Source organism: Pseudochaenichthys georgianus, chromosome 23 (genome assembly GCF_902827115.2).
Source record: "Pseudochaenichthys georgianus chromosome 23, fPseGeo1.2, whole genome shotgun sequence".
Lineage (NCBI taxonomy): Eukaryota > Metazoa > Chordata > Actinopteri > Perciformes > Channichthyidae > Pseudochaenichthys > Pseudochaenichthys georgianus.
This window is the reverse complement of record NC_047525.1, coordinates 49,431-193,609: the sequence shown is the minus strand read 5'-3', so window position 1 is coordinate 193,609 and position 144,179 is coordinate 49,431. Positions and strand designations below refer to the sequence as shown.

Below are 144,179 nucleotides of genomic sequence, written 5' to 3'. Positions count from 1 at the left end.
CTCGTCTGCAGTTGAGTTGAATCACGAACGCCTCTGCAGTAACGCAGCCACAGCCTTCTGGAGACAATATTCATGTCTTTGTGTCCATTTCTAAAAAGACTGCAGCTCACATCCTTTTGTCATAACGGTGGGTTAGAAACTACAACCTGCATAATACATGGCCTTGGTGCTTTTGTGAACATGTGTGTTGATTTAGAATAAGTGTGCACTGCATGAAGCCAGCACACAGGCTGTTCTGCAGCAGCTGGTCTCAGGCTACAGGTTTGCTTTGCCACTGTACATGAGAGGCTGAGGGTCTGCTCTGTGTCAGGTCCTGATGAGCAGTGCAGTGCAGCCTCTGCTGCAGTCAGTGAGCGACTCCATCGAGGCCATCATCATCACGCTGCACCAAGAAGACTTCTCAGGGTGAGTACCTCTGCAGGACCCTGAAGAAACGCCACAGAGCAGATCTCTGCTCCACTGGACTCCTTTGTTTACTTCAGTAACAACGTGACATCATGGAACACTTGCGCTCCTATTGGCTAGCGCTCCAACACTTTGTACGTGATAGGCTAAGGGGCGGGACATCTCTAAGCTGTTGACCAATCACAACAGAACCGGCCAGCTAACCAATCAGAGCAGACTGGGCTCTGGTTTCAGACAGAGGGTGAAAAGAGGTGCAGCAGCACGAGAAAAATAAAGAGCTTTTTGAACCTTAAAGCATGGAGACGTGTCACAGTAGAGACACTACATACTGATATACACCTGAACATCAGCAGGAGAGGACTCTTTAAAGTAGAGACACTACATACTGATATACACCTGAACATCAGCAGGAGAGGACTCTTTAAAGTAGAGACACTACATACTGATATACACCTGAACATCAGCAGGAGAGGACTCTTTAAAGTAGAGACACTACATACTGATATACACCTGAACATCAGCAGGAGAGGACTCTTTAAAGTAGAGACAGTACATACTGATATACACCTGAACATCAGCAGGAGAGGACTCTTTAAAGTAGAGACACTACATACTGATATACACCTGAACATCAGCAGGAGAGGACTCTTTAAAGTAGAGACACTACATACTGATATACACCTGAACATCAGCAGGAGAGGACTCTTTAAAGTAGAGACACTACATACTGATATACACCTGAACATCAGCAGGAGAGGACTCTTTAAAGTAGAGACACTACATACTGATATACACCTGAACATCAGCAGGAGAGGACTCTTTAAAGTAGAGACACTACATACTGATATACACCTGAACATCAGCAGGAGAGGACTCTTTAAAGTAGAGACACTACATACTGATATACACCTGAACATCAGCAGGAGAGGACTCTTTAAAGTAGAGACACTACATACTGATATACACCTGAACATCAGCAGGAGAGGACTCTTTAAAGTAGAGACACTACATACTGATATACACCCGAACATCAGCAGGAGAGGACTCTTTAAAGTAGAGACACTACATACTGATATACACCCGAACATCAGCAGGAGAGGACTCTTTAAAGTAGAGACACTACATACTGATATACACCTGAACATCAGCAGGAGAGGACTCTTTAAAGTAGAGACACTACATACTGATATACACCTGAACATCAGCAGGAGAGGACTCTTTAAAGTAGAGACACTACATACCGATATACACCTGAACATCAGCAGGAGAGGACTCTTTAAAGTAGAGACACTACATACTGATATACACCTGAACATCAGCAGGAGAGGACTCTTTAAAGTAGAGACACTACATACCGATATACACCTGAACATCAGCAGGAGAGGACTCTTTAAAGTAGAGACACTACATACCGATATACACCTGAACATCAGCAGGAGAGGACTCTTTAAAGTAGAGACACTACATACTGATATACACCTGAACATCAGCAGGAGAGGACTCTTTAAAGTAGAGACACTACATACTGATATACACCTGAACATCAGCAGGAGAGGACTCTTTAAAGTAGAGACACTACATACTGATATACACCTGAACATCAGCAGGAGAGGACTCTTTAAAGTAGAGACACTACATACTGATATACACCTGAACATCAGCAGGAGAGGACTCTTTAAAGTAGAGACACTACATACTGATATACACCTGAACATCAGCAGGAGAGGACTCTTTAAAGTAGAGACACTACATACTGATATACACCTGAACATCAGCAGGAGAGGACTCTTTAAAGTAGAGACACTACATACTGATATACACCTGAACATCAGCAGGAGAGGACTCTTTAAAGTAGAGACACTACATACTGATATACACCTGAACATCAGCAGGAGAGGACTCTTTAAAGTAGAGACACTACATACCGATATACACCTGAACATCAGCAGGAGAGGACTCTTTAAAGTAGAGACACTACATACCGATATACACCTGAACATCAGCAGGAGAGGACTCTTTAAAGTAGAGACACTACATACTGATATACACCTGAACATCAGCAGGAGAGGACTCTTTAAAGTAGAGACACTACATACTGATATACACCTGAACATCAGCAGGAGAGGACTCTTTAAAGTAGAGACACTACATACTGATATACACCTGAACATCAGCAGGAGAGGACTCTTTAAAGTAGAGACACTACATACTGATATACACCTGAACATCAGCAGGAGAGGACTCTTTAAAGTAGAGACACTACACACTGATATACACCTGGACATCAGCAGGAGAGGACTCTTTAAAGGAGAGACACTACACACTGATATACACCTGGACATCAGCAGGAGAGGACTCTTTAAAGGAGAGACACTACACACTGATATACACCTGAACATCAGCAAGAGAGGACTCTTTAAAGTAGAGACACTACATACTGATATACACCTGAACATCAGCAGGAGAGGACTCTTTAAAGGATGGTTGTTAGAGGGCTTACTAATCAAACTTATATCCCTGTGAAGACCTATGTCACTGGTCCATGATCTTGTGAGTGTACGTGTGGCACCTCTAATGTGTGTGTCCTTGTTCTGTTCTCTCTGGAGACATAACTGTGTTTAAATGTGTGTGTTGCAGGCCTCTGAGCAACCCTGATAAGCCCGATGTCCCGTGCTCCCTCTACATGAAAGAGCTGCAGGGCTTCATTTCCAGAGTCATGGCCGACTACTTCAGACACTTCCAGTGTGTGGATTTCATCTACGAGAGCACCGAGTCCATCGCTCAGAGGGCCATCGAGCTGTTCATCCGCCACAGCAGCCTGCTGCGGCCCCTGGGGGAGGGGGGCAAGATGAGGCTGGCTGCTGACTGCGCTCAGGTGAGGGACCTCTTCCTGCTTTCTAAGGGTCCTCCCCTGGTCCTTCAGCAGGCTGTCAGGCCACGTTTACACGGAGATGAAAACGAACCTTAGTCGATATAAAAAAAGTATTCCATCCACGCGGAATCGGATCAAGAAATGTGTCCGTCCCATAGGGTCCGTCCACATGAGACCGCTCGACCCGCTGGAGGCGCTGTAGTACATATGCCGGGCCTGTTAGTGGCGCTGTATTTCCGCCACAAAATACACCGAAAGCAGCAAAGAAGACCCCCGAGCATGGTTGCCTGGTTGCCTTCTGTTTATTCTCCGCGGTGGACTTAGCAACATGTAGTTCATGTAGTTCTCCATGTCCACTTGTTGCTGATGGCTGTGGTCGAGGAGCTGTAGATTCTGCACTAACATCTGTATCATGGTCAGTAGCGTCTGGAGCACGAAAGCAATACTGTGATCCGCCATTATTGTTGTTGTTGTTGGCGAAACACATCAGCAATGACGCGGGGGTGAGCAGCAGAGGTGGGGAGAGGCGGGGCTATGGCTTCATCGTTATCAGGAAATGGTCGTATAGGACATTAACACGCGGAGCCGTTAGGGCCCCCAGAGCGTTTCGTCCGCAGATCTACCCACCCTGGGAGCCGTTATCATTTGAGGGCTCAGTTTCCACGGTTCCGTTACGGCCTCGTGTCGACGAACCGTCCATACGAGAGAGAACTGTATATACAGCCCGTTTCGTCAACGTGGCCTCAGTCCAGTGTGTGTGTGTGTGTGTGTGTGTGTGTGTGTGTGTGTGTGTGTGTGTGTGTGTGTGTGTGTGTGTGTGTGTGTGTGTGTGTGTGTGTGTGTGTGTGTGTGTGTCAGATGGAGTTGGCGGTGGCTCCTCTGTGCAGGAGAGTGTCTGACTTGGGGAAGCCGTACCGGATGCTGCGCTCCTTCAGGTTGGTGTGCTTCTCTCTATGCTCCTGTCCAGTAGAGAGTGTATATGCATATAGTGATATATCTAACATCACCTTTACAACTGTGTTGCAAGGCAACAATGTGTCACGCCCTGGCTCAAGGACGCACAAAGGAAGGAGACCACATGTGATTCATATCCAATTAAAGTGCATTTATTTAAAGAAACTAAGTTAATTATGAAGTCAGTTAATCAGTCATGTGTGCAGTGGGTGGGTGTGTGAACATGCACCAGTGTATAAAGCAAGCCCAGAGGAGAGAGAGACTGACTGCGCAGGCACCCATACTTGTAGCTGAGCAGTCAGTCTAAATCAGGAGCCATCAGTCTCTCCTGATTGGGGGAGTGGCTAACCGGGGGAGTGGCTAACCAGGGACCTGGGTCTCAGGCCGAGGGGCCGTCACAAATGTTAGTGGAAGGAATTTGGTAATGTTCAAGAGAGGCTCTGCAACACGTTGCTCTGCATGGAGGAAGGGTTTCAAAATGATCTGTGGCTGCAGCTCAATATAACCAAATGAATTGTATCAGAAGTATTGAAGCAATAAAGATAAAGGCAATGACTTACTCAGGTTGCTCTCTCGTTGGAGTTGATTTGTATAATAATCTGAAACTGAATAAAATAGGGCTGTTTGGAAGGAGGGAAACCAATCAAATGCTGTATGCTTATTTTTTTATACAAAAACTGGTATACTTAACAATAGGCAAATCTAAAAATATGGGAATGTGTGTTTCAGGCCGCTGCTGTTCCAGAGCAGCGAGCTGATCTCCAGCAGCCTGGCTGTGGGGGAGCTGTTCCCCTGCAGCACCCTGCTGCACTTCTTCTTCACCAGAGCCCCCCCCGAGCTCAAGTCTCCACACCAGGTCTACACACACACACACACACACACTTTTGTTTTACTTGTGAGAACTCTTATTCCTGCTTTTGGTGTACATCTATACTTAAAGTCCCCCCCCCCCCCCCCCCACAGAGAGCCGAGTGGTCTGTGGCGCGGTATTCCCAGTGGCTGGACGATCACCCCTCTGAGCGGGACCGGCTCTCCCTCATCAGGTCTGTTCTCATTCTCTTACCCTTTAAAGTGAGCATGCTGCATGGTTTAACAATCATATAACATCCATCATCTGAATAAGTTGCAGGATCAAGTGCAAACTGGGACTGACGCAACAACACTGTGTCAGAAACCATTGTGTGGAATCTGATAATAGCATAACTCTCCTGAGATAAGTGCTGCGACAGAGCGGCGACATCACACGGCCTGTCTATAACCATAACGTTAAACAAGTGATGACTCATTGCAGAGTCCTTTTGCTAAATGAAACGTAATGCAATACACCTCTGCATACTCACATTAAAGACAGCCACCTGGTGCATGTTGTGTTGAAGCGCTTCAGATCTGGTGCATTACGTGCTTCAGACATTTGAAATGGTATCTTATATTCACTCACGGTCAACTCGATAAGTGAACGTCACCAGCTGTAACTGTGCTCTCCTGCAGGGGCGCGCTGGAGGCCTACGTGCAGGCGGTGAGGGCCCGGCAGGGGAAGGAGTTTGCTCCCATCTACCCCATCATGCTCCAGCTGCTCCAGAGAGGCAGCAGTGTCTAGTCGCTGCTCCTGAGCCCCCTCTGCAGCACGTGTGTGGGTTGGGTTTCGTGCTTCCTTTGCTCTCGAGAAGTGGAGCAGCTGAAAGGGATCTTTCTAACTGGACTATGATCACTGTCGTGGCGGGGCACTCCATCCTGAACCCAACACTTAGGGGACACCCTGAGTGACCCACGTCTTACCTCCTACCATGACACTTAGTGTAACATCTGTGTGTGGCCAGCTGAGCCATGTGGTCTCTAGTACACAGAGCCATGTGGTCTCTAGTACACAGAGCCATGTGGTCAGAGGTCGTTGCTGTTCTTGAATGACTTGAGAATAAATGGGGACATGTTTGAAGGGTTTTTATTTGTACAGTACTTCATTAGAAGCAGGGATGATCTCACACACACACACACACACACAGTATGACAGCACACACAGGGGCTCACACAGGCCACTTCCACTGGTTGGTGGGGGGTTCCTCTATCAGCGGCTCCCAGGGTTTCCACTCAGACATCTTCCTGGCCAGAGACAGCTCACACTCAGCCTGCACACAGGACGCACAGCGCTTCAGATAGAACGCTTTCAGGAAATACATTTACACAAATTCCATTCGTTGCTAAGGGAGGTGAAAAGACTCTGGGAGGTTTGAGCTTATCAGGCAAGAGGCCATCTGTAGGATCCAACTGTGAACCACCCGGCAGCAGAAATACGTTTCATCCCATGAAGCGATCAGAGACCAGAGAACAGGGGGGTGCATCGGGCCAGACCAAGTCCCTCGTGGTGTCTCCCTGCTGCAGCACCAAGTGCATCATGTGTGAAGGCACTTATCAGGGACCTACCTGGAAGATAACCTCCTCGATCTGCCCACAGTTGATCTTATTCTCCAGCTTCTCCACATCAGGCTCCTGAGGACAGACACAGTCATGAAGCACACTCCAACCCAATCCTCAAAGACATTTCAAAATCACTACAATCATTTTGCCAATAAGAAAATAACACCAGCATGCTCATTGGCTCTCAGTAAATGATAGATGGAGAATGCATCTTCTCTCTGCTCTGTTCATATTTTTCATAACAAGGATTTGTTTCCATGACACAAAACAGAATTCATAATACGAACATAGAAAATACTTTGGGAACCGGACAAATGATATTCTAAACATCGATATCGACTGAGAAATGTGCACCAGCAGCCAAAGGATCTCCTCACTCACTGATTGGACGTGGTTGAACCTCTCGCCCACCAGCTGCTCGGTGTACTTCCTGTAGGCGGCGTCCTGCGGCATGGTCTGCAGGGACGCCAGGATCTTGGAGTAGAGACTCCTCAGACGCTGAGACAGAGCAGGGGGTCAGCGGAGGTAGTACACAGTAGGGCTGCTCAATTAATCGTATTTTAATCGCGATTACAATTATGGCTTGCAACGATTACGAAAACAACGTAATCGAAATAAAACGGTTTTCAGTTGAGTTATACTTAAAGTTCTGGGTAATCAACTGTTAAAAACAAACTGTTCACATTTTTTTTCTCCAATAAATGGATGTTTTCAAAGTCAATGAATAATCACATTTAATAATCGCAATTACAGTTATTGACCCAAATAATGGAGATTATGCTTTTTGCCAGAATCGAGCCGCCCTCATGCACAGGGACTAAAAGTGATGGCTGCAGGACGTCATGTGATCACAGATGGACGTGAGGACACGGGGCTCACCTCATGAGGATTGTGGGACACAGCCAGGCCCACCAGGCCGGTCGTCTGGAAGAGAGGAGGACACCAGCGCACATCTTTTTAATGTGAATAATGCTTTTTTGTTTTGTTTTATAAATGGTCTTTCGCGCCCTAACACTCAGTCGGCTTAACTACAGACGCTGTGAATCAATCACTGATATATCATTTACAATACTCACCAGAATATCAGCAGTATAGTGATTTCACTAATCAATGTTTCAACAGAACAATGTTTTCAAAGTGAAATGAAAAGGGAAAAGAGTTGATGACTGGCTGCATTCAGATGTGCAGTACCAGGCCTTACAGATGTGCAGTACCAGGCCTTACAGATGTGCAGTACCAGGCCTTACAGATGTGCAGTACCAGGCCTTACAGATGTGCAGTACCAGGCCTTACAGATGTGCAGTACCAGGCCTTACAGATGTGCAGTACCAGGCCTTACAGATGTGCAGTACCAGGCCTTACAGATGTGCAGTACTAGGCCTTACAGATGTGCAGTACTAGGCCTTACAGATGTGCAGTACCAGGCCTTACAGATGTGCAGTACCAGGCCTTACAGATGTGCAGTACCAGGCCTTACAGATGTGCAGTACCAGGCCTTACAGATGTGCAGTACCAGGCCTTACAGATGTGCAGTACCAGGCCTTACAGATGTGCAGTACCAGGCCTTACAGATGTATAGTACCAGGCCTTACAGATGTATAGTACTAGGCCTTACAGATGTGCAGTACCAGGCCTTACAGATGTATAGTACTAGGCCTTACAGATGTATAGTACTAGGCCTTACAGATGTATAGTACTAGGCCTTACAGATGTACAGTACTAGGCCTTACAGATGTATAGTACTAGGCCTTACAGATGTACAGTACTAGGCCTTACAGATGTATAGTACTAGGCCTTACTAGCAACAACATATTATACTTATATCATCTCATAATATGAGGTCTACCTGCAGTTCCTGCTATGACTAATCCAGCATTAAGTGCATCGACATGTTTCACATGCTGTGAGGAACCAGCAGGACCTCATCATATTGACAAACTACAATGTAACTTTATTTCATTCTGTTGCTACTACTAATGATGCACCTTTACAACTTAAACCATTGAAATGGATAGTCCATTTATAATAATTGTATGCTTATCTTAAAGATGCACGAGTGACTGGACCCGACACTCTTCCATAAGTGGGTCAAAAAGGACCCGTATTAGAATAATGTGTTTTTATGCCATTTTTGGCTAAGAAAAAGCACTTGTATATTTTGGTTCACACTAGAATTATTTTTTATATTTCATTTTTCACTATTTATAATTTGACATTGTTTTTACATTTTGAAAAGAAAAACGAAACACCATAGAAAATGCATGCGGGTCATTTTTGACCCACTTATGGAAGCTTGGGGTGGAAATACAAAAACTACAATTTCTTAAAATTGTAATGGCATGATATCCAAAACATGTTTTTAGAGGAATAGCTGGAATATGAAATGAAAAAATATATAATTACAAAGATACTCTAAGAAAACCACCTCACAGGGTCAAAAAAGACCCACTTATGCATCTAAGGGTTAAGCTATGCTGTAGTTACCGCCGGCTCTCCCCGGCAGGGTCTCTGTCCGGTCGTTCTGAACCTGTGTGTAATAGTAACCCCTGTGAATAATATAAACCCGTGTTTATGTGTCATTAACCTGTCCGGCAGCTAACTGCCAACACAATGCTAACTCAGCTAGCATCCCACCTCCTGTTTAAACTGCACTATTGGCCGATGATAGTAAACCGTAAACTGTAATAATATGGTGAGAACAAATATTAACTCAGTTTGAACTGCATTCTTTTTGCCGTTAAACAAAACATGACCTCTCGTCCTACCTTTTTCAGCAGCCCAGCCATTTTCCTCAGCGGACACAACTACTTCCGGCTAGTAAATATGACGTCAGCGATGGCGCCTTTTAAGACACCCAAGCACGCCCCTTAGTGTTGTAAAAAAATGATTCTATACAAACACAACGTTTAGCCACAGCATCATTAAAAGGGTATAGGCCTACAAATATTGTTAAAATGACAGAATACGGCAACTTCCTGTTTGTATGCACAGTATGATGTTAACCATCAGCACAGCGTGTGGAAACAATTGATTTTGTCCAAAAATATCTTATTCACAAATGTTGCTTTTTCAAATGTACCCAGTTGTCATTGTCTTTCTAAATTAAATACTAAATCAATTACAAAAGATTTATTAAATTATGCAAAAGTAAACAAGTACTTTAATTCCTGAATGACCACTTGTGGTTTCTTTTCCTTTCTGTTCAAAAAGCCCTCAGTTTTGTGAATTGATGTTTATGTACCTTTTTATTGTGTATTTGATATCATTTTTAAATAATGAAAAATACGAAATTGAAAAAAGTCTTAAAATGAACAGTGCCGGGGCGTGGCGCCCCCTGCTGCCGGTCAGCATCATGTCATTCATAGAACCATTCTGTAGTCGTTACACACACTTTACAAAGACTGATGAATATCTTAAAGCACTTCAAAGTGATAGCCTTATCCGAGACACTGTTTAATGTGGACAGTGACCGGTTGACTGTATGACAACAGTAGTTGAAGATTTCGATGGAATGTTTAACTGGACATTCAAATGGAAAAGAGTAGAAATATTGTTGTATTGTTGTGAATAATAGACTCAATAATAAAATGACCAATATTATAATTCTTTTTTGGCTTGTCTCATAATAACACAATGTTAATTGATAATATTAGGCACACTTGGAAAATCCTTAAGGATATTACCGAGTCATTTTATTCATGGTAATAATCCAGTTTTCCAGGCTGACTTGTACGGAGAAAGCAACGTGTTGAACTCCTTATTCCTTGGAGAAGTGAGTGACATTAAATCCATTGTTGTAAAATCAAAAATAAGACATGGAATGACCGTGATGAGACATATATTATACATACTTACATTATTATTGTAAAAGAAAACGATGGACTGTGTAAGCAAACCGTGACGCTACATGGGGCGCTGTGGTGCCTAAAGCATCATTATTTAAACTCCCACTCAAAGAGCAACAGCTGTGCTCAAATCTCTGCAGTTAAACTGCGGAAGTCTTTACCTGATGATTTTAAGGGCTGCAGACGGTATGAAGAAGTCCGGTAACCTGTTTCTCTGATGGTAGATTGTTGTTTCATGTTACTAGAAGTATTTGTAAGCAACTGGGATTGACAGGCCATCTATTCCTGAGTACAATAAGACTCCCTGCTCCTGTCCATCAAAACAGCTTCAAGTGTACATGTTTTATCATATTTGCCATGAGTGGAATAAAACTATAATAATCCAAAGTCAAATTGTATCGGCAGACTTCAGTGTAAGAAAGTCACAATTCTGAGTTTAAAGGCAGCATTTTATTTTCCGTCCTTAAACCCCAACACGTTTTCCAGGTGACCATAATCCTTTCTTATTATATATATGTCCTGGAAGATCCTCATTATGTACTGGGTTGTTTATCCGCTAGACACACGTTAAAGAATAGGCTTTTTTATGACCACAAGGTATTCCTGATGAGACAACTATGCTAGCTAGTGGAACAGAAACATGCAGCTTGTTGCCGTGGTGATGAACAGTAAAGACTTCAGAGCGAGTTCAGGTTGGAAAAGTTTAATGACATCAAACCAGAGCAATGCCAACTATATGCACATGACCAATATCATCAGTTTTAAACATCTATTTAAAAATGTTCGGCAGAAAACAAAACATCTATCTACAGTAACAAATTCAAAATATAAAAATATATTACAAATCTCAAGTATTTACAAGGACAGCTTCTCTACACGCCTGTCTACAGTTAGTTTTCAGTCTAGTCGTGTTACCTAAACACCTCCCTGTACATGCCTCTGTAAACTCCGCTCTAAGGCAGAAACACTGCCGGCCCCTGACAGCCATGGCAAATAAGTCACTAAACTCCCAGCATCCTCTGGGAGAAGAGGAACATGGAGATGAAGAGGAAACTCCTCCTCCTCCTCCTCCTCGAGGTGGGACAAGCAGGAAGTGACCGTGGAGTTCACCTGGAAGGGGTTAGAAGAACATCCTGTAGGGGAAAAGAGAGAGGGTCAAATATTGCTTTCTAGCCACGTCCAAAAGTACCTTTGCACGGTCACCAGCACACACCTGTAGATGTTGGGGTCCAGCAGCACCGTGGTGTCTGTGGGGAGCTTGGACAGGTGGACCACCTTGGTCTTCTGCTGCAGTCTGTCTCCCTCGTTCACCCACACATCTGGCAGCCTGGGGGGGGGGGCACAGTTACAGTTCAGCTCTGTATGCATGGCTCATGGCCTCAGAGTGTGTATAGTATTTATAATATATACACTCATTAGAGTAGCTGCCCCTGCTCCTAACGCAGTGGTTCAACCTGTTCTTCTCTGGTTAGTACCCGTCCCCTTGTGTGTTATGCAGCTTGTTATGCATGTACACCAAGTACCTGCCGGCACTTAGTACCCCCAAGGAACTAAATACAGATTAGCCGCGTTCACACCGGAATAAGTTCCCTGAGGGAGGATTAGGCAAATGAAGCCACTGACGTCACTTCTTCTTCTTCTGCTTTGGGTTTACTGGCAGGCCGCACCCACTTCACGGCGGATACTGCACACTCAATCTTTTCTCAGCTGCAGCTCCCGGATTTCTCAGCCTGAGACGGCGGTCGCGGCGAAGCTGTGAGTTTGTGTGTGTGAGCACACACACAAACTCACAGCCAGGCTGCGGGTGTGTGTGTGTGCTCGGGCTGGGTTTCGCAGACGGCTACTGGGCTCACATGGGGGGAGAAGAGAAGGACTCACATGTCTTCAGGCGTCCAGTGCAACAAGACCTTCACTTTCCCAGAGTCCTCTTTCCTCCTGGCTATTACCTAAACACACAGACACAGGCATGACAATCTAAATAAAACAACTAATTCATTCCTGCAGAGTGTGTGTGTGTGTGTGTGTGTGTGTGTGTGTGTGTGTGTGTGTGTGTGTGTGTGTGTGTGTGTGTGTGTGTGTGTGTGTGTGTGTGTGTGTGTGTGTGTGACAGGTACAAGTGTGTATATGTATTATATATTCAATTGCAGCACTTTCTTTACTCTCCCATCATGCTGAAACTTGATTAGATTATGAATTGCCACCTGTGTTCATGATATTGTGTGTGTGTGTGTGTGTGTGTGTGTGTGTGTGTGTGTGTGTGTGTGTGTGTGTATGTGTGTGTGTGTGTGTGTGTGTGTGTGTGCCCACCGTGCTGTGGAACACCACACTGTGTCCGTTGCCCAGGCTCTCGATGTGTGTGGCCAGATTGAGGCAGATGGCTCGATGGCGGATGGCGTCCATGGTCTGAGCGTCAAAAAAGTCATGAGGTCGGGCTGGAAATAAAAACACGTTTCAAATAGTACTCGCAGGCACCTGATGAGTACTTTGTATTTGAAGTTGTGTGTGTGTGTGTGTGTGTGTGTGTACATACGCAGGGAGCGCTTGTGTTTGTTCTTCAGTTTCCTCCTCTTGTTGAGGCCAGCCTTGGACGGGGACTCCTCCTTCAGTTTGCCCAGGTTGGACACTTTGGATGAGCTCTGGGAGCTGAAGTGAGTGGGGACGTGCCGGGCCAGCCCCCCCTGAGAGGCAAAGGTGGCATTGCAGCCCCCTACCACACACTGCGGGAACACTTAAAGAGTAAGGGGTGTGCTGTGGTCCAAAGGCGGAGCAGCATGTATTCTGCCTCTGGGTGTGTGTCTCACCTTGAAGGGCTTGTCCCCGCTGTGGGTCAGCATGTGTCTCTGCAGCCAGCTCTGACTGGTGGAGGGTGTGTTGTACACCTTGCAGCCCTTCCACATACACACAAACACCTGTGGCACACGCACATAAGCACACACTATAACCAGTCAACACAGCATTCCCCTGCACACAGCACCGAGCCCCGCTTGGTGTGGTTTCTTTACAGTTCTTTATTCTCTCCTGGGTGGAAATGTGTCCTATGGTTTTCCAGATGTGGTGGAAAAACAAAGCAGGCCGCTCAGAAGGCTCTGAGTCGAGTAACCCGTGACATTCCTGAGACTTACTACAGTCTGAAGAACGTTAAGGCTGAATGCCCCGTCAGGCCAGAGGGTGGTGTACGGGTTAGATCACTACACTTTGGTTCAACACGCTCAGAGTTAACTAAGAGGAAGCACAGCAGAGATTAGCAGGTCCCTGACTGTAGGGTGGTTATGGTGGGGGGCGATCGGCCCCTGGACTCCTGACGGTTTCAGAACTTAAACTGGTTTATTATTCACCTGCCTTAATAAGCTCAATACTGACCCCTCCTCGCTGCCCGTCCACATGGGTGGCTCGGATGTGTTCTGCCAGGTCGGGGCTGCTGGGGAACAGCAGCTGGCAGTGGTCCCAGCAGCAGGTGTAGCTCAGAGACTTGCCCCCCCCCACTGCTGTGGATCCGCTGCCCGCCCCCCCACAGTGACCGTTGAGTGTGGCAGGGGTGGAGCGCCCGCTGGACGCAGTGCTGTCCATGTCCATCAGGGTGCTGCTGATGCTGGACAACAGGGAGGAGACGTTAGGACACTCACAGCTGAACACAGGACCTGCCAGTAACATTTCTGTACATTTTCTTAGCGCTAAAACATAACAGGACTTGCCTCATCACTTTTCATTCAAAACAGTTTGAGACTAAACTCTTTCATTTAAAAGAGACCCAACAACACCCCCCCTGCTTGTGGGTATATGTTGTCAAGCTGTATATGTTAGTGCTGCACGATTAATCGAAAAAAGATCGTGATCTCGATTCAGACACCTATGCGATCTCATTTCTAAATTACGGCGATCCTATGACGTCAAGCTGATTTTTTTTTTTTGGGATTGTTTTACATTTTTTTATTATTTTGCTTCTGAATAATACCAACTTGCAATGCCAATCATACTTAAACCATGTAAAGCAAATATACTCTATACATGTAACATTAAAGTACCATGATCGCATGCAAATGGCAGTGTTCTGTCTGTCTCTCCTGCTCTCATGCCGTGTTCACGCTGCAGCCACTCGTGTTGCCAGTTAGGAAGGAATAAGCAACCAGCTCTATGAAAACAAGCGCAAAAGAACATGGGCACTTTAAACCTATACATGTCGGGTCTACAAGCTCACAACCGCAACAACCATTATTACTTACTACCAAGCAACTTTACAGAAAGATAAGCCCAATGTGGCTTATAATAAGTATACCTGGCAACTAGTGTTGCACGGTGTACCGATACTTGAAAGGTACCGCGATACCCTGCCGTTAAAAACGGTACGATTCCTCCGTTTCATTAGTATCGGTACTTTAAGAATGACGGGGAAAAGTACTCCGGTGAGAAAGCGCCGTTTTAATAAGAGCCGTGTGTGTTCAGCGCTCTGCTTCCACTCCCTGCACTGCAGCCATGCCTGCTGTCCCGCTCCTCTCAAGCACGTTCTAAGTCCCTCCCCTCTCTCTCGTGCACGCGGCCACGCGCTAGCTGCCAGAGCATGTGAGAAAACGAGAAGCATGGCTGCAAGTGGGAGTGCAACTGCCGCTGCGCCTCGGCTTGTTGACAAAAAAGACGCCAGAAGTCTGTGAACGGGCCGTTCAGGGGTTCAGAGCAGAGCTCCCTGTCGGAGCGGCAGAGCGTGATGTGCACTGAAAAGTGTTTCTGTCGCAATATTATCGTTGAGCAAACTTAACTAGCAAACTAGCATCACTATCTGCTAACCTTAGCTTTAGCCTTCGTTTTCTATTCGTTTTTTTCATAGGCTATAAACGGAGGTGGTATAAGTATATATCTTGTACTTGAGTAAAAGTAGAAGTACCCGGGTCTTGTACTTGAGTTAAAGTAGAAGTACCAGAATGTAGGAACAATCCTGCAATCAAAATGTTCCTCAAATAAAAGTACAAAAGTATTATCAAAATATAGTTAAAGTAGCGACGGTAACAGTAGAAGTACTCAGGTCTTGTACTAGAAGCACCAGAGTGTAGAATACTCTGTTACAGTAAAAGTACTGCATTCAAAATGTTCCTCAAGTAAAAGTATTAAAGTAGCGACAGTAAAAGTAGTCATTGTGCAGATTGGTCCATTTCAGAATAATATATATGATGTGTTTTATAATGATTGATCATGAAAGTGTTCTCAAAGCTGGTGAAGGAGCAGCTAGTTTGAATCTTGTGGATTTACTCCAGGTGGAACTAAAGTCTGATTTAACACTTGATTATATTTCACATCATTCATCCACATCTGTGAAGTAACTAAAGGGATTAATACATGTAGTGGAGTAAAAGTACACCATGTACCTCTGAACTGTAGTGGATTAGAAGTACAAAGTAGCAAAAGAAACATTGAAATACTTAAATAAAGTATCTCAAATTTGTACCCAAGTAGTACTTGAGTTTATGAACTTAGTTACTTTACACCAGTGGCTATAAAGATAGAAAGACTAAGCCTTGCACAGAGGCATGAAAATACATTTTCAAAATGCTCAACAGTGCTGCCAAAATGTTAAACTCACTGCTACACAATTAAAATAAATGCTTTTATATATATTTATATTAGATGTGACTCTTTGGTGTTTCTGTTCTTAGTAACACTGCTGCTTTAGTTGTTCTGACTGCTAAAATCATCTGTTATTCCCAGTGGCGTTTCTATATGTACAAAAGTGATGGGGCACAAAAAACTCAGATGTCTATATATAAGCTTCTGCAGAGAGGTTCATGGCTGGTGAGGCTCTGGCACTGACTCTTCAGGTTTACAAATATATGAAATCAAAATATAATATTATTTTCAAAAGCTTTTTTTGTCTGATGCTTCAATTACTTTTAAACAGACAGTTCAACAGAAGGATACCCAAAAAAATGTAATTTTTATCCTATAAATATTGAATTGTTCTCTCTTAGTAAGATCCCATTTTCAATAAAATTGCAGTCTTACCTTGACTTGAAGATTAAGTCCATTTGCCTATCCTTCTGGACAAAAATCTCTATTACTTTTTTGTAAAAGTCCTCCTTATCTTCTTGTAGTTTCAAAAGTCTATCATAAATCTAATCTAATCAATAGATTTATGATTCGAAAATGATCAAAGTAGGGTAGACATGTGGATATTATCCGGGCTGAACAAAACGTACATTTATCTAACAGCTACGTTTCCCACAGATCTTATTTTGAGCTATTTTCTAAAATCCTATGGAGAAATCTCGTTGCTTTTTTGTCAAGGGAAGCCATGCGCAGCTTACTTCCTGGTTTTAGGACGCCTCACTGCAGCTCTCTCTCCTCCTCTTCACACACCACACTTTTCGCGGCACACGTACTTACAGCCAATCAGCTCTGAATGATGTGAGATGACGTATGGTGGGGATGGCAGCACTTTGCCCCTATGGTCATTATTTTTTGCCACACACATTAAATAGGAAAATACTCTTGAGCATGCGCAGTGTAGTTTTTACAGTCACCGTTCACTTAGACAGTCAGAGGGAGGGGCAGGATCAGGTTTTGTCCCACATGGCTCTAAACAGCTCAATAGGCACAAACTCTAGACACTCATTAGAAGAGCACAGACTAAAACAGCAATGTACAGACGAATCAGATGATTAAACATGATCTTAAAATATATTTTATATATTTTTTAATTTATTTTTTGCATTTTGTTGTAATCATTATTTTAATACTTTCTGCTGACACTAGGTGGGGCTGTGCCCCACCTGCCCCTAATGACCAGTCGCCACTGGTTATTCCTAATTTTAAAGCCGATATTCCGTGTTTCCCTTTTTTAAAGAAAAGTATCGAAAAAGAATCGGAATCGCAATTCTTGACTTGGTATCGAAACCAAAATGTTGGTATCGTGACAACACTACTGGCAACACTCACTGACTGCAGCACGTGAGGGCAGGAGCCGGCAGTATGTTTACAGAAGCGTTAGCATTAGCACTGATTAGCAAAGAGTGACGAGAGCGACTAGTAGTACAGGAAAACAGAAATGAGTGACACAGAAATGAGTGACGAGGAGGTCGAGGACAATGACAACAACACCGATCAAAATCCCGGTGGCGACTCTGGCGAGAGTGAGAGGGAAGTTGTGCTTGTGCCGAAAAAAGTAGATGGACTGTGCTAGTAGCTAGGCAGCTAGGCTTTATTTACATTTATTCTGAAGCTGTAACTTTATGTTCTGTTCCGTTTTTATATTCAGTATTGACTGCAGTATTTAAGTTAATCCTTTTGATTCAGTGACATTACTACTCAGTGGAGTCGAGCACTTTGTTTAAGTTTATGTTTTTTCAGTACAAGAACCTTTAAGTGCAGTAGTTGAACTGGGTGCTAGCCGGCTAGGCTTTTTTTAATATTATTATTCTAAAGCTGTGACTGTTTTGTTTTTATAGTCAGCACTGTGGTGAGGTGTTCTGAGTAGCTGAAGTGCATTCCTCCCTGTAGCAAACAGGTTGGTGTTGTTGTACAGGGTGTCCTGTCACTGTGGACAGGTGCTACTGCAACGTTTACATTTTGTTATTATAAAGCTGCAAAAATTCAATTGTTTATGTGCAGCACTCAGGCAGCAGCAATATCTTTATTTTAGTTACTGTATGTTTTGTTACCAGAGAGACTTGAGTTTAAGTCCAGCACTTTGTTTAAAGCCACAATAGTTGGCTGTCAAATGCATTTGAGTTACTCCAAGAAACTGAGACTTGGATTTAAGTCCAGCCTTTGATGTTGATGGTGTCTGTTAAAGCCACAACAGTTGGCTCCAGGTGCCACATTTTGAATGTAGTAATGTTTGTTCAGTATTCAGCAACTACAGACTAAAGACAAAGTTATGTTTTTGTTACAAGAGAGACAAATGTTGTCGGTTTAAAGTCATTGTACTCACGTGACGTCTAAGAGTAAGAGTGCAATAAATATTTTCATTGAAACGATGAGAATCGTGATCTCAATTCTTATGGAGGAAAATCGTGATTCACATTTGAGCAAGAATCGTGCAGCCCTAGTATATGTACAGTTGTGTTTGAGGGGAAGGGGTTGGGATCAGGGTTTCCGTTAGCCGGTAATTACCGGTTTTTAGCTGGTAACATTTATAAAAAACCGGTCAATTCAAAACCTGACGGTCAAAATGTCTGGTAATAATTAGGGAGGCTCCGATCGATCGGCCGCCGGTCATTATCGGCCGATATTCACTCTTAACAGTTTGATCGGTGCTCTCTATAAAGGCCGATCAGGAGAGCTGGATCTGATCGACATAAACGCGAGTGAAGTGTAACCGGACGAGAGAGAGAGATCAGATCAGCTGCTGAGTCTGACCGAGACACGCAGCTCTGCATGATCACCTGAAGCCCCGCCCTCTGTTTAGCGAGCTGCAGGAGCTGCATGAGAAACTGACAGGCTGTCAGGAGAGAGAGAGAGGGAGAGAGAGAGAGGGGGAGAGGGGAAAAGAGAGGATCCGTTTCTCCCGTGTTATTATTCAAAGTTGATGTAAACTTCTGAATAATGTACGTTATCTACTACAAGTAGTTTGTTTGAATGTAATAATTATGTTGTTTGTGGAATCATTTATTGAAAAATGAATCTGAATGTTTCGATCTGTTACGATTATAAACTGAAGCAATATAAAAATGAGCCTGTGAACTGAGTTTTAAACTGAAGCATATCTGCTCATAGTCCGGTAATTACCTGCTAACGGAAACTCTGCTACACAACTCTTATTATTATTGAAATATGACCGGTAAGTTTCAAATTAGTCCCGTAAAATGAATTCTGCCCGGATATTTGACCGGCGAGAAAAAATCCTAGCGGAAACCCTGGTTGGGATGTGCTGCCACAGCAGCAGAATGACCAAATGCTCGCTGCTCCAAAACAGAGATACACAACGGGACTGTGATGTCTAGGCCAGGGCTCTCGACACATTCTTTTCCCCATCCTCCCGGAACAGACTTCTGTCCTTTTATACTTGCTTTTTTAATACTAGACGAGCAGCAAATGGGATGCTTTTAAATGTTCCTTTGATGCAGTCAGAGCTTGGTAAAGCTGCATTCTCCCACTATGCTCCCTTTTTATGGAATACGCTGCAAGTGAAACTTTGTCTAGAGGCACTTCCTACTGTAAATGCTTTTAAAGGTATGCTACGATTAGCCCTTCATGAAACATGTAACTGTTTTACCTGATGCTATTGCTGATGTGATTATGCTTCTTGCCACTGCACAAATGGCCTTCTGGATTTATATTTGAATTGTATGTTTTTTTTGTTTAATGCCTTTGTTTTATGTAGAAACTTGTTGTGTGCCGTGTTGGTCAGGACTCCCTGGAAGAAGAGATCTTGTATCTCAATGGGACATTCCTGGATAAATAAAGGATAAATAAAATAAAATAAAAAAAACGTCCCGAAATACAATCCAAGCCGTCCCGAAATTAATGTGGACCGTCCCGAATTTAAAATGTTAGTTTTTCTACATGATCATTAGTTAAAATCATTCAAAGTGACCTTTGACATAAATAAAACATCATACAAATCATTAGATGATAATTCATCAACCTTTTTATTTGAGTAAATCATTCAATCACATAAACAAAGGCCAAATATATTTAAACAAACATACAAACGAGAAAATTACTCTAATATTGAATCCAATCAAGTCCCATCCAATTAACAAAAAAAATCCAACACTGTCCTGAAGACAGAACCCAGAGTAACCACTAACCAGGGAGAGTCTGTAACACAGTCAGGAGACCTTTACAAACGGCCCGCCCCCTCGCACACAGACGGGAGAGAGAGATCTCGTCTGGATTGGAAAGCTCGAAAATACACCATAGACGCATGTTGTAGTCTTATTGCATATTAGAAACGGAGCTGGTGAAACTAAAACTGCGATATAATGTGTATGTAGCAATAATACATAACATATATTTTTTAAATGTCTCCTGTACCGATAAAAAGTCTGATAACGTCGGAGCTTAACGTTACCACTGTCTTTAATAATTCCGGCCCGTTTAATACCGGGGCTCGGTACCCATCCCTACATGGGGAGAGGCGCAGCATATTGCTAAGGACTAAATACGATGGAGGGTTCTCTTCTCAGCCTTATTACCCATAGGGGATGAAGAGGAGTAAGTAAATAAAGAGGCCGGCGCTCCAGGGATCTGGTTCTGCTGTGCGTTTTTGTGATGTAACGGTAAAACATTTCAGAATTCCTCCACGGGATGCCATTGTCATTGTACATCACTCAACCCGCGAAATACACACTCCGTACATAGCTAGACCCGCGCCAGGAATTTGCGGGCACAGCCATCGGTGAACCGGCATAAACGTTCACAATGCGAGTGCACCGGTTGAAAGAGTGCACGTCGGCTACAGTTTGGGTTGAACTCGCGAGTCGCGATGCATCGATTGTAGCGTCTTTGCATGGGTAAAAAAACGATGCAAAGACCAGTTGCATTGCAGTTGCGTGGGCATTGCTCTATGGTAGTTGTTATTTGCACATTGTTAATCCTGGGCAATGCATCCTTAAATTGTTTAACTGTGCTGTACTCTGGAGACAGAGGACACCACTCCACATGTGGAAAGGCCCGTTTGTGAGAGGGCCAACTGTTTGTTTTCTTAAGGTAAAAAAGAAACTGCATGATGGGATGCGTAGTAGCAGCAGAGAGACCCAAATATGTCAGGGTCTCCCACAAAGACTTTACTTGGGCCGCCCAAGTATATTATTGGCCGCCCAAGTATATTTCACGACCCATTTAGGTTGTTTTTTCGGGGGGTTTTCGTCCGCGACCACGACGCCATCTGCGATCGATTAACTTGTGGACAATGATCCCTCGCTCTACGCCTCCTGTACCCAGTCCCGGACTGGCCATCGGGAGGACCAGGGGGTTTCCCGATGGCCTGGCCCGTTAAGTGGCCTGCCTCACACAGGTGACTGGCTGTCCACATGATGTGGCCTGCCGACATGGACACTGTCATACAGATCATAAATCAAAGCCCTTGATTGGTCTCCGTGTCATTCAAGCTCGGGATAAGCTCAGCTCAGGTGAGGTAAAGGACTCTCTGAGTGTTTAGATAGTTAACTTAGTCTAAGTTCTCAGTGGGTCTCAAACGGTGTGGTCACCATTTATGTAAACACATATTTCCATTTGAGGAAATATTGGATATGTTATTAGTTATGGCCAGAGATGGGGTCGTTACTAAAAAAAAAGTAATATATTACATATTACTTTAAAAAAAAAAAGAGTTATATATTACACTACTTCGTTACTCTCTACATAAAGTAACTCGTTACTTTACTCGCAGGGCCGCCCGCCCCTCCCTGCTCCCTGCACAGGGTTCTTACACCTTTACAAGTCAAATTCAAGCATTTTCAAGGTGCATGTTCCAGGTTTCAAGCAGCGTACAGCTGTTGTAAATTACATATTTATATACACATACTCAAATGATTATTTCCCTACCTCACATTAAATCAGATGTTCTTTATGCTATAAACAACCAAATGTGTGTTTCATAATAGCCTTCTACACGAGGATGAAACATTAAAGAAAAGAAAACGAAGTTTAACATTTCAAAATGAGTGACCTGTACGTAGACTGGGCCTCCCATATAACCTGTCTGAGCCAATATACAACATTCAGCCAAATAACTTTTCAATACATTATTGATTACTATTGTTGAGGTACTTTTAGGTTGGAAGTGAACATAAGTCAGAGGTAAATGGTGTACTTCTACTCCACTACATGTATCTAATACCTTTAGTTACTTCACAGATGAATGATGGTAAATATAACCAAGTGTTGAATCAGACTTTAGTTCCACCTGGAGTAAATCCACCAGCTACCCTGCAGTCTACAAAGTACTTCAGACTAGCTGCACCTTCACCAGCTTTGAGAACACTTTCATGATCAATCATTATAAAACATATCATATAATATTCTGAAATGGACCAATCTGCACAACGACTACTTTTACTGTCTTTCACTATATTTAGATGAGAATACTTTTGTACTTTTACTTGAGGAACATTTTTAATGCAGGACTTTTACTGTGACAGAGTATTCCTACACTCTGGTACTTCTACTTTTACTCAAGTACAAGATCTGAGTACTTATTCCACCTCTGGTAGTGTATTAGTCTGAATTGTAGCCACAAAATCACGCAGAGCTGCATACAAATAGACTCACAATGGTAACAAGTGGAAAATAATATTTACTAATGTGTTCAATGATTGTAGGTAATGCTACTCAAGACTCCTGACTTATACATCTTCAAAGGACTGTGTTCATTCCACAATTTCATGGGATTAAAGCAAAATGTAGTTTTACTTGTATAATACTTCAATTTTATATAAAAGACAGTTTGTTTTCATCCGTTTTCAAATAAACAAAGTCTTGGCTTTCAGAATATTAAACTTGTTTCGGCAAATTCAGATGATAAATACCACACACACACACACACACACACACACACACACACACACACACACACACACACACACACACACACACACACACACACACACACACACACACACACACACACACACACACACACACACACACACACACACACACACACACACACACACACACACACACACACACACACACACACACACACACACACACACACACACACACACACACACACACACACACACACACACACACACACACATACACACACACACACACACACACACACACACACACACACACACACACACACACACACACACACACACACACACACACACACGTCTTCGGGTCAACGTGACTGATTTCGATAGAGCAAGTTACATTTGGTTTAGGCACAAAACATACAGTAGAAATACATTGCTTTCAAAATCGTTCTGTGTCGAATCAATAGATTATATTTCGTGACTATAACACGAAATGCCGTGCGTGCTTCATCCTCTGAACACTAGTGATGGGAATTCCGGCTCTTCTTGGTGAGCCGGATCATTTGGCTCACCGAAGAGCCGGCTCTTTCGGCTCCCAAAGGGCTCTTCAGTTTACCACATATTATACCTTTTAATTAAATCAAATGTAGCGCTGTTTTGACTAAATGATTTATATGTGTACACATTATATCACTTAAATTATTCAATACATCCTTTGTACTGAAGTATTCAAAAGTAAAAATTAGGGATGTCCCGATCACCTTTTTTTGCTCCCGATCCGATTCCGATCATTTGATTTTGACAATATGCCGATACCGATTTTTCCCGATCCGATCTTTATGCAATGCATTAATAGAAAAAAAAGGTAACAGATAACGGCTGGTCATCCAACGCGATGAATTCAGCTATCTTGGCTGTTATTGTGTTGGCCTTTTCACTGTTCTGGGGCAGTTTCTCTTTCCTTTTAAAAGTCTCTGAAAGTGTCGGTTGTTTCAGTGCCGTTACCCGAGTGGCCGCTGTGTACTCGCCGTGTTGTTGTTGGTGTTTGTTTCTCAGGTGGCGTATTAGATTGGTCGTGTTGAACGTAGCTCTGTTCTTTCCACCACGCGGAACCTCTGCCTTGCAAACATTGCATCTGGCTGTTACACTGCCTTCGCTTTCAATTTTATAATACTTCCAAACTCCTGACATTTTCTCTGTCCCGAGTCACCAGCTGAACGTAGCCTCTCGATAGCTTACTGCTACTATTAGACACTGCACCCACTCTGTTGCCAGATTTCAGAGAAATAAGCAACCAGGTCTATGAAAACAAGCCCAAAGGAAGCAACACATACAATATAGAAGACCAAAAAGATCCTGCATTTTAGCCATGCCTCATTTCGCTCCATTTGCTCTTTCCAGCGCTGTTTTTGCAGGGGGCTGATTCTGTGAGCTGCAGCTGACCACGCCCCCCTGCAGGAGAGGGGAGCGTGCTCTGAGATCAGCTGCTGGGCTGTCAGAAGAGGGGTAGCGAAAGAGATCTCCGTCCTCCGTGTTTTATTCTTATAGAAGTAAGAAGAGAAGTAACGGGGCAGAAACCCTCCTTTTTACGCAGCGGTCCAGACATAGAGATCAAACGGCGACACATATTCAGTGTGCAGTTCCTTTGGCATTAGGGCAGGGATATCTAGATACTCTCCAAGGTCTGACATCATGAATTGTGAGCAAGCAACGATGTTTTCAAATCTGTAATCAAAAAGCCCCTCAAAAACACTATCGAAGCAGTTCCTGCCGTTGTTACGTTAGTTCAAACAGTAACAACGGACTACTTTTCTTAGCGGATGCATGTCAATTTAAATCAATACATAAAACTATTTTTTAAATCAATAAAATCATTTTCTAAATCCATAAAAGCATTTCAATTAATATTGAGTCATGTCGTTACTTTGTTGAGAATGTGGCCATGTGTAATAAGCGGGATAATGTGCACATTGCAGATTGCACAATGTGCTTTCAAGCCGATCTAGATCCCTCCGCAAAAAAACTAAAAACCGGCTCGTTTGTCCCGTGCAATTATTATCATCCCTCAATCGAGTTAGCTATTCAGCTAGCAAACATTAGCTTAAACAAACGTAACATGCAACGTTAGCCTAATCTAAAATGCTCTACTACGGCGTACCTTTCATGTGGCTCGTCAGCGCAGACTCTCGCATCGTTATGTTTGCAAACTTTGCAGGAGGCTACTCGTGGGCTTGACCCTCGTCTTAGTCTTCTGCTAGCCAACGCTCGTTGAAACGGCAACCTCCAGCTGCATCACAGATGACGATGAGGAGGAGTACAGGGCCCTGGTTAAGAACTTCGTAGGCTGGTGTGACAACAATCACCTCCAGCTCAACATCAGCAAGACTAAGGAGCTGGTGGTGGACTTCAGGCGGAGCAGCAAGAGGCCTCTGACCCCCATCACCATCAGGGGGGAGGATGTGGAGGTGGTGAGCAGCTACAAGTTCCTGGGAGTGCACTTAAACCATAAACTGGACTGGACAGATAACACCGATGCTCTCTTCAGGAAGGGACAGAGCCAGCTGTTCTTCCTGAGGAGGCTCAGGTCCTTCAGCGTGTGCACGAGGCTGCTGCAGATGTTCTCCCAGTCTGTGGTGGCCAGTGGGCTCTTCTTTCCCGTGGTGTGCTGGAGTGGAAACACAAACACTAGGGACACTGGCAGGCTGAACAAGCTCGTGAGGAAGGCTAGCTCTGTAGTTGGAGTACAACTGGACAATCTGGAGGAGGTGGCAGAGGGGAGGACGAGGAGGAAGCTCAACAGCATCCTAGAGAACCCCTCCCACCCACTCCATGCATAGCTAGTGAAGATGAGGAGCACGTTCAGCCACAGACTCATCCCTGCACCACAACGCACCAAGCGCCTCGGACAGTCCTTTAACTTAATTTAGATGATGACCAAATATGTATATATGCTGACAGTTATTTTTATTCATCTCCTATTTTCATAGTCTTTTATTATTATTATCATTATTTCCTTGATTTTATGTTATTTATTATTTATTTTAGATGTTATTGATCCGTGTGAATCTTTGCTGTACTGTTTTTTTTCACGCTTACCCCGTTGCTGCTTTGTACAACTGAATTTCCCCTCGGGGATTAATAAAGGTTCATCTTATCTTATCTTAACTGTACAGAAAACGGCGAGATGCATTTCCTTAGGAATCGACAAGCAGAACCGAAACTAACACTTCTAAACGAATAATGGCGGACACGTACAATTTGCGAATGAGTTCTGCCTTTTGTAAACTGAATGAATCAATCATTTGTCAATGAATCAGGCCGAAAAACGTCACTTGTCCGCCGGACAAGTCAATTGAAAGATCTACTTGTCCGATATTGTAAATAACACGTCCCGGACGGTGGGACGTGTACTTTTTCGCACACTGCAGGTACATTTAATATATATATATATATATTAAGGCTGTCAGTCGATCGCATGATTGTCCATAGTTAAATCGCGATTAATCGCACATTTTTGATCTGTTCTAAATTAGGGCTGCAACAAACGACTAATTTGATAGTCGATTAATCTATTGATTAATGAAACGATTAATCGACTATTCGGACTATTATGCCTTGCACAATTTCTCAAACGCTCTTGTTTAGCCATCAACTTTTAGATTTAGCTTGAGGTTGTTTTAGGCATGTGGAAACTAACAATGAAGACAATAAAGATGAATACTTGATTAAAAAATACATATTATTAAATTAACTAAACAAATTGTTTACAAAATGAACATTGCTTTTCATTTAAATTAAATAAATAATATTTCACATGAAAAGAAACAACAGTATTTTAGCAAATAATAAATAATGTGATAACAGAACTGGAAACAGAATAGCTGAAACTTTAACAAACTAACTAATTCAGTTTCCTCAAATCATTACCCCATGTTTATATAATTGAGTTAACTCGTGTGTTGCTGCTAGCATACATAATGTGGACGGGACTACAGAGCTGCTAGAAAGACAGTCGAACCCGGTGCATTCCTCCGTCTGGATGTGGAGCACTTTTGCTCAATGTTTAGACACATTGCTCGTGTTACCGCCCTTACATGCTAAACTCTTCTTGCACTATTGGCAACGAGCATCGAGACGGGTAAAGTTGAACCACACCTCGGAGCGGCGTTCTCTCCGCCACCTCCGCAGTGTGTTGCTACATGTAGCAGCCACGTGTGTGTGAACGGCCCCGCCCCCTCCCACACAGACCAGGGAGAGAGATCTCGTCTGATCGAAAATACATCATAGACGCATTTGTTTGTCTTTTTACATATTATAAACGAGCTGGCCACACTAAGACTGCGATATAATGTTTTTGTATCAATAATACATGACATATATTTTTTAAATGTCTCCAGTACCGATAACGTTGTAGTTTGCGGCACGTAAAACGCACGTGATGACGTCACCAACGAAACGACGACTGAATTAGTTGGCAACTAATTTGGTAATCGATTAAGTCGATTAGTTGTTGCACCACTATTCTAAATGTACCTTAGAGGAATATTTTTCAAGTTTTTAATACTCTTATCAACATATGAGTGGACACATATGCTTTATGCTCATGTTTATTATCATTTGAACAATGACACAACAACCTCTGAACATTACAAATATTCGCCTCAATTCAACCTGGAACCTCTCTCATACAATGTGTGTGTGTGTGTGTGTGTGTGTGTGTGTGTGTGTGTGTGTGTGTGTGTGTGTGTGTGTGTGTGTGTGTGTGTGTGTGTGTGTGTGTGTGTGTGTGTGTGTGTGTGTGTGTGTGTGTGTGTGTGTGTGTGTGATGGATCGTTGGAGCTATGTGCAACTCAAGGCATATGCTCGAACGGGAGCTGCCTGGACGCTGCAATCATGTTGCACTATCCGAGCTGAGTGTGCTGACTTCTCCTACAATGTCCCGCTGTCTGCTTCCTGCATCAAGTCAAGTGCTCGGCGCAGTTGTGGCGAAATGTCGCTCCTCTGTTTTCATTTAAACAGCTCCTTATATCTGTAGCACCAGATGCTAACAACAACAATGCACGTGAGGTCTCTCGCTCGCTCGGGCCACACACACACACACACCCTCCCGGTCCTCTCGATGGCCAGTCGGTGCCTGCCGGTGAGCGTGGAAGTGTGGTCTGCCACAAGCGGGCGGCAGGAGCGGGCTGTCAGCATCAGCTTGTAGATGGTATTTTAAACTCGATGTGTTCTGAAACTACGGGGCGGCCGAGGGAAAAAAATACACATGCGTTAATCGCGTTAAAATAATTAGTGACGTTCATTTTTTTTATGACAGCCCATATATATATATATATATATATATATATATATATATATATAGGGATGCAGGATATTGGTTTTTTGAAACCGATACCGATAACTTCCTGCTTCTCAAGACCGATACCCGATAATAATATAATATATATTAAATGTACCTGTAGTTTTTGCACACCTGGTGGTAAAAAAAAAAACTAGTAGTGAGCAAATGACATGAGCATTACTACTATGAACAAAACAAAGCCAAGAACAGCTTTGACTTCAAAGTGACCATATTTATTTTCCCAAATTAATATAATTGAGTCAATCAGTCAATGACAATGTGTTTCCCTGAACAATGAGTGAACAATGAGTGGTCCATATTAAGAAATGGAAACAACTATTACCTGGCATTACTCTGGCAAACTTCTCCTTTTTCAAAAGCCTCGTCGATAGGTAAAAGCCCCGGTGCCTTTGCAGCTGGCTTTGGATTCGCCGCTAGTTTAGCAGCGCAGGCGTCTTCGTACGCTGTTAACACACCATCGTAGCCATGGCGATGTTTCAGGTGACTAATCAGGTTGGAAGTATTATAGCTCGTTGCCCTTTTCCCTCCTCGTGGAACTTCTGCATTGCATCTGTTAATACAAATAGCAAGCGAACTATCTAACTCTGAAACTTTGAAATAGTCACATACCACCGACGACATGTTTGTTTGCTGTCCTGGCTTCACGGCCGCACACCGTTTACGTCACAGCCAGGCACGAGTTAGGGAGCGCTGGATTTGTGAAAAACTCCCATCTTCCTAAACCACTAACACCACAGTACTGGCAAAACGGGAGGAGCCGAGTGAAAAACAAGCGCCCCTCATCCCAATCCACCCACACCGCAGGATTTTTTTCTTTTTACCCAAAAAATATAGTGTATATTATCGGGGCTATTAATACTGGTATCGGGTTTATCGGGATGACGTCATAATTCCTCGGGCCGATATTTATCGTGCACCACTACGAATATATATATTATATTATTATCGGTCTTGAGAAGCAGTAAGTTATCGGTATCGGTTTCAAAAAAACAATATCGTGCATCCCTAATATTTATATAGTTACAACCGGCCCTTTGAGTGCGACCGTAATGCTAATGTTGCCCGCGATGAAATTGAGTTTGACACGCCTGCTCTACAGTGTAAAACGACTATTCAATCGTCCTAGTTTAAGCTCCATTACAGTTATGAACTCATACTAATTTCAGTGTGTCAGAGAAACAAGTCAAAATATAACAAAGTAGTAACAGATGTTTTGATCGATGATGATCCTTGGTTGCAGGGCAAACTGTCTCTCTGGATTTATCACTTCTAATGGAGCTTAGTTTTCAGGCACAAAGACTCGACCGCTGATGTCCAACCGGTCTTAAAAGGAAGATCCCGAGCTCATGCAATAGATCAACTGTTTCTGCAGCTCTCCCTTGAAAAAGAGATCTATGATCTCAAGGGACAATCTGGTTAGATAAAGGTTTGAAATGAAATGAAAAGCTGGAACGGACAAACGTGACTGGGACATTCCCTCCAGCATTTTATAATGTCTGCAACTTTCAGACTAATATTTTCTCATTGTTTGCTGAAGGACAAATTGAGGGCGATTGCAAAATATTCGAGATGGCGCATACAGTATGTACGTTAGTTAAATGTCCTGTAGTTATGGTATTGGGACTATGAGCAGCAGCTATAGCAAGACTGTTATCAGTTGGATGAAATAAGTTGTTCCACTCCGTTCAGTAGCTACAGAGAGAGAATGTTCTGATCTGATTACACTACATGATAAACTGTTCCACTAGTCAATCCAAGTCTTCTGATAAATAGTACCAATCAGAGACAAGTACTCGTAAAAGCAATGTCTAACATACCCTCACTACGTCTGCCTGTTCACTGTGTACAGATGTTCTAACACCAAACATGCATTAAAGTCTGCTGCAAGTTGGATTTATTTCGTTTGAAAAGTGGTATGAAAATGCCTTATATTGCAGGTTTCGAACATTTAAAACCTGTTGACATGACATGTCTCTGCATCCTCTTTTCTCTTACATACAGTGCCAAACCAACCATCTAGTCTTTTTTTAATTAAAATCTTGTGGGTCTGCAAATGATCACCAATAGCAGCCCAGTTTAATTAGTTTGTTAAAATGAATCATTAACATCCACGCTCTTCCCTGCCATGTGCTGCTGTGGCTCTGCGGGCTGTGGGACCATCCCTGCTAGGGCTGCGGGACCATCCCATCCTTTTGAACATCATTCACATTATCATTGAAAATAGATAAAAATGACCGTGGTGTGATTTCTTTTAGGGGACCTGTACATGACAAGATGTGTGTAAAATAGACTTCTCTGCAGCTCCACAATACTTCATTCAGATATTTCCACATATGTTTGCCTTTACCAGTAGAGTCCATTTTGCGACTTTGATCAAACTTTCCTTAATAGTGCAGCCCACACCCACACACACTGTGAGTTTCCCAGGTTGGATCCTGTGGGAATCACAAAAACAGCTTGAGGTCCAGATTCACTGTGACCACGAGGCTGAGGGGTTCTGCTACCTCTGCACGCCGGGGTGTAATACATCCTCTTCTATGTATATTTGGGGGGGCGGGGTACGGACGGCTGTTAGTACTGCGGTGAATGGGATAACTGTGAGTTGATGAACATGCTGTGCAAACAGTACCATTACTGTTGATATGGATCAAATCCAAACCCTCTGAGAACTTCCCCACAACAGTGCTCGTTGACTATTCAAAATAATAATATACAAATGCTAAGTTAAAACAACTTTCTCAAAGAACCCTTCATCGAACGGGTGTCTGACTACTTGACCGAGGCCGGGGCTGGAACTCGTAAACTAATGGACCGCAGCTACCACCCGGTGGACTCCGCATCGTGTTGTGGTCCCACACCACCCATGCTGTTCTGAAAGGAGCGTAAGGCCTTCATAAAGCAGACTACTTCACATACCTGTCCTCTGAATCCATCCGGCTGAGAGGCTCTCCGATCGACGAGGTCCCCTCCATGCTGGCCGCTCTCTTGGTGCCGTGCTCGGCTTTCTCCGTGCTCTTTGTGCGGTGGGCCGGCGAGGAGGAGGACACGCTCTCCCCCTCTCTTTGTTCTTGTCTCAGCACCCGGGAACCTTCTTGTGCGGAATCAGTGCTACTCGCCAAACTCCCTTGTGCGGGACTTTTCCCCGGTTCAGAGAGTTTACCGTCGGGTTCCCCTCCGTCGTTGTCGGGGTTTTTGTTCGGTAATGCCGTTTGTTTGTCAGCGTCTGACACAGAAGACAGGCTGTCCCCGTCCTCCGCCGCCACACCACGACCGCTCGCGTCCATTCCTGCTCTGTTCTCGTTGTTGTCGCCCGGTTCCTGTTTGGGGTCCGGCACGGCCTGTCCCTCATTGCCGGTTTCTGCTGTTACCCCGGTTCCGTTTTGATTCGACGTCGGCTGAGAATCTTGTTCGGCACCCTCGCTCGTTATTTGAGCCATTTCGTAGAGCACCAAAGCTATTATTGTGATGTTCCAATGGAAAAGTTGCCCTCAGGCTGCCCTTCTTCCTCCACTCACACTCTCCGCTTCAAGCGTAACACAGCAGGGGGTTTGATGACGTCGCGGCTCCGCATGGCCAAAGCTTGTGTATTTAGAAGATCTCTCACTCAATACCTAAACATACGTCCAACAATAACTTTGTTCATAACGCTGCATAGAGTGCATCTCTAAACGGCATTATTATACCTGTTACATATGGTTTAAATCTTGAACTGTAACGTTGCGGTGTAGTTTACCTTTTCATATGTGTAAACAAAATACACATTTTCATATTAATAACCATGAATTTCGCTACAAAACAACTTATACACAGAAGTGTTTTTTGCCAGGCTAGTCCAGGGCAATGTAAAATGAATTAGGCTTTTCTAAAGTAGCTAATCTGAAACGGTTTATTTTCCTTTCATATTCAGTATCGTGCTAAGTGGAATGTCTAATCTGATTAATAGTAAAAACATGTAGGGTACAATTATTTATTTGAAGAATAAAAAGGAAATGGACGCGTTGGGGAGCAGACTGAATGTGTGTCACCTTCGTATCAATAGACGATCTTCGGCATTGTGGCCTCTCAGCTCCACGTGTTCCGACAAACAGAAAATGACCCAACTCAAAAAGTGCTGAAAAGGCACGTTCTTATCTCAGCAAGGTGCATATTCCTGCAGGCACCACCACTCTCCTTAGCCTGCTTTAGCTTTCTTGACTTTACCACAGCCGTTCTTGTCTTGAACTACCACTCATTTTCTCGTTAATCTGAACCATGCTGATTTTAGTGGCCAACTTGTTGCATTGAAATTGAGGCCTGCTTCTGTACTGCCTGTGCAAAATGGAGAAAAAGTGCTCACTTTAAATATCAAATTTCAGGTATATAATGCTACATTTTAGTCCATATACCTTAACTTTAACCTGGATATTGATTGAGTCGTGACAGAAGTCTTAAGTAGAATTTATTTATACATCTTTTACATCTTATTTATACCTCAAGATCGTCTCCTTTTTACTCCTTTTTTTTACTACCATATAATTTGTTTAATACAAGAACTGTGTCTTAACATTTAACATGATGCCAACTATGTTGGAGTGTGGATGGCGGGAGACACTTTTTTTATTTTTCACGGAGGCACACAAGCGTCCTGGCCCATTTCCCTCTCCTATGGTATTTAGTTGCTCGATGCAGGTGATGTTTATGAGCTCATCAAAAAGCGTGAAGAAAGGGCAACACTGTCGAGGGCCATGCGCTAGAGGAAAAGGTGCTTAAATACCAGTGATGGTCTGGTTCCTGGCAGTGGGGTTGAGATACAGTATTTCATCCTAAGTATATTTGGCCAAAGTGCATTTACACAGAACAGTGAACAGAAAGTGCCCCTCCAGCTGATCAAAAGCCTTTCGGCAATACCAGGGGCCTCATTTATAAAGGGATATACGCTCAAAATATGGCGTACGCCAGTTTCTACGCAATGTTTGCGATTTATAAAATACTAACTTGACGGGAAAACGTGCGGTCCTCCACGCAAACTCTAACCCATGCGTACGCACTAAGCACAACAACGGGAGAGACGAGAAACTGCGACACCGTCGGCAGAAGGAAGAATGGAGAGAAATATGTGGAAATAATACCATAAACAAAATGTTACCTCATTTATCAGATATGAAGAATTCATTTTCAAACATTGATTAAAGCCAATCTTAAAATGATTTAACAAACGCCTGTTTGAGACTCCTCAGTGCACACAAAAACATCACCTGGAGAAATAAATAAATACGGATATGTTATTGAAAACCACCTCGAATATGTTGTGTTAATGTTATGAAATGTTTTCTCAAATGATGCGGTGAGCAGGAGGACAGAATTACGTCTAAACTGACGCCGTGTTGCATTTCTATAGGTTGTAGATACGAGCATGGTTTTATATACTATCATGTTTAATCGTGTTTTATGCCGTTTGCCAAGAGATAAGTCGCTCGTAAAACACAGGAGGTATGGAAGCTAAGAACACCATATGTGGTCAATTGTACAGCGAATATTACACAACACATTAGTTGGGGGGGGGGGGGGGGGGTTGAGACGCACAGGACGCTGCGCTCAGCTGGGACACAAACCACCAAATACAAAAACATAATTCAGATCCAGTCGTCATGACTCCACACCGGAGGGTTTCCCCGATCATTTCTTACAGTCTCTCATCAAGGGGGGTCTCCTGTCCCCGGTGCACACACACTGCCTGAGGAAGGCTATGTGTATTTATTTTGTCATTAGACTTTTTCGGGCCACTTATTTATTTATGTTGGTGACGATCCGACCTCCATGCTGCTACTCTGTTCAAACGGCATCCACCAAACAATATGATTTATCTCCACCTCCCAAAATAACCAGAACCTGACACGGTGTGAGATCTTTTTTAGCTGTTCTGTCATTTCCTGCTCTCCTTCATGCAGTCAGTCAGGATGAATGAATGAATGAATGAATGAATGAATGTATGTATGTATGTATGAATGAATGAATGAATGAATGAATGGGCGTTTCTTTGACTATTTATAGGCACATATGGGCGTTACGTGAAGCCCGCAAAAGCTGCACCGCATTTCGAGTCGGTTGTGATTTATAAAGGGAAACCGGCGTAGGAAGTGCCGTACGCACTTTCCTCGCCGGTGCGCAATGTTTGGTGAATCGGAAAATGTCTGTTCCTATTTTTTGGATTTCTACTAACGTAAGCAACCTTCCCACGTGAACCCTACGCATTATACTAGGGGCCTCATTTATAACGCGGTGCGTAGGGTTCACGTGGGAAGGTTGCTTACGTAGTAGAAATCCAAAAAATAGGTACAGAAATGTTCCGACATTTTCCGATTCACCAAACATTGCGTACCGACGAGGAAAGTGCGGACAGCACTTCCTACGCCGGTTTCCCTTTATAAATCACAACCGACTCGAAATGCGGTGCAGCTTTTGCGGGCTTCACGTAACGCCCATATGTGCCTATAAATAGTCAAAGAAACGCCCATTCATTCATTCATTCATCCATTCATTCATTCATCCATTCATTCATCCATTCATTCATTCATTCATTCATTCATCCTGACTGACTGCATGAAGGAGAGCAGGAAATGACAGAACAGCTAAAAAAGATCTCACACCGTGTCAGGTTCTGGTTATTTTGGGAGGTGGAGATAAATCATATTGTTTGGTGGATGCCGTTTGAACAGAGTAGCAGCATGGAGGTCGGATCGGCACCAACATAAATAAATAAGTGGTCAGAAAAAGGTTCATGACAAAAACAAACACACAGCCTTCCTCAGGCAGTGTGTGTGTGCCGGGGACAGGAGACCCCCCTTGATGAGAGACTGAGAAGTGATCGGGGAATCCCCCCGGAGTGGAGTCATGACGACTGGATCTGAATTAGGCCTATGTTTTCGTATTTGGTGGTTTGTGTCCCAGCTGTCGATCAGCTGTGCGCAGCGTCTCCACTGCAGCCTGTGCGTCTCAACCCCCCCCCCTCCCCGCAGCAACTCGATATCCACCAGTTAAATGAAATACAACAATGTGTTATATTAGCTGTACAATTGACCACATATGGTGTTCTTAGCTTCCATACCTCCTGTGTTTTATGAGCGACTTATCAAGTCTTAGCAAACGGCATAAAACATGGTAGTATATAAAACCATGCTCGTACAACCTATAGAAATGCAAAACCGCATCATTTATGAGATAACATTTCATAACATTAACACAACATATTCGAGGTGGTTTTCAATAACATATCCGTATTTATTTATTTCTCCAAGTTATGTGTGTGTGTGCACTGAGGAGTCTCAAGCAGGCGTTTGTTTAATCATTTTAAGATTGGCTTTAATCAATGTTTGAAAATGAATTCTTCATATCTGATAAATGAGTAACATTTTATTTATGGTATTATTTGCACATATTTCTCTCCATCCTTCCTTCTGCCAACGGTGTCGCAGTTTCTCGTCTCTCAACGGGGTGTCAAACTCAATTTCATCTCGGGCCACATCAGCATTATTGTTGCACTCAAAGGGCCAGTTTTTTATATAAGACTATATAAAAATACATTTGTAATATATATAAAATAATGTATTATATGACATGATTGCCTCTGCATTGGATTATTATCAGATAGGGTAATAACTTCATAAATAACTACGTCTGAAAGTAGAGGTCTGGGGCAAATAATTGCAAGTCTCTTCAGTGCGCATGTCACAAAATTATTTAAAAAGAAAAGCCACATTATGGAGAAAAAAACATTATGGAGAAAAAAAGAAAAAAAAATGAGATTTTGAAAAAAGTGACATTTTGAAAAAAAAGTCAGATTCTAAGGGAAAAAGGCATATTCTGAGATGCATTGTGGGACATTTAGTTTATGGGCAACGTGCTTCTGTAAATCGCAATGTAACCGTAAACATATTATAATCTTTGTAAGCTCTTGTGGGGCCGCATGAAATGAAGTCACGGGCCGGATTTGGCCCCCGGGCCTTGAGTTTGACACCTGTGGGTTAGAGTTTGCGTGGAGGACCGCACGTTTTCCCGTCAAGTTAGTATTTTATAAATCGCAAACATTGCGTAGAAACTGGCGTACGCCATTTTTTGAACGTATATCCCTTTATAAATGAGGCCCCAGGTCTTTCACGGATTTGGCGCAGTGCACAATGTTTAGGAATCTTCTAATATAATCTATTGAGAAACTATTCAATCAATCAATCAATGTTTATTTATATAGCCCAATATCACAAATGTTACATTTGTCTCAGTGGTCTTCACAGTGTATACAGAATATCAGTATGACAATACGACACCCTCTGTCCTTAGACCCTCACATCGTACAAGGAAAAACTTCCAAAGAAAACCCAGTTTAAAGGGAAAAATGGGAGAAACCTCAGGGAGAGCAACAGAGGAGGGATCCCTCTCCCAGGACGGACAGACGTGCAATAGATGCCGTGTGTAAATTGAAAAGATAATACATTTGCAGCATAGGTAGTCCAAATGTTTGGAAATGCATGTGTGTATAATAGGAAGATGAATCCACGAGGATATCCATCCAGGACCTATGATCCAGGACCACAGCCACGACTCAAGATCCAGCGCTCGCGATCCAGGACACAGGACCGCAGGATCATCCATGACTCCGGATCCCAGCGTATATATTATTCTATTCAGTCTGGTCCTTTTTGAAGAGTGAAGAAAGAGTGAAGAAATGATTCTCTCTGGCCAAGCGGTTATTTTATTACATATTTTGTATTCTGATCATGACAAAGTGTAGGGTCCTGTGGCATGGCCCCATTGTCCTTTGAATACATTTTTTTTGAAAATGAATAATTATTTTAGATAATAATTTGAATTCACTTGGTGGAGAAGTTTTGATAGAATTCAATTGTGAATCAGTGTAAGACCTGAACCTACTTTGCCAATATTGCATTTGAGATGTCTGTGTTGAAGGGCCCATCTTAGCTGGGCTTTTTCAATAAGGTTGATGACAGGAGCATTTGGGTTTATCAAGAAGTGTTTGCATGTCCAATGCATTAAAGGTTGCCTTGCCCAGTTGAACTCAAATGGGAGTTGATTGTAGGCTCACCATTTTATATTTTTAAGGTGTGTATTCTGTTGGTGAGAGGACTTAAGTTGTAGTTGATGTGCCACCTGCATTGACTTGGTCACTGACAACATTCTCTGCATTATTGAGCGTATTGTATTTATTTATTTTTCCTGACATGTATATAGTTTACTTCATCTGCATTGGTCTAGCAACATATCTGCACTATTCTATTCTACTCGGTTTCATTTTGCACTATTTTTGAATTGTTATCTTTGTAATTGTCTTATTGTCTTATGTATGTATGTTGCATTGCTGGACGAGCTCGGGACTTCAGATTTGCATTGCCATATACACTGTAGCTAAGTGCATGACAATAAAGCTTTTGAATCTTGAATCAGAGTGGACCAGCTTTATCCCAATGCTCATAGATGTGTGATTACAGAAACAGGTGATAATATGATAATATTTCATATTTGGCTAACTTACTTTTAAGAAAAGAGAAACACCACCAGTCGGATGATATCAAAGACAAATCAACAAGACCAAGCACAGAATGTGGGAAGCAGAGGACGGCCGGTGGAGGCCAGACTGCAGACAGTGTTGAAACACATGCTAAGGATGGAGTTTCAATATTCTTGGTTACTTATAATCGGACACACCCCTCGACAGGTCTTACAGCAACATGGATGAAATGAGAGATTTTAGAATCTGAAAGCAAAGGGTCATTTGATAAGCAGACAGCAAAAAAACAACGACAACAATAATATTTAAAGAACATCAACATTTATTTCACATGATATAAAACACATGGGTATGAACTTTTTGCATATTTACCCTAATAATATGAATAATAATCTCTAGTTATAATTTTCGCTCTTATTCTTTTCAGTGTGTACATAAATTATGCTATCTTGTTTATTATATTTTTTTACAGTTTATACATCTCTTTTAAATTCATGTTATGTCCTGGAGCTCCAAAGTCCTACTTATTGCTTCGTACATGTGCTATTCTCCAACTCTTCAACACCTTGAACAGATTGAAAGTCAAAAGATCTAATCAGTGTCATGTCCTCAGCATCTGTGTATCTTCTAAGTTCTGTAAACCAAAAAGAGATGAACTCAAATAGACATGAGAAGCAGACGAGAAATGTAAAACATTCACATAATGTGTGAACAGCCTGCTCAACATAAATAATCACAACTTCTGCAAAATACTTAGTTCTGTTCAAAAGAGTCAGCAGCATGAAGTGGCACCTTGTTGAAGTAGAAATCTGCTTTATTTTCATATATATACTTTTTATATATTTATATATGTATATCCAATGAAGGACAATCTCTTATGTTGCAGGTGCAAAATAAAAATCGAGTGATAAGGGAGCCTTGGGTTTGAAGAGAACACAGAATGAATGTGGGAGTACCTGGTAAAGTAAAGCTCTGGGGCCTCATTTATAAAGGATATACGCTCAAAAGATGGCGTACTGTACGCCAGTTTCTACGCAATGTTTGCGATTTATAAAATACTAACTTGACGGGAAAACGTGCGGTCCTCCACGCAAACTCTAACCCATGCGTACGCACTAAGCACAACAACGGGAGAGACGAGAAACTGCGACACCGTCGGCAGAAGGAAGGATGGAGAGAAATATGTGGAAATAATACCATAAATAAAATGTTACCTCATTTATCAGATATGAAGAATTCATTTTCAAACATTGATTAAAGCCAATCTTAAAATGATTAAACAAACGCCTGTTTGAGACTCCTCAGTGCACACAAAAACATCACCTGGAGAAATAAATAAATACGGATATGTTATTGAAAACCACCTCGAATATGTTGTGTTAATGTTATGAAATGTTTTCTCAAATGATGCGGTGAGCAGGAGGACAGAATTACGTCTAAACTGACGCCGTGTTGCATTTCTATAGGTTGTAGATACGAGCATGGTTTTATATACTATCATGTTTAATCGTGTTTTATGCCGTTTGCCAAGAGATAAGTCGCTCGTAAAACACAGGAGGTATGGAAGCTAAGAACACCATATGTGGTCAATTGTACAGCTAATATAACACATTGTTGTATTTCATTTAACTGGTGGATATCGAGTTGCTGCGGGGGGGGGGGGGGGGGGGGGGGTTGAGACGCACAGGCTGCAGTGGAGACGCTGCGCACAGCTGATCGACAGCTGGGACACAAACCACCAAATACGAAAACATAATTCAGATCCAGTCGTCATGACTCCACTCCGGGGGGATTCACTTCTTAGTCTCTCATCAAGGGGGGTCTCCTGTCCCCGGCACACACACACTGCCTGAGGAAGGCTGTGTGTTTGTTTTTGTCATGAACCTTTTTCTGACCACTTATTTATTTATGTTGGTGCCGATCCGACCTCCATGCTGCTACTCTGTTCAAACGGCATCCACCAAACAATATGATTTATCTCCACCTCCCAAAATAACCAGAACCTGACACGGTGTGAGATCTTTTTTAGCTGTTCTGTCATTTCCTGCTCTCCTTCATGCAGTCAGTCAGGATGAATGAATGAATGAATGAATGAATGAATGAATGAATGAATGGGCGTTTCTTTGACTATTTATAGGCACATATGGGCGTTACGTGAAGCCCGCAAAAGCTGCACCGCATTTCGAGTCGATTGTGATTTATAAAGGGAAACCGGCACCGGCGCCGGTGCTGTCCGCACTTTCCTCGCCGGTACGCAATGTTTGGTGAATCGGGAAATGTCGGAACATTTCTGTACCTATTTTTTGGATTTCTACTACGTAAGCAACCTTCCCACGTGAACCCTACGCACCGCGTTATAAATGAGGCCCCTGGTGCTGAGCCCATCTGAGGGGACACTTCCCCAGTACACCCCCTCCAGCTACTCACAGCCAATCAGCCGTCAGTAGAATGTTCTAAGACTTATTATATAAAGATAACTTTAATACTTAGTTAGGTATCTAAATGTACGTGTATTGATATGTGTGTGTTTACATTTGGCAGGTGATATCTATGGAGCTGTATCACCCCCAAAACAAGTGCTACATACAGACAAGATTGTGAAATGGTTTAATGTTTAAAGCAATAAAAACATGGCCCATTAAAAGCGCTTCGTCCTCTCTGGGTTGATATCAGCTGAGCGGAGCATGGGAGAGTAATTGAGCCCCTTGGTGTTGCTTTTATTCACACTGACTGCAAACGTGGCCTGAATACAACATTTGAACAACATGCTAACTGAGTTTATATTGTTGTTGTTGATTTGTCAGTGGTAAATGTTCTTCTCTAAAACAGGATTAGCAGCTTCTGAAACTCCACTTTTAAGAGTATTTTCTTCTTCGCACAACCATGACTTCACGACTACACCATTTCACAATCTGAATGTAGACATATTTTGAAATGTAACCCCATAGATTCCCTGTTTTGCTCAGGAACATATCAGGATGGACAAATCTAACACATCTTTCTCTGTCTGGAAGTGAAGGGGCCGTCTGTGAGGTCCACCAGGCAGGGGGGGGGTCCTCCTCTCAGGCTCCGCCCCTGTTGGCATGTGACAGTAGTATCAAAACAGTCCTGTTGTAAACATGAAGCCTTGGAGCATGCTCTGTGCAGGCAGGCTACATCTGGGCTCTGGGGCGGCTCACGTGTCGCTGCTCACCAAGGTGAACGTCTGCGCTGTAGGGAGGAGGAGGAGGAGAGAGGGGGGGGGGGGTACACAGTCAGTCAGAGAGTCCAAAGGTACTAGCAGTACGATGCTTTCCTCCGGATGTCTCCACCAATCAGAAGGAGTGTTTTGCGTGGCACGTGCGTTGGGTTGTGTTCACTGGTTTCCTTTGTGTTACATTGATGACTGCGACTTAAAGCATTTAGTTGTTCTTCAAAGCTTGTTATCTTTCTGATGAAATGTGCATGTGAAGGTGAAGGTGCCTTTGGGTGGTCTCATCCATCTATCCAGTTTAGTAAGATTGTATTTTTTTAGAAGTTGTCAAGGCAACCAGAATGAACTGTTCATTTCTCAGTTGAACAGAGTGTAGTGCTGCGACATACAGTTAACACTAGTTTACGTGTACTGTAGATCAGAATGTGTGATCAGGAGCATCGGGCTCAGGGGTGTCGTTGTGTGTGGATCCCAGATAATATACTCGAGGATGGGGGGTGTCATTGTGTGTGGATCCCAGATAATGTACTCGAGGATGGGGGGTGTCGTTGTGTGTGGATCCCAGAAAATATACTCGAGGATGGGGGGTGTCATTGTGTGTGGATCCCAGATAATGTACTCGAGGATGGGGGGTGTCATTGTGTGTGGATCGCAGATAATATACTTGAGGATGGGGGGTGTCATTGTGTGTGGATCCCAGATAATGTACTCGAGGATGGGGGGTGTCGTTGTGTGTGGATCCCAGATAATGTACTCGAGGATGGGGGGTGTCATTGTGTGTGGATCCCAGATAATGTACTTGAGGATGGGGGGTGTCATTGTGTGTGGATCCCAGATAATGTACTCGAGGATGGGGGGTGTCGTTGTGTGTGGATCCCAGATAATGTACTCGAGGATGGGGGGTGTCATTGTGTGTGGATCCCAGATAATGTACTCGAGGATGGGGGGTGTCGTTGTGTGTGGATCCCAGATAATGTACTTGAGGATGGGGGGTGTCGTTGTGTGTGGATCCCAGATAATGTACTTGAGGATGGGGGGTGTCGTTGTGTGTGGATCCCAGATAATGTACTTGAGGATGGGGGGTGTCGTTGTGTGTGGATCCCAGATAATGTACTCGAGGATGGGGGGTGTCGTTGTGTGTGGATCCCAGATAATGTACTTGAGGATGGGGGGTGTCGTTGTGTGTGGATCCCAGATAATGTACTTGAGGATGGGGGGTGTCGTTGTGTGTGGATCCCAGATAATGTACTTGAGGATGGGGGGTGTCATTGTGTGTGGATCCCAGATAATGTACTTGAGGATGGGGGGTGTCGTTGTGTGTGGATCCCAGATAATGTACTTGAGGATGGGGGGTGTCGTTGTGTGTGGATCCCAGATAATGTACTTGAGGATGGGGGGTGTCGTTGTGTGTGGATCCCAGATAATGTACTTGAGGATGGGGGGTGTCGTTGTGTGTGGATCCCAGATAATGTACTTGAGGATGGGGGTGTGCAGGTATTTGGTTAGATTTCCACCCACCTGTTACTGCTATAAAAGGGCTTTTTGGAACATATGTTTCTTTATTTGCCGGTAAAGAATGGGAGTTCTGATATCGATAATCTTAGGTATTGATATATGTTTATGTCCATCCAGAGGCCTGTACTACGAATCCAGTTCAACAGACCCTGGATATCTCGGAGTTATCTGGCTTAACTAACCCAAAACAAAGGCGCTCTCGCTAAGCGGTCCCACGACGCTGGTTATCAACTCGGTAACTCAAGCCAGGGTTTCTCTGTCCGGCTGAGTGCGCGGGGTTAGCAACAATTGACCAATCACAAGCATGGACAAGCGTACTGACAGCGCAGCGTCATACTTCCTGAATGAAAAGTGAACTTTAATATTAGACATATGAAGAAGTTCAACTTTAAACATCCATGACTTAAACACTTGATCAGGATCAAAGCCACATAGCTGCACCTGCAAGGTGAATACAGCTGGAGCAGAACAAGTGTTTGAATGCGTCCATCAACAGGTTTATGATATCACTGCCCGTCTAAAACACGATCTGACTTCAATTACATTTGTCTCGAGTGTTTCGTCAACTTAATGTGTTGCTTAAAATAATACTTCTGCATCCAGTCTGTGACGTTGTGAGTGTTGCACGGCCAGATACGGCTCAGCTGACTCAGATCAGGAGATATATGATATATTATGATGTGATATGAATGATAATGGGACACATCGACGTCTGCACTCACGGTGCCGCGGACTGTACGTAATGTTACTCTGATCCGGTTACTTATGTTGTGGCAGATATTTAAGTAAGCTTTCTTAACGCTAATGTTAATTATTGGTATCAGCATTATTGAAGACTAAACAAAAGCCAGCCATCTTGTGTTTGTGCTAATCTATAGCAGCAGCCAAACTCATGTTCAAAGCATTACATTTATCCCCTGACCCAATTCTATTATCTGTAATACATGTCCATCCATTAGGTATCCAACTCCATAAATGATCTTTAAAAGTCTTATTCTGCATTGTCTGATATATTATTGTTTGTGAAAAGCAATTAAAAAAATCTTTTTAACATATTAATTATTTTAAGATTAGTAAGCATCAGCCTAAAGTAAGGCCCACGTGAGTGCTTGGAGATATCCACATGTCCTTAGCTCTAAATATGACCCTGCACTGTGTCAGCAGATAGCATGCTCATGTCAGTCCTTCAAAGCGAGGTAACCAAAAGGGCAATTTAGTTTCCATATCTGACTATGTTGTATTAAGATGTAAATATGGTGTCAGGTGTACAGACACAGATGCGTGTGCGATGGAGAGTCTTCACTCACAAGCCAACATGTTGTTGTTGTTGTTGTTGTGTTTCTTGTGGTCTGCGGTCAGCCTCTCCTTCAGCTCTTCCTCTCTCTGCTGCCTCTCCTCGGCCTCCTCCTCCCTCGGCTCCGGGCTCGGGGTCTCAGGCTCCGGAGTCTGAAAGCTTCCATAAGCAGGAGCACAAGGATTCAAAGTCCACACCCATTTCAAAATGTTGAATCACTTTTTTCAAATAAGTTCCTTGATCTCACCAGAGGCCTGTACTACGAATCCAGTTCAACATATCCTGGATATGTTTGAGTTAGCCGGTTGGCCTAATCCAAAGCATACGCGCTCTCGCTAAACGGTCCTACGACGCGGGTTATCAAGTGGATCGCTCAAGCCAGCCGTGTCCTATCTAGTTAGGTGCGCGTTCACATGAGAGGGGTGGTATCTGGAGCATTCGACCAATCACAAACATGGAGAAGCGTACTGACAGCGCAGCGTCATACTTCCTGAATGAAAAGTCAACTTTAATACTAGACATATGAAGAAGTTAAACTTTAAACATCCATGACTTAAACACTTAAGGATCAAAGCCACAGAGCTGCACCTGCAAGGTGAACACAGCTGGGAACAGAACACGTGTTTGAATGCATACATTAACAGGTTTATGATATCACTGCCCGTCTAAAACACGATCTGACTTTCATTACATTTGACTCGAGAGTTTCGTCAACTTAATGTGTTGCTTAAAATAATACTTCTGCATCCAGTCTGTGACGCTGTGAGTGTTGCACGGCCAGATACGGCTCAGCTGACTCAGATAAGGAGATATATGATTCATTATGAAGTGATATGCCGCGGACTGTACTTAATGTACTCTGATCCGGGTACTTATGTTGTGGCAGATATTTAAGTAAGCTTTCTTAACGCTAATGTTATAATAGTCAGATTGCTCTGAAGATGGAGGTGATGTTCTATTCATGTTCACGTTCACACAGTCTGTGATTTTTGCCGGCCGTCTTTCCTGCAACGGCAGCTTTTCTGTATTTCCTTTCTCCTGTAATATGACTTGATCGCTTTAAACTCCGCACACTGAGCTCTGATTGGTCAGCAGGCGGTGCTTTCACTGAGTTGAGCTCTTATCCTGCAACCTAACCTGCTCCGGACCATGGCTATCTGTTCAGCATAAGTTACCATGGAGATCTAGCCCGCTAAGAAGAGAACCAGCGTCGTAGGACCGGAAACTCAGTTTTCCCTGAAGTTAGCCGGCTAAGCGAAAATCCGGCTTCGTAGTACAGGCCTCTGGACTACTTTGTGAATTTGACAATTAGTGTTCCATTAAGGGCACATTAAGGCAACACATGATGGACATGAATGGGTGACATCAGCAATGGAAGAATGCAGTCATAAGCCAGAGGCAGCTGAAGAGGTGTGAGAACACACACACACACACACACACACACACACACACACACACACACACACACACACACACACACACACACACACACACACACACACACACACACACACACACACACACACACACACACACACACACACACACACACACACACACACACACACACACACACACACACACACACACACACACGTACCTGTTTTCAGTAGTGGTGTTTGTTGGCGAGCTGGTCAGATCTTGCTCTCTGCTTTCATCATCCTCAAAAGGATTTACAATCTCAACACGCTGAGGCTCCGCACACAGGTCCACTATCACCACCCTCTGACTCACACACAGCTGAAACACACACACACACACACACACACACACACACACACACACACGCATCATTGTTACCTACTGACATGTCTTCATCTTGGCGAACACTTAAATATGTAGTTATATTTAATGTTTGAGAACAAAAAGGATAAATAAATACATGAGGAATGTATTCCTATTTGAAAAAGAATCAGCAGATCGATGATAAAATAAAAAATATACCAATTAAATATTTGTTTTTTAAATGAACTACTGAGTGAATAAGTTATTCAGTAATACATGATGACGTCTCTGCTGTGGAGTGAAGTCTAATCCAGAGAGGCTTAATCCAGGAGATACAGCTCTCGCAGCTACCACACCCCCACACATTTACACCACCACAAGAACTGAGTATCAGCTGTGGGATTACACACAGTGAGCAGAGAGAGTGGCCGTTTCTCAATGTCGAGTAAAGCTGCTCCAGAGCCACTATTTCAAGCATACTACGTCATCGAGTGGCGCCGAATCACTGTTTAAATGCCCAGCATATATGTGCTACCAAGCAAGCCTTGAGAAATTGTGAGTGTGTGTGTCTGTGTGTGAGAAGGATTCCCCTCCACCTGCTGGCAGACAGCAGCACAGCAGCTTACTGTTAGCTGGAACGATGGGATGGATCTGTCTGCAGGCGTCCAGAGTGAACACTCCACTTGAATGACTATTGCCAAGAGTTTTGCTAACTGGTACTCTGTGTTTTACTTCCTGGTACTATGTGTTTTACTTCCTGGTACTATGTGTTTTACTTCCTGGTACTCTGTGTTTTACTTCCTGGTACTACGTGTTTTACTTCCTGGTACTACGTGTTTTACTTCCTGGTACTATGTGTTTGACTTCCTGGTACTATGTGTTTTACTTCCTGGTACTATGTGTTTTACTTCCTGGTACTCTGTGTTTTACTTCCTGGTACTACGTGTTTTACTTCCTGGTACTATGTGTTTTACTTCCTGGTACTATGTGTTTTACTTCCTGGTACTCTGTGTTTTACTTCCGGGTACTACGTGTTTTACTTCCTGGTACTATGTGTTTTACTTCCTGGTACTATGTGTTTTACTTCCTGGTACTATGTGTTTTACTTCCTGGTACTATGTGTTTTACTTCCTGGTACTCTGTGTTTTACTTCCGGGTACTACGTGTTTTACTTCCTGGTACTATGTGTTTTACTACCTGGTACTATGTGTTTTACTTCCTGGTACTCTGTGTTTTACTTCCTGGTACTATGTGTTTTACTTCCTGGTACTATGTGTTTTACTTCCTGGTACTATGTGTTTTACTTCCTGGTACTATGTGTTTTACTTCCTGGTACTACGTGTTTTACTTCCTGGTACTCTGTGTTTTACTTCCTGGTACTACGTGTTTTACTTCCTGGTACTCTGTGTTTTACTTCCTGGTACTATGTGTTTTACTTCCTGGTACTCTGTGTTTTACTTCCTGGTACTACGTGTTTTACTTCCTGGTACTCTGTGTTTTACTTCCTGGTACTCTGTGTTTTATTGAGCCATACTTGTTTATGGATTTGTTGAAAATGGGAAAGATAAAGGCTTATCCATTAACACTGTACCAATGAACATCATTGAAATGTTATAGGCTGCAGTACCTCATCCTGCAGCTCCGCCTCCCCCTGCAGGGGCCCCTCCCCGTCCTGCGGCACCTCCTCACACTCCTCACCTCCCTGCACCTCCTGGAGAAGGAAGCAGAACGTGATCACGAGAGACCGGCATGGAGCTTTGCGTCATAGCATTGCAATCCACCAATGAAGTGTTGTGCTGGAAACTACTGGAATCAAAATCTCCCATGAACCTCTGGTGCAGGGTGCGTCCTGCTCTGCTCCATGGTCTCCACCTTCAGCTGCTGCAGCGCCGCCTCCAGCTGCACAGGGTCCGCACAGGCCCCCTCCATCTGCCCCCGACCCTGCACACACACCGGCACACACACACTTGGATTGTTGGATCGACTGGAAATGTTTGGCAGGGAAAAGGTTAGCACTGGTTTCTAAGATCAGTGTGGTTCAGGTCATGGGGACACAGTGTGGTTCAGGTCATGGGGACACAGTGTGGTTCAGGTCATGGGGACACAGTGTGGTTCAGGTCATGGGGACACAGTGTGGTTCAGGTCATGGGGACACAGTGTGGTTCAGGTCATGGGGACACAGTGTGTGACGTCACCTGCTGGATCAGAGCAGGGTTGTCTTTGCTGAAGGAGGGCGAGCGGGACGGCGTCTCTCTCTTCTTCTCACGGAGCGACGAGGCCTCCTGGTTCCTCCTCATTCTCTCCAGCTGCTCCTCCACACTCATCCGTGTTCGGCCCCACTCTCGCTCCCCAAAGCTGGTCTGATCCACCGCACTGTGGGGCCGCTCCTGTGCAGGACGGCAGCCAGGATCAGCTTCTGTCTCTCTGGGTGTTAAACTCTGGGTCTGTACAATATGCTGGCATATATGTTCATCAATCGGCGATTACCCAGAGGTATCTAAGAATTCCCATGACATGCAGTACCGGTCAAAAGTTTGGACACACCTTCTCATTCAATGGTTTTTGTTTATTTTAATTTGTTTCTACTTTGTAGATTAATACTGAAGACATCAAATCTGTGAAAGAACATATGGAATTATCTAGTAAACAAAAAAGTGTTAAAAAATCCAGAATATGATTTCTATTTGATATTCTTCAAAGTAGCCCCTTTTGCCTTGATGACAGCTTTGCAGCTTCCTGGCTTCTCTCAGTCAGCTTCATGAGGTCGTCACCTGGAATGGTTTTCCAACCGTCTTGAGGGACTTCCCAGAGGGGCTGAGCACGTGTTGGCTGCTTTTACTTCGCTCAGCGGTCCAACTGATCCCAAACCATCTCAATTGGGTTGAGGTTGGTGATTGTGGAGACCAGGTCCTCTGAGCAGAGGTAACTCTTGCTCTTCCTTTCCCGGGGGTCCTCATGAGAGCCAGTCTCATCATAGCGTTCCATGGTTTTTGCGACTGCACTTGAGGACACATTCAAGGTTCTTGACATTTTCCAGATCGACTGGCCTTCATTTCTTAAAGTCACGATGGACGGTCGCTTCTCTTCACTGAGTTGACTGGTTCTTGCCATAATATGGATTACAACAGTAGTCGAATAGGGCTTTCCACTGAGCACTGACTCTGCACAACACGACTGCTGCTCTCAAACACATCCAGAAGGCGAGTCATTCCACACATGGACTCTTCACAAGGCAATGTGTGGGAACACCATTCCAGGTGACGACCTCATGAAGCTGACTGAGAGAAGCCAGGAGGCTGCAAAGCTGTCATCAAGGCAAAAGGGGCTACTTTGAAGAATATCAAATAGAAATGATATTCTGGATTTTTTAACACTTTTTTGTTTACTAGATAATGTTCTTTCACAGATTTGATGTCTTCAGTATTAATCTACAAAGTAGAAATAAATTAAAATAAACAAAAACCATTGAATGAGAAGGTGTGTCCAAACTTCTGACCGGTACTGTATGTGCAGATATTAACATCTGAGTGAGTGTGTATGATGTAGAACTGGTCTCAGCCGCGTGGCTGCACTCGATCGGTACAGTGGACTGTGACACCTTTAGTGTCATGGAGTGAGTCAGACATTACTGTGAACGAATGTCCACGCACAAATAAGAGCGTGTAAAGAAAGAATGACTCAAATAGAAGTCCCACGTGTGGTCGGCACAACCCGGGAGTGGACATGTGGAGATGTAGAAGTGGAACTACACATACAGTAGGATTCCACAGCACTAAGATAAGATAAGATACTTTACTGATCCCAACTTTGGAAACATGTGTGTTACAGCAGCATGTAAACAAGGCATTGCACACAATGTGATGGCGAGTCATCTGAATGACACTATTAAGAGACGTGTCTTTGTAATCGTAGATGTGTGTCACCTTCTCCATGTAGCATATTAAGAATCTGACTCAAAAGAATGTCAACCTCAGAGACATTTTACAAGACAGCCCCCCTGCCCCCCCTGATTCTGCCACATTTGCTCAACTGGAATCATTTGATCTAACTGTGTTTCTGTGTCTGTCGACTTACTGATCTGGGTTCAGGCTTCTTGGTCTTCCTCAGGGTGACATAAGAGGCAATGGTGGAGGACTCGAGGGGACTCATGGGAGATTTGGTTCTAGGAGGAATGATGCCCACCGGGCAGGAGGGCGCTGTAGGAGGGACTACACACCAGCAGACAGACACACACAGCAGTCAGGACGATTGCTCATGTTGTGGCATGTATGTGCTCCATTTCACAAAAGATACAAAACATGAACAACAAATCCACAAAAACAGGAGGCATTCAGGGCCTGCAGGTTACCAGGTTGTTTGTGATAAATGAATCAGTATGATTGCTGATAGTAGTGACAGTACAGAAGCATAGATCACATGTTTTACCACAGTCTCCAACCAGTGTAATGTGAAGACAATCCAACGAATATAAAGATATGAATGCGTAAGCTTCAGTACCTTTGGAAGCTGTGTCCGAGCTCTCTGCCTTGTCCTTGTCCTCCCCGTTGGCCTCGTCCAACTCCTCCTTCACCGTGGTGAGTTCAGGCTCACTTTTATACAGCCGGTAGTCTGGGTTTTGCTGTGAGGGAGTGTTCAAGGTCAGATTAAACACCATGTGGAAGCAGGTGACACACATCAACATCCACACAGACCTATGAAGACAGCAGGGGGGGGTTACCCAGGTCGGGGGTCTTAATATGATAGTGAAGGGGGGGTGACTGGATGGAGCATGGACTGCTGGGTAAAAACGAGGAAATGAGTGACATGTATTCACAATGGCGCTTGGTGAGGGATGAGTCTCTTGAATATGAAATCAGGGGAAATAAAGAAAGATGCAGTGAGCCGACAGAAAGCTGCGTGCTGACGATGGGCGACACAGTCTGTGGACGTGGGGGCACACAGGAGGGGGGGCATGAAGTATTTCAGCGGTTCTTACGCTGTGTACTCCGTTCCTGGAGCCAGCCTTGCGGTCCTCGGGGCGGTGCGTTTGGGGTTGCAGACGACCGCCTGGGTGTGAGTGGTAGGGGGGCATGTTGGGGGGGGCGCTCTGCTGAGTCGTAGTACTGGGGCAGGGGTGGGCGGGGGGGCACGCTGTCCGCCTCTTTGAGAGGACTGAGTGGCAGCAGCGTATCTGCCTGCAGACACACAGCCGCTCACTGAGCACAGAACCATACCACTGCACACATAGGGGCCCAAACACAAGGTCCCAGACACACAGGGACCCAAACACAGGGACCCAGACACACAGGGACCCAGACACACAGGGACCCAGACACACAGGGACCCAGACACACAGGGACCCAGACATACAGGGACCCAGACACACAGGGACCCAGACACACAGGGACCCAAACACAGGGACCCACACACACAGGGACCCAAACACACAGGGACCCAGACACACAGGGACCCAGACACACAGGGACCCAGACACACAGGGACCCAAACACAGGGACCCAGACACACAGGGACCCAGACACACAGGGACCCAGACACACAGGGACCCAGACATACAGGGACCCAGACACACAGGGACCCAGACACACAGGGACCCAAACACAGGGACCCACACACACAGGGACCCAAACACACAGGGACCCAGACACACAGGGACCCAAACACAGGGACCCAGACACACAGGGACCCAGACACACAGGGACCCAGACATACAGGGACCCCGACACACAGGGACCCAGACATACAGGGACCCAGACACACAGGGACCCAAACACAGGGACCCAGACACACAGGGACCCAGACATACAGGGACCCAGACACACAGGGACCCAGACACACAGGGACCCAAACACAGGGACCCAGACACACAGGGACCCAGACACACAGGGACCCAGACACACAGGGACCCAGACACACAGGGACCCAGACACAGGGACCCAGACACACAGGGACCCAAACACACAGGGACCCAGACACACAGGGACCCAAACACAGGGACCCACACACACAGGGACCCAAACACACAGGGACCCAGACACACAGGGACCCAAACACAGGGACCCACACACACAGGGACCCAGACACACAGGGACCCAGACACAGGGACCCAGACACACAGGGACCCAGACACACAGGGACCCAGACACACAGGGACCCAGACACACAGGGACCCAAACACAGGGACCCAGACACACAGGGACCCAAACACAGAGACCCAGACACACAGGGACCCAAACACAGGGACCCAAACACACAGGGACCCAGACACACAGGGACCCAGACACACAGGGACCCAGACACACAGGGACCCAGACACACAGGGACCCAGACACACAGGGACCCAGACACACAGGGACCCAGACACACAGGGACCCAGACACACAGGGACCCAGACACACAGGGACCCAGACACACAGGGACCCAGACACACAGGGACCCAAACACAGGGACCCAGACACACAGGGACCCAAACACAGAGACCCAGACACACAGGGACCCAAACACAGGGACCCAAACACACGGGGACCCAGACATACAGGGACCCAGACACAGGGACCCAGACACACAGGGACCCAGACACACAGGGACCCAGACACACAGGGACCCAGACACACAGGGACCCAGACACACAGGGACCCAGACACACAGGGACCCAGACATACAGGGACCCAGACACACAGGGACCCAGACACACAGGGACCCAAACACACAGGGACCCAGACACACAGGGACCCAAACACAGGGACCCACACACACAGGGCCCCAGACACAAAGGGACCCAAACACACAGGGACCCAGACACATAGGGACCCAAACACAGGGACCCACACACACAGGGACCCAGACACACAGGGACCCAGACACAGGGACCCAGACACACAGGGACCCAGACACACAGGGACCCAGACACAGGGACCCAAACACAGGGACCCAGACACACAGGGACCCAGACACACAGGGACCCAGACACAGGGACCCAGACACACAGGGACCCAGACAAAGGGACCCAAACACACAGGGACCCAGACACACAGGGACCCAGACAAAGGGACCCAGACAAAGGGACCCAGACACACAGGGACCCAGACAAAGGGACCCAGACACACAGCTGAAGGATGCTAAAGCGCTGTGGAGTTAGGATCATTCTCTGTGTCTGTAATGTCTGCCTGCATCAAACCCTAACAACAGATCAGTCAGAGAGCAGTCAAACTAACACAAGACTTATCTCTGTGTTCGGCCTGAACACACCTTCAGACTTCAGCACAGAACAGTGTAAAACAATCTCATAACATTTTTTTCTGTCAAACAAGAAACTCTGAAGTCTAAAGAGTGTTGGAGAAATGTGTTGCATTACCAACTAACTGTGGTATCATTTGAAGAAAAGGTCACTGATACCTCATTCACACCAACGCAACTCCGGTTCAAGCTCCGTGCTAGAGCTTTTCAGGTTCAGAACTGGTTCTTCGGTTTAGCTCCAGCTCTTTTCACACCGCCCAGAGTCCGACTGGTGCTGCGTCATTGCGTCATCGTTTGTTTGCGTGCCTGCTTCATAAAGCCAAACCGCGCGGAAACCCCTCACAGCCACCCAGCCGCCGCCCAGCTTCATCAACATCTGTCCAACCATGAGCTCTACGAACCCCTACAGTCAGCCTACAGAGCACATCACAGCACAGAGACCGCCCTCCTCAAGATCACTAATGACCTCCTTCTCGCTGCTGACTCCGGACAAATCAGTATTCTCATCCTCCTCGACCTCTCTGCCGCTTTTGACACTGTTTCTCATACAGTCCTCCTGAAATGCCTCTCTGACAACCTTGGCATCACTGGCACAGCTCTGTCATGGTTTCAGTCCTATCTATCAACCAGGTCTCAGTTTGTTAGCATCAGCGGCTCATCCTCCCCCTCGGCCCCAGTCAACCATGGTGTCCCCCAAGGCTCTGTGCTTGGTCCCTTACTTTTCACCATTTACATGCTCCCCCTTGGCCAGATCATACGTCAATTCGGTCTCAATTTCCACTGCTACGCTGACGACACTCAGCTCTATCTCAGCACCTCACCATCCGCCCAGCTCCCTCCAGTCTTTGGTCAACTGTCTCCATGCCATCAAAACCTGGATGACAGCAAATCTACTCAAACTCAACAGTAAGAAGACTGAGCTCATGGTTGTGGCCCCCAAAGCACTGCTCCGGAAGGTTGGGGATCTCCTCCTCCACATTGACGGCTGTTCCATCTCCCCGTCTCCCGAAGTCCGTAACCTGGGTGTCATCCTTGACTCCACTCTCTCATTTCAGTCACACATCAAATCCGTCACTAAGTCTGCCTTCTATCACCTCAGGAACATCTCCCGTCTACGACCATCCCTCTCTGATTCCGTGGCCGAAACCCTCATTCATGCATTCGTCTCCTCCCGGTTGGATTACTGCAACGGAGTCCTGTTCGGGGTTCCCAGTAAAGCCCTGGACAGGCTCCAGTATGTGCAGAACTCGGCTGCCAGGGTGCTCACTCACACCAAGCCCTGGCAGCACATTACCCCCACCCTGATCCACCTCCACTGGCTCCCAGTCAAGCACCGTATCACCTATAAACTCCTTCTTCTGACTTACAAATCCCTCCATGCCCTCGCCCCCCAATACCTGTCTGACCTTCTCCGCTACCACACTCCATCCCGGAAGCTAAGATCATCTGGACAGGATCTCCTCTCCACCCCCCGCACCAGGTTGCGGACTTTTGGTGACAGAGCCTTCAGTGTGGCATCCCCCACCCTCTGGAACTCTCTCCCCCCCGAAATCCGCAGCGCCCCAACCCTGGACATTTTCAAAAAAGCCCTCAAAACGCACCTTTTTACTAAGGCTTTCCCCACTAGTTAGTTTAATAGGTTTATTTTTCCACTACTTCCCCCCCCCTACCCGACTTGTAAAGCGACCTTGGGTTTCCTGAAAGGCGCTATAAAAATATTATATATTATTTATTATTATTACAGCTGACACCGACAACAACAACAACAACAATGGCCGATTGTGCTCCAGCTTCCTCTGTACCTCTTCAGAAGACCAGATTCCCAGCAGGTAGCTGGTCTCTTTAGTGGACCACTGCTGCTTGTTAAGTTTCTCCATCGTTGTGTACAAACTGGATAAAACGCCGGCTTTTTGTTGTTGTTCAGGAGTTGATCCCGCCCCTGCCCCTGCCTCGACGTAAGCGTGACGTATGCGGTGCTTTTGCTCTAGCCGGACCATTTTTTGGTGCTTGAAACGAACCGGATTCCGGAGCTAAGAGGCTGCTCGGCTGCGGTGTGAACAGGAAAACCCGGTGCTTTTGAAGCTCCAGCTCCGAACCGGCCCTGAAACACCGTTGGTGTGAATGAGGTATGTGACATTATCTACAGCAAGCAGGAAGTGATTTACGTAACGGACTGAATCAGAAGGAAACCAGTGGCTGCCTGGTAAGAAGGAAATGAATCCAAACACAGTGTACATGTACTGTGCAATGACAATAAAGTCATATTATTAACTGGCTTAAAAACACATCAAAATACACATTTTGGTGATTTGGAGAATCACAGAAACATGTGGATGACTGCTTCCCAAACACATGTGAAGCTGTTGGGATCCAGCTGGGACTGTGTGTGGTGTGGCTGTTAGTGTGTGTGTGTTAGTGTGTGTGGTGTGGCTGTTAGTGTGTGTGGTGTGGACTGCTGTACCTCGTTCTTCTGGAGACTGGAGAGCGGTCTGGAGGCAGGCACACCTGCTGAATATGGAAACAAGGAGAGAGAAGGAATGGGACTTAAAGACACCTGAGAAGGAGTTAGTTCTCATAATGTTAATCACATGCGATGAATGGGAAACCAATGTGAAGCCTCACTGTTGTCTGTGCTCCGCTGGGGTTTGTTTTTGGCCAGAGCCTCCATCACGTCCTGGATCCTCCACAGCTCCTTCTGGATCTGGATGTGTCTCTGGCTCGGGGGCTCTGTCTGAGAACCCACACATATGCCGTTACAAGCTTGATCACCTCAGAAGGAGTGTGAAGTGTGTGGATGTGTGTCTGTGCTACCTGTGGGCTGCCCAGGGCCTCCAGCTGCTCCAGCAGGGTGGACTTAGCCAGAGTGACGTCGGCCCCCAACCTGTCGTACTCCCCCCAGGAACGCTCCAACTCCTGAACAGGACAGCAGCCAGGAGAGGGGTCAGTGGACTGTGTGTTTATGTGTGTGTGAGAGAGTGTGTGGGTCTGGTGTGTGTGTGTGTATGTGTGTCCGGTGTGTGTGTGTGTGTGTGTGTGTGTGTGTGTGTGTGTGTGTGTGTGTGTGTGTGTGTGTGTGTGTGTCTGTGTGTCTGTGTGTGTGTATCAGGCTTGGAATTTCATCATTTTAGGGGCAAGGCCATTTGGCCTTTGGTGTCACACGTCTTTTTAGGGCACAAAGGACACATGCCAGGGCACAAAGGCCATTGAGGGAAAAATTAGGATTTGGAGCTTTCAAATAAATAACTACACTTTCTGATAAGAAAATCACACATGGAAAACAAATCACTTTTTTAATATCAATAATCCATCCACCCATCTTCTCCCGCTTATCCGCGGTCGGGTCGCGGGGGTAGCAGTTCCAGCAGAGAGCCCCAAACTTTCTTTTCCCTGGCGACATCAACCAGCTCTGACTGGGGGGTCCCAAGGCGCTCCCAGGCCAGCGAAAGAGATATCATCCCTCCACCTGGTCCTAAAGGTGCAGCTAGTTTGAATGACTTTGTAGACTGCAGGGTAGCTTGTGAATTTACTCCAGGTGGAACTAAAGTCTGATTTAAGTGTTGATTATATTTCACATCATTCATCCAAATTTGCAAAGTAACTAAAGGTACACAATAAATATAGTGAAGTAAAAGAACACCATTTACCTATCAAGAGTGAACTTAACATGTAAAGGTTAATAATCTGTTTGGCATTAAGCAGAACCACGTACTTTACAAGATGGCTGCATTAGCCAAATGCTGTGTTGCTAGCGTTCGTCCAATCAGATGCTGGGTTTTTGCTAAAGATGATGCTGCCTCACTGATGTGTGTCCTCTGATTGAACAATCAGAGGACACACATTGATGCGGCCACATGAGTCTTTGGCCGCATCAATCTTAAACCCATGGTGTTTTAGCAGACAAGCAGTTCGACAGCATCAGGATTCAGGGAGTTAACAACGGGAGAAATGGCAATATATGGTGAGGGATTCCATAAGCGATATGCGCCGGCCTGTGCCTTTACCTTGGACTTCTAATAGAACTGCTCGGATCTTGATAGATTGAGTGGGGAAGTTCATGAGATCTTTCTAGATGGTTATCAAGAATATCTTTTATCCAATGACCTTTCCCCTCTCTGTCTGTGTCTGTGTATTCTCTTGTTCCAATTAACCCAGCCAAATCTTTCTTCTTGTTTTGTATCTATATCTACGCCGGGAACCGGAGTCGAGGCTGATCCTCTTGCTGTAGTCCTGTGTCTTGGATCCTCTATCCTGAGTTCTGGATTAAGTCGTGGACTTCGGGTCGTGGCTGAACCTGTCTCTGCGGTCCTGCCTTGGGTCTCGCCATGCTGCTTCCCTGATGGCTTCCTCAGGATTGTAGCTGACATCCTCGTGGATTCATCTTCTCATTACAGACACATGCATTTCCTAACATTCGGTCTATATGCTGTCAAATGTATTATCTCTTCGATTTACACACGGCATCAATTGCACGTCTGTCCGTCGTGGGATCCCTCCTCTGTTGCTCTCCCTGAGGTTTTTCCCCTTAAACTGTGGGTTTTCTCTGGACGTTTTTCCTTGTATACGATGTGAGGGTCTGAGGATAGAGGGTGTCGTTTTTCTCATACTGATATTCTGAACAATCTGAGCTGTTGTATTTGCTGTAAAGTGTCTCTACTGTAGGCTAATTTTATTATATGTACAGCACTTTGGCTCCACCAAAAATCGTTTCTAAATGTGCTATATAAATAAAACTTGATTTGATTTGATATTCCTGTGGCTTGTTTCACCGTCTGTGAAGACAGTACGTTCATTATTGGTCGATGAGGCTCTCACTTTAGGAGAGGTTTTATGTTCGGCAGCTCGTGTGAATGAAAGCATTTGTCTCACCTAAAAAATGAAACTTAATTTTGCAAGACATTTTCTGTAGATTTCTTAGTGCTATTCATTGTTAAATACGGCGTGGTTTGTAATCACTTTGGAAAATTGTATTCGGCTCACGTTCGGCGCATCCCTGTGAAGGGCGAGGGGAGTTAAGGTTTCCAGTGCTTTAAGTTATATCTGCTCTAGTTTAATGTGTTGGCTGAGTGAAAATGTTTCACGTTCAAATGTAGATCAAGAACAAAGATCAGACGGACGTATAGAGTCAGAGAAGTTGACACAAATTGTGAGATACTCAAGTATCTCACAATTTGAGATACTTGTAGGCTGGCCTACCCCCTGTATTCAACTATTTGAACACTAAACAAAATGGCCTGAGATTTTCGAGAGCGAAACTTCACAGATTACCCGTCATGCCTGGTTGTCAGAGCAGAAGTACCCGTATGTGCGCTCATAGAGCATGCGCAGTTGAGTTGCCCCTTAAGCCCCGCCCCCGATCTCGGCTCACTAGAATGAATTGAGAGAGACAATAAATCTGGATTCAGCTTTTAGTGCATTTTACAACTTTAAGGACCTAATGATTCGAATAAGGGCTATAACATTGTTAATACTGGGTACTTTAAAAAAAAAAATCCGCTGATTTAGAGACATCTCTTTTCCCATGTTAGTCAATGGGAAAAAGTATTTCTGGGCCGGGTGACGTCACAGACTGATACGGAAATTGTAGTACCGTCGTTTGGACACAACGAATATTTTCCTCAGAGTCCAGCGCACTTCCTGGGGGCTTGAGGAGGATTTGTTGTAAAAACATTATCTCAGGTTAAAGGGTTAGTAAGCAACCATTTGTCTGCACTATGGTACTACTATAGCAGCCATAGTGCTAGAAGTGATGCTGGTCATGCAGGTTTAAAATCCCAAAATAAAACTAATTAATCATCATACTAAAGTGGCCGCTCACACAGACGTCTTAGCTTGGCTGAAGAACGTTAACCATATCCTCATGTATGCACCAAGAACATGATTTATGCTGCAGGAAAAGAACAGCTGAAATGCCCTGTTGAGAAGCTCAAGAGGGACTTTCTCAAGACATCATGCAGTAAAACACCCAAATAATATACAAATAAATGTTTATTGAATTAAAAAAATGTTGTAGAGAGTAAGCAATATTTTGTCTCAAGAACTACTAATGGTTGCCACTAAGAAAGAACAATGTTGAACGAAAAGGGGTTTATTGATTTGATCTGGTGTTGATCAATGTTACTGCCTTTGTACTGTCTATTTATCTTCCATGTTAAGAGGAGGCTAATCACTTAAGTAATGACTAGTCTTACCAGCAATGTGAATTTGTTGGTGGAGAAAATATCCAAGTAAAATCTACATTTTCCTGATGCTGTCCTGCAATTTATTTGAAAAGTTCCTTCAACTCAATACTGTCTCCTGATAGTTACTGTGATCCCAGCTAAGATATACAAAACAGAAACATGTGTGTGTGTGTGTGTGTGTGTGTGTGTGTGTGTGTGTGTGTGTGTGTGTAATGTATGCATTGAACCTCGTAAGTATTGAATGCTAGAAACTGGGCCCCACTGAGTGAGTCAAAAACTAGCATGAAGACAAAAGTTTTGAATTATGTTTATTTGAAGTGATGTTTGTGATTCAAATTTTCTTTTTTTTTACTTGCCTGATTTTTGTACAGAGGTGTAGTGTAGTTAGAAAGGGTGGACCCCACAATTGGGGGAAAAAGTTTGGGCCCCACATTTAAGAAACACATGTATGTGTGTGTGATGTGTGTGTGTCTGGTGTGTCTCTCACCGTGGTCACTCTGCCCAGCTCTCTGCAGGTGCTCAGCAGGCCGCTCTGCAGCGTGTCTCTCTGCTGCAGCAGGCTCTGTGCGGCGCCGTTGTTTCCGCTATGTTCACTCAACTCCTGACTGGCAGACAGCAGGGCCGTCTCAAGAGTGTGCTGTACACACACACATACACACACACACAAATACTTACTGCACATGCAGACCTACACAACATCAGGAAAAGTAGTGGACATAGGGAGAGCTGTACCTTCTCTCTGTGCAGCTGCTGCAGCTTCTCCTCCTGCAGCCTCACAGCCCTGTCCTGCTCACACAGTCTGCTCAGCTTGGTCTGACACACAAACACACACACATGCTCAGCCTTGTTCCAAACACATCACCTGTATCACTGAGGAATGGGCTTGTCTTACGTCTATGTCAGGCTCCTCTGTGCGCTGGATGAAGGAGCCTTCTTTATGGTCGCCTGGACTGACCTGAAACACGGAGCCTCCGTCAGATACTGACAGCAGGGGGCATCAGACCACTGCAGCCTCCAACATGTCTTTCTAAAGTGCTACTTCACACATCATTTCTTATCCTAATTATTCCTAATGCTGCTTATTTGAGAGATAAATCATTCATATGCCTCTGCTGCTCATCCCAGCTGCAGGGGGTGAAGGGATGAGTGCTTAATGCATACCTAATCCTGCTTCATGTAGCTTGAAGCTGTGCACCCAGTGTTACCAGGGATACTGTGGCTGAATATAATAATGTGGAGAAAAGGAAAGGGAGGGCAGATGCACCCTAATAACCATACAAATAAGCCCAACATTATTATATATATATATGTGTTAATGAAATGTAAGAGTGTAATTCTCCGCTGTGTGCCAAACCACCGTTCTGTCTCTGCTTTGGTCGTTTCAGTCTCATTTTCTAAATGTTTTCTGTAAACAGTTTAATGACTTTATAAAAATAGATATAAATTGCCAAGAACATGAAGCTTCCAGAGGTTCTCGGACACGGACATTAAGAAGGGAGCTACTGATCAACAGTCTTCTTAAAACGTGTTTTTAGAGTAACAGTGTCATGTAGCAGAAGAGCATCCTTCCAAGTGATCCACACCGGGGCAATGCAGTCATTCTGCCATGTCCTCCTCCAGTAAGGACGCAGGGAGATGGATGAGGGCCGGCAGGGTCAGAGTGTTACCGGTCTGGAGCAAAGTGATCCTGACAAATCCTCCAGTACATTTTACAGAGCAAATGATTCTGTTCTGTTCCAGGAAATGCAGCTGAGAGACCCTGGTGCCCCCCACGTAGAGGGTCTGGAGGCTGTCTGAAGAGGGGACCTCCAGGAAGCATCGTCTGAGGAGTGGTCTACAACCTGGACGTCATCATAAATGCCTTACTGGGTACATTTTAAACTACTGTTTATTGTAATCAACTGATTGTAGATTAGTTTGGACTCGATGACCCTGGTTCACTCACAGTGGGAGTTCCACCCTGACAAAGAGTGAAACTGGAGCAATCTGGCGTAAAGCGCTGACTAACAACCAACTAACAACCACTGAATAACCTTTGAAGGTTGTGTGTTCAGTATTAAGCTGAGACTACTGGGGATCACAGAGAGGGCCCATTCTGAGGGCTTCAGCCTGCAGTCCACCGTCTGAGGGCCCACAGGCTCCAGAGAGAGGGTGAGGTGTGTGACTGACGGGAGGAAGTCCTTTGGATTCTCCCTGTCTTATGGCTCCTGAGAGCAGGCAGGCAGGCAGGCAGGCAGGCAGGCAGGCAGGCAGGCAGGCAGGCAGGCAGGCAGGCAGGCAGGCAGGCAGGCAGGCAGGCAGGCAGGCAGGCAGGCAGGCAGGCAGGCAGGCAGGCAGGCAGGCAGGCAGGCAGGCAGGCAGGCAGGCAGGCAGGCAGCAGGGCATTATGGGACATCAGTCACCAGATGGAGGGACTGAGCTGTGATGAAGCCATTTTCATCTTAAAACTCTAAAATAATGGACACTAGATAGCTACTCACATCTCACATTGTAATGACTGGCAAAGGATGATTTGTTTGTACACATTGATGCAAAATGGCTGCTGGGTAGATTATCAAAGAGGCTGTGTTAGCTACCTTCTCTTTGTAGTATGAAATAGGTTTTTACTATTTCCAGTTTCAAATTGTTATCAATAATTTGAACAGAACAAATATATCATTTACATTTGTCTCTGATCTTTGAAACCAAATGAACTGATTGGTTGGGGTTACTGTCGTGTGGAATTTCAAAAGTAAAGTGTGCCGTGTCCACATTCAGGATATCAACATGTTCACAGTAGATGCACTATTGATATAGGCAGTGATAAGTTGTTCAATTGGAAGGTCTGAATTCTACCGAACTCGTAAGGCATACAATAAGTAAATCAAAGGTTGTCCTTTTGTTTTGGGTGGACCTTAACTTTGAGCCAAAGGGGGGGGTAGTGCAGTTATAGCTTGAGAGGCATAGATGACTGGCTAGAAAGATCGTGCTCAGCGCTCAGAGGAGAGGACAGCCTGATGGTGATGACACGCTCACAGCAGAGTCTACAGATCTATCATCGCGCTCTCTCAGAGGTTGATGTGTAGACTGAGTAGAGCCGACAATCTGTTTGGAGCTCTATCAAATCTTTGTTGTCTTTTAACTGTAATAGTGTCCCTAACGCAGCGTCCACACGGCGGCGTGCGTTGAAGCTTGCCGGTGAGCTTGTCTGAAACTCGACCAACAACCAATCACATGAATCTCCCGCCCCGGACACACAAGCACGCCGTTTGATTGGCTAGAGCAGGGGTGTCAAACTCAATTTCATCACGGGCCACATCAGCATTATGGTTGCACTCAAAGGGCCGGTTGAACATTTAGAATATGTAAAAATACATATATAAAATATATAATATATATAAAATAATGTATTATATTACATCATTGCCTCTGCATTGGATTATTATCTGATAGGGTAATCACTTTATAATTAATTACGTCTGAAAGCAGAAGTCTGGGGCAAATAATTGCAAGTCTCTTCAGTGAGAATGCCACAAAATGATTTTTAAAAAAAAGCCACATTCTGGAAAATAAAAATAAAGTGACATTTTGAGAAAAAAGTCAAATTCTGAGAAAAACAGGCTTATTTTGAGATGCATTGTGGGACATGTAGTTTATGGGCAACGTGCTTCTGTAAAGTAGCATGTAACCGTATAATAAACATATTATATTCTTTGCAAGCTCTTGTGGGCCACATAAACTTTGAGTTTGACACCCCTGGGCTAGAGCTTGTACTGGCATATGATTTGATTGGCTGACGCTTCCGTCCAAGCTTCAAAAGTAGAACATTGCTCAACTTTTGAAGTGAGCAACGCTCCCACAATGCAGTTCGGCAAAGCGTGACGTCACCCCATTCAATGTGAATGGGCAGAAGCGTTGAAGCTTCAACGCACCCCGCCGTGTGGACGCGGCGTACGAGTCAGTACAAGCGTTGGTCAGGAAGTTGTCCTAGCACATACCTCACAATCAATGTCATTTGTTATATTTCCGTTTTGTGGACAAGCATATTATGATATCTTATTCTTTGTCAATTTCTATATATATATATGTAAAATATATATTTAATGTCTTGCTGTTTGCTTTAGCTTTTAGTTTTTCATGCTAAGATAAGCTAGGAACATGTGCAGGAACATGAGGGTTATTATTCCTCACAGGAAATCTTGAGAAGTGAATCTTTAAGACATAAACATTTAAACAATATAAGCGTCTCCATAGTGATGACAACAACACAGCGCTGTATGAGAGACGGTGAGGGGAGAAATCCATGACTGTCAGCATTACACTATAAAACATGCACGCTCTAAGGCACTCCAACAGCTTCAAATACAAAGCAATGGAATGAGATCTACTGAAACCAAAAACACCTTTATATACACTTTGAATAATGCTGAGAGAATGCGTGTGACGGTTTGCTGATGTCTGACGGCTTTATGAACACACCGTCTACATCCACAGTGGTCACACAGAAGGTGAAGATGAAGGGAACACATGGGTACACTGGGCTACCAGAGCAGAGGTCTGGCTTGAGTCCGCTCCATTTCAGGTCAAATCCAAAATGTCCTTTTTGAACAACAGGGTCGTCCCTTTAGGGAAAACACACTGCACGCTTCTTGACTTAATGTCTTCATCCAGTGAAGTTAAGTTGAGCAGAACCTGAACACTTCAATGTTGTTGCATTCAGGTTGAACATAACACGAACAGATGATACCTAACTAACCTTAAAGTCAAGTATCATGATTGCCATGACGTTTTGACACAACAACACAGACACACAGTGCACAGGAAAGGGAAAATGGGGTGTCTTGACTCAAGCCAGATCCTGCCCAGGACCTTACTTGCTGATAGAGTTGCGGCCTCGGTGCCGAGTTCTCGATCATAGTGTGAATCATGAAGATTAGAGGCTCATTCTCCTTCGTCTAGGGGAGCGCCGAGGAGAAAAAGGATAGAACGGTGTAAAACACAGCAGCATGTGTTGCTTTGAGGATGCATGGCTTATGTCTGGGAAAGGACTAAAGCCAGGATACACAGCACTCGGGCAATTGACTGCGCTCTCCTCACGATGCTTTACTCACTGATCTGACATCTGATATACTGATATTGGATATGTTAAAGGACAGTTACTGTGTGTGTGCCTAAACCAAGTTATTACAAATCCCTATAGTTTATACAGTGATGATCATTTCCCGAAGCAAGTTACTGAGGATACACATGAAAGCTTTATAGAAAGAGGAACATCTCCTTACAGCAGGGGTGTCAAACTCAATTTCATCGCGGGCCACATCAGCATTATGGTTGCACTCAAAGGGCCGGTTGTAACTTTAAGACTATATAAAAATACATATATAAATATTTAATATATAAAATAATGTATTATATTACATTATTGCCTCTGCATTGGATTATCATCGGATAGGGTAATAACTTCATATTTAACTACGTCTGAAAGCAGAAGTCTAGGGCAAATAATTGCAAGTCTCTTCAGTGCGTATGTCCCAAAATGATTTAAAAAGAAAAGCCAAATTCTGGAGAAAAAAGAAATAGAAGAATCATTTTGAAATAAAAATCTAATTCTGAGAAAAAGGAATTCTATGAAAAAAGGCATATTTTGAAGAAAAAAAGGCAAATTCTGAGAAAAAAGTCATATTTGAGATGCATTGTGGGACATGTAGTTTATGGGCAACATGCTTCTGTAGCATGTAACCATATAATAAACATATTATATTCTTTGCAAGCTCTTGTGGGGCCACATAAAATGAAGTCGCGGGCCGAATGTGGCCCCCGGGCCTTGAGTTTGACACCCCTGCCTTACAGAGTCTCTGTACTTTGAGACAATAAACCCCCCCCCCAATTAGCATCCAAAGTCTGGTCAATCACATGACCTTTTGGAAGCGGAGCAGTCGTATCCAATCATGCAGCAGCTGTGGGTTGGTGAATTCTAACACACAGGCCGAAAATAAACACACATTTAAATAACTGCCATCATAATCTGGGTGCGTACTGTTGTACATGATATGTTTTTCCTGAATAAACCTGCTGCATATCATTTAGTGACAGTTAATGCCAGTGAGGGTTAGGGACAGTGAACAACAGTTTTATGTTGATGAACTAAGCTGTACACCACAACATACTGAACTGAATTCCTGCTGTTGTCCTGATTTATAAAGCCATGTGAGCATCACAGGTTTGTACTGCCCTTGGGTAAATACAATTGGGTATTACTATTTTAACTATTTAGCTGATCTAACTTCAGCTAAATATCCATTTGTTTGATTACATTTTTGTTTGCTAAGAAAATGCTTGAAATAGACTGTTGCATGGAACAGTGACGGATTTAAAGATGAAACATGGGCCTGAAAAGTATCATTGTGTTTCCCCTCAGTTAAAAGGGACGGGTTTCCTCTGTAACAACACCGCACAGTGAGGTCATGAAAGTGGGGTCAACATTCCCTACGGTTTTTCATCAATATTCTTTCATTGCAATTTTGTGAACTATATATTTGTTTAGCTTATTTCAAAATTTCAGATTTACTCAAAAGTAACATTCTTTAATCATCATCAGTGAGATAAGAGATGTGCGGCTGGTCAGAGTTTCATTTCAGAAATCCTAAAGCACCTCAGACCACCTCTGCTGCTGGAGATTGATCAGAATATAAATGTATATGATATGTTTCCATCACCGTTATATCTTCAGTACCGTTAGTTTGCAGTTTGGGACATTAGTTTGGAATGGTTTATTAGTATGGTGTGTGATAAACAACATGTTGCCAATGTTCCTCCCATCAGGATGTAGGTGCAGAAATAACACGTTCCCTGCACTGAACACATTCATGGTCACAAACCTTTTTTACTTTTCATTGTCAAGTTATTGTCAAGACTATCTATCAGTACACAAATGTGACGATTCAAATGAAAATAAATCACATATCTTTGATACATTAACATCATGTGCTGGCTGCAGGAGGATTCAAGTCTCTATTGCCCTTTTCACACCAACGCGGTTCCAGGGCGGGTTCGGAGCTTGAGCCTGATAAGCACCCATTTTTCCTGTTCACACCGCAGCGGAGCCGGCTCTTTTCCCCGAAAACCGGTTCTTACCAAGCTCGGAAAAAATTGTCGGTCTGGAAGCAAGAACCGTATACGTCACGCTTACGTCAGAGGGGGATTAACCTGAGCTAACAGTTAAAGGCGAGTACGGCAAATGAAAGTTGTAACAAGCAGTAGCTCTGAGCAAAGTGACTAGAACGCAACCACACACTTATACAAAAAAACACACTTTATAAAGTCAGGCAACACTAACCAGGCTTCGTGTGATTCTGTTTATCTGTGCCTTACTTTGACCATCCGTTCGCTGTTATCGATCATTGTGGAGAGAGGCAGACGTGTTGTTTTGTATTATAGCAGCTATCGGATGGAATCAATACATAGTCAATATAGTCAGTTTAGCTTCGGTTGCTATGCTAACATCACCCATTTTATACAAACCAGTCTCGTGTTTCGTGTTATAGTCACGAAATTGTATCTATTGATTCGTGTTCACCAACACGATTTTCCCCTTTTTTTCGTGTCACACAGACCGATTTTAAAAGCAATGTATTTCTATTGGTAGTATGTTTCGTGCCTGCAGCACGAAACATACTACCGTTCGGGTCTTGGAAGACCGGAAGCTGGGGTGGGGTTCATAAAAACATGTTCTTACTCAATATCAAGCCAAATTATTGTAATTTTTTATTCTTTTCTAAATAACACACTTCCAAGACCCGACCGGAAGAAAAGACGTAATGCAGGCACGAAACACACTACCAATAGAATTACATTGCTTTTAAAATCGTTCTGTGTGACACGAAAAAAAGGGGAAAATCGTGTTGGTGAACACGAATCGATAGATTAAATGTCGTGAGACTGTGTTGTTTTATACCAGAGAAACTTTCATAACAGCGTTGTGATGCCAAACAACATCAATTCATACTGACACACATTCACTTGAGGGGAATTGGGGATGGGGTATATTTATCAGCAGCTTGTGTGACAGTCAGAGAGTGAATACTTTACAGCCGCCGCCGCCGTGAGTTAACGGGAGAATAAACTCCGGTGGACGAGCAGCACTGCAGCGGTCGGTAAATGCCGCTGAAACACATTAATAAACATTCTATAACACATAGGTGTGAGCAAGCTCTCTGATTGGTCAATAGGCGTGTTTGATTCCACGATCAAACAACGGTCAAATAGAATGTGCCTTTTCACAACAAGTCAGTATCCCTCCGCGTCTGAGAAAAACGGTATACCGTTGGGCCTAAAAGCAAACTGCCTGCAGTTTGCTTTTAGTGAACAAGAAAGCAGCGGAGAAGTAGTGGTTTCCATAGCGACACACAGCCGTTACACTGTTACATTGTCTCTCGTTGGAAAATCGTTAGCTACAAAATGTCAGATCTCGTGTATGATTGCTTAAATGAACCACGGCACTCTGGAGAAAAGTATGAGGTTGGAGAAGTAGTTATTTCATTTAATCTGGCTGCGTATGATTAAAAGCAACACGATCATCGACCCGACGCAGTCCCCCGTTGTTGTTGTGAGCGCCGTTGGGGAGAAAATCAGCGACTTAAACGGTGACGTCATGACGCAGCAGCGGCAGCACCAGTCGGGCTCTGGGCGGTGTGAACACAACGGGGGCTGAAAAGAAAAACCGGTTCCGAACCAGAAGAGCACAAGCACGGAGCTAGAGCGGGAGCTGCGTTGGTGTGAAAGGGGCATACGAGATGGTTCTCACTCAAGTTAGCTTGTTATTAAAATCCTAAAGGCCTAAAATATCAAAAACACCAGTGTGTTCCTGTATCTTACCTAAATGACCTAAACCAATACAAAGAACACACCAGGCCTAGACACCGGTCAGAGAGAGGGAGCTACAGCTTCATTTAACTGGGGGAGAGTGTGTTCCTATCAAAAGGATTCTAGTACCTCTTCAAAAAAGGAGAACAATAACAAGAACCAGAGACGGAGATAGAAGCCTGGTAAATACGTCATGGTCAGTGGTCATGCATGCATGTTTCATAGACAAAGGTTTCATATCTCAGACTCAGTGTAGATGGAGACAGATAGGAGAAAGCCCAGAAATCCTCACCTGGCTGTCCAGGTAAATAAGGTTCCTCTGGAGGTGATGAGAGAGAACATCAGTCTGCAGGAGGCGCAGAAGAAGAAGAAGAAGAAGAAGAAGAAGAAGAAGAAGAAGAAGAAGAAGAAGAAGAAGAAGAAGAAGAAGAAGAAGAAGAGAGGAAGAAGAGAGGAAGCAGGAAGTGACAGGACAAGGAGGGAAAGGATGAAGAAGAAGAATAAGTCAAAGGCACATTTTCAAAAGGAAGAAATATAGCATCAGAAGGGAAGGCAGAACATGTGATGTCAGAGGATCATTACCATGGCAACGCTACATATGTTATTGTCTGTCATTCACTTTTCAGTGAAAGTAATACCAGGGAACATGTGTTAGCTGCCTCTACTTAACCAGTGTATTTATCATAACAACAATCCTCCTCCAACTATAACCAGACTGTAGTTGTAATGCACAGATGATGGAGAAAGGAAGAGTTTTAAAACGGTTGGCATTGAACGGATAAACCCCTCATTCAATAATAAACTGGATTTAGCAGAATCCTAGAGAGAAGTCATGTTCGATGTGAATAGTGGACGGTAGTGTTGTAGTTCTCAAGACCACTATTTAACGGTCTTGGTCTTGTCTCGGTATCGACCGCATTTGGTCTCGGTCTTGTCTCGGTCCTATAGGTCTCGAGATGTTATGTCAAGACCGGTCGAGACCGTTCTTATTATGCCATGGTCGAGACCACAGCTGTTGCTGGGGATGTGATTGGATGTAAAACGCCCTGTTAAAGAAATGCAACTAATAACGTGACTCTTTGCCCTCATGCGCCACAATGTTTGTAAACAGGGCACTGGTCTATACCGGCTGATACCCCCCCACCTCTCGCCGTTCACACACACACACAAACGGTCTTGCAGTGAAGATGTTGCAAAGTGTGTGTGTGTGTGTGTGTGTGTGTGTGTGTGTGTGTGGCTTACGAGCTTTCAGTGACGCAAACTCCTGAGTGTGAGAGAGAGGGAGAGAGAGAGAGAATGTGTGTGTGTGTGTTAAAGGGTTTTCCTTCATCCTGTGTGTGTTTGTCTACAAAAGTGGTTCCTGGTTGGTTTGATTTGTGTTTGTTGCCTAGACCTATATACCGTAAAATGCATATCATGATGTTACACATGATATTGTAAGTGTATCATGTAGTGTTGGATTCATAGTAGTCTGGTTCCGGTCTTGACTCGGTCTCGCCCTGCCTTGGTCTTGATCTTGACTTGGTCTCGACCTCTGAAGGTCTTGACTTGGTCTCGACCTCTTAAAGTCTTGACTTGGTCTCGACCTCTTAAGGTCTTGACTTGGTCTCGACCTCTGAAGGTCTTGACTTGGTCTCGACCTCTTAAAGTCTTGACTTGGTCTCGACCTCTTAAGGTCTTGACTTGGTCTCGACCTCTGAAGGTCTTGACTTGGTCTCGACCTCTTAAAGTCTTGACTTGGTCTCGACCTCTTAAGGTCTTGACTTGGTCTCGACCTCTGAAGGTCTTGACTTGGTCTCGACCTCTTAAAGTCTTGACTTGGTCTCGACCTCTTAAGGTCTTGACTTGGTCTCGACCTCTGAAGGTCTTGACTTGGTCTCGACCTCTGAAGGTCTTGACTTGGTCTCGACCTCTTAAAGTCTTGACTTGGTCTCGACCTCTTAAGGTCTTGACTTGGTCTCGACCTCTGAAGGTCTTGACTTGGTCTCGACCTCTTAAGGTCTTGACTTGGTCTCGACCTCTTAAGGTCTTGACTTGGTCTCGACCTCTGAAGGTCTTGACTTGGTCTCGACCTCTTCAAGTCTTGACTTGGTCTCGACCTCTTAAGGTCTTGACTTGGTCTCGACCTCTGAAGGTCTTGACTTGGTCTCGACCTCTGAAGGTCTTGACTTGGTCTCGACCTCTTAAAGTCTTGACTTGGTCTCGACCTCTGAAGGTCTTGACTTGGTCTCGACCTCTGAAGGTCTTGACTTGGTCTCGACCTCTTAAAGTCTTGACTTGGTCTCGACCTCTTAAGGTCTTGACTTGGTCTCGACCTCTGAAGGTCTTGACTTGGTCTCGACCTCTTAAAGTCTTGGTCTTGTCTTGGTCTTGCTACTCTCCGGTCTTGGTAATGTCTTGGTCTCGGATAAGGTGGTCTCGACTACAAAACTAGTAGACGGGTTGATTATCATGAAGCAAGAGAAGTAGAATCAGAAGGGTGATGCAGCGATGATGATGAGGCAGCTGGGTTCTCTGCTCCTACAAAAGTATTTTCTTCATAACACACGCATGGAGGGCTGTCCAATACCTTCAGCAGATATTTACAGCCAATCAAAACCCAGGACTAATGTGGCTATGATGTGAAAGAGAATAGAATGAGTCTCTGTCCACAGGTGCTGCAGTACAGTTAGTTAACAACATTCATGACTTTGCAGGTATGCAGCCTTCAAGACAAGGAAACAAACCACATCTTAACACTATCACCACATTACCATATCCAAAATGTCAGTTAATACAGAATGTAGTCTCATATCACAATAACAGATCACAAGCATTTCATTGGCTAGGTCTAAACACATGCACATGTAGAAGTGTTCGGTCGGGTCAACCAAAGAAACATGACTGATGCATCAGCACAGGAGTCTGGGGGGGGGCATGCATGGACAGGAGCAGTGTCCCCATACAGAAATACACATGCTCAAACACTCTCCCACACACAGATGCAAAAGAAACACACCAATCCACAAAATGCCCAACAAAAAGAAACCGTCCAACCATAATGTACAATAAAACAAGAAAGCAACTCCAGGAGGAAATTGAGTTTGGGGTGTTCATCGAGCCAAGTGAAAGACTTTAGTATTTAGCAAACACAACAACACCTGCAGCTGGTTCAACTGTAATCTGACGTCTAAAGTCAGCCTGTCTCTGTGTGAAGTGTTAAAGAAGATCTTCTGGCACCAAAGAGAAAATCCCAGTTTCGCTGCACTGTTGCTATGGTTACTTACTGCACTGGTGACCTGGGTCGGAGATACAGTCGATACTTACACAAGTTGCAGTGAGTAGTGTCTTGTTCCTCAACCAACATCCAGTAGATGCGTTATGATGTCCACCCACCAGCCCCTCTCTGACCATGATCTGATTCAGACAACTGTCAACCCAACTTTAACTACGGCTAATATATTTATTTTGTCTCTACGTTTTGTGGCACTTGTCCCCAATATGTACCCCAAGGTCGATTCCTATGTACATGAGATGTTACTAACTGTCACCACAGAGGTTTGTTAAGGATCCATTAGCCAGTGCTCTGGAAGAAGGATACATCTATGGGCATTACCTCTGCTCCAATTTCACTTTACAATGGTACTGATAATGTCGACTTGGTGGTACTGACGCAAGTCTGCAGACCATACACGTCACCTAGGAACTATGAATATCTGAACCATATTTTGTGCTAATGTACATGTCAAGCTATTGGACTGGATACGTGGGAGCTGCTGATAGTGATAGATCAGTTCTACTCTGCGGATTAACAATGTCTATACATGAGTTATATCTGTCTGGACATAAGAAGTGGACCAGTGCAGTCTTTGAACACATATCTTTCAGAACACACCAAAGCAATTTCATTCAGAGTCAGATTGAATAGTCTCACACAAAGAACCTTGCCTTGCACACAGGGTTTGGATTTGACAGCTTGTTGGGAAAGCACAAATGCATGCATGCACACACACACACACACACACACACACACACACGCACACGCACACGCACACGCACACGCACACGCACACACACACACACACACACACACACACACACACACACACACACACACACACACCACACACACACACACACACACACACACACACACACACACACACACACACACACACACGTACAGTTCTGTATACACCCAGTGCTGACCTTAGCGTTGGGCCCCTCCAGACCCAGGGCCATGAGCTGAGACACTGTGTGCTCCCGCAGGCTGCTGATCTCCGCCTGCTGCCGGCGCAGCTTGATCAGGAGCAGCGTCAGCTCCTCGGGCTGCCACAGCAACACACAGAGAAGAAGAGCTGCCTCACTGACATCATCACCACGACGCAGGGTCTGCTACGGAAACCACTGACCATGTGTCTTCTAAGAACAATTCATTCCCTATTATGAGATGATGTATTCAAGCTCTTTTACATCTGGATGCAGTTTATTATAAGTGATGGCACTTTAGCTTCTGCTAAACTGCTACCCCAGGTCTACCCAGCCTGCTTTTTACATCCAGGTCAGTTAGTTTATATTTATTTATTCAGGAAATGTCATTGAGATCAATATTTGCAGAACAACATACGTACCTACACAAGAAACAGTGTGAACCGAAACCTCAGCAGGGTGGTTTACTAGAAAAGTATAATATAGCATATTTCTGACACACGTTTTCCATCAAACTGCACGTTATCCACAGTCTGCTTCAAACTGAGATACAGTCCTCATCCTTGATCGCTGTTGCTCCAATTTAAAAGCAAATGTAATTTGACTCGTAGCACTGCATTGTTTGTGAGCACTGTCATTAGAGACAACTGTATTGTCAATGATTACATTTCACCAGCTGAGACAAAAGAGAAAATAGAAGTGGTACGAGTCTGCTGGGAACAGCATCAGTGAGATAAACGTGAGCTCACTGAAATCAAGGGTTATATCTCACAGTGTTCAGTGTCGGGGGGGGCTCTTACCGTCTTGCCCTGCAGGGACTGAGGGGTGATGGACGGGGGAGGGACGCCCCCTGCTATGGACCGCCGGTCAACAGTGTAGCCGTGCTGTGGGGGGGGGGGGGGGGGGGGGGGTGAGGAAGGAGTGAAATCGACAGTAGAAGTTATTCTGGGATTCATTTCAGTAAGGCAGTGTTTCTCAAAGTGTGGTCCGTGAGTGCCCCCTAGTGGTCCGTGAGTATATTGGTAAAATGTCACATTTGAAATAAGTTAATTAATGTAAGTTTTCCGCACTCTCGCGGGAATATCTCCGCAATGGAGCGAGCTTAAGTTTGACTTTCGATTGCATGATATAGCCCAGATAAACACCTTCATCACACATGTTGACACTTGTTTGTACCATTTTCAGGCGATTTGTAAAAAACGATGTGTTTTTGGATATTTGTGGAGTTAGGTGGTCCGCAAGTGTTTTTTTATTAGTTAAGTGGTCCTTGGTAAGAAAAAGTTTGAGAAACACTGCAGTAAGGGGATCTTCATTAAGTACAATTAGTTTCAAAGGAGAAAAATGAAGAATCCCCGTATGACTCCACTTATGATATTGCTGTTCATGCATTACTTCTCACTGCTGTCCTGAGCCTCAGCCCCCTCAGCGGCCGCCAGGTGATCCGAGGGGATAGCTAACTGAGGGAGAACTAGCTAGCACAAAACCACCAAACCACGTTCACATGATGACATGTGTTGCACACTGGACGAAGATAGGAGTAGATATTATGCCATGTATTCTTGTGATGCAGCACCTGCATACTGAGTCCACTGTGTCTGAACTTCCTTTACACAACATTTCATATCACTCTTACTGTACATGTCCAATATGTGTAATATGTGATGTAAAGCGCTTTGAACACTTGAAAATGTAATGAATTATTATTATTATTATTATTATATGATGTGACTGGAGGATAAGATGTATTATATTAGCTTATTGATTTTGTTAGTGTAGATTGTTACTTAGTTGGATTAAAATGTAAAAAGTAATTTAGTCAATTCAAACCAAAGTATTGCAAAGCCCTTAAACTGTATGTAATCACTCTGCAAGAGGAACATCAGAGCATCATTAAAACGGGAGGTAACCATAGCAAACAGACAGCCGTCGTTAACACGGCTGTCTGTTTCCCAACATCTGCGCTCTTTGTTCGGAGCAGAACAATGATCGGACTCAATGCATGTCAATGTCATTTAATTCTGCAGCTACACTGGGCTACATTTATGTGTGCTTGAGGTAGAACATTGTTAAACCAGAAAAGACAAAGTAAAATAAAAAACCCTCATAAAGCCATTCAATATTATATTTAATTGTACCCGTAAAACAGAACAGACAGCAAAAAGCAGGCAGCTTCTCCAGTGCCCCGACACTCTAACTGTAATATTTTCATTAGTTTTAATTATCTAGAAAAATGGATCCTATAATGCTGTTCTTAAATAATGTCTACTTAATGTTCCACTTTACATCGGCCTGCTACGCAACCCTTTTTTACCTTTATAAAGCGCTTTGTCGTGCTGTTTAGACTGGAGTTTCACTCTCATCTTTGAGTCCAACCACAGTGCCAATGTACCTTTGCAGGGAGGGTCCTGTGCCAGGGGTCAGGGGTCTCCCTCCTGAAGACGGGCGAGGACACCTCGGAGTGGGAGCTGCTGGGGTTGTGGGGGGCCTGCTGGCGAGGGGGGGGGGGAGGGTGCTGTAGAGAGCCAGGGAGCCGTGAGAGGGTGAGGGGGGGATGGAGTGTGCCACGTGTTCCGAGATGTTGCCCATGGTCTTAGCGCTGGGCAGAGTGCCGTAATGCCCCCCCGCTGCAACACCAGGAGAGAAGGAAGTCAAATGGGGGGAGAAGTTTATGATTCAAAATAGAGAGGTTCAAATAATCTACATTTCCTAATTAAGGGTCCGTTATCCGGAAATCATGCCTTCTCTGTCACAATGCACATGTTAGGTCACGTGTGTCTGTGTTGGTGTTTTTCTTGTCTTTGGGTTTCCTGTCTTATGTGTTAAGTGTTCACCCCCGTTTCCTGCCTGTCTGTTTCCCTCCCTGATTACCCGATTGTGTTCACCTGTTGTCCTTGTGTTTCTCCTCCCCTGCCCAGCTGTGTCTTGTTCTGTGATTACCCTTCTGTGTATTTAGTCTTCCCCTGTGTTCCATGTCGGTTCATTGTTTCCCCTCCATGTGATTCCACGGTCTGTGTTCCTTGTGCTGCTCGTTGGTTTTGGATATTTTGGATTCTGCCTTGTTTTGCCACAGCTTTATATTATTTAATAAAGCTCGCTTTTCGTTATTCTGCATTTGAGTCCTACCTGCTTCACCCAATCGTAACATTCTCACTTTTTTTTTTTTTTTTTTTAACTGACGTAATTTGCAACATTTCTAATGTGAAGACACATTCTATGTCTGACGCCTAAAGTGGAACCGCAGGAACAGACCCACTGACTCATCCACTTTTGACGGATTAAGTGGATTATACAGCTCTAACTATTTGAAAGAAAGGTTAAAGTATAATTCTTAAAATACATATAAGACTAGTGTATTTGCTTCGCCATGACAAGGATGCTCAAAAAGCCAGAGTGTTAGAAGACACTTAGCTTTATTAGCCAACTAGGCTAATTTGGACAATTCCCCTTCTTAGTCATCCTGGAGGACAGCAAGTGGTCTGTACCTGTTGGCATAGCCAGAGTCTGCTTGGAGAAGGCCTGCCTCTGCTGCCACTCGTACAGCTGCCACATGGTGTCGTCCCTCATGGACCTCCTCCTCTCCACCATGATGCCGGTACTGGTGGAGGCGGGGCGGAGGGCCCGGTCATACAGAGAGTCCGCCGCGCTGCAGATGCTGTCGGGCCGGGCCAGGCTGTTGCGGGGAAGTGTGCGGTACCCCTCTGGGTACCGCGGAACCATCAGGGCCCGGTGGCTGGGCATGTTCCTCGGTAAGGTCTGGTAGGACGTTACACTGGTACAGAAAAAAGATGAGTACTTAGTTACTCATCACTAACCACCACAGCCAAGGCGTGATCATTGGGTCGGAGGTTAGTTTGCCAGGTTTATCCAGGGTATCTGGATTCTGTGTTGACTCAAACAAATAAAGGCAGTTATACATGTCGTTTGTTTGTGTTTTGATTCATCATCTAATGGAAGAAAAAGGAACATGTGGTGCATCAGCGTTTGCAATGTATTGCATTTTAAAAGGAACGTTTTTATGATAATAATAAAAGTAGTTTTAATAAAGGCTCCCACAACTAACGGTGTGGAAAGCAGACAGGTGGAACAGGGAAAAGCCATCGTGTGATCTCAGGCGGGTTAACTGGAGAGTGTAATAATCTGTTATTTCAACATTGTGTTTTGTTGTTATTGTTTGCTAGCTGTTGCTACTTGTTTGGCACTGCATTATAGATATGGACATGCTAACTAGCGACAATGCTTACATCGTTTATTTGTGTGCTTCAGAGAAAGAGCTGAAGAAGAAGTGGGAATCTCTGCGAACCCAGTACACCCGGTACAAGAAACTTGCACCTTCCGGTAGTTCTGGAGCACCAAAGACCAGCAGTGGATCCTGACCAGGCTGCAGTTCTTTTTATTGTATTGCACACTATTGATTATTTGTATCGTATTGTATTTTTGTATTGTCTGTGTATTGTTCTTTGGATAATAATAAATAAACCACTTTTTACCGCTACTGCAAAATGCAAAACTTTATTTCGTACCTTCATACTATAGCCATTAGAGAATGAGGATACAATTAGCTATACTACAATAAAAGTCAGAAGATACATCATGATATGTACATGATGATACATCATTTGCCTGTCAGTGTTATTTATATATATATATATATATATATCTTTGATTATAATTACTGATGCATGGAATGTGGTAGCAGCAGTACTTTAAGGTTGCCAGCCACAATGCTTAAATAGTTTTAAGCATGATTTAAATGACATTATATACTGCTGGGTAGCTTGTGAACCCAGACGCAGACGTAGCGGACGTAAAAGTCGGGACGCGTTCTTTGGTCTCAGGTTGGTGTGTAGCGCCTTTACACACCAACCTGACACCAAAGAACCGTCGGGATATGTCGCCGAAAATCGGCTTGGTGTGTAAGGAGCTTTAGACGCTTTTATCCAAAGCGACTTTCACACTCAATGCTGTGGACAATCCCCACAGGAGCAATTTGGGGTAAAGTGTCTTGCCCAGGGAACAACGACATGCTGACTGCAGTGGGGTTTGAACCTGTGACCCCCTGATCAGAACACCAACGCACTAGTGCACTGCACCACACGCCTCCTCTCGCATTACACTCTTTCTTTGAACCCTAACCCAACCATCGGCTTTAAAGTGGAACTCCCAGACTGGAGTTCTTTAAACGGCTTCTTGAGGCTGGCTCCAAAGTCAAATGCCCCTTTCACACCAACGTAGCTCCCGTTCTAGCTCCGTGCTTGCGCTCTTCTGGTTCGGAACCGGTTTTTCTTTTCAGCCCCCGTTTTGTTCACACCGCCCAGAGCCCGAGTGGTGCTGCGCCATCGAATAGGACGAACACGTCCTATTCGATGGCGTTAGAGCTAGCTGTTGTTAGCCTCTGCATGCGCCAAGCTCAAAACACCTAGCGTTGCAGCATTAATTACTATGGTATAACATTAAAACTGATTCTCATCGATGTTACAAACTGGACAAAATGTGGGCATTTTGTTGTTGTTCAGGAGGTTGATCCCCACCTGCCCCGCCTCCGACGTAAGAGTGACGTATGCGTTTCTTGCTTCTAGACGGACCATTTATTCGAGCTTGGTAAGAACAAGGAAACACCGGTGCTTATCAGGCTCAAGCTCCGAACCGGCCCTGGAACCGCACTGGTGTGAAAGGGGCAATAGAGACTGTGCTCCTGTCCCGGTCTTTGAAGGGGACATCAACACGGACCAATACACTTTGATACCAACATGTAGAAAGTGACTCCAAGTGCCCTCTGAGTTTTTTCCCATGAAAGACTGTTTTGACACTACTGCGTGGGATGTGTTCACTGACTCTCACCAGGAGGACATCTACAGCCTTACAGACTGCCCCACGCATCACATTCACTCCTGTGAGTGCAGTGCATATTAACAATAGAGGATGGTGGTTGACGATGAGGTCAGAGCAGCACTGCTGTCACACGGAGTAAAGCAGAGTTCACAATGGGCATTAAGGCTCAGAGTTAGGCCGCTCCTCACCTCCTCACCTCCTCACCTCCTCACCTCCTCACCTCCTCACCTCCACACCTCCTCACCTCCTCACCTCCACACCTCCTCACCTCCACACCTCCACACCTCCTCACCTCCACACCTCCCTCACCTCCTCACCTCCACACCTCCACACCTCCTCACCTCCTCACCTCCACCCTCCTCACCCTCCTCACCTCCTCACCTCCTCACCTCCACACCTCCTCACCCTCCTCACCTCCACACCTCCACACCTCCTCACCTCCACACCTCCTCACCTCCACACCTCCTCACCTCCTACCTCCACACCCATCCTCACTCCGACAACCTCCTCAACCTCCCTCACCATCCACACCTCCTCACCTCCTCACCTCCACAACCTCCTCACCTCCTCACACTCACACATCCTTCACTCCTACACCTCCACCACCTCCTCACCTCCACCTCCTCACCTCCTCACCCTCCTCACCCGTCCACACCGCCACACCTCCTCACCTCACACCCTCCTCACCTCCACACCTCCTCACCTCCACACCTCCTCACCTCCCACCCCTCCTCCCTCCTCACCTCCACACCTCCTCACCTCCACACCTCCTCACCTCCTCACCTCCTCACCTCCACACCTCCACACCTCCACACCTCCACACCTCCACACCTCCACACCTGCACTAAGCAGTCACATGAAATCAAACACTGCTCCTTTGCTATGTTGGTGATGAGATGAATGGCGAGGCGATGACCTCGAAGCCTGATGGCTGAAGGTGAACTACTGTGACTCACATCATCACTTCAAGTCATATTGTTTTTAAATGGCAAGAGCTTGACAGCAGCGTATATCCACTTGTCAGGGCCCTACATGATCTGCTCCACATATCAGAGCATTCAGCTGCTAAAGAGCAGATGTGTATTTTGTTTCTTCTAATTGCAGTTTCATTTCAAATGTTAAGCATTCCAGGCAGGAGCCTCTGCAGCTTCTGAGTCAGCTGACAACTGACGTCACGGCTGATGATGGCTCACAGCACTGAGACAATAACCTGGCCTCTCAGACAGAACACAACACAAACAAAGGGACAAAGATGGCTAACTGGCCTGTTCTAATCCTGTGTTCTGATAGCTGGGTTACATTTGAAGACACAGAACACAGAGACATTGAACATGTTCTGAAAGAGAAAGTACACAGAAGACTTTGCAAAAAAGCAAATGGTTTAAAAAATAACAGAGCAATGAGGACCCACTCACCTCCTGGTGTCTTCGTCCAGTCCTCTGGTCTTCTGCGTGCGGACCCAGTGTTCCAGCTGCTTCATGGAGTTGGTTCTGGACAGGCCCCGCTCCGGCTCCTGGACTGGAACAGGGGACGTTCCTGGAGCCATGGCCAGGCTGCTGTCCCCCTCTGAGGGGCTGCAGTCCCCAGAGTGCCCCGTCGCTGCGGGCCCCGGGCCGTTGGGCTGTGGGGGGCCGTGGACACTGAGGTGGGCGTGGCTCTGGCGGGACGCGGACACGGCCGCTGCGATGGCGGCCGCCTGGGCCGGCTGCAGCTGGAGGCTGCTGAACTGAGCCAGAGCCCTCTCTGCACTGGGGTCTCTCTGGAAGCCATACCTATCCCCCCCACGCACCGTGGCATACTTCCCCGCATCTCTCAGAGTAGCATATCTATCCCCCTCTCGCAGTGTACTGTATTTCTTCACTTCTTTCAGGGTGCCGTATTTGTCCACAACTTGTATGGTGCCATATTTGTTCTCCATCTCCCTCATCATGCCGTGCCTCCCTGTCTCCTTTAAGGACAGCTGTCTCCTAACTTCCTTCTGGGGAGGATATTTATGTCCATCTTTCTGGAGTGTGTGTCGGTCGCCTAGTTTTTGCAGTGCGTATTTCTCTCTCTCCTTGGTGAGCAGGTACTTCTCTGCATCTTCACACGGAGCGTATTTCTCCTCCTTCACAGTGCACCTTCCATCCACGCTTTGAACAGCATACTTCTCCAGGTCTTTGTGCATTGCACACACCTCTCCATCTTTCTGCAACAAGAATTTCTCCCCGTCTTTTCGCAGCATGTACTTCTCTCCATCCTTCTGGAGGAAATACCTCTCTCCGTCTTTGTCGAGCATGTAGCTCATACCGTCTTTCTTCAGAGAGTACCTCTCTCCTTCTCTCTGCAAGGTGTAGTACTCCCTCTGGCCGTTGTGTTTCTCGAGGTCTTTGTGGCGTTTGTCGTCTGCTTGAGATAGAGAGTGTTGTCTCACAGGCTCGCGGTTCCGCTCGTTGTTCTGGATCTCAGGCTGGGTCAGGACTCTGTGGTTGAGAAGGTTGTTCAACTCCTGAGGGGCTCGCTGATCTACTTTCAGCTTGTCCAGCCTGGTAGCAAAGAGAGAGATGCATGTGACAAAGAGTGACAGACAGTAACGTCAGACTTCAGTGTCTGACAGACCCTCAGTCTCTGTCTCAAATCCTGTCTTTCTCCTCTGATCTCTGTTGGAACTCAGTGGCAGTGCCGGTCTGGACAGTCAGGTTCCACTGGGCGTTGGGTTAGTGACAGTAAAGAAATCTGGGTGATTGCTTTGGAATAACTTGATGAACACATCCTAGACTTTACGCTTGAGAGCTTTTCCCTCAGTAAGATATTTAGCCGAAACAGAATAAACGTTATATTGGACATTTTCTAACTTTCAAAATCGTTTAGTTTATCTAAATCACTATATATAGATGTAGACAATTATCGTAACACATACAAATCTGCCTTCCTCATTACAGTGTTTTCTAGAAAAAAGAAGACAAAAGTCTGACAATTTAACAATGTTTTGCGTTTTGCTGCACGTCATCCCCTCTCTCTAGTTGGTAAACCGTGGATAATGATAACCCTACCATAGAAAAGAATGATGCACTTCTCTCTCAGAGGTGTCCCATGTTCCCAGATCTCAGCAGTTCATTTTTGTACAAAAAATTAAGTTTTGTACAATGTTACAAAATATGAGCTTAAGTTATTTTCCCTTTTTAAATGATGTTTCTGTTGCTCATTGGATCTGATTAAAGGGGAACACGCTGGCTGAAAATCAGCAACGTTTACTTCTTACTGTAAATATAAAAATGCTCCTTTAAGAATCACGATATCACCATGACAACAGGTTCAACCTTGCCTTTCTCCTAGTTGGAACCCTGTCTCAGGTCTTCATGAAACTCTTAAGTAGGCCCTTTTAGAGGCATTTAGGAGGACTCTAGAGATATGATAACACACTTCATGAATATTACAGCACAGCGCTCTAATCTGCAGAAAATACTCTGTGTCAGATATCATTTCCCAACTATCACATCTGTCTGGGGGATGTCCCTGTGTGAGGGGGACCCACCTTCTGACGGGTTCACTGTGGACCAGCGCAGCATCCGTCATGACTTTCATCCACGACTCCATCTCTTTGGCTGTGTCAGTGCAGAAATAATACGTCCGCATGTTGGGGTGAGTGGCCTGGCAGGGTGGGGGGAATATCGACAGTGAGAATGAGATAAATAGAGCAGACACAGGTAGACCGAGAACACAGAGGGGATGAGATGAAACAGTGTGAGGTGACCTTGAGATGCCAGCAACCAGTCTAAATTATTCCTGTTGAGGAGTGTGTGTGTGTCTAGGTGAGTGTGTGACTGTGTGTGTATGTGTCTGTATATATGTGTGTGCGTGTGAGTAGTCTGTTTCTTGATGTGTATTTCTGCTTAAAGGCCCTGACACATCAAGTTGACACCAAAGAACACGTCCCGACGGACCCAATTGTTGTGTCGCCTCGCACGTACGCACTGCGCATGCGTGAGTGGCAATAACTCTCCTTACCAGCAGGCGGCGGTAGTGTGTATTCATCATTTAAAAGGGGCAACAACCGGAAGACAGACTGCTACAGGCATAGCAGAAGATGGCATCTTTTTCACATCAATATTCCAGCCAATCTCTGTTTTGAAACCATGAGCTGCAAAATGAGCGCCTCACCCCACTGTACAGGCGAGTTGGGCACTTTTTTTTAAATATACCTGGGCAGGCTCTGTTTTGCCGAGGTCCTCTTGCGGGCCGCTGAGGGGGGGCGTGTTTGGGGCAACGAAGACGGCTGCTCCGCCACGTGGGCGAGGCGGGAGTACGTTAGTGTCCGAGGAGCTTGAGGGCTCCGGTGGCCTCCCTTGTCCCCTTCACCAAGGTGGAGGGTTTCACAGGTGAGGTTTTCCCAACCACCCCCGCTCTGGAACCGAGCTTAACGGCATTGTTCGGGGTAAGACAGGCCAACTTGGTCGCCGGACGGCGCCCTATGTTGGCCGACCCCAAGGACCAGTATGTCGCCCGCCAGGCTGACCGGGTGCACCAGTGTGCGTTCCAGGCGTCAGCAGCGGCAAACAACATCGCTTTGCTGACCAACTCGGTGGTGACGTTGGTCGAGCGATCCACCACCGTGGCTCCAGAGGAGTCGGAGGAGATCGCTAAGGCGGCCAGCACGGCGCTCACGCTGTGCGCAGCCGTGGCGGTGTCCCAGGCGAGGATTACGGCATGGATGACACAGATCCAGCGTCACCTCTGGTTACAGCAGGCAGCGGTCACAGAGCCAGCCAGGAAGGTCTTACTGGACGCTCCGATCAGCTGGGACGGGCTGTTCGGGCCCCAGTTCCTGGCCATGGTTGATTCCATGAAGGCGGCTTCGGAGTAGGCGGAGGACATCCGCTGGCTCCAGCCAGCGGTGAAGCAGCAGCGACACCAGCGGCAGCAGCAGCAGCCAACCCGGCCACAGCGGCAGACGGACACCAGCAGCAACAGCAGCCGAGGCGTCAGAATCGTCCGTCAGCGGCGGCTGGGGCACCGACCCGCACCTCCAGGGCACCGTCCCGCACCGACGGGCCCCCACCACAGAGGGGGGGTAAGAAGGGAGTGAGGTACTCCCGTTCGGCGGCTACTCCACGAGAGCCGCCGAAAAAACAAAGCCGACCTTGACGGTTTGAGGGGGAGTGTGATCGAAATAAAAGTTGTTTATTTCCTAACACGTGGTCTGAGTCTTCAGTTACACATGTGTGTCACATATCCCCCACCCTGGGAGCTGCCTATGACCTGTCGGTTAATAGCCAGCCGGGTTCGGTACAAAAGCCTGCGCTATTTAATCTATCGATTAATAAGCTGCGGAGCTCAATAATTACACCAACTGCCTCCAATCTGATGATTAGTAGGCGGCATGGTTCGCGACAGATTTCTGATGGTTATGACTCTTCGGTTATTAAACCACAGACCTCGCAGCATTCTTCTGTCCGAGATACGCCACCTACACACGGTCATCATAAGCCATGAGAGCAGTGTTAACGCCTCATGTGGATATTACTGCACACACCTCCACCCATCCTCTGAGCGTGTACACGTCTCATGATGCGAGGCGGAGTGATACGCAGCGTGTGGAGGCCTCCGCACAGCCCTTTCGCTCTAGGCCCACCTTGGTTGCCTCACGGGCAGCAGCGGCGAGGGCTTTGGAGTGGCTCGTCGTCATGACAACCACAACACATCTCGAACAGGCGCGCCCGCTGTCAGAGTGTTTCTCGGCGTGGCAGCGCCTGTGTTTGATGGACGGATGGATGCACAGGCTGATCAGCAGTGGGTACACCCTGCAGTTCGCCTCCACCCCCCCACAGTTCAACGGGATACAGGTGACATGCCTAACATCCCGAGAACAGTGTCTTGCGCTCCAAGCAGAGCTACGGGAACTCCTGTTGAAAGAGGCTATTTCCAGGGTTCCCCAGGAGGAAGAAAATCAGGGGTATTACTCCCGCTATTTCCTTATCCCGAAAAAGACGGGGGGAATGAGACCCATCCTCGACCTGTCAGCTTTCAACGAGGCAATAATGAAAAGACCTTTTCACATGCTGACGGTCAAAAAGGTGCTAGAGTGTGTTCACCAGGGAGACTGGTTCAGTTCTATAGACCTGAAGGATGCTTACTTCCATGTGCCCATCATCCCGAAACACAGGAAATTCCTGAGGTTTTCATTCCAGGGAATAGCGTACCAGTACAACCGTCTGCCGTTCGGCTATTCCCTGGCTCCTTGTACTTTTTCAAAGTGTGTAGAGACGGCGCTGCAGCCGCTACACAGAGGAGGAATGAGAGTACTATTTTACCTGGACGACCTGCTGCTGCTGGCTCGCTCTAGGGAGGAAGCGGCTTTACAGACGGTATACTCATATCGCATCTGTCAAAGCTGGGTTTCATGATCAACTGGGAAAAGAGCTGTCCTGTTCCAGCCCAGAGTATGGTTTACCTGGGGGTGGAATTGAACTCAGCCCGCATGAGAGCACGACTCTCACGGCAGAGAGTGGAGACGCTGACAGCTCTCCTTCGACGCGTCACACCCCGCAGCGTGGTGACGTCACTCTCCGTGATGCGGCTGCTCGGCATGATGGCAGCAGGTCACGGGGTGATGCCCCTGGGTCTCCTGCACATGAGGAGACTGCAGAGGTGGTTCATCAGCCTCCGCATCGACCCCGTACGACAGAAGAGGCGCATGGTGGTCATCCCTCTGTCCGTGGGTTCAGACTTAACATACTGGAGAAGTCCCCACGTCCTGTCAGAGGGGGGGGGGGGCCCTGGGCAGAGTTACGTCACACACCTCGGTGTTCACAGACGCATCTCTCTCAGGGTGGGGAGGAACGTGCATGACGCAGGCAGTGGGAGGACAGTGGCCGGCTCACATGTCCTTCCACATAAACGTGCTGGAATGGATCTCCGTACGAGAGTAATTCAGCATGTTGCCCCGTCAGCATGTGTTGATTCGCACAGACAACAGAGCCGCGGCGGCCTACATCAATCACCAGGGGGGTGTACGCTCAGCGCAGCTCCTGAACACAGCCCCTGAGCGGGAACACTTAGAGAGGTGGGGTCTCTCTCAAGATGTTGTACGCACCATTCAGGGAGCCAGGGCCGCGTCTACCAGAGCGTGCTACACAGCCAAGTGGGCAGCGTTCCAGCGTTGGTGTGTAGGGAGAAGCCTGGACCCCATCACGTGCCCCCTGCCTCACGTGCTGTCATTCCTCCAGCTGTTGTTGGACAGGAATTTGGCGTTCAGCACAATCAAGGTGTATGCGGCTGCCATATCATCTCGTCACGTGGGTTTCGGAGCAGGGACGTTGTTCAGTCACCCCCTGACGAAACGGTTTCTGCAAGGGGTACGAAGACTCAGACCGGTGTCACGCGCACTGGCGCCTCAGTGGGAGTTGGCTTTGGTTACGAGCACTCTGCAAAGCCCCATCTGACCCTTTAGAGCAGGTTCCCCTCAACATCTCATCAGCCAAAGTAGTACTGCTTTTAGCTCTAACATCAGCATCCACATCTTACCGGGAACTCTATCGTGGTTTGGTTTCTTCAGCTGGCCTTTAGGCATCTTATGGTCCCCCACTATGATTTGAATAAACTGAAAACACGTAAGAGCCGAGTTACAGGGGCTTTAGATATGAATTGGGGGGCAGCTGTTAAGTTAGTCTGCTACCAGCATGGCCACTCAACCGGAAGTCCATTTCTTCAAAGCCGTAAGAGCTGACTCCCTGCTACAAGTCTCTTTGGCGTACCATCTGCTCAGTCCAAGTCTTTGTTTAGCACTGATCAACACATACATCGATTTCCAAACTGAAGAACTCTCCCTCTAAAACAATATCTGTAGTAAAGGTTCCTGAAAACCAGAAGTAAACCTTGATTATGGAAACAAACATTTATATATCAGATATTGCCTTCACTTAACTAGGAAGTTACCTTGAGATTAAAAACATCATCATCACCACCACCACCACCACCACCACCACCACCACCACCACCACCACCATCACCACCACCACCACCACCACCACCACCACCACCACCACCATCACCACCACCACCATCACCACCACCACCACCACCACCACCACCACCACCACCACCACCACCATCACCACCACCACCACCACCACCACCACCACCACCCACCACCACCATCACCACCACCACCACCACCACCATCACCACCACCACCACCATCACCACCACCACCACCACCACCATCACCACCACCACCACCACCACCACCACCACCACCACCACCACCACCACCACCACTGATTGACCCTGTTTGGCTGCAGCGTCTCGTGTTTTACCTTGAAGGCGTATTTCCTGCTGATGTGATCATCCACCGACAACATGGACACGTGGAAGCTTGGCAGCAGGATACTTCCCAGAATGCTATCCTCTTTGTCATCTGCACCAGAGAAAAAAGAAGAATAGAAGCTTGTCAACAAATCAGAGAACATTTGCATTTAAAGCTGCATTAACCTACACTAATCTAACTGCAGACATACACTCAATAAGGATTTACCAGAACCAAGGCTGTAGAATAAGTAAGGTGTTGGACCGGTAAATCAAAGATCAAATCAATAGCCAATCAGAGCGTGGGGTTTCCTAGATATACCAGTGGAGCTGAATAAGCAGAGTTCTGAGGTCGATATGTTTGTTACCTTTCAGTCCACCTAGAGATGACACTAGATGACCATTATAGGTCAACAGACAGCCAGTCAACCAGCCTAGCATCCGTCAAACAAGCCCTCAAGACCCAGCTCTAGAAAACGTGCTTATATACACGTGTCTTTCTCCTGCATGTGTGTTTGTGAAAGTGACTTTGAATACAAAGAAAATAGCTAGTTATTAGGTATGACTATTATTTTGATTATTAAAAATAAATTTGGTCAAGTAAAGATTGACTTCACTATTAATGGTAGCTTGGCTTTATAAACATATCAGCTTTGTGACAATTCACCAGAAGCAACCAGTGGTTGGATTTCACCTCCGAGAACCTGCTCAGCTACAACTTTAGCTATAGTTAATATACACAAATGGCGAGTCACACACACACACACACACACACACACACACACACACACACACACACACACACACACACACACACACACACACACACACACACACACACACACACACACACACACACACACACACACACACACACACACACACACACACACACACACATTCTGTCGGGATGGTAATGTTGTGCAATGGCCTCTGCGTGCTGTGATGTGAGCTCCCAGGCTCACACTGAAGCACGATGCAGACACACACACACACTCTGCTGCTGGGAGAACCTGCAGGGCTGCTGAATTATTGAGACTGTACAGAACACACACAGGAAACAGCCGAGAAAGAGAGGGAGTGGGCTGCCATGCAGAGGGATGTAGGTATCCACTGTGTGGGAGAACTCTTTTTCCCATTTTCACTTTCCAGGTAAGGTTCTCCTAGGTTTGAGGAACTTTCAAAATACTTTGATTTAAAAAAAAAAAGTTATAAAAACTGGTAATTATTATCAATCACAGTTCCTAACAGCCAGATTACCAGACTACGTTTTTCTTTTTGCCATCAAAAGACAGATAATAAATTCCATATACCATTTTGCCTTTACAAGTCCTCTTAATGTGATGTCCGTCCCACTTTATCTTGTTGTCTTTTTACAGTTTTGTTGTATTGTTATAACTCTTTTATGTACATAACAAAAAACAGCTGTAAAATGTAATGATTGCACATCTTATGTAACTCTTGTCCTGTATTACAAACAACATGGTTTGAAACGAGACATTAACAGGAACACCACATTCAAACTGATTTGCATTTGAGTGCTCACAAAGTATCTCTAATAAATGTTCTACATGTATATGCAGTTTTGATTCCTTAATGGACCGTGCTTCTGAATGTACTCATTCACACAGCAGCCAGGGTACCAAACAAAGCGATGGCCAGCACATCTGGAGCAGTGTGTTGGCCCCCTCCACATGTGGAGTCTTGATGAGAGGATGACTCGCTCTTCCTCCTGAGCCACAGCAGATCAAGTTGGACACATTTAAAGGACGTGACATGTTAATGCACTTTTTATTCGTCTTTGATCAGGCTTTGTTGCCCTGCTCATAAAAAAACAATTGGGTGAAACATCTCTTAATTCTGCAAACACGGCCCAACTTGAGTGACAGGAGATAGTTAGAAGAACCTGATAGAGCAAGCAGGAGAGAGAAAGGGACTTATAATGGAAAAGCCGAGTTGGTCATTGTCCTTCCCGAGGACGCCTCTCCGCTCAGCTCTGCCTGGCTAAGCCAATAAACATCCCATTTTCCCTTGGGCTTGTCATGAAAGCAGCAGCTGATTGCGGCTAATTAGTCAATTTATGGAGATGGGAAAATCTCTCTCAAGGGCGTAGGAGACTCAGCAGAGGAAAATAGGAGCTGTTGTAAATGTAAAGTTCTAAATAAGTGGTTCTGCAGCTTTGGATTTGCAAAAGTGAGCATGGTCGACTAATTTGAACTGGCAATGACACTTAACCTGCTGACCCCTGATCCACTGCTGCTGACCCACAGATACACACAGCATGTAGAGGGCTGGACACGACACATGCTGCCACACCACCAGCAGAATGTTCACCACACCTCTTCCAGGGTGGCAGCACGATGAACAGCACCCATTAACCTCCCTGTGTAGGGGAGAATCTTAATGGGAGGTCATTCAGAGTCATGCATAGCAGATATTTGATCAGCCCATGTGTATTTAATCATTATTCAATCCTTCATAAAAGGAATTATGTCAACTATTTTGTGTTATTTGTATATATATATATATATACTTATTTAAAACAGGTTTTGCTGGTTTAAATAATGTTTTGGTGACAATGAAAACAAACAGCAAGTTGTTGCTCTCTCTCCATCTGTGTGCACAAGGTGTGCAGGAGGGATGAACAGCACTTTCCACAAGATGTCTAAGAGCACTATCATTGACTTGAAACAAATCCTTAATCAGAGGCCATTTACTCCCAATTATTTGGTGTGAAAATGAAGATATTAGATTTAATAGGATTCAATAACAGTTATTTGTCACTATTGGCTACCGAAAAAATCTAAAGGAATTGCACTCCTCTGTAGGAAAGCTCTGTTAATCTCCTCTGTATGTTTCCTTGTCGGAAACGGGACGCTGCATCAGCAGCCACGTTGTTAAAGCAGGCCAACTCGCTGCACTGATTCAGGTTTCATGGAATGGTTTCAGGTCGCTGGTCTGCTCTGTCAGTGTCACAGAATGATTCAGAGCATTACGAGAGATGAAGCCCAACATTCAGAACTGTAATGTAACACAAATGTTGTGTTACATGTGTGAGCAGCTCCGTTTATCCAGCTGCTTATCGGTATTTCAGTACTGAGCAGTTCAGTAAGAATTTAGAACCGTTTCTCGACACCCATCCCTAAATGCCACTGACAATTCTCAAGGTTTGCATAACGATGTGTTACTGTGAAGCACATGCAGGAAGTGATGGGGGTGGATCCCATCTGTCAGTTTGAATACAGACGGTTAATCCTTCATCTGAATGAATGAAGTTTTCCTACCTATTTATTCTCTATTGTCTCTTAGTTTATCATGTTATCTTGAGTTGTATGATCCTCTAAATATATGTGCCTTGTTAAATTACACTCAAACAAAACATGGACAACTTGCTTTGGATTTGACAATGAACCCATTTAAATTGAGTGCCTTCATCACACAAGTGTGTGTGCATTTGTGTGTGTGTGTCCTCACCGCGGTAGTAGAAGAGGCACATGTCACACAGAACGAACCACCTCTTCTTCCACAGCTTCATGCCTGTGCTGTCCTGCAGGGGTCAGAGGTCACAGAGAAGTCATCAAGACAGCCAGCCTCTCTCTCACACGCACACACGCTCGCTCACACACACACACGCACGCACGCACGCTCGCACGCACACACACACACACACACACACACACACACACACACACACACACACACACACACACACACACACACACACACAGTCCCCCTGTCTCTCCCTCTGGCTGCTTCTATTTCTCTATTAGCCAGCTCTCTCCCCGCTGAGACTAATGGCTGTTTTATCTGTTCATACCGTACTGACAGGTCAGTGCTGTTCTTTTTTCACCCCCCTGGTGCCGTAATGACTGCAGTGACAATACCATATTTTTCTATTAGCAAAGTGACGCATTGGGCCACAGACCCTGAGGTAAGGAGCTGTGCGTAAACACTGATGACATTTCTTCTGCGGGGGGGGGGGGGGCACTTTCATCTTCAACTAAAGTCAGTGACATCCTCCTGTTCCCTGGATATGTTATGTGGTTCGGTGACAGCCAGTGACAGCCAATTTAACTGTACGAAGTCTAATATCATACTTCACTAACCAGCTACCAAGCTAAATATGTTAACCAAACAGTTGTACAAGAGTAAGTGGAGCTGAGTGGAACCATGCAGCATAAATAATCCCTGCTTCAGGTTGAAGGAAAGTAAATGACATGGCAGACTGTAGTATGAGTTGGTCCTGGGATGGCAGACTGTAGGATGAGTTGGGGGGGGGGGCACTTTGGCTGACAGGTCTGTGTGGAGGAGAGAGCCGTGTTGCTGTGAGGTCAATTGATTTTGGTCTGAATGTGAGCACAGTGAGCAGCAGCTCAGGGGCCAGATGTTAATGACAAGGAATCCAACTGGACCCCAAAGCACAGCTGTGAAGGTCTCTGTCTGCAGCTGACATCCCAGGACCAACTCATACTACAGTCTGCCATCCCAGGACCAACTCATACTACAGTCTGCCATCCCAGGACCAACTCATACTACAGTCTGCCATCCCAGGACCAACTCATAGTACAGTCTGCCATCCCAGGACCAACTCATACTACAGTCTGCCATCCCAGGACCAACTCATACTACAGTCTGCCATCCCAGGAACAACTCATACTACAGTCTGCCATCCCAGGACCAACTCATACTACAGTCTGCCATCCCAGGAACAACTCATACTACAGTCTGCCATCCCAGGACCAACTCATAGTACAGTCTGCCATCCCAGGACCAACTCATACTACAGTCCGGCATCCCAGGACCAACTCATAGTACAGTCTGCCATCCCAGGACCAACTCATACTACAGTCTGCCATCCCAGGACCAACTCATAGTACAGTCTGCCATCCCAGGACCAACTCATACTACAGTCTGCCATCCCAAGACCAACTCATACTACAGTCTGCCATCCCAGGAACAACTCATACTACAGTCTGCCATCCCAGGACCAACTCATACTACAGTCTGCCATCCCAGGACCAACTCATAGTACAGTCTGCCATCCCAGGACCAACTCATACTACAGTCTGCCATCCCAGGACCAACTCATAGTACAGTCTGTCTTCCCAGGACCAACTCATACTACAGTCTGTCTTCCCAGGACCAACTCATACTACAGTCTGTCTTCCCAGGACCAACTCATACTACAGTCTGTCTTCCCAGGACCAACTCATAGTACAGTCTGCCATCCCAGGACCAACTCATACTACAGTCTGCCATCCCAGGACCAACTCATACTACAGTCTGCCATCCCAGGACCAACTCATACTACAGTCTGCCATCCCAGGTCCAACTCATACTACAGTCCGCCATCCCCGGACCAACTCATACTACAGTCTGCCATCCCCGGACCAACTCATACTACAGTCTGCCATCCCAGGACCAACTCATACTACAGTCTGCCATCCCAGGTCCAACTCATACTACAGTCCGCCATCCCAGGACCAACTCATACTACAGTCTGCCATCCCAGGACCAACTCATACTACAGTCTGCCATCCCAGGACCAACTCATACTACAGTCCGGCATCCCAGGACCAACTCATAGTACAGTCTGCCATCCCAGGACCAACTCATACTACAGTCTGCCATCCCAGGACCAACTCATACTACAGTCTGTCTTCCCCGGACCAACTCATACTACAGTCTGCCATCCCAGGACCAACTCATAGTACAGTCTGCCATCCCAGGACCAACTCATACTACAGTCTGCCATCCCAGGACCAACTCATACTACAGTCTGCCACCCCAGGAACAACACATACTACAGTCTGCCATCCCAGGACCAACTCATACTACAGTCTCCCAGTCCTGGGATGGCAGACTGTACTATGAGTTGGTCCTGGGATGGCAGACTGTACTATGAGTTGGTCCTGGGATGTCAGCTGCAGACAGAGACCTTCACAGCTGTGCTTTGGGGTCCAGTTGGATTCCTTGTCATTAACATCTGGCCCCTGAGCTGCTGCTCACTGTGCTCACATTCAGACCAAAATCAATTGACCTCACAGCAACACGGCTCTCTCCTCCACACAGACCTGTCAGCCAAAGTGCCCCCCCCCCCCAACTCATCCTACAGTCTGCCATCCCAGGACCAACTCATACTACAGTCTGCCATGTCATTTACTTTCCTTCAACCTGAAGCAGGGATTATTTATGCTGCATGGTTCCACTCAGCTCCACTTACTCTTGTACAACTGTTTGGTTAACATATTTAGCTTGGTAGCTGGTTAGTGAAGTATGATATTAGACTTCGTACAGTTAAATTGGCTGTCACTGGCTGTCACCGAACCACATAACATATCCAGGGAACAGGAGGATGTCACTGACTTTAGTTGAAGATGAAAGTTGTAAAACTGTATTTTCTGTTAATTAATTAAAAAGAGGATCTCAAAGTGGGCCAGTGCGCACCACCGATTCATACATTTGACATTAATGTTAAGCAATCTCAGCGGCCATGGTTTTTAGATTTGTTTCTTTGTTTTCTCAACCATTCTTTCATGGACTTCTGTTCAGAGTTTAAACCAACTAAAACGGACACAACAAAAACATGCATAATCTTAAAGGTCACCTTCATGCTATTTTTAGGCAATAGCATGGGTCTCAGATGCAAACAAATATATAAAAAACATGTCTATGAAGTGTTTTGCTCAAAATACGAAACAGATCACACTCTGTTTCAGCCCTGTTACTAAAGTGCTGATTCGGGGTATAAAGCTTTAAACAAAAAAAAGAAATTGGAAACAAAAGAAAAAAGAGGGGGCGGAGCTTATGCCTGCTCATGCGGGACCCGGCAGATACTGTCTAAATGCTGCGGGGATGACACGCTATATCATGTTCAAAACCACATCACGGATTATTTCTGAAACAGTATGGAGCTCAAGTGCTTTCTCTCTCTCAGGTTTACCACAAGGTGAGTTCCTTTTTATATCCTGCTTCTTTACACATACTCTCTCCAGTACAGGTTAGCTCTGAGTGTTAGCGATGCTTGCCAATGTAAACAAAGACCATATTACGTCCAAAACACGTCAGGCATTGTTTCTGATAGCAACGTTTCTGATAGGGCCGTGGGTCCACCATCCGATATGACGTCATAGGTTGTTCCCCCGTTTTTAGGGATTTGGGTACGGAGGAAAAGAGGGAGGGTTTTGTTTTCTGACACTTTGTGAGTCTCCTGACACCGGGGACACATAATTATGTATAAAGACATCAAAAAGTGCATTTTGCATGATAGGTCCCCTTTAAAGAAATGAATACTATGTTATATTATATATTTTGTTTACAGTACTGTTTCAAATCTCTTTGTCGCTTTTAACACATTGCAAGTGTGTTTCAGATCCCATGAAACTGGGTTTTATTCTTCCGTTAAACGAATGGAAACCAGCAGCTGTGTGGTGTGTACACCGGCAAAAACACACAGTTCAAAAGTATTACAGCACTACTAATGGGGAAAAGATTAATAGGAGTTAAAACACACATTTAAAAAATAGTATAAGAACACATATATTATAAAACGATTAATGAAACTTTTGGTCAGCAAAGAATGGCCTGAATGAATAATAGAATTCCAAGAAAAAAAGGCAATATAGTAATAGTAAATGAAGTGAAGTGCATTTCTTCAAATGTTTCTTACATGTTCTCAGTGATTCATGTCCTGTATGTTCAGTGTGCACCTTGCATTATACTGGCTGCCCCCCGTCCCCCCCTGTCTTCTCTCCGTCAGCACAGTACAACAGAGAGTCAAACACATCCAATACTGTTGAAAGAAAAGCTCCACCTGTTTGTAAAGCCAGCTGCTCTTCATCCCAGGGGCGTTGGGGTTCCTCTTGATGGAGTTTGACCTCTTTCCAAAGTTGTGGATTTTTTTGGAAGACCTAGAGGGCTGTTGAAACACATGCATGGGTAATACATGTAGAAAGTGTGTACATATTCTGTATATTGAGCTGTACAAAAGAAACTTCTAAATCTAATTCTCCATCTTGCATCTCCTACAGTAATTGCAGAGAACTCCAGAGATAGAGAAAATAATCCAGAATCTCATCTTCTCTGACTGCTCTGTTGACCAACTGACTCTCTGCTGTGACAGCATCAGCAGGGCAGAAGTGCTCAGCTCATGACCCACAGCAAGGCTCACTTACTAAGACATGCAGCACAACTCTCTTTAACTCAGACAATGGAAGACAAGGGGTTCTTTGATTAAGTCTAAATGAAAACAAACAGTATCACATTACCATTATAGCTATTGACCAGATGTTGACAGATAATGTTTGTATTCATTAGTGTGACATTGTGAAAGTGTTTGGTGGTGATTTATTGGAGGCAGTTTTTTCTCATGACTTTAGCACTAGAGACAGAGTCTAGCACAGTGTTGGCTGGTAAGGCCACTTAACTGGGTGGTCTACAAATAGGGGTCAGGCCTCCTGTATGTAAATACCTTTGAGGCACATTTGTAATATCTGTTACATAACAGCAAACTGACTTTAAATGGTAAGGAAGGGTCAATCCACATCCTGTCCTATGCTTTAGATAAAGTCACCATGTTTAAACATTTTAACTATTCAACAACTGGAAGATCTCACAGAGAAACTTCTTCTTTTGGCCAGTGTGAGCAGAAGGGAAACCTTGTATAAGCATCACTTATTCATGGGACCGCAGAATCTCGGCTGTGATCTACGCATGCATGTTAATGTTCTGTTTATCTGTTAGTCTGACTCGGCATTTATGAAGGGACAGGCTGTAATCTGAGTGCAGTGCCCCGTGTAGATGATCCGCTAGCTGCTAACACAGCTGGGTTAGCCTACTCTATACTCCCACTCTATTCCCTGAACGAGAGGGGGGCACAGCAGTCTGATGTTGCTTAGAATCACTGAAACATTCCCTTTTAATCATCCCTTCTCTTACAAGTAGGCTAAGAATGTAGAAAAATAGTTCCTTATTTTGCATAATCATATGTTAGCAGAGCGGTCTTTCATGCTGAGTATAAGTTCTCTTCTCATTGTTCCAGTGAGCTAGCCATGCTGATGTGTCTGAGGAAATGGTTCCCATGTTCTTTAGTGACAGCTTTCTAAAGAGAAATATGTTAATTCAACAACCAAAAGCTGTCCTCTTTAATAACCCCTCTTTGTCTGCTGATGATGCTTGACTAATGTACTATTATATTAGCCATGATGGAGAGCTGTGGTAAAACTGCTCAGCAGAGCTCTAAGACCTGATGGAGACCGACCCGTGTGGACGAGGTGGAGCTGAGGGTGGTGCTGGGGGCGTGGGTGGGCGGGCTGCCAGGGAAGGTGCTGTAGTCGGACCCCCCCGTGTAGTTGGAGGCCTCGCTCATGGTGCTCGTGGGTCGCTCCTTCTGGTCACTGCCCTGATCTGAGGACGCCTTAGCAGCCGGCCTGCCACAGGGCGAGAGACATGGAGACAGAGAGAGAGAGAGGGTCAGTCACACATTGGACCTCCAGATTATAAAAGAACACCATGCAGCACGTCTAGTTAGAGCTCAGAGGGGGGCTGTGTGCTGGCATGTTCAATGGGGCAAATGACAGCAATACATTTCAAACAGACTTAGAAAACCACAGTGATATTAACGCACACACTGATCCACACTGATCCACACTGATCCACACTGATACACCTGCCAACAGAGGTATTACTAATCAATATTCAGCCAAGTGACACATTTAGGCAGCAGGGAGGTGTAGTAATAGCTATCTAACTTTAGCTGAAAAACTGAGCTTGTGTGTGTGTGTGTATATGTGTGTGGTGTGTGTGTGTGTGTGTGTGTGTGTGTGTGTGTGTGTGTGTGTGTGTGTGTGTGTGTTAGGGGTGTTGAAAATAATCGTTTCTACGATGCATTGCGATGCGGACGTGGACGATTCGGTATCGATGCAGTGACGGAAGATAATCGGTTACAGAGTAGTAACGTTGCTTCCTGATTTTCCGGACGCGGCTTTACTATAACGTTTTTTCTGTCACTTTAATATCAAATCGATCGGTGACACAGAGATCAGGGAACAGACGTGACAGCGGCACAGCAACACCGGAGCAGTCTGCTTTATCCACCAACACAAGAACACCAGTCCAGAACCAACAGCAGAAGGACCCGCTCCGAATCACTCGTGTCGCTGTGGCTCAGAGACACAGACAGGGATTTATGTTTTTCAAAAATAATTGCGTTACAATCATGTCAGGTTTTTGGTGGATTTAATTAAGTCTTGGATTGCAAAGTATGAATGTCCTCTAGCAATTTTCAGACGATATATACGTGTGTAAAGTTTGTGAAGGCAGGAGGAAAAAAGCTTCCGCGATCACCGTCTCCTCTCCGTTCCTCCAAGCCCCGCCCCCTCCCTGAAAATAATGAGTGACAGGCTGATAGTGACCCGATAGAAACTTTATTATTCACTTAATCACTGAGATATAATGAAGCTAACTTAGTCTCATACATGCATGGGATTTATGTAACAGTGAGACAGAGAATGTGAGCGAGCACCCACCTGCACTATTTTTGTTTTTATAATGCTGTTGTAAATACTCCTGTTGTCTGCTGTGTTCAGACTCAAGTCCTGTGTGTGATGCCACATTCAGGACATTCAGTGTCCTTTCTTTAACAGTAGACCATAGCTAGAAGCTGCAGCTAGACTGCAGAAGCATTAGCTTTTTGTTTTTGAGGATGGAACAACTTCACACACAGATATAGGGAGGCTAGACCTATACAATTCATTTATTTTGGTTTATAAATTAATGTCGAGACATTTATGTTATTGATTTCTGAAGCACTTTCTAAATAATAAAAAGAGAGTTCATATGTATTTACTGCATGTATGCATTGATGAAAAATAAGCCATGTGCAGTAATATAGAAAATTGAGGATGCAACGCATTGGTATGAATCGTGATGCACCGGGATATCGAATCGAATCGTGAGACCAGTGAAGATGCACAGCCCTAGTGTGTGTGTGTGTGTGTGTGTGTGTGTGTGTGTGTGTGTGTGTGTGTGTGTGTGTGTGTGTGTGTGTGTGGTGTGTGTGAGTTCTTCCAGCAGTCAGATAAAGATATCCATCTCCATTAACAAATACTGTTTTCTCAATATTAAATTCCCAGGGTCCAGAACGATTTTACAAATCTCTCAACTCAGTTCGGTTCTTCTCTTGAGTGAGATGACAAATGTAAAACAGACACTACTATAACTCTATATTCACGACAGATTATACATTTGAAAGCAGGTTGTATACTGTATCTGGCAGAATGCGCTGCACCACAATTCAGCTAGCCAGCTTCCAACATCCTCTTACTGTTTGCATTCCTCCTCCTCCTGCGAGCATCTATCCATCATAAAGTACAATTTGTGACCACTGGTGCATAGTTACCATACTGTACTAAAGTATAGTCATTTCATTAGAGGTGCAGAGCCAGATGGAGCATCATTGTCATGCCAACCATGTGCATTATGAAATGCATTGGCAGACCCTCTCCACTCTGACAGCTCTGATCCTCTCCTCTGCTGTACTTCAGCCAACTCAGCAGCTTGTAGTCCCGTGAAGCTATTGGTATGATGAACAATTTAAAACAGTAAGCACACACTTTCATTCTGAGGGTTTCAAAGATTCAATGGCATATTTGGACTAAAAGATGTTCTTTGCAGTGCTGGATATCAGAGCACTTAAAGAGCATGTGACACGAGTTTCCCCCATCATCCAAACCTACACATCCTCACTCCCAGGTCGGCCTATGTTGACGTTATGTCAAGTCCCCTGTGTCGGCTTTTTCCAACGCAAGGGGGGGGGCCTTAGAGTCAATTTTCAACGCAAGGGGGGGGCCCTTAGCGTCCATTTTCAGCTTTCTGGGATGTCCATATGCTTCTATGGATGCTCATGGAAGCACGACATTCATTTGTGTCGACTGCCCTTAAAGGCAATGTGAGCGTCCATTCTCATTGGATAACGGAGAATTGTACACCCGGAAGTAAGTATTCCCCTTACTGTCGATTGATCTCAGTGATATCTGCACTACTCATCGACTAAAAAACACCAGATTATCCTCGTTAATTACACAACATTGATTGGTTTAAATTGTGTGCAATGCTTTTGTATTTTTCCCCTTCGATTCGGAGAAACAAATCTTTTTTCGGAGTAAAGGATGGCAGAAGACACTACACTACCCAGAATCCCCAGCTATCGTTTGGACTATACCATGTGCCCTGTTTGACATCATGTGATCTTCAAATTTCTCCCTGCAGAAAAAAAAAACATGGCCGAACTTCGTTTTATTCTCGGTGTAAAATGCCTATTTTAAAGTTACTTTGTCCAATAAAATGCGTTTTGATGTCATTTGATGCGAGAAATATGAGTTGTTATTTCAGATTATGTGTGCAGTGGATGTACATGATCTTTAGTTTGCTAGTTATTACGAAGATTACTTCAGGAAATTGCGTCCATAACGTTTTCATTGTTACCAAGGTGGTTGCTAGGGACGCTGCTATCGATATTATTTCTGTTATGTTGTGTAACTGTTTAATGGTGTTATCTTTATTGCTAACCCCTTCCCCGTCAATGTATAGTGTTGGTCCACAGCGCAAACATATTAGTTAACAAAATCCGCATCTAAAGATACGTTATTTCCCCCTGTGCAATTCCAGTCTCACATCTCAGACCACATCGTCATTAACAAATACCGGAAACAGACCGAAAACACTTTAAAAAAATAAAATAATACTTTATTCCGAGTGTGCTTGCTTTTCTCTTTGAAAGTCATCACATAACGGCATTGTAATACACGGTTCGGCTGCATTACATATTACATATCTGCCGTAGTTCTGTATTTATAGAGCCCTGATGAGAAGACAAACATGAGGAACTGAAAACGTGACGTGGATCATAAATATATCAGCCATTAAACAACATCTTACATTTCTTTTCACACAATGCGTCTCCTTGCAGTATCAACACTAATTCGGCTCACTTTTATATTTGATCCAATTGGTAGATAGGCTGTATTTACACCATAAAGGTGCACAGCTGATATAAAGGGACACCTAGTGGTTAAAGCATGTTATTGAATTTCATTATTTTCATTATTAGATATTAATAGGATCCCTATAAAGTATGTTCATTACTCGTTATTCTCTACTAATAGTTAATTAAAGACTGTATATAATGACTATTTTGCACATCCCTTTCAAGATTTCAAGATGTTCTAAGGTTTATTGACATATCATATAGGCCTACACAACTGTGGTGTAGTTCTGCACTGAATGAAAAACTTGGGTCGCAGGTTCCTCAATAGTGCATTACAAGACATCTATCAATATTTGTGCATACCTCCAGCAATGTTAACTATGTTGAAGCACTTATTTTAACTGATATTATACATAATGTATTATACTCTTATAAGATGTATGTAGATATTTCATCTCCGGCCTTGTCAGGTATTGAACAATCAATAAATAAAGAACACAGAATTGTTAAATATTGTGTGATTATACTAAATGATTTACAAATAAACACCACTGCATATTTAACTGTTACACATGCTGATGTAACGCAAATGTTCCAACTTGGGATCAATAAAGTATATCTTATCTTATCTGATCGATGGCTACTGCCATATTTGCAAAATGTGCCTCTGAACCTTGACAAGTGCATGTTTCAGGCTCATCAATGGACAACAGGAGGGGTCACAGACATAAGACCAGCTGTTAAATAAAGCTCTTCTGACCTTAGCTGGCATGTGGGTATATATATTAATACTGGGCACAAGCAATTTTCACCCATTTATTAATTATATGTTTTAAATGTGAGTGTTTCCTGTCCCCTAAACCTCCAGGGATGTACACAGTTTAATACTGGCAACTTCTTATTATGGGAAATATGAAAACGTCTTTTAAAACTAAACTCCCAGTAGAGACGTGCCATAGAGAACATGTTGCGAAACAGAATAGCCAGCATGTGTAGTTCTGGGGACGGGGTGGGGGAGGGGGGACGCGGTGGACCCGTTCAAATCCAGTTTTGGACAGTCTGCCGTGGTTCCATCCCATTTCAAGTGCTGTTCGAGGCTCGGTAACCCTCGGAGCACACTCTCCAATCACAGAGCTTGAGGACTATCACGGGGTTTGTCAAACAGAGCACATGGTGTAGTCCAAACGATAGCTGGGGATTCTGGGTAGTGTAGTGTCTTCTGCCATCCTTTACTCCGAAAAAAGATTTGTTTCTCCGAATCGAAGGGGAAAAATACAAAAGCATTGCACACAATTTAAACCAATCAATGTTGTGTAATTAACGAGGATAATCTGGTGTTTTTTAGTCGATGAGTAGTGCAGATATCACTGTAAAATCAATCGACAGTAAGAGGAATACTTACTTCCGGGTGTACAATTCTCCGTTATCCAATGAGAATGGACGCTCACATTGCCTTTAAGGGCAGTCGACACAAACGAATGCCGTGCTTCCATGAGCGTCCATAGAAGCATATGGACATCCCGGAAAGCTGAAAATGGACGCTAAGGCCCCCCCCCCTTGCGTTGGAAAAAGCCGACACAGGGGACTTGACATAACGTCAACATAGGCCGACCTGGGAGTGAGGATGTGTTGTCCAAAGTCCAAACCCATCAATTTGAGTAAATATTGTCCCCTTGAAAACCGTTACTGAACTGATTTTGGATATTTGTACTTTGATAACCATTAATCCTTCAATGTTGACCATTTTCTGGATCTTCTCGCGGATTCTTCAAGTCCCGCCAAATGATGGGTGACGTCATTGCGGGCACAGCGCTCCAGCTGCACCGTCCAGGATCCCAGCATCTGCATGTAAACCTTTATATATATACAGTCAGATGTAACCGCACGACGGCGCACACAGCAGCAAGCTCAGACAGCGATGACAGGTTAATGTTGAACGTGTCTGAGAGCTCATATGAGGCTGAAGGATCGGTTTATGTTGTATCTGTTAGAAGTTTAGGAATGAGGTGCGTCAATATGGGCGATCATATGGTCATGTAGCCAGTGGTGGACTGGGACTAAAAATCATCCCGGGACTCTCGACCGGCCCACTTCGGTACCGCTAGTAAATTGTCAACAGGGGGAGTGGGGGATGTGCTAGTGACTTATCCGACCGGCCCTCTTCGGTACCGGCCGGTACCGCCACTGCACCCAGCCCAGCCCACGTAAACTGTCAACGGGGGGAGCCTCGCTGCGGGGAAACGGTGGACCTAGTGTCCCGATCGGAGTGGGAATAATAATAATAATAATAATCCGTGCATTTTATCCATTAATTTCCCCAACATTGTGGTAAAAAAACCACACGTTTAATCCATGTTGGTGTACTACAACTACAAAAAGCATCGGTTTGTTTTCTCATCAGACCGGCACAAACAAACGATTTTTAAATCATCATTCTCACGATCATGTAATGTATCATGTGTTCGCCGAATTGACATGAAAGCACTAATAAATGTAGTTTCATCCACTTGAGTTTATAACCACAAATATAATCGATTTGTTTTTATATCACATCCGACGGGAGGAAATTCAGCAGCTCTCACTCCCGATTTTTAATCCTAATGTAATCATCATCTTCACCACGATCATTTATGTTTATGTCGCCGAATTGACATGAAAGCACTGACACATATGAATATACTGTAGTCAACTTCATTACAACGTTATTAACGTGCCTAAACTCAGTAATTCACCATTTCTACGCATGACAACACACTTTGTCCGTGTTTGGCTCTCTCGCCGCACAGTGAAGCGTTCCCGCATTGACGTCACTTCCGGCTTCCCCCAAAACTTCAAAATGAGTCGAAGGAATTTCCCCGCGATGTTCGAAATTATTGATATTTAACGGAACGGTATCGCTTTTTCTTTTTTAAACTGACGGTTCGAGATGACTAGTAGCCCAATATTTCATTGCACAACAGTTGTTGGAAGGCTGTCACAGGCTCTTTAAAGGTGGGGTATGTAATTCACTTCAGAAACACTTGTTGTTATATTCCATGGAATGCTCTTAACTTCCCGATAGCAATGAATATCTGAAGTGCTTTGACAAAAAATCCATAAAAAATGTCATCTGTGGAAGCCGTAGTGCTGTAAAAAACACGACCAATCATCTGAGCCGGCCCGGCTAAAGTAACTGGATGGTCTACCTGCCTGTCAGCCTTCCATCTGGGCACAAACGTATCTCGTGCCCTCATTGGTCATGTGCGCGTTCGTGTGTGTTGGAGGAGGGGCTCTGTGAGGAAGAGGCAGATTTCTTCCGGTTGTTAATTTTCAAATTCTAGCGCACTCGAGCTGGTTTCTCCAAAATTACCTACCCCACCTTTAATGCCATTTATTTAAATATACTGGATACTCACACACTTCACTAAGGCAAAAGCACTAAAGACAAGCTAACTCGTTAAAAGTAGAACTTAGCTCTTAAAGGGGGTTACATTCAAATGATTTATATTAGGTAAGGGAGCTGCAGTATTGAATGGAAGTTATGGTTTATTAGACCTTTCATTAATGAATAATAGTCATTTAAAGACATGTGGCAGTTGCTACAGCAGGTGTGCTGCTCTGATTAGATTCTCTTTTGAAGGACAGGAGACAGGAGAGAACATGTCTCATAACTGAAGAGGACATTTTGAAGGACAAACATGAAGCCTGCCGCTGCACTATGTAGTAAAAAGGAACGGCCTAAAAATGACCGATCAGTTGAATGACTTTCTGAGGAAAGAATAGAGATATGATGTGCGACACCGAGCTGGAAGCTCCAGCAGCTGATCCAGCAGTGTTTGGAGCTCCTTATCTCTGCTGTTTGTTCAAACCTCTGAATCCTGGAATCCTTCCTGACTGAAACAGTAGCGCTCAAGAATTCAGAGTCAGAAATCATTCATAACCTCCACCATTATATTGTAGAATGCATCTGAATCATGGAGCAAACACACCAAGTATTCGTCACTAATGGAAACGGCGGTGGCGAATGTCTGCGTTCTCTGAGTGCCGTCTGGTTAAGAAATATCTTTCAGCTGGGATGGCAACATGCACATTCACCTATCGTGTGTGTGTGTGTGTGTGTGTGTGTGTGTGTGTGTGTGTGTGTGTGTGTGTGTGTGTGTGTGTGTGTGTGTGTGTGTGTGTGTGTGTGTGTGTGTGTGTGCTAGCAAAGGCATTTAGCCTTTAGAAAACAGTGAGCCTTTGTGGCCAGGGGCGGATGTTCTGAAATGTCACCACTCTGTGTCTCTGTCCGGGTCCAGTGGATTGTCAGCTGATTGACTGTGAATGACAGAGGAGGCTTTCACTCGCCTCCAGAAACAAGAGTCCTCCATCCAAAGCAGGGTGACGTACACACACTGAACAGTCACACCCCGATCACACAGCCAGTCTCTCTTTCCTCTGTCTTTCCTTTCAGACTGTTCCCGGCTACAACATATACTAGTTTAGAAACAGACACACAATAAGCCCTCATCCAGGGACTCTATGTATCTTATGACGGCGTTGTCAGCTCATGATATGGGACGTGTGGAACTCCAGCTGTTGTAGAAATGTATCATTAAATCTAATTTAATCATAAGTATTACTGTAACTTCATTCTCTGGTTTTTTCCCACGGTTTAAATTCACATGTAGCCTCTAATTCTCCCTTCCTTAGAACAGACAAAGGGCTATCTCGACAACCATTGGTTTGTAATGAACATGCACGTATCCACCGTCTGGCCAAATGTTTTCCTGTAACGTATATTGCATAGCTGTATGCACGTTTCAACCATCTGTACGTCCGCTTGCTGAGGACCTTCCTCCTCCCTCCTTCTGTAGTGTATACAGTGTTGGTATCTTGGTACTATCTACTGGTGCAAGACTCTGTCCTTCCAGCTGAAACACATTCACTCATTAAATGCTTTATGACTTGTTTGACTTGATTAAATAACAAAAGTTTGCTTTAAACTTCTATTGTTTGTTAATTTCTTGCCAAACAGGTTGTTTCTGTTTTTGTGTGGAATTGACTCCACGCCAGCTTCTGACCAGAGCTTTGCATTGAAAACTCAATTTAGCACCAAGTATTCTTATCTTTTAAGAACCTACATTTGGAACCAAACCGTTGATCACATTTTGTTTTATTGTTCCTTGGTCTGATTTGTACCAACTGTGTTTCTGCGTACTGCTGCTTTCAGCTTTTAGCTTCAACGTATTGTCTTCCATCTAATACACCTTGTTGTTCAGATCGAGGGGCCAGGACCCCATGCTCATAATATACAGCCCCGTTATGCTCCAACGCTCCACAGTCAGATCACATGATAACACTTCAGCCAACATCCTTCACAAAGGAACAGTGTGAGCTGAGGTAAAGTCTAATCCCAGCTGTCACACAGGTAGGTCTGTTCAGAAGAGAAACTCAAAGAAACAAAACACAAACACTAGCAGTGGATCACATGACAACAGAGATGATCTGCACTGAGCGCAGTTACAGTATGGTATCTAACAGACACTGCTGCAGAAACCGACTAACTTCACCTTCAGTTCTCAGGTTCAGGCTGCACTGTTAGGAAAAGAATGATGCTTTGATATCTGATATTAACATCTCTGCAGGAAGTGTTCACCTCAATGAGGTTTTTTAGTTTTTTCTCATACTGATATTCTGAACAATCTGTGCTGTTGTATTTGCTGTAAAGCAGGGGTCTCAAACTCAAGGCCCGGGGGCCAAATCCGGCCCGCGACTTCATTTTATGTGGCCAGCAAGAGCTTGCAAATAATATAATACGTTTATAATACGTATAATAATATGCCCATAAACTACATGTCCCACAATGCATCTCGTTTTTGACATGTGCACTGAAGAGACTTGCAATTATTTTCCCTGGAGTTCTGCTTTCAGACGTAGTTAATTACTAAGTTATTATCCTATCCGATAATAATCCAATTCAGAGGCAATAATGTAATATAATACATTATTTTATATATATATTATATATTTATATAGTTACAACCGGCCCTTTGAGTGCAACCTTTATGCGAATGTGGCCCGCGATGAAATTGAGTTTGACACCCCTGCTGTAAAGTGTCTCTTCTGTAGGCTAATTTTATTATATGTACAGCACTTTGGCTCCACCAAAAATCGTTTATAAATGTGCTATATAAATACAACTTGATTTGATTTGAACTTGAATGACATTAGCCTCGCAGTCGAGAAATCTAAAGGTGAAGTCATTGGACTTTATGTTGAATCAAAACTCTAAAAGCGTGCAGCACAGTGCATGGGAGGATAGCATATCACTGCAGTAGTGACAGGGCACATGGAAGCACATTTAAACACAAGCCACAAGATAACAGGCAGAACCCTTACTCAGATGTGATCAAATAAAACAAACTAAGAACATTCAAAAAGCTCAATCTTTTACATCTATCAAATAAGTAACACCTGTGATGTGAAATAGATAACTGACAGCAGTACTAAGGGACTCTGGGAACATCTTACGATATGTTTCTCAGTATGACATTGTCTTGTTTTAGTGTTATGAATCATCAAGGAGTCTCTGTTCACGTGAGACATGTAAAGCTTCAGCAGTAGGAGACACATCCTGTCGCTGAGAGGGGGACACCTGTCTGACACTGCAGACAGGTTGTTTGGATGGCAACACAAAACCTTAGTTTACTATTCAATCACACACAGGGTTCATATCCAGAGGTTCACATCAATCATACAGAATACCAGTTGTGCATTAGCACTCTGCAAGCAATTCACACTGAGTCTGAAATCAAGTGAGTCTGAGCGGAGCAGGGACAGGAGAGGACGCTCAGACTTGGACTGAAGATGAATGGAGCTGGAAACAAAGCTGCGAGAGGCAATCCGGACACCTCGGATCAATGTGTTAGTCCTTCTCATTTTCTAAAGGTCTCACCAAATTACAATTGACTGAAGTTATCAGCCTGGTTCTTTGCCTTGTAACAGAGTCGCATGAGAAGGTCAATATCACGCCTGTGTCTGCTACAGAAGTAGAAGTGTATCTAGATTAACACAAAGACTGGAAGCATGACATACTTGCTCTTTTGGTTGCTATGTACAATAATGGCACAATCTAGTGGACCAGCAGACAGAACGGAATGTTCCCATTATGGTTAGCAGCTAGTAGTAGTACTTCAAGCTGAACATACTGTATGTTACTATATGATAACGTCAATACAGATGAGTTACAGCAGGGGTGTCAAACTCAATTTCATCACGGGCCACATCAGTATTATGGTTGCACTCAAAGGGCCGGTTGTAACTTTAAGACCAAAAATACATATATAAATATTGAATATATATAAAATAATGTATTATATTACATTATTGCCTCTGCATTGGATTATTATTATAACTTCATAATTAACTACGTCTGAAAGCAAGTCTAGGGCAAATAATTGCAAGTCTCTTTAGTAAGAATGTCACATTTTGAAAAAAAAGTAATTTTTTTAGAAAAAGGCACATTTTAAGAAAAAAGGCATATTTTGACAAAAAAAGTCAAATTCTGAGAAAAAAATCTAATTTGAGATGCATTGTGGGACATGTCGTTTATGGGCAACGTGCTTCTGTAAAGTAGCATGTAACCGTATAATAAACATATTATATTCTTTGCAAGCTCTTGTGGGGACACATAAAATGAAGTCGCGGGCCGGATTTGGCCCCCGGGCCTTGAGTTTGACACCCCTGAGTCAGAGGTTAGAGTGTCTCTCCCATATGCTTCCTGATTCAAAGTTGTTCTTTGGAGATGGGACAGTTACCTGGCTGCACCTCAGCTAAACCCTAGTTTAGAAAACACCTCAGATGTGTTTCCATGTGGCTAACGTGGCTCCCTGCTCCCCCCCCCCATCACCTCTCCCATGATTGGATTGACCAAACGGGGTACCCACAAACATTACACATGTACATAAATCAGTGAGTAATATTGTAAATAAACACACCTGGCTCCATGAGACTGCTCCAATACTGATTCAAGATTTATGACCTAGCTTAGTTTTTACTTTTGGTGTTATTTTTGTTTTACTTGCTTGTAAAGCGCTTTGAGCACCAGGAAAAGCGCTATATAAATGTAATGTATTATTATTATTATGACAGGGTGTCCTCCAGCTCAGGATAGACCTTCATCCATTTACAAGAGAACGCAGGAGCGATATGGAGGAAGCATCATTGGTGCATTGAACCTCATTATTCTCTTTAGGTGACTTGGACAAGTACGTTTATGAGTTTGGCATTTTCTTAATCACATTTGCTTACCCCCCCCTTAATAGTTGTAGTTGGGTCAAGATGGTTAAAGTAGTGTCTACAGCTTTATGAGTTGTTGCCGTGTCAACTACATCAGCAGCAGGAGACTAGGGAGTGAACGATAAACCTAAAGACCGGTCAATCGTCTGTATTCTTTTTAAAACTCTGTGGTGTGTTATTTCATGTTGACACTGGTCTCCTCGTGTGACTGGTCCCTGAACACAGCGACACACTATGCATGCACCCCCTCAGGGTTAGTCACTGACACTAGCACACTTATAATAAAGCAGGAAGCCAATAGGGAAGCATTCGGTCGGTGGGGTCGGGGTTACCTGCTGAGAGCCTCTATGGGCGTGTCAGGGTGGACAAGCTTCCCATCATTTGTGCTAGAAACAGAACAAAGGAGGGAAAGAGAATGAAAAACATAACATTGTGAATTTGAAACAAAAAATGAAAACATTAAGAAGGAAAAACAATGATAAAGAGTGAAGGCGAAGTCAGTAATAACTACAACAAATTGTACCAGAAGTTGTTGCAATACAACTATAACAGTCATTTTGAGACAATGTTATTCAACTATATAATAAATAAAGAAATCTACCCTCGTGGGGGCGCGCTCATGTGATTGGCTTATTATTGAGGAGACATCTGATTGGCTATAGATAGAAACAATTACAAATACGAATCGGCTGACCGTCAGGGGAGTCTCAAAAAACCCACACACGAATGCACAGCGATCCGTGCACAGGAAGCGGTTTGTGTTTGCAGGTGCAGAGGATTTAAACGGAAAACAAATATTTGAGGATCAAAAATACACATGAAAAACTTTTTTCTGTATTTGGATTGTATTTACGTGTATATGAAACGGAACACATTTGTGTGTGCATTGAAAAACACAAGTGTGGATTCGGAGATATAAGTGTGAATCCTTTTGTGTGCATGTGTGTATTATGAGACTGTTCTGAGCCCATACGTGTCGATGGGGATCATGTCCATGTTCTGTTCGCTGAGTGAACACCATCATTATGTCAGCATCCCGAGAGGAGAGGACCGTAGAGGTGTGTGTGCAGGTGGAGTGTGTCCATTTGAAGACAGGCTGGGTTTCTGGTCAAACCCTAAACCTCTTGTCCAAAACACCAACCAAGCAGTCCCTCCCGCGTGATTATGAATTTAAAGCCCTACTTTTATCCATCAGCGTTCCGAAACAGCTTTGCTCATTCAGAGCCTCCCATTAGCCATGTCCCTGGTTCTCTTCTTATCCCCCCCTCTCTCAGATGTTCTAACGTCTGTCTGTTTGAATTTTCTTTTGTTATTCTGAGCTCTTATCTTTCTGTTATTTGTACAACCCGACTCTGGAGACATGTGAGCGGAATGTGTTAACAATTAAGAGAGGAGACGGACTGAGGAAGCAGGAAGAGACAAAGACAATGACTAATTGTCAGAGCCGAGGCACACGAGTGTCTTTGAAAACTCCTCCAATAAACTTGTTAAGAAGTGGGGAGCAGGGGGATATTAACGAAACATAAGGGAGATGAACTCTGATGAACAAGATATTAGTGAGTTAACATATAGCACACACCACGGAGAAAAGGAACATGGTAAGTTCCATGCATGTAATAGTCATGCAACATGTGCCAGCTGGGCGGAGCCAGGGGAAACTTTCATAAGCAGCATCACACACCTCCTGTCTGCTCAACACGATTACAAATGCAAACCACACACACACACACACACACACACACACACACACACACACACACACACACACACACACACACACACACACACACACACACACACACACACACACACACACACACACACACACACACACACACACACACACACACACACACACACACAGTTTATTATGACCCTGAGAGAAGGCGTGGGATCAGAAGTGGGACTGAGAACGGATTGGACCATTCTGTGTCATAAACACTGAGGACTGGGTGGGAGGGACAGACTGAGGACTGTGGTGTCTCCGCTCCACTGTGGGCGTCCCTCCTGCTGCACATTGACGCTCTGTTCCTCACAGCTGCGTGGCCGCTTCTGAATATTACTATTATAAAGAGCTTTAAGACGGCGATGATGCAGGATCCTCCAAAGCACCACAGTTAAAGCCATATCTGAACACTGGACTGCCTCGAGCCGACTGACGCTTATCATACATGTGTTACATCATTGCAAGAAGGAAAAACCAGCATCAGAAATGTATTCAGTCTCAAATAACAGCTAAGGGCTATTGTTTATGACCAACGGCTGTTCAACACAAACACTCACTTAGTATGTACAGTTGCTTTACAGAGAGTCCTGCTGCATGCTGTGTAGCAGTGTGTGCTCACAGAGTGTTCACACAGTGCCACAACAACCAGCTGTAGCTCTGGAGAACCTGCCGTACGGCCCGTCCACACTACAGCTTCGACAGCTTCCACAACGGCTTCCAGCACGTCTGTCCATTCACTTTGAATGGGGTGACGTCACGTTGCCTGGCTTTTCGCCAAACTGAATTGTGGGTAGCAGAGCGGTCCGTCTCCGCCGGAGACGCCGGAGTAGCCAGCGCCAGCCAATCAAATCCTGTTTCTGAAAATCTGACAGCTGAAGCCGTAGCCAATCAAACCGCGTCTAAGCTGGGAGAGATATCCCGCCGTTCATTTCTATATTTCAAAAAAAGTCGGAGGAGAAACTAACTATCGCCGTAGCAATCACCCGGTTTTGTATGACCAGACCCTCTTCACCTCCCGGGATACAAACCGGAGGAGCCAGCATGGAGGGAGGTGGCAGAGACAGTGGGGAAACGGGTAGGTTTTCGCCTGTTTGGGGAGTTTATATATTTATATATATATTGCTCCCATAAAATCCCCGGGGTTTTTTGCTTTGTATGTCGGGGGCGGGAGATTCATGTGATTGGTTGTTGGTCGTGTTGCTCGAATAAAATCCCCAAGCTTCAGACACGCCCAGCTCCAAGCTTCTTTTGAAGCTGTAGTGTGGACGCTCCGTTACAGTCTGACTTCTGGTCTGAGAGGCAGCCAATTCTTTCAATAACAGAAGCTGAGGTGAGAGAAGTACTCAGATCTTGCACTGTAGTAAAAGTAGAAGGACTCAGATCTTGTACTTGAGTAAAAGTAGAAGTACTCAGATCTTGCACTGTAGTAAAAGTAGAAGTACTCAGATCTTGTACTGTAGTAAAAGTAGAAGGACTCAGATCTTGTACTTGAGTAAAAGTAGAAGTACTCAGATCTTGTACTTGAGTTAAAGTAGAAGTACCAGAGTGTAGGAATAGGAATACTCTGTTAGTAAAAGTCCTCATTCAAAATGTTCCTCAAGTAAAAGTAGAAAAGTATTCTCATCAAATTATAGTGAAAGTAGCGACAGTAAAAGTAGTCGTTGTGCAGATTGGTCCATTTCAGAATAATATATATGATATGTTTTATAATTATTGATCATGAAAGTGTTCTCAAAGCTGGTGAAGGTGCAGCTAGTCTGAATGACTTTGTAGACTGCAGGGTAGCTGGTGAAGGTGCAGCTAGTCTGAAGTACTTTGTAGACTGCAGGGTAGCTGGTGGATTTACTCCAGGTGGAACTAAAGTCTGATTCAACACTTGATTATATTTCACATCATTCATCCACATCTGAGAAGTAACTAAAGCTATTAAATACATGTAGTGGAGTAGAAGTACACAGCATAACATTGAAATACTCAAGTAAAGTACAGCTGTCTCAAAATGGTGCTTACTTACTTTACACCTCTGCACAGCACAGGAAACAAACTGAACTGAATGAGATGCTGCTCATATTCAGAGTTCATATCCAAACAACTTGTGTCTTCAGTCCGCAGTGTGATAAAGGCAGCATTCACCCAACAGAGGTCAGATGAAGGACTCCATCTGAAAGTGTTTCAGTGACCTTTCCAATCAGTACCCAGATTTTACAGTACATGTCACTCGTTAGACGCTTTTATCCAACGCGACTTACATACTCAATACCGTGGACCATCCCCACAGGAGCACTTTGGGGTGACTGCAGTGGGGTTTGAACCTGTGCCCCCCTGATCCCAACACCAACGTACTAGTCCACAGCCTCCCTAGCTCAGAGTGACACAATGCTGCAGGTGAGTCTGAGAGCAGAGAGACTTACTGTTCGTTCACCACAAAGATGCAGTTGTCCTGGGAGGGGGCTCCGGACACCGGGTGCTTGCAGGTCACCTTTCTCTCATTGTGGCTGCAGGGAGAGAGAGAGCAGAGCGTCAGACAGAGGCAGCGTGAAGGCGCCACCACGACACCCACATCCACCAGAGCATAGCAGTACCACATCAGCGCCACCACGACACCCACGTCCACCAGAGCATAGCAGTACCACATCAGCGCCACCACGACACCCACGTCCACCAGAGCATAGCAGTACCACATCAGCGCCACCACGACACCCACGTCCACCAGAGCATAGCAGTACCACATCAGCGCCACCACGACACCCACGTCCACCAGAGCATAGCAGTACCACATCAGCGCCACCACGACACCCACGTCCACCAGAGCATAGCAGTACCACATCAGCGCCACCACGACACCCACGTCCACCAGAGCATAGCAGTACCACATCAGCGCCACCACGACACCCACGTCCACCAGAGCATAGCAGTACCACATCAGCGCCACCACGACACCCACGTCCACCAGAGCATAGCAGTACCACATCAGGGCCACCACGACACCCACGTCCACCAGAGCATAGCAGTACCACATCAGGGCCACCACGACACCCACATCCACCAGAGCATAGCAGTACCACATCAGCGCCACCACGACACCCACGTCCACCAGAGCATAGCAGTACCACATCAGGGCCACCACGACACCCACGTCCACCAGAGCATAGCAGTACCACATCAGGGCCACCACGACACCCACGTCCACCAGAGCATAGCAGTACCACATCAGCGCCACCACGACACCCACGTCCACCAGAGCATAGCAGTACCACATCAGGGCCACCACGACACCCACGTCCACCAGAGCATAGCAGTACCACATCAGCGCCACCACGACACCCACATCCACCAGAGCATAGCAGTACCACATCAGCGCCACCACGACACCCACATCCACCAGAGCATAGCAGTACCACATCAGGGCCACCACGACACCCACGTCCACCAGAGCATAGCAGTACCACATCAGCGCCACCACGACACCCACGTCCACCAGAGCATAGCAGTACCACATCAGCGCCACCACGACACCCACGTCCACCAGAGCATAGCAGTACCACATCAGGGCCACCACGACACCCACATCCACCAGAGCATAGCAGTACCACATCAGCGCCACCACGACACCCACATCCACCAGAGCATAGCAGTACCACATCAGCGCCACAACACACACACTATTCAAACCACACACCTGCAGCGGGGGGTGGTGCTAAACTTCAGCATGATGTCCTGATTGGCTCTAAAGAGGAAGGTAGCTGACGAGCATCACACACAGACTCCGCAGCGTGTGGTGTCTGTGTGTGCTCAGCACTGAGGAGACCCTCCCCCCCTCTGCCTCACTGCCACTTCCTGCCTCCCCCGTCCCTCCTCTTCCTCTTGTCATGTTCTTTCATTCATTCACATCTGAGATCTTAAGTAGGACATTAAAGTGCCATTTTAATGAATTCATATCATATCATTAATCAATATTCAATTCTTTATTTAGTGGATGGCGTTATTTGAATGAAACACAGTTACACTGTCGGTACACCCCCTCGTTTCTCCGTCTGTTCTTCTCCCACACTTTTCTCTCATCACTCGTCTCTATCAATCTTTTTCTTTTTCTCTTCCTCAGTTTTCATTCCTCCTTTATACTTAATACATTTTCTTGCTTTCTTACTTCCTACGTTTTAATGTTCTGCTTAATCTCCCACTCTTTCTCCCCCCCCCCCCCCCCCCCCCCGCTGCTTCTCTCTCAGTCATATGCTGCATCACAAGAAGCCTGCTGACTCCTCCACCCCCCTTTCAAATAAAGGAGTGTGTTATCAACCCTAAAAGCACGATGATGACGATGAAGGTGGGAGAATCAACTGTCAAAAACACACACGGGAGGACTTGTGGAACACGTGTTAAACACTTTCAAACATGGCCTATTGCCAATTATTATAAACTCAAGTGATCTACAGTCAGCCACACATCTGACAGCACAGAACTTCAAACTAATTAAATGTCTTTCTAGGAGCCATATCTCCAGGTATTTTACATCATCCATAGACTTGCTGCCATTTTCAGAAAAGAATGGATCTGATTAGCAACACGGGGAGTTAGAAGAGACCAAGCCTCTCACCCTGGCATGCCAGCTCTCTATCACCACCTGTGCACAGTCTTACACTTCAATTATATCTATCACACATATTGTGATCAGCCAAACAAACAGCGGAGTAAAGTGAGAACCCCTAAATAAACCCAGTGTGGTCTGTGTGTGTGTGTGTGGGGGGGGGGGGGTTACATGTTTTTCACCCACATCTGGAGAGGCCAGATGTGCAGGAGGGAGGAAGGGGGGGATTCTTGTACTACTTAAGTTCCCTGCATCTGGAGGAAAGCCACGGCAGAGTCCAGCTGGCATGATCAGAGTTTAACACACACACACACACACACACACACACACACACACACACACACACACACACACACACACACACACACACACACACACACACACACACACACACACACACACACACACACACACACACACACACACACACACAGACCCGTCCGCTCTTACCCTGCACAGCTCTAGAAAGCTCCGATGAGACACCTGCAGCCTTCATGAAAGACACACACTGTCACCATTAGACGGTCCCTTGCATGGCTTTCCCTCACCCCCCATTGGAAGAAATAAACACCAAAGAAACTGCAAGCTGTCAATCATTTGTCATAAAAAAAACACCAATGTCACATTTTAAATGTTTACATAATAGTTGTTTATTTAAAAGGGAGACACGCTCCCTTTCTATTTTTGATTGATAGCAGATGACAGGCTGTCAAGCCAGAGCCTGGAGATGTTTAATTCAATGGCTGTGTATTCTAAGCAGTCATTTGGCAAACTAGAGAGGATACAGCAGTCTGCTGTGGAACCATGTCCACCCTGAGAAGAGGCCACGAACGCATACACAGCACTTTCATGGTTTGCAGCAGTGCGCCGTGAGGTGAGGGTCATCGAGTCCTGGTTGCATTCTGATCTCTGTCCTCATAATGCTGCTGAGGGCTGACACTCAAAGGTCTCAGGTTCAGTCTGCAGCCCCTCAGCAGGGGGCCATGCTTCCTATTGCTCTGTAGCATTGTACCCAGGGGGCAAAACCCACTTTTTTAGGAAATCAGACATGGAATGTTATAAAAGGTTATCCACCAGAAATGATATCTAGGACCTTCAAGGATCACAACCTGGGTGGACAACCCGGTCAACTAGCTACTGGAAAGCTACAGTGAGGGTCCAAACAATGCAACCCCTATATGAAAAAAAGTCAAATATTCTGGCTCGATCAGATGCCATCATTCTCTTTCTGATTGAATATCTCTGTGACAGTTCATAGTAAAGACAAACTGAGCCAACCTATTGAAAGAGCAGAAAATAAGCTTTCAGGTGATGCCTTGGTTAAGCCTGTTCTCAATAAGGCCACTAGATGGCGCTGTGCCTTTTTTGTCTCTCCAAAGCGAAATCCATTTCAAGCAATGCACTTGTTGTCCTCTGGATTGTTTGCGGTGTTCAAAATGGGTAAATATACTTAAAAGATTATTTCTATATAACATATTGAAGGGTTTACATTAATATACACAAGGTTTGCTGCCGATGCTAAGTTGAATTGATTCAATGTTTACAGATTTTTCAGTTTACAGTCTGGAAAGCTAAAGGCAGCAAAATTCAAAATGGCCACCACTTTCTTTGCAAAACCCTTTAATTGAAGGTTGTATGTGTTTTATAAGCCAGGGCTCGACATTAAGGGCTGCCCGATGGCTCAGGGCCATCTAAGCACTACTTATGAGACAAGGCAAACTGAGTTAAACTTATCTGGAAGTTGACATTAAGTTCAACTTAATGTCAAATCAATACCCTTTTATTATTTGTGCAAATTAATGTATCCTATTTTGATCAGGTTTACATTAATATACACAAGGTTTGCTGCCGATGCTAAGTTGAATTGATTCAATGTTTACAGATTTTCCAGCAAGTGAGAGGATTTTAAGCTAGCTAACTAGCTAGATAGCCATTGAGGCTGTTCTGGAGGCACAGACCTTTAAGTTGTTGTGAGGGTAATACAATGGAGAAGAGAACATAAGAGATACAGGGAGGCTAGAGGATATGGAGAGGATGGAGGTGAGAAACAAGCTGTAAATTAGGAAGGCCAAGACGGAGAGTAAACAGAGAGAACAGAGAGCCAATCACAGCAGCTGCTGCTCGGGCTCCAAGCTCATCTCATTGGAAAGATGTCATGATGTAAAACATCTGTACTGGTAGCAGTACAGTATGTGATGAGCAGGACATTTTACAGAGGTCAACTACAGTGTGGTGGACACCGGATCCTAATGACCTCACACATTGACCCACACACTGTATCTGCAGTATGCTAACATCAGTAAGTACAATGGTGACGGTGTATTGGTGTAACCATGCTGGGTGTATGATTGTGACTCAGCAGCGATTGTATCCATTGTCTGTCAGGCAGATACAAAAATGATTCACATGATGCAACAACTTTAATCATGTTGTAAAACAGACACACAAACACACACTATTGAACAATAGTACAATAGTGCTCATTAGTCCTCAGTGTGGACAAACGGGCTTCTCTTTAAATGCCATGTGAAAAAGCCACCCTGTGGTCAGTGTGTGGGTCTGTGTGTGTGTGTGTGTGTGTGTGTGTGTGTGTCTCCCTGCAGACAGGCTGCCATTCACCATCCCTCCCTCTGGCCGGGACACTAACCTTTCACCTTTCACAGCCTGTCCTCCTCCAAAAAACGACCAAATAGGGTGATTGTTCAACAGCTTATTACGACCTATGGTCACGTTTTAAAGTTTAGCACCTCTAGTGGTCGTGTAAGAAACAACAATTTGCGGCATATGGGGAGCTACATACTATTGCATATGGGCTGATGCTCCCGTTGATTGCAAATGCTCCGGTGGGTCATATATTCACAAATAACCCTCTCTGGAAAATCCTAAATTGTAGGATAGTTTGGCCATTAAAATGCTTTTTGATTAGATTTCTAGCGATAAGTGTACATTGTACTTTTAGAATCGACGTCCAGTGGATGTGTAGGATCTATAGTTTGATAGATATTACGAAGATTATTTAAGGTCTTGCCAGGAGAACGTGTATATACTACGTCTTTCCGCCTATTCATTTCTATTGACCAGTGTCCATGTAAAGTTAGGATCAACTCTCACCGGGTGAAAACAGTATTTCCGGTCTCAATGTTTTCATAGTAAAACCGGAAGTATTCTCCTGACTGTCAAATGATTACACAGTGATATCTGCAGTACTCATCCACTAAAAATCATCAGTTTATCCTTGTTAATTACACAACGTTGATTGGTTTAAATTGTGTACAATGCTTTTGTGTTTTTCCCTTTAGATTCTGAGAGACACATTTCATCAAAACATCTAATTACCAATAATCCTCAGCTATGGTTGAAGCTCTGTGATTGGATGTTTTAGCCGCAATGCACGTTGGGATATGGTGTTTATGCGATATGCAAATACTGAGTTGAAAGAATAGTCAGGGGATTTTGGTGATGGGAGACACACCTATGGAATCAGATTTTCAATAGCTTACCGTTAAATGACGGATATACATTTCTGTCTGTGATGTTTTACAAATCAGATATTAATGTGTAGAACTACAATATGTGAAAAAATATAGCAATATCCTGTACAATTATGTGAAAACACGAATAAAACTACAAATCTTCCGATGTTATAAATACATAAGTGCCCTACACTAATAATAAAAAGTAGGGCTGTCAAGTTAACGTGTTAATAACGCGTTAAATTAACGCCACTAATTATTTTAACGTGATTAACGCATGTGTATTTTTTTTCCTCGGCCGCCCCGTAGTTTCAGAGCGCATCGAGTTTAAAATACCATCTACAAGCTGATGCTGACAGCCCCGCTCCTGCCGCCCGCTTGTGGCAGACCACACTTCCACGCTCACCAGCAGGCACCGACTGGCCATCGGGAGGACCGGGAGGGTGTGTGTGTGTGGCCCGAGCGAGCGAGAGAGAGACCTTACGTGCATTGTTGTTGTTAGCATCTGGTGCTAGCTAGCTGCGCTAACGGATATAAGGAGCTGTTTAAATGAAAACAGAGGAGCGACATTTCGCCACAACTGCGCCGAGCACTTGACTTGATGCAGGAAGCAGACAGCGGGACATTGTAGGAGAAGTCAGCACACTCAGCTCGGATAGTGCAACATGATTGCAGCGTCCAGGCAGCTCCCGTTCGAGCATATGCCTTGAGTTGCACATAGCTCCAACGATCCATCACACACACACACACACACACACACACACACACACACACACACACACACACACACACACACACACACACACACACACACACACACACACACACACACACACACACACACACACACACACACACACACACACACACACACACACACACACACACACACACACACACACACACACACACACACACACACACAGTATTGTATTATTGTATGAGAGGTTCCAGGTTGTTGTGTTTAATATTCATGAGTATATTTGTCATTGTTCAATCAATCAATCAATGTTTATTTATATAGCCCAATATCACAAATGTTACATTTGTCTCATTGTTCAAATGATAATAAACATTAGCATAAAGCATATTTGTCCACTCATATGTTGATAAGAGTATTACAAACTTGAAAAATATTCCTCTAAGGTACATTTAGAACAGATCAAAAATGTGCGATTAATTTGTGATTAATCGCGATTAACTATGGATTAAATATTTTAATCGACTGACAGCCATAATAAAAAGTTATTATGGCATTGTATGCTGTGTGTACCTTATTTGTAACATCTTCAGTCTCGGTTTCTTTCTCTGATAAATAAGAGAGAGTTATTGTGTTGCAGAACCTGATGAGTTCAGGAGGGTTTCTGAAGATGTTAGGTTAGATGTTGTGCACCATTATGGTGTAAATATAGCCTATCTACCAATTGGATTAAAGGTGGGGTAGGTACGTTTCAGAAACCGGCTCGAGATACACTTTTTGTTATATTCCATGGAATGCTCTTAACATCCCGATAGCAATGAATATCTGAAGTGCTTTGACAAAAAATCCATAAAAAAATGTCATCTGTAGAAGCCGTAATACTGTAAAAAGTACAACCAATCTACCTGTGGCCTACCTGCCTGTCAGCCTTCCATCGGGGCACAAACTTATCTCGTGCCCTCATTGGTCATGTGCGCGTTTGTGTGTGTTGGAGGAGGGGCTCTGTAAGGAAGTGGCAGATTTTCTCCGGTTGTGTATTTTCAAATTCTAGCGATCTCGAGCCGGTTTCTCAAACGTACCTACCCCACCTTTAAGTATAAAAGTCAGCCGAATTAGTATTGATACTGCAAGGAGACGTATTGTGTGAAGAGAAATTGAAGATGTTGTTTAATTGCTGATATATTTATGACCCACGTCATGTATTCAGTTTCTGTGGCAGTTCTTCCAGTTTGTCCAGAAGTCTTCTAATCAGGGCTCTATAAATAAAGAACTACCGTGTATTACAACAGTTATGCGATGACTTTCAAAGAGAAAAGTAAGCACACGCGGAATAAAGTATTATAAAAAAAAAAATTGGATTTAATATCGCATAAACACCATATCCCAACGTGCATTGCGGCTAAAACATCCAATTACAGAGCTTCAACCATAGCTGAGGATTATGGGTAATTACATGTTGTCGGCTATCAAAACCTCTGAAAAAATAAATGTGTCTCTGAGAATCGAAAGGGAAAAACACTAAAGTATTGAACACAATTCAAACCAATCAACGTCGTGTAATTAACAAGGATACACTGATGTTTTTTGGTGGATGAGTACTGCAGATATCACTGTGTAATCATTTGACAGTGAGGGGAATACAGTTTTATCATGAAAACATTGAGACCGGAAATACTGTTTTCAGCTCGTGAGGGTTGACGCTAACTTTACATGGACGCTGGTCAATAGAAATGAATAGGGGGAAAGACGTAGTATATACACGTTCTCCTGGCGAGACCTCAAATAATCTTCGTAATATCTATCAAACTATAGATCACACATCCACTGGACGTGTATTCTAAAAGTACAATATACACTTATCGCTAGAAATCTAATCAAAAAGCATTTTATTTGCCAAACTTTCCTACAATTTAGGATGTTTAACTAAAGATAGGTCATTAGAAATGAGTAGGACAAACGACCACAAGAGGTCGAAAACTTTAAAAGCTTGAACTATCGACCTATTTGGTCCCCCCCCCCCCCGCTTCTCTCTCCTTCTCCATTTCTTCACTTGGGTCCGTCCTTCCTTCCTAGCTCTTGGATTTCTCATAATATCTGCTATTATACACAGTGGAGTCGTCAACCCAATAATAATTTGTCTGGACTACAAATCATTGAGCTTTTGTTTAGTTTAATATTTTATTTCAAAAGACTGACCATCAAAAACTAATTATTCTAAAGTGACATTAGTTGTATGTTACAATATGATAGAATCGGAGGATGAAACCGATGAAATCTGCTTTTAACCCATCCTAGTACTAGGAGCAGTGGGAAGCTAGACAGCGTCGGGGGAGTAATGGGAGTGCTCCAAGTAGCAGTCCACACATATTGTAAGTCTGTTCAGGGACTTGAACCAGCGACCCTACGCCTCCCAGCCCCTGCTGCATGTTGGCAGCATATATACAGTCTGATGAGAACACTTTATGCCTAACAGCTGACCTCTGTCAGCTGTTAGGCATAAAGTGTTCTATGAAAAAGAAGAAAATAAAACAACATAGATTAGCTCCATGGCATAATGCAGAAACCCGCAAAATAAAGCAAAAGTCGAGACAACTCGAAAGGATATGGCGTTCCACTAAACTTGAAGAATCTCGTTTAATTTGGTATATTACTCTCAATGAATATAAGAAAGCACTGCGTAAAGCGAGAGCAGCCTACTACTCTTCATTAATAGATGGGAATAAGAATAATGCAAGATTTCTTTTCAGCACTGTAGCCAGGCTGACAGAGAGCCACAGCTCCATTGAGCCTTCTGTTCCCATAGCACTCAGTAGTAATGATTTGATGTGCTTTTTTAACGATAAAATTGTTACTCTTAGAAACAAAATTAATGACCTCTTGCCTTTGACCAGTATAGGAGATGGTGGCGAAGTCGATAGGGACTTGGCTTGGCAACTGGAAGGTCACCAGTTCAAGTCCCGGCAAGACCAAGTGCTACCGAGGTGTCCCTGAGCAAGGCACCGTTCCCCACACTGCTCCCCGGGCGCCGTTCAAAATGGCAGCACACTGCTCCTAACACTAGGATGGGTCAAATGCAGAGAAACAATTTCCCCACGAGGGATTAATAAAAGTCCATTTTATCTTATAGTGTTATCAACAGCTCCCAGAAACGTAAGTTCTAATATTACACTAGATAGTAAACTAGAATGCTTTTCAACCATAAACCTTGAACAATTACATTCAATGATTCTCTCTTCCAAACCATCAACGTGCATGTTAGACCCAATTCCTACTAAGCTGTTGAAGGAAGTCTTTCCATTAATTAGCACTTCTTTAAAGCACATAATGACTTGTTTAAGACTCGTTTTGTCAAAGTTTAGGACTTGAACTTGCCCATCCTGACTTGAGACTTGACTTGGACTTGAGCGCAAAGACTTGAGACTTGACTCGGACTTGCAAAACAATGACTTGGTCCCATCTCTGTCCTGAAGTCATGTTGGAGATGTTTAAATTAGCTTAAATCTGCTTATCTTTTTTGCTACCACTTGTAAGGAAATATTTGTATGTATTCATGCAAACTGTGAAGAAGCTTGAAAATGATTTGTGTAGAAAACTGGGCTGGTTTTGGGCCTGCTAACATGTGGTTTTTTGAGGATAAAGGAAGAGGGGGAAGGTCAGGAGTTAACATACAGTCATCCCTGTGGGGGAATTTAAGATGTGGGGTGTTGATGATAATTTGGGCAGCCAATCACTGGTCTGGAAGGGAGGCGCAGATAACTCCTCCGGTCAGCGAGGTATTTAGACAGGAACCCCGTTGTGTGCTCTCTCTCTTTCTCCTCTGGCTGGCTGGCTGGCTGGCTGGCTGGCTGGCTGGCTGGCTCACGTGAGTATCAGGTAAATGTGGGATCCCACAGAACTGTATGTAATTTGTACTGTATTGATTGTACTTGATTGTATTGCATTGTATATTACCATTAAAATGGATTATTGTTAAACGGTTACTTGTATGCTCTGGGTTTCCTTCCTGTAAGATAACGGCTTGTGTAGGGACGCGAGGAGATTTAAGAAAGCGGACGAGTTGTCCACCAAATCTCCTAACAAATGGTGATCCGACGTTTCTGAATAAACATGAGCTGTGGAAGGATTCAGGCGACCAGACTAGGTCGGGAACAAACACTTTTAGACGCCTCGGACAATAGCAGGGCCCTGCGCCACTACAAATAAGGTAACGAAACTGTAGGATTGTCTGTAGGCGTTTCGGAGTGTTTTGGAAGTTTGAATGGAGTATACAATGCATATTTTTGCCATGTTAGGAAAATTATATAAAACACGTGAACGTTGATCGCAAGGTACAGAGAGTCCTGCGTGACGAGAAATAAAGCAGTTAGCGTGGATCTCAGGTAGTTTATTTCTGAAGTGGCGTGGAAGCGGTGCAGTTCGTGGGCTGTGGGTGTGATTCCTACACGGCGAAACCTGGATGTTCGATATTTTCAGATCGAGCCGCCGTTTAAAACTGGGGGTAAATAACAGTCCAAGACCAAATAAGCGAAAGTGTCAGTGGACTGTTATCTGTTAAATCCTTGGGGGAGAGCGCTAACGTCACCTACATTGTGACGAGCCCGGCTCTCATTTCCCTTGTCTGTAAACATTCATTTGAAAGGCTGACGTAAACATAACGTTGATCGCAAGGTAGGCAGAGAGTCCTGCGTGACGACATATGAGGCACGTTATCAAGCCGGACAAACTGTACGGGGAATAAATCTGTGTGATTTTTACCTGAATAACCTGTGTGAGCATTGTCTGTGGAAATCAGACATTCGCTCAGAAGAGTGAAGCTCATTTGTGCTCTGCTGCTGCCATCTAGTGGCTGAAAAGGGGGGAAGCACGTTAATTGAGTCAGATAAATAAAAGCGAAGTCAATATAGTGCGTATATTTAAATAAATGAGCTGTCTGTAGGTTGTCATTGTTGATTAGTACAGACCTTGTTTTATGTTGGTAAATGTAATGGTACAAAAGCAAGCTATTCATCACAATTGTATTTTTAGGTTATGAATAAAACAAAAAGTAGTGGCCTAAGGGATAAGCAGAAAGGTTTTTGAACGCTTGTCAGTTATGACAGGGAGCTTCGGTTTTCAATGTGCACCATCACGTTAAAACAGGATTGGTGGCATTTTCAGTTCATTGCTTGCTTCCACACGCCTTCCCCCTCCTTGTCTCTTTCACGACTATAGTTAATGCATTAGAACGATTGTCGCTGTTCCGGAACGGCCTTTCAAAATAAAAGCCAAAGGCCGCTGTTCGCCAGAGAGGCCTTCACAATAAAACAGTAATTAGCTTAACAATATATTTAACTTATATTGCGTCTTTAAATATTGATTTTAATTCATTACAGATCTAACCTGCTTGTAACACAACTTTGATCAAAATAATAGGATAAGCAAGTGGTTAAAGGGGGTTTCCTGTCTGGCTCATTTGATTTAGAACTGAAGTAAGGGAGAATAGTGTTTTCATTCCTCATGGTTTCTGAAGATAAATCATCAGTTTGTCTGGACTTTGATATAGAGATAGGATCATGGTGGAGAAGGAAAAGACCTTTTTTGGTTTCAAATTAAAGAAGAGTTTAAGGATGAAGTAAGCAGGACTTCAACTGGTCAAAAGAGATTTTAAAGTTTAATATTCTTGGTTAGCAAACAAGACATCTGATTATTATGTCACACATGATAATCTTGTTATAGAAACTAGCTTAAAATATTGGAGAAAATATGTAGATGTTCTTTCGTAGTGTGTGGAATATGTGATGCTGGAAACATGTACGTTTTTCAATGTATAGGAGAAAATGGTTTCCGGAAAGAGTTATGTTGGGTAAATATGTAGCAATGGATGAAACAAAATGTTAGAGTGAGTTTTTGTAATATCATTTGTAGACATCAATTAGGTTGTTTAGATGGCATTTAACAATTAAGACAGATAGTATGATTACAAAGAGTCAGAGTGGAAAGGGTTGGATTTATTTAACCTCAGTGTGCTAGATTTTTTATAGGTAATGCGTCCCGAGACCTGGACTCCCCCTCTGAGTTAGAAAAGGCTACGATCCCGACCCTCCAAGCAGACAAAAGACCTAACCCAACGGGAGACTCCTCCTTCTCCATCGAACAGACAGAGAACCAGAGCTGAAACAACAACAACAAGACTGCAGCCAGAACTATCTCCACCTGTGGCATCCAGAACCAAACAGCATGCTGACGGGCAGAAATCTACGCTCATCAGTCCCTCAGACGGGACCATGAAGTTCCAAGCTGAGCACAAGAGCAAAGTGTGGGACATGAGAGCAGAATCCGCCCTCCATAAAACAGCAGGGAGACTGTAAAGGAGGAGATGAAATGCAAAGCAGTGCAAGAACATTAGCATGATGGGGCATGCAGATGTAACTGGGCCAATGGCTGACAGCGGATGAAGTTACAGCTGATGGACTGAAGAGAACACAGAATCAGAGGAGTTGGCATGGTCGATTAGAAGTGAGGAGGCCGGGGTCACGGCTTGAGAAAACCAGAGGAGGAGAAAAGGAAAACGGGAATGAGTGAGTTTACACATAAACACACTTATTCACAAAACGCACATTTAAAGCATAAATACGTAAAGACAGAAAGATTTATTAAATTAAAAATAGCAGTAAACTATTAGAGTAAAATGAGAACACACTGAGGGTTAAAGGGGGCCACATGACAGAGTACAACCATATTCTTCAATCTTTTCATCATGTTAACAAAATATTCTTTGACATTTTTTATTCACGTGTGAATAAAGTAGTGGGATAGTTTTAGGAACCACTCTATAAGACAAATCTTTATCTGTATGGATAATGTTAAAGGGAGAGCTGGTGCCAAGCCAGATATAGTATTCCAATCTAAATAATTGATTTCACCATTGTAGCATAGTTATTACCATAGGAAATATGAAATGACTTCTGTTTTTAAATCCTTGATAAAGGAGGGAGTAATGGTTGCATGTTCGGACATCCAGGGTTCCACACACTGCTAAAGAGTTTAACATGGGACCAGAATTGATGACATGTGGTTGTTATACCATTGTTAACAACAGATATTCCCCACTCAGCGAGACACCCGCTGAGAAGCCAACTCTGGTTATTGGTAGCTCTATTATGAGACACGTGAATTTAGAGACCGAAGCCTCCACAGTCACATGCATTCCGGGGGCCAGAGCGGGCGACGTTGAGGCGCATCTTAAACTGCTGGCTAAAGATAAACGTAAATACAGTAGGATTGTTATTCACGTCGGTGGTAATGATGTTCGTTTACGCCAATCAGAATGCACAAAACTTAATGTGGAGTCGGTGTGTAGTTATGCTAAAACAATGTCGGACACCGTAATCTTCTCTGGTCCCCTCCCCAATCTGATCAATGATGACATGTATAGCCGCATGTCATCATTTCAGCGCTGGTTGTCTTGGTGGTGCCCAGCAAACAATGTGGGCTTCGTAAATAATTGGACAGCCTTCTGGGGAAAACCTGGTCTGATTAAGAGAGACGGCATTCACCCTACTTTGAAAGGTGCAGATCTCATTTCGGCAAACATTTCAGGGCTTTGTGGACGTAATCCATGACAAACTGGAGTTGAGACCAGGAGGCAGAGTCGCAGTCTTACACGCTTCTCTGCGCTCTCTCCTAGGCAGTCACCCATAGGAATCCCGAACCCAATAAAATACCCAATATTAGCGGTGTGTGTGTCTGCCCAAGGACAATTTAAGGTAAAACCTAATAGAGGTGTCATACATAATAACCTAATAAAAGTAAATGTAACAACTACTACAGTGCAACAAAACAGGAAGATTAAATGTGGTCTCTTAAACATAAGATCTCTAGCATCTAAAGCAATATTGGTAAATGATTTAATATCAGATTATAATATTGATATATGCTGTCTCACTGAAACTTGGTTGAGACATGAAGAATATGTCAGCATAAATGAGGCCACTCCACCCAGCCATGTCAACACTCATATTGCTCGAGGCACGGGCCGAGGAGGTGGAGTTGCAGCAATCTTTGACTCAAGTTTACTTATCAATACTAAACCAAAATGTAATTATACCTCTTTTGAAAGCCTCGTTTTTAGTCTTACGCATCCGACCTGGAAAACTTTGCAGCCAATCTTATTTGTTACAGTGTATCGTGCACCAGGTCCTTATTCAGAATTCTTATCAGAATTCTCTGAGTTTTTATCAACTTTGGTTCTTAAAACAGACAAAGTAATTATCGTAGGTGACTTTAATATTCATGTTGACGATGATAAAAATAGCCTTACTGTTGCATTTAACTCTATATTAGATTCTGTTGGTTTCTGTCAGAGTGTAAATAAACCAACCCACTGTTATAATCACACTCTCGACCTTGTTCTGACTTATGGTATTGAAATTGAGCAACTATTAGTCGAACCGCATAATCCTGCTTTATCCGACCATTTCTTAGTAACTTTTGAAGTACTGTTACTAGACTACAAAGCATTAGTCAAAAGCTCTTCCAGCAGAAACCTATCTGTTAGTGCTATAGCCACATTTAAGGAAGAGATTCAACCAATACTTAACTCGATAGCATGTCTGCATGTAGGGGAGGAAACTTATACAAAATGTACACCACCCCAAATTGATCATGTTGTTGATAGTGCTATAGATGCGCTGCGAATAAAATTAGATTCTGTTGCTCCTTTGAAAAAGAAGAAAATAAAACAACATAGATTAGCTCCATGGCATAATGCCGAAACCCGCAAAATAAAGCAAAAGTCTAGACAACTTGAAAGGATATGGCGTTCCACTAAACTTGAAGAATCTCGTTTAATTTGGCATATTACTCTCAATGAATATAAGAAAGCACTGCGTAAAGCGAGAGCAGCCTACTACTCTTCATTAATAGATGAGAATAAGAATAATGCAAGATTTCTTTTCAGCACTGTAGCCAGGCTGACAGAGAGCCACAGCTCGATTGAGCCTTCTATTCCCTTAGCACTCAGTAGTAATGATTTTATGTGCTTTTTTAACGATAAAATTGTTACTCTTAGAAACAAAATTAATGACCTCTTGCCTTCGACCAGTATAGTGTTATCAACAGCTCCCGGAATCGTAAGTTCTAATATTACACTAGATAGTAAACTAGAATGCTTTTCAGCCATTAACCTTGAACAATTACATTCAATGATTCTCTCTTCTAAACCATCAACGTGTATGTTAGACCCAATTCCAACTAAGCTGTTGAAGGAAGTTTTTCCATTAATTAGCACTTCTTTATTAAATATTATGAATATGTCTTTATTATCAGGCTATGTTCCACAATCATTCAAAGTAGCAGTGATAAAACCGCTTCTTAAAAAGCACAACCTCGATCCAGAGGTTTTAGCCAACTATAGACCTATTTCTAATCTTCCGTTCCTCTCAAAAATTCTTGAGAAAGCGGTCGCAAAACAGTTGTGTGATTACTTAAAAAACAATGATTTATTTGAAGATTTTCAGTCTGGCTTTAGAACACATCATAGCACAGAGACAGCTCTGGTTAAAGTCACAAATGATATTCTAATAGCCTCAGACAAGGGACTTGTCTCTATTCTTGTTTTGCTCGATCTTAGTGCTGCATTTGATACTATCGACCATGATATCCTATTGCAAAGACTAGAGCACTTAGTTGGCATACAGGGAACTGCTTTAGGCTGGTTTAGGTCCTATCTATCTGAACGCTCTCAGTTTGTACGTGTTGGCGATGGGTCTTCCACGCAAACCAAAGTTGGCCGTGGAGTGCCACAGGGCTCGGTGCTCGGACCTATTTTGTTCACGTTGTATATGCTTCCGTTGGGCAATGTTATAAGGAATCATTCTGTAAACTTTCATTGTTATGCGGATGATACTCAACTATATTTATCAATCAAGCCTGATGAAATTAATCATCTAAATAAAATTCAAGACTGCCTTAAGGACTTAAAAACGTGGATGACCTTAAACTTTTTGATGTTAAACACGACCAAAACTGAAGTTATTGTACTTGGCCCGAAGAATCTACGAAACAAATTATCTAAAGACATACTAACTATGGATGGCATTAATTTGGCCTCCAGTGAGACTGTAAGGAATCTTGGTGTTATATTTGATCAGGATTTATCCTTTAACGCCCACATAAAATCAATTTCAAGGACCGCCTACTTCCATCTACGTAACATTGCAAAAATCAGGCATATCTTGCCTCAAAACGATGCAGAGAAACTAGTCCATGCATTTGTTACTTCTAGGCTGGATTATTGTAACTCTTTATTATCAGGGAGTACCAAGAAGTCAATCAAGTCGCTTCAGCTGATTCAAAATGCTGCGGCTCGTGTACTAACCAGAGTTAGGAAAAGGGACCACATTACTCCTGTTCTGGCTGCCTTACACTGGCTCCCTATAGAACACAGGATAGAATTTAAAATTCTTCTTCTCGCCTACAAAGCCCTTAATGGGCAGGCGCCATCTTACCTTAAAGAACTCATTATACCCTACTGTCCTACTAGGGCATTGCGTTCCAAGAATGCAGGGTTGTTGGTTGTTCCTAGAATCTTTAAAAGTACAATGGGAGCCAGAGCCTTTTCTTATCAAGCTCCACATTTGTGGAATCAGCTTCCAGTTTGTGTTCGGGCGGCAGACACCCTATCCGTTTTTAAGAGTGCGCTTAAGACCTTCCTTTTTGATAAAGCTTATAGTTAGGGCTGATTAGATTCAGCCCCTAGTTTTGCTGATATAGGCTTAGTTTGTCAGGGGACATCTTACTTCTTCCTTCTCTCTGTCTATACCCGTGTACACTCATGTTCCGATTAACCCAGCTTCCCCAAATGTCTTTCTTTTTGGTGTCTATATACGCTGGGATCCGGAGTCATGGATGATCCTGCGGTCCTGTGTCCTGGATCGCGAGCGCTGGATCTTGAGTCGTGGCTGTGGTCCTGGATCATAGGTCCTGGATGGATATCCTCGTGGATTCATCTTCCTATTATACACACATGCATTTCCAAACATTTGGACTACCTATGTTGCAAATGTATTATCTTTTCAATTTACACACGGCATCTATTGCACGTCTGTCCGTCCTGGGAGAGGGATCCCTCCTCTGTTGCTCTCCCTGAGGTTTCTCCCATTTTTCCCTTTAAACTGGGTTTTCTTTGGAAGTTTTTCCTTGTACGATGTGAGGGTCTAAGGACAGAGGGTGTCGTATTGTCATACTGATATTCTGTACACACTGTGAAGACCACTGAGACAAATGTAACATTTGTGATATTGGGCTATATAAATAAACATTGATTGATTGATTGATTGTTATCGTGAACAAAAGATAAATATAAATAAGTGAAGATAAGAAGATGTATTGACCATAAATTAGTCAATTGGTAAATAAAAATAGCGGTAAAGAGGAGAACTATTAAAGTGAAGTGGAAAATCAGTCTAATACACACTGATAAAAAAAGGGGGGGGGGGCATGAAGGAAGTATGCACTGGACTTTTTATTCGTGTGTGAATTTGGTAGTGTTTTAATTTGTTACAGTATTGATCAGTTCAAAGGGAGAGTTTTAGTAACAGCTCTATAAGATCAGATAAATATTTATTTATATAGGTCATGTTGAAGGGAAAGCTGGTTCTAAACAAAATATAGTATTTCAATTTGAGGTACTGGTTTCATGTTCAGACACCCAGAGTTCCACGCACTGTTAAAGAGGGTAACATTGTTCTTTAAGTGCACCAGAATTGAAGATAAATTGATAGAATGAGTTATAGAATAAATAGCAGATCTTTACAGATCCTAGTAATGTTTTGACACAAGATAGTGATGTACACATGTTTCTGAAATAGATCTATTAGTCATTTTAATACTAATTAGGTGTAAATGAATTGCAGTAATAGTAATAGTACAATAAGGAAGTGACATTTTTTTTGGCTAGACACTTTTCAGGGAATGTGGGAAACAGCAAGGAGGGGTTGGAGATATCTTGAACATTATAGTTGTAATTGTGAATTAATAAATGATGGCGCTCCATATATACAGATGTGTATAGACGGAGGATGCTGGCCTGTGCTGGAACATCAAAGTCTCTGCAGAGCACGACACATGGCCAAAAAGACTGAGACCAACTGACCGACAGGGTAACTTGGGAAGGCACTGTCAATGACTGACTCTGCGGTGAACCTGACCAAACCTGACTTTACAACCTGACAGTGAGTGTGAGTGTGTGTATGTCTGCACCTGATCAGTGCAACTGCATGATTTAAAACGATGACTAATCAAGCATGTTTTGGACTAACACATTATTTATGGGTGATAATAATGTGTGAAATGAGAGGTTTCCTAACATTTCACAAAAGGGGAAACCGTATCTAATCTGCTTGATGATGTTTCACTCCCACAGGAGGTGGCGGTTTGAAGAATGTGAAACTCAAACTATGACATTTGGAATTCTGTTTCTTTTAGGACTGAAAGATGGAGAGAAAACACTTCATTTCACTGAAGTGTTTACTGGGGAAATGATGGATGTACCTTTGGGAAAAATGTTTGGTATTGTCTTATAATCCATTATGACCTGAAGGTTTTCTTCCCATACAGGTTTTTGTTTACACATGAGATAATGTGTAAAAAAGGGGGAGTGTAAACTTTACAATGTACATTTTTCATTTAGGGACTGAAAGGAACCGGCTGGCACAACTCCATTGTTCAATCTGACCATTGATTGACAGTTTTAGAATTGACCTGCTCCATATTTGGGGATAAGAGGCTGTTTGATGAATGTTGACATGTCTCTAGTATTGATTGAGTTATAGCAGGTAACACAGATAGAGAATCAGTGGCCAAGGGGCTGCCAGAGAGATGTAAGTCCAGAATGGAATACTGGAGAGGCTGACCGGTGAGTAATGTTTCAACAGACAACATCATGTAACTAGCCTGGTAAAGAAGTAAGAGCCATAGACTTTATTGTTTAGGTCATTATGGGGATATACATTTCATCTACATTTGTAATAGAAAGACATTTGATGACAGTTTGTTGGAATTTTGTATTCATTTTTTAGTAGGATAATATATAAGAACTGACGGGTAGAAGCAGTATCACCAGGAAGCCATTCACTTTGTTAGTATTGTGATTTTGGTTGTTTTTGAATCCATAAGATTAGTGTGTTTCTTTACCAGAAACATTAGCAGTTCAAATCATATTTTTAGATTTTTAATGGGATCTCAGGGATTTCATTTAAATAAATACAGATGCTTGTCAGAAATTCAGAGCTATTGAAATATGTTATTTAGTTTACCTAAAGATGTTGTGGTTCTTATTTAGTGGGCACAGTCCAAGTATTAAGATTCTGAAGCTGCACAATTAATTTAGAAAACCTGTGCTCAGACGTCTGTTGTTGTAAGACACCCCACCAACAGGCTCCAAGTGGCCACGCACTGGTGGGTCAAACAGCCGAGGGCCCCAGAGCCCGGAGCGTAGGCTTGAGGGATTTGTATCAGATTTCTCCACACAGGTTGTGGATGCCAAAAGGGGGACCCGAGACGCAGGAGGCTGACTGTCAACCCCAGGCTCTCCGGCCCCGACCGAGTGACCCAGAGGACATCCAATGACGTCCGCCTACAAGGAAAGGGGGACAACTGGTACACCTGCGAGGACCCTAGACGACATCAGGACGGATCGGGCTCTCATCATGGAGGTCGACTCGGATGCGGTCATCAGCGGACTGGAGGAGAAGGACCTCGAGGACATCCATCCAGCAGTCGTATGTCGTCCCAGGAGGCATCATCATCGGACCGGAGAAGGAAGATCGGGAGGACATCTATTCAGCAGCGACTCGGAAGCCGCCATCAGCAAGCCGGAGGAGAAGGAAGACATCTCTCTAGCAGGCAGCCCAGAAGCCGCCGTCAGCGGATCAGAGGGGACAAAGACACGGCAAGCCAGGATGGCACAGGGGACTCCACTCTCCGCTGAAACAGGAGTGTGTGTTAAGTGCAACAAGACGGTGTATGGAGCCAGCCAGGCCTGCCAAGCTATGGGCAGCCTCTACCATGACAGCTGCTTCACCTGCAGCGCCTGTAGTAGGGAAGGCGTTCTACTATGACGCAGGAAGGGTTTTCTGTGAAGAGGACTTTCTGTACTCTGGGTTCCAGCAGTCTGCAGACAAGTGCAACGCAGGTGGACATCTAATCCTGGACATGCAGGCCGGCAGGCCCTGGGGAAGTCTTACCGCCCCGGTTGCTTCCGCTGCGTCATCTGCAACGAGAGCCTGGACGGAGTGCCCTTCACTGTGGACACTGAGAATAAAAAGTATGGAGACTCAGCAGACAAGGATGCAGTTTTTTTGCAAGTGTCTTGTGTAAGTTGCACTCTTGTTTAAGAGTGCAAAAGAGGGAATTGTAAGGAAATATTTGTATGTATTCATGCAAACTGTGAAGAAGCTTGAAAATGATTTGTGTAGAAAACTGGGCTGGTTTTGGGCCTGCTAACATGTGGTTTTTTGAGGACAAAGGAAGAGGGGGAAGGTCAGGAGTTAACATACAGTCATCCCTGTGGGGGAATTTAAGATGTGGGGTGTTGATGATAATTTGGGCAGCCAATCACTGGTCTGGAAGGGAGGCGCAGATAACTCCTCCGGTCAGCGAGGTATTTAGACAGGAACCCCGTTGTGTGCTCTCTCTCTTTCTCCTCTGGCTGGCTGGCTGGCTGGCTGGCTGGCTCACGTGAGTATCAGGTAAATGTGGGATCCCACAGAACTGTATGTAATTTGTACTGTATTGATTGTACTTGATTGTATTGCATTGTATATTACCATTAAAATGGATTATTGTTAAACGGTTACTTGTATGCTCTGGGTTTCCTTCCTGTAAGATAACGGCTTGTGTAGGGACGCGAGGAGATTTAAGAAAGCGGACGAGTTGTCCACCAAATCTCCTAACACACTGCACATCACTCAAATGCTTTAACAGTGCTGTGTTAGCCTATATGTTGCTATAGGTAACTGTGACATATGCTTGATGGGATGTGATGGAGATATAGGTCCCTGGAGATGAGGGTTTTCAGTCGGACAAGGAGTCCACCAAAGAAACAGTCCACATAAATACTGGAGAGATGGAAATCCTGCAGGGACAGAGGCCATCTCTCTCTTTCTGTCCTTACATCCTGTCCTCCATAATTCCTCTCCACCTATATCATTAACATCGTCCTCATCTCATCTTCCCAGCTGCATTGAGCCTGACACCCACAGCCTCTCAGAGCATAGAAAGGTCAGAGATATCCTCCTCAGCCAGAATAAAGGCGCTCATGTTGCTTTCTCACACTTCAAGTGTTTGGCTGATGACTGAGGGCAGCTTCAGACGTTACTCCCATGTGAGGGCGGGCACTCAGCCTCTGGATGGAGTCATACATTATGTACAGAGCACTTAAAGCTTGCTCATATCAGGGCACATATTCCCATGTATGTTTGTGATGAACTGAAGATGCCATGTGCAAATTCACCTGCTTTACTTGCAACCACTTTCTAAAAAGATGCAACTGGAGTCTCTATAGGCTCTACTGCATTTATCCTGGCATTTTCAAAAAAGCACAGTCAACAGTACATTAAAGGCTTTGGACAGATGCATGAGTAAACATGCTGCAACATAATCACAAGGATGTATAAAGGCTTCCAAGAATCCAATTAAGTTTGCACGTACTTCGATTGAAATGAAAGGGAAGCATTAGAATGAAAGAAAGGCTCTCTTTAAATGAAATATAAACCCCCTCTCTTCAGGTGGGACCTCACCCTGCACTGCCATGCACAGAGGAGAACGTGTTGGCACCAGATGGAGGAGATGATTAATCACAGTCAATTATTGCCTGGATCCTCCAAAAGATGAATGTTTGAATCAGTGGCGTAACAAGGTTGTGATTGGCTCCGGTGCAAATATTTTTTTTGGGCCCCCCAACCCCCAACTCAGCGCTGCTTGCTTCTTTTTTTTCTCTCTCTCTCTCTCTCTCCACTTTCTATTTAAAACTCATAACAAACAAACACAATTCCCAAAGTTGTCTTGAAATTAACTTAATAAATAAACTAAACGAAAAATATAGCCTACTTATGCAAACAACATTGAATCTGGACTTGAAATGATTCTGATTAGGCCTATTCCTGGAGCACGCGCTCTATCTCTCTTTCTCTCACTCTCTCACTCACAAACACAGGCTTCAAATCAAGTCGTCATTATTACAACAAATACACACTTGATAACACTGGCAATTATTTTATATTTATTATTCAAAAAACAACGGCACAGCGAACTAATCACACAATCACAGAATGAATCATTCTTCATCATGGCACAGCGGCCACACGTTATCACAGACACAGGTTAGGTGCGCAACATGCGCATGTTCCAACATAAGAGAGGTCACAATTACATTGCTACAGATTTAAATCTCCGACCCCTCTCCATAACAAGAGAAAAGCTACTCATCACCATTAGAAGTTCATCTTGCGGGCCTTGTGCTCAGCAAAGTCGTCAACAACGCTGCTCAGGTCTAACTTCCGGGCCCTGCTGTTCTCTATTGAGAGTGTTGCCAATCCACCGAGTCGTTCTTGTCCCATGCTGCTTCTTAAATACGTCTTAATCAATTTGAGCTTTGAGAATGAGCGTTCTGCGGTCGCAACAGTGACAGGTATGGTGAGATATAACAGCAATGCTGTGCACACTTCGCTAAATGTGGCTGCCATTGAGCTGTGGTCCACAATAAGCATCTTGGTCATATCCTCCACAGATGGTTCTTTAGCTAGTTCAGTCTTAAAGCAGGCTCTGAACGCAAGGAGATGGACGGGGAAACTCGGGGAGAAATCCCTGCTGTAGTGGTCCGCGAGGCGCTGCGCGTGCTGGTGAAGGGCATTGTCCTGCGCACGGTTCAACGTCCCGGGGTGGATAGCCTGGAACAGTTCGTTCGTTTCACGCATAGAAGTGAACCTCTGTGACAGCTGACTGCTAATGATGTCCAGGCTGGCGTTGAACACATTCATTCTGAAACGGCTCTCGCCATCACTAAGCCTCTCGTCTTGACTGAGTTCATCGAAGTGGTGTTTCATCCTTCTTTTGCGAATTTCCGTGAACTCGCTCTGCGCTCCCTGTCTCTCATCAAGACTCTGAGCGGTGCGTTTGACCCGGTCAAAGTCATCTCGGTATGCAGATAGGGCCTGGACTGTGTTTTGGAGGACACCAACATCTTTGTGGATGTCTACTTCCTTTGCCTGCAACATCTTTGACACTGCATTCATGTTTTCCAGTATTTTTGTCTGTTGTACGACAAGAAAAATTAAGCTGAATTGTTCCATATGGTTTTTTAGGGCTGTAGCCTCGTCCCGTTCCTCCCTCTTTTCGCGATTCTAGTTAGAGCTTTCATGATATCTACATACCGGTATCTAAGGGCAGCTTTGCATCATGTCTTGAGCACCACCTGGTTGGGCAGATGCGCTTTATGGTAACTTTACCATTAGGGATGCACGATATTGGGTTTTTGAAACCGATACCGATACCGATAACTTCCTGCTTCTCAAGACCGATACCGATAACCGATAATAAAAAAAGATTTACGCCACTAATTATTTTAACGCGATTAACGCATGTGTATTTTTTTCCCTCGGCCACCCCGTAGTTTCAGAGCGCATCGAGTTTAAAATACCATCTACAAGCTGATGCTGACAGCCCGCTCCTGCCGCCCGCTTGTGGCAGACCACACTTCCACGCTCACCGGCAGGCACCGACTGGCCATCGAGAGGACCGGGAGGGTGTGTGTGTGTGTGGCCTGAGCGAGCGAGAGAGAGACCTTACTGCATGGTTGTTGTTAGCATCTGGTGCTAGCTAGTTGCGCTAACGGATATAAGGAGCTGTTTAAATGAAAACAGAGGAGCGACATTTCGCCACAACTGCGCCGAGCACTTGACTTGATGCAGGAAGCAGACAGCGGGACATTGTAGGAGAAGTCAGCACACTCAGCACGGATAGTGCGCAACATGATTGCAGCGTCCAGGCAGCTCCCGTTCGAGCATATGCCTTGAGTTGCACATAGCTCCAGCGCGCGCGCGCACACACACACACACACACACACACACACACACACACACACACACACACACACACACACACACACACACACACACACACACACACACACACACACACACACACACACACACACACACACACACACACACACACACACACACACACACACACACACACACACACACACACACACACACACACACACACACACACACTGTATTGTATTATTGTCTTCGTACGCTTTTAACACACGATGTTTCAGGTGACTGATCAGGTTCGAAGTAGCTGGATTTGTGAAGAACTCCCCTCTTCCTAAACCACTAACACCACAGTACTGGCAAAACAGGAGGAGCCGAGTGAAGAACAAGCGCCCCTCATCCCAATCCACCCACACCGCAGTATTTTTTCTTTTTTTTTTACCCAAAAAATATATTGTATATTATCGGGGCTATTAATACTGGTATCGGGTTTATCGGGATGACGTCATAATTCCTAATATCGGACCGATAATTATCTGGCCGATAATTATCGTGCATCCCTATTTACAATGCTCTGAGAGTTCTGATGACATGATACCGGAAAGGAGTGACCATTTCTTAATACTTTGGCTGAAAAAAGTATAAAGAGTCTCAACAATATCATAAAAATTGCGCAGCTCCTCTATATTCTTTACGGAGTCATTCAGTGTCAAGATTTAAATTGTGTGCAGCACAGTGTACATATTTGGCAAGCGGTTCCATCTCCATGATCCTGGCCTGCACACCTGAATAGACCCCACTCATGTTCGCCGTGCCATCGTATCCCTGGCCCGACACGTGCTCAGGTGAAATCCATTACTCTCTATGCTGTCCAGGATTTTCTTTTGGAGTTCACGAGCTGACGTGTCCACTGTTTCCACGAACCCCAAGAAAGCCTCGTTTATCAGGATATCTTTTGCGTTGTCGTTTTCATCCCTCTGGATTGTCACATATCTATACACCTGGCTAATTTGGTGTCTTTTGGAAATATCTTGGGTGGTGTCCATGATCACAGAACAAAACGGAGCATTATTTATTTCTACTTGAATGTCGCACTGCACCCGCTTTGTGATTATGTAGATTATCTCATTTTGAACAGCTGGACTCAAGTATTTCACAGAACCTTGTGGTCGCTCAACAAGTTCTTTCAGAACCGGATCGTAACATGCTAAAAGTTCTATCATACTGAGAAAGTTTCCACTGTTGGGCTGTCCAAGAATCTCCCTATGTCCTCTAAAAGCCAAGTTACAAGTGGCCAGAGTGATTGTAACGTTGACAATACGCTCAAGTACCTGTCTCCAGTCATTAGCAGCATTCCTTGCATTCCTCTCCATGTTTGCATCGATTCTCCCGTTTTTCTTCCACTGTTCATATTTGACACACGCTCCGACATGGACCTGAGATTGTGCATGTGAGTCAATCCTCGCAGACAACGCGTGTCCACGCATCACTGTAGAACGATGCACCTCGGTCTGCGAACAGCTAGCACGGCTCACAATAGGCACAGTCCAGGGTGGGGGAGTAACACAGCCATGTCCGTGGCAGTTTGATACCTGCTCTGGTAGTGGTGGTGTAATAGATCTCGGAGAAACACCTGTTTCCTTGATGTGTGGGCCGGGGAATGGGCCGGTAGGCCTACATGGACCGGTTGCTATAATATAGCCTTTGATCTTGGCGTCGGGTGTCTCAATAGTGCCATAGAGTCCCCTATCGGTTGGGGGCGGGACCCTTGCGGGAACTGTAGGACCACCGCCGGGCACAGCCAAATCCATCCTCTCCTCCTGGCTCATGGCTGGAGAAGAAGGTCGCACAGCCACGGATACAGCTTCACTTGCTAGATGATGGTGAGGCAGGTGAGCTATTGTTAGCCTCCGGCTCCGGCTGCCGCTGCACGTCAACATTACCAACGTTAGTGTTCGATTTCGAGGACGATGTATGACAAAAAAACGGTCTAATTTTGTCTGTTTAGCCTTTACATCTCCTTGTTCTCTCTTGTCCTTTCTCTTTTGAGCGCCGCTTTTGTGTTTTGGTTTGCTGTACATTATAAATGCTAGCTATTCAATTTGTTATAACTCTGCAGATCTTGCTGCTGCTATAGCTGTGTAGTACATATAACTTTTGATGTTGATTTAACGGTTCGCTCGTCACGCAAGGTATCACATGACATGAAAGGGAGCAAGGTCATTGGACAGACAAATTACAAATTAATTTAGGTTGCTAGGTTACTTTGAAGACTGCGTGAACCAGTCAATGCCATTGGGCCATTATATACTTTGGGCCATTATATACTTTTTTTTCATCAAACTCATCATGAGGAGTCTACAAGTCTGTAAATGTTGTTTTGACTAAATGATAAATTGATTAAACATTATCATACATTACTTCTCTGTTAAATGTGATTTTTCTATACACATGTTGGAATACTACAGAACAAGAGATACAGGTGTTGCACACTTTAAAATCCTCTGGTCACTTAACAAACTGACAAAGACCACCAACCCCCCACAGGATTTCATCAATAACATCAAGTATGAGACATTATACTTACACAAGTATTTGCTATGATATAGGAACACAGTGCCATCACTGTCATCGAATGTCCCACCAACCAAAAACCAACTAACAGTGTCCTTTGAAGGTCCAACTCGAATAAGAGCAGCTGAAATGTTGCTGATGATTCTTCATGAACCTGCTACTCTGATGGGGAGGGATTTAAAACTTCTTCTCTAACTCCAACTTAACAACAAGAGCTTCTTCATACACCCCCCTCCATACCTCCACTCTATCCTGTCAACATTACCCCCACAGGTCTGCCAGTCATCTAACCCGCGGGCTCATCTATTGTAGCCGTTCCATTAAGGATATGTACTTCATATGTAGACCAGTGGAAACAGGAGCAGCCTGTTTGATTCCACCTGAGAGGACGAGAGCACCCTTAGGATGTGAGGCTACGTGATGTACCGCCTGCACAAAGTAGGACTCACAGAGGAAACTGAGCTTTGAAGTGTGCTTTCTAAAAGAGATCAACAATAAAGATAGACAGAAACACCAAGACATCTTGATTTCCAAGCCCAATAGTTGGAAAATAAATACTCTACATATTTCAGAGGAACATATATTGTGATTTTAAATGTAATATCTATCTCTTTAAAAAAAAGAAACAAAAATAAGACGTCGCACACTTAATTACACAATCCCCACGGGAGCACTTTGGAGTGAAGTGTCTCAGGGACACAACGACATGCTGACTGCGGTGGGGTTTGAACCCTGATCCCAACACCAACGCACTAGTCCACTGCGCCACACGTAATCTTCCTATGCTTCTAGAGAAGTGCATGCAGAGTAAAGCTGACATCATCATTAGTCACAACCGAAGCGCTCCAACATGACGAGTGTGTGCACGGAGGACAGCTCCTCTCTTCTATACGCCACCACATCCTCCCAGCATACGCCACACTGCTCGGCACATTCCACAGTGTCACCGTGCAGGCACACATTTCACAAATCGCTATAACAACACAACAGTGGTAGGTGTGCAGTGCGCTGTCCACTCACCGGAGGACGTGCAGCTGAAGGAGGCAGGACGCTCCTCTTCCTCTCCGGCTGAAGGCAGCTCTGCTTGTGCGAGTGCTGCTAAACAGCCCCCCCCCCTCTCTCTCCTGCTCTGCCTGCACCACCCTTGTGCTCGTGTTATCAGACAGATGTGTCATCGTGGAGAATCCTGCGAGAAAAACCCAGCGACTGTCCAATCCGAGTCAGAGAGAACATTACGGATCTCTCTGGAGATCTACATCGTCCCATCATGCATTGCATCGTCACAAAACCTGCTTCCTAAAATCAACACCGAGCCGCTAACAGCGAGTGCATCACATTCTCAATGCGACAGGAATTCTCAAACTCTTCATGTTTTCAGTGCAATAAAACAATGCTGCACTGAAAGGAGGCACCTTGTGTCTGATGGGCCACAGGAAGTCACTCTGCAGAGGACGCTCTGGGGACCAACTCCCATGGAAATCTAGGGCTGTCTTCAGATGCATTCTACATAATTAAAGGGATGAAGAACTCCACACAGACCCCAGACCCCTGATGTGATGCCAGGGGCAGAGAATAGAAATGAGAATATTTATTCCTGTCGCCTTTATTTTGGAATTGCAATCATCCATCCATCTTCTCCCGCTTACCCGTGGTCGGGTCACGGGGGTAGCAGTTCCAGCAGAATTGCAATCAACTGACATTTAAAGGGCCCATGTCATGCTTTCCCGGTTATCACCCGTCCCCTTGTTGCTATGAAGGTGTTTCTGCATGTAGACGCTCTGCAGAGTCAAAACCCTCAAAGTGCACCCTGTAGCGAGTAAAACTCTAACACAGAAAAGACCTGTCTGCTGCCCCAGAACGCCTCGTTGGACATTTCTCTTTTTCCATTGTTTGCTTCCTGGGATCTGTGACGTGTGCACACCCAGATCAACAACAAATGACTAACAGGGAGTCCCGTTGACTTGCATAGAGCTCCCTGAACGCTGGTAATAGACGAGTTGGGATGGCGGAGAAATGCTCTCCGCAGACCCGTGCTCACAGCGTTACAAACCTTTTTCAACATCAAGCCACACTTATTTTTTTTAGGGGGAAAAAGGGGGAATACACATACTTTACAGCAGGGGTGTCAAACTCAATTTCATCGCGGGCCACATTCGCATAAAGCTTGCACTCAAAGGGCCGGTTGTAACTATATAAATATATATATAAAATAATGTATTATATTACATTATTGACTCTGAATTGGATTATTATCGGATAGGATAATAACTTAGTAATTAACTATGTCTGAAAAGCAGAAGTCCACGGCAAATAATTGCAAGTGTGCATGTCACAAAACGAGATGCATTGTGGGACATGTAGTTTATGGGCAACCTGATTCTGTAAAGTGGCATGTAACCGTATAATAAACGTATTATATTCTTTGCAAGCTCTTGCAGGGCCACATGAAATCAAGTCACGGGCCGGATTTGGCCCCCGGGCCTTGAGTTTGAGACCCCTGCTTTACAGAGATGCTGGATGAGAAACCAATGTGAGTTTGGAACATTGAACAATGTAAATCTATTCTAGTCCTCAACAGTGGAATTATGATCAGTAGAAATGGCCATGACATGGGACCTTTAAATTGAAGACACTAGGCTCTTTTCTGCCATTATAAAAAAGGTAATACATATATGGTAATACCAGTTACAGTAAACATGGTCTGTTGTAGTTATTTGGACCTGGGCTGACTTCAGATACCTGACATGATACAGCTCTGTGTGTGCTCCTTTGCCCTCTGGTTTGTTCCACAGTCAGTCAGGAGCCTATCGAGTCTCACGACTAAAACTGGATTTGTGTTAGAATACTTTGCAGGGGTTCCATGCAAACTAATTACAAGCAGCCTACGGTTGAATAATCCTGTCCTCCAAATGTAACATTTACATACAAGAGGATTATGGGAGATTATCATGGCAGCTCAGGGGCCTCATTTATAAACGTTGCGTACGCTCAAAAGATGGCGTACGCACGTTTCTAAGCGATCTTTGCGATTTATAAAAAACAAACTTGACTGGAAAATGTGCGGTCCTCCACGCAAACTCTGAGCCATCCGTACGCGGTACGCACAAAAACGGGAGGGACGAGAAACTGTGACACGTTGGCAGAAGGAAGAATGGAGAGAAATATTTGGAAATAACACGATAAATAAAATGTTACCATGTATCATATATAAAGATTACTTTGCAAAAATGTATTAAAGCCAATCTTAAAATGATTAAACAAACGCCTTTTTGAGACTCCTCAGTGCACACAAAAACATAACTTGGAGAAATAAATAAATACGGATATGGTAGAGCCGATGAATGGGAGTCGGAGGCGGCGTGTTGAGTATGGAACTCCACACTTTATTTTCCATTAGGCAGTGTTTCCGCCAGACCAGGGCTGAGGGGGCGTCCACCCCCGAGGGGGCACCCATGTCGCAAGGAAGGCCCGGGCTATGTCAGCCGCCGCTGTTGAACCGCTGCCCCCCAACACATAAACACATAGGCCTCACGCCATAAGTGTGGATGGGGCTGCCATTAGCCGTCGTCAACTGTGGTCCGTCCCCCCCCCGAGCGACGTCCTCCATCGACGCAGGAACCACGCTCTGTTGAGCGCCCGTGTCACAGAGAAACCAGCTACCCCAGACACTGTCGCTAACAAAGAGAAGCCTGCTCGTGCCGCCAACGCTCAGGGCCACTACCGAGCGCCAGCCCTCTCGTTTCCCGGAGGCTTGTAGCTGCAGGGAACGATGCACTTCTTCGCCTTGGCCCCGAACCGCGCGTGGTAAAAACACTCCCCCGTGTCCCCACGCCGGCCTGGAGCTGCCACGGTCTGCTCCCCCCAAGCCCTCCTAACCGGCGAGGGGGCACTGAGCGTTGCAGCCAGCGCCTCTGCACCGGGCTGCTGGGTCGCCAGGAAAAAACGGTCAGCCTCCTCAGCCAGCGCGCGGGGTTCAGTAATGGTCGTGTTGGCCAGCGCCGTCTGAACCCGGGGCGGGAAGTGGTGCAGGAACGTCTCCACAGACAAAATCCGGGGTTTCCCCCCCCCCAGCAGATTCAGCATCTTCTCCATGAGCTGGGACGGCTTGCTGTCCCCCAGACCCTGAATCTCAAAAATCTTGCGAGCCCTCTCCTTAGCAGATAAGACTGTGGAGAACATGGAGGAGGAACGCAGCACTCTGTGTCTGTGTGTCTGTGTGTCTGTCTGTCTGTCTGTCTGTCTGTCTGTCTGTCTGTCTGTCTGTCTGTGTGTGTGTGTGTGTGTGTGTGTGTAGGAAGGCTTTTATTGTTGATGCTCTGTAGCTCGTACGCAGAGCCAGTTGATGTTGCATTCAATTACACAGTGAACTATGCCATCTCAAATCGTAATAGTCCGAGGATAAACACAAAAAACATACTTTGCTCACATGCTGAACACAGAAAATGGTACCTCACTAATATCTGTACGAGTGGCAAGTTATCACACTGCACCAACAGACTGCTGATCAATCTGCCTGTGTGGCGGGGTTAGCCACTTTGCCATGCTCTTCGTACTCTATTACTAAGATAAAATAAGGTTACCAAGACAACGGGTGAAGTGCTCATTATGCTTACTGCAGTGTGCAGAGTATTTATAAGGGCACACTAATGCATTTGACTGATTTGGTAAAAGGAGGATGCACTGAGACAGCTGAAGTAAATTCAGCTTAGGTCAGCTGTTCAGCTGTGGGAGCAGTCAGATGAAGAAATCAAGAAACACGTCAAAGGGAACGTCTAATACACTCTGATCAAACTACCTGAAGCCCTCAGCTGGACGAGGTGGTGTGATGAGACGTTGTGTGGCTGGGAGGGGGGTGCTATTTAAATGTTACACTTACAGTCTGTGGTGGGCTCATGAGTGAATTGGAGCAGAGAGAGATATTCAGGGAAGTCTGTACCGCCAATTTACACCTCCATCCTTTGAAGCATTTCAGGGGAAATAGCAGAACACCTGTGTTGTGAATGAACGTTCATCTGTCTGAGGAAATCAAACCAACAAGTCCCCCTGATGAGGTATTTAAATCCCCCAATTTCTTGCTCTCCTAATTCCAAACCAATTTGAAAGAAACGTTATTTCACATGTGAAAAAGTTAGCAGGATACTCTGCCATCACAGTGGCGACATACATGAGTGGCCTTGCAGAAACACATATCTGGCACTTCTTCTGTTCATGTTCAAGTGTGACAGCCATTTGTTGGACTGTCTCTTAAAACATCTATGCCAGCATATCCTTGGCATGAAGAATGGAGGAGGTGTTGATTGCAAATGTAAATCGTTGAAATAACTAGTGGTGCCTGGAAGCTAACCCAGTCATGTAGTGCTTTAAGCTGTGCCACTTTCCCAGGGCTCTTCTTCTTCACTCTCACATGTAACAGTCCCAATCACAAAACTGCAGCCGCTCATTCCGCTGCCTTCATTTATTCTGATATTAAACAAAATGAACAAAACATGTCAAGTCATAGACTGTGCCTCGCTCTGAGACATCCTTCATCACAGCTGATCATCTACTGATTACTCCTGACAGATTTAACATTCATTTTATATCAATTACGTCAAGTCAAAAGATTAACATCACCCCAATAAACTTTTTGTAAGAATATAATTTGTAAAGTAAAACAAAATGCCTGGAACAAAGTGAAGCTGCCAGAAACACATGCACAGCTGCTACCCTGTTCCAGTGAACGTTCTCATTAGTGTCAGTCTGACCACTACAGAATATTAAGGCCAAAACACGATTTCAAATCCATCTTAGC

General features: G+C 44.5%; 4 protein-coding genes across 4 annotated transcripts in view; 1 reads left to right on the top strand and 3 right to left on the bottom strand.

Annotated features, from left to right (window-relative positions):
- The window catches only part of cog5 (component of oligomeric golgi complex 5), a 76,843-nt gene extending 70,679 nt beyond the window's left edge, over positions 1-6,164 (top strand). Inside the window, exons 17-22 of the mRNA XM_034075274.2 lie at positions 311-405; positions 3,043-3,280; positions 4,136-4,212; positions 4,961-5,087; positions 5,195-5,274; positions 5,720-6,164. Coding sequence (XP_033931165.1) covers positions 311-405; positions 3,043-3,280; positions 4,136-4,212; positions 4,961-5,087; positions 5,195-5,274; positions 5,720-5,828 — 726 coding nt within the window. The 3' untranslated portion in view covers positions 5,829-6,164. The remainder of the gene's footprint in view (positions 1-310; positions 406-3,042; positions 3,281-4,135; positions 4,213-4,960; positions 5,088-5,194; positions 5,275-5,719) is intronic.
- On the bottom strand, positions 6,155-9,474 carry ndufa5 (NADH:ubiquinone oxidoreductase subunit A5). Its single transcript, XM_034075279.2, has 5 exons — positions 9,409-9,474; positions 7,523-7,567; positions 7,025-7,141; positions 6,650-6,715; positions 6,155-6,354 (listed from the first exon to the last, which is right to left on the bottom strand). The coding sequence occupies exons 1-5, from the start codon at positions 9,427-9,429 to the stop codon at positions 6,253-6,255; spliced, it is 351 nt and encodes a 116-aa protein (XP_033931170.1). The 5' UTR covers positions 9,430-9,474; the 3' UTR covers positions 6,155-6,252.
- A 1,701-nt stretch (positions 9,475-11,175) lies between these two features.
- Positions 11,176-31,830, bottom strand: aebp2 (AE binding protein 2). The gene is made up of 8 exons (XM_034075247.2): positions 31,186-31,830; positions 13,849-14,077; positions 13,290-13,397; positions 13,019-13,205; positions 12,796-12,920; positions 12,367-12,434; positions 11,702-11,815; positions 11,176-11,621 (listed from the first exon to the last, which is right to left on the bottom strand). Exons 1-8 carry the CDS (start codon positions 31,704-31,706, stop codon positions 11,609-11,611), a joined length of 1,365 nt encoding a protein of 454 aa, XP_033931138.1. The 5' UTR covers positions 31,707-31,830; the 3' UTR covers positions 11,176-11,608.
- Positions 31,831-38,067: 6,237 nt separating this feature from the next.
- On the bottom strand, positions 38,068-139,563 carry LOC117439164 (pleckstrin homology domain-containing family A member 5-like). The gene is given in 32 exon segments (XM_071201841.1): positions 38,068-40,973; positions 43,784-43,929; positions 45,371-45,510; positions 47,123-47,206; positions 47,326-47,436; positions 47,691-47,882; positions 49,570-49,703; positions 49,993-50,113; positions 50,471-50,590; positions 50,592-50,669; positions 55,190-55,236; positions 55,351-55,459; positions 55,540-55,641; positions 59,395-59,544; positions 59,640-59,720; positions 59,800-59,862; positions 63,761-63,841; positions 68,041-68,094; positions 71,937-72,056; positions 72,737-72,820; positions 74,326-74,433; positions 74,436-74,560; positions 75,419-75,705; positions 79,181-80,290; positions 81,280-81,395; positions 86,060-86,160; positions 89,523-89,595; positions 93,862-93,966; positions 95,308-95,476; positions 107,625-107,678; positions 111,430-111,513; positions 139,409-139,563. Coding segments are annotated over 32 exon segments (4,557 nt in total). The 3' UTR covers positions 38,068-40,920.
- Between the last annotated feature and the right edge of the window lie 4,616 nt (positions 139,564-144,179).

What these genes read in the sequence shown, in the direction of transcription:
- aebp2 (XM_034075247.2), bottom strand. Translation starts at nt 31,706, where the DNA reads ATGGCTCAAATAACGAGCGAGGGTGCCGAACAAGATTCTCAGCCGACG. An exon ending in TGGACGGGCAGCGAGGAGGG is followed by an intron (nt 13,398 to 13,848) that starts GTCAGTATTGAG and finishes CGTGTGCCACAG; the next exon opens with GTGTTTGTGTGTATGTGGAA. An exon ending in GTGTGGTGTTCCACAGCACG is followed by an intron (nt 12,435 to 12,795) that starts GTGGGCACACAC and finishes CTGTGTGTTTAG; the next exon opens with GTAATAGCCAGGAGGAAAGA.
- ndufa5 (XM_034075279.2), bottom strand. Translation starts at nt 9,429, where the DNA reads ATGGCTGGGCTGCTGAAAAAG. An exon ending in GGTTCAACCACGTCCAATCA is followed by an intron (nt 6,716 to 7,024) that starts GTGAGTGAGGAG and finishes GTCTGTCCTCAG; the next exon opens with GAGCCTGATGTGGAGAAGCT. An exon ending in TCGAGGAGGTTATCTTCCAG is followed by an intron (nt 6,355 to 6,649) that starts GTAGGTCCCTGA and finishes TCCTGTGTGCAG; the next exon opens with GCTGAGTGTGAGCTGTCTCT.